The 144,179-nt window shown below is 38.4% G+C and overlaps 1 protein-coding gene and 1 pseudogene across 1 annotated transcript; one reads left to right on the top strand and one right to left on the bottom strand.

Annotated features, from left to right (window-relative positions):
- Positions 1-30,939: 30,939 nt before the first annotated feature.
- On the bottom strand, positions 30,940-97,532 carry LOC149146590 (uncharacterized). The gene is made up of 3 exons (XM_089452816.1): positions 97,346-97,532; positions 31,224-34,148; positions 30,940-31,076 (listed from the first exon to the last, which is right to left on the bottom strand). Exons 1-3 carry the CDS (start codon positions 97,530-97,532, stop codon positions 30,940-30,942), a joined length of 3,249 nt encoding a protein of 1,082 aa, XP_089308942.1.
- Positions 97,533-98,927: 1,395 nt separating this feature from the next.
- LOC149146589 (CBL-interacting protein kinase 23 pseudogene) lies at positions 98,928-129,362 on the top strand (annotated as a pseudogene).
- Positions 129,363-144,179: the final 14,817 nt, after the last annotated feature.

Here is a 144,179-nt window from a genome sequence, read left to right as displayed (position 1 = left end):
TGCATCATCAAAGAATCAACCATAAATCTGATCTGAACATCTTCTATGTAACTTCAAGAATCATATGAGAGTTTATCATAGACAACTCACAACCACATCATAGCAAGATATATCATTTAGCCATATAAGAATCATCACCAAGGATTATTAACCATAATGCCAACAATGAATTACTAAAGGCATATGCTTCCCCTCAACCAGTGCCATCTGTTAGATCTGATCATGCATATATCAGCAATAAGCATCAAAACATCATCATCCTCAAGTTAGGATCAAAACACTTCTAGACATCATACAAGTAACAAAACATTTCCACACGTCCTCAGCAGACTGTAACCAATAGAGCAAATAATAGACTGAATCATATCAGATCCTTTTTCTGATCCTGTCCCCACTGCTTTTCCTCAGACTGACATATACGTGACTTTGCAGTGTCTAACTCGCGTATGTACGCGACTTCCCTTTAAGGAACTTGCGTATGAGATTCAGAACACTGAAGTTTTACACTTTCAGCTCCCCCTGAGTCTGATATGTCTGTGTTGTGCTGTGTCTCAGTACATTGTGCTGACTGTACTTCCTTCTTCCTCCATATCTTCAAGTGTGATGAGGTTTTCTTCTTTTGGTGTGATGTCCATCCTTTGTTCCTGCATTCCTTTGCTATATGTCCAAGCTTGTTACATGCATAACATCTAACATGTTTCATGTTCCTCCTGTAGCAATCAACAGCTTTGTGACCAAACATATTGCAAGAGAAACAATATCCATTAAAGTACCTTGAATGTGATGATATTTCTACATGATGGTCTTGAACCCTTCTTCTTCCACATCTAGCTGCAACATGTCCAAGATTATGACATACATAACATTCAACATTATTCATAGGAGGAGTAAAAGATTTTCTTTGAGGATTCTCTTTCCTTGATTGTTGATGGGATTGACCTTTCATCTCCTTGTTGATCATTTTAGTTTTCTCTTTAGAGTTCCTTGCCTCACCTTGTGAGCTAGATTCACCTTCAATAGATTCATGAAAACCAAGACCAGTCTTGATAGCAGGAGACCTTTGACTACTAAGAATATCATCCAAGGCTTTAGTACTATCTTGAAATCTCAAAAGTTTATCCTTTTCTTCTAATTTACCTTTCAAGATATTTACCTCAACTTGAAGTTGTTCCTCCTTTTCTAGACATTGCTTCTTCATGTCTTCTCCATCTTTCCTTCCTTCTTCCAACTGATGCCTTAGTTTGAGAATCTCCTTTTCTTGTTCTTCATTTAGATCCTGCTGCATTTGACGGACTCAGAAGGCACATTCTAGTTGAGATTTTAAGCTGGTGACTTCATTTTCTTGTTTTGCAATAGCTTGGAGTAGATCTGTATTCTGCTTCTTTGATTCTTCAAGATCTCCTTTTAGTGAGAGGATTGTAGCTTCAAGATTTTCATAGTAGCTGGATCTATCTTTGAGTTTCTTGATGGTTGTGCTTCTTTCGTTGACTTCTTTTCTTAATGATGTCACTTCATGCTGCAACTTTTGACATTGATTTTCTTTGTCCTTGAGTAACTTTCTTACCTTGTTTCCTTCCTCTGATTGAGCTTTTAGTTTGGTAACTTCTTCTTTGAAAGCACATTCCCTTTTGTTCAATAGATCTTGTTGATCTTTAACTTTGTCTGTAAGCCTTCTAAATACTGCCTCTATTTGATACTTTTCTTGCTCACCCATAAAAGCATGTTCAGTAGTTTCACTATCACTTCCATCACTTTCACAAGGAAATATAGCAGGAACATCAGAGGATAACACATTCATACCTGATAATGATTCTGAATCTGATTCTGAATCTGAAGAACTTCTTATACCTAACCCCCAATCGACTCTCCCACTGTCATAGATCTTCTGAGATGTCTTCTTCTTCTTATGAGCTTTCTTCTTAAGCTTCTTTCCCATTGTTCCACAGATATCCTTCAAGCGATCAAGCTTCTACCAAAGGACCTGCTCTGATACCAATTGTTGGAAATAATACTGAGAGGGGGGGGGGGTGAATCAGTATTATCAGATCAATAAAAATTTTTCTTTTCATACTTAGAAACATATACGCTACTTCAGTTAAGTGAACCTGCGTGTACACGCTACTGTGTTTATTGCAACTAGCGTATATCAAGAGATCTTATGATTCAGTTAGCTTATCTTCAGTATATGCATCAGAACATTATTAACCATATTAACAGTAAACAGGTGTAGTATAACAGAACAGATCATCACACAAAAGCCACACACATGAACACCATGATATAAGGTGGAAACCCAATGTGGGCGAAAACCACCTGCTGCAATTCGTCTCTTTCTTCTTTAATCAGAAACTTCTTTTACAATGTACTGGTACAGTCCTTTACCAGCATGCAGGCTACAACCTGAAGAGGGCTACAATCCACTTAGCTCTTGTACTAGCTGATCCATTTACTAGTACGTAGGTGCCTACCTACAGAATGCTCCAACCTTTACTCCCCTTGCTCTTGTACTGGCTGATATGTTAACCAGTACGTAGGTGCCGACCTACGATCTACCCGGGACCACGTTTCATACATTTTCATACTGGATCCATAAGACAATCACCTTGTAGTACAACCTGCATCATTAATCACTGAAACACTGAAACTCTGTCAACAACACAGTCACTAGAACACAGAGCAGACACAGAACTCTGCAATAACCATCAGACCCATCTGCAACTTCAAATATCAAGCTTTACAATGTACACGCTACTTGGATGAACCCAACCTGCGTGTATACGCTCTTTTTCCAAGGTCAACCCGCGTACAGATCTAAAAATATTTCCTTATAACTTTGCAGTCATACCAGACATCAATCATACTATAACACTTATAGAACATTATTTGCGTCAGTATGCAGATCTAGAATAAGCATAATCAACCATATAAAGATAGTTCATTTCAAAACCATTTGATCCCAATCTCTCCTTAGATCTTGTTCTCCATCAACCGATGAGATCTCTCCTTAGCTCAGATCAAGCAAAACATCATCAACCAATAACCTGCATACTGGATCTAATACTTCATCAGATATTCAAGTCTTTTCAGATGCCTTTGCCTAATGATCTTCTTCTCCTTATATAGCCTTAGGCCTTGCTCAATACCTCAGGCCAAAACCATAGTAACACAATACCATCAACTTCAAAACTACGGATCAATACATCCGTCGAGACACCATGGTCCAAAACCATAGGCACAACTTCCAAGGAATAACCGTCATGGACCAAAGATAAGTTTTCCACATACACGCTCTTTTACTGAAGCCAACCTGCATGTACACGTGACTTGGTATATAACGAACCTGCGTATACGCGACTTGGTATATAGTGAACCTGCTTGTATACGCGACTTGGTATATAGTGAACCAGCGTGTATATATTTTTCTTCATACTTGTAGACTGATCATCAATTCTGCACTATGATTTGTCATCAGTGTGATTTGCCATCAAGGACAACACTTGTCTCATCATGCCAACAATCTCGGACCCCTTTGGACTTGATGGCAAAGCTAACTTGTTACACTTAGAACTATCATCTGATTCCTTTGAGCTGTCCTCCATTAGTCACATCTGACATCTCTTCTGAAGATTCATCCAGTTATACATAAGTGAGATATTCTTCTATGAGAGAGTTGCCACCAAGTACAACACATGCATCATAATGCCAGCAATCTCCCCCTTTGGACTTGATGGCAAAGCTAACTTGTCACACTTAGAACTTGGTCTTCTTGTTCCTTTGAGCTGTCTTACATCCCATGCATTTAGTCACATATGTAGATTGATCTAGTTGTATGTAAGTGAGATGTTCTTCTATGAGTGGGTTGCCATCAAGTACAACACATGCATCATAATGCCAACACAACCTGTTGTTAGCACTATTCTAATATTTCATACAATTTTCAAACTAAAACAAAGGCATATATAATTACAGATAAAATACCAATCTGGTTGGTTGCGGAAACAAATTATGCTCTTGATCCTCTACTATTCCACAAAATCCCTTGGTCTCATATAACAACACTCTATCCTTTGTTCAGAAAAACATATCCTTAGGCCTCTGCCTTCTCACACACAGGCTCTCTGCAACTTTTTTCAGCTCTGCTCATGCGCTCGTTTCACAACAAAATCTTTGCTCTCGCTGTTCAACGCTTCAACAATACACACTTCCCCCCTTTGCTCGATGGCGATCGATGGTTTTGATCATCCAATGTAATCTGCACAATGTTGTCTCTGCTGACTGTTTCACACTTCCCAAGTGTACTTCTGTATGTCTCCTATTGATGCCGTTGTGTCTAATGGATGAAATCTATTATTGAATTAAGCATAAGAATGGGCTTCCGATTTCTTCACTGATTCCCTGTGTAAAACTCCATACTAAGAATTTAATCTCCACTTAGCCTGAACACTCTACTGTGACTTCCCATGCTTATTCATTTCTCCACAAATCTTGAAAGTACTCAAGAATGACCACTCTATTCCTTATTTAAATCTACAAGATGTACATGGGAAATAGACGATGGATTTATTTGTCTCATCAGATCTTCTCTGTGGACCATTTTCCTCGTTTCCTTGTCTCAATACTTTCTGCAGATCCCACTAACTCCATCAACCAACTCCACTGATTTTTCAGTTAACCTCTAGCTTCCGACCCATCCATTCTTTTAACTATAGTACTGTTATATCAGAGCCACAACATATTGTAACTCATACCAGAAGAACATTATGATATGATGTAGTTTCGATATCTTTAGCCCCTTGGTGCTTAGCTCCCTGAACATTTTCTTTCTCATAAGAACGGGCCTTTGACTGCCTGCTTAGCTTATCACTATAATGTTATATCACAACCCCTTGATATTGTAACTTTTTCAAAGTCTCGATTTCTTTTTAGCTCCCTCTATTTAGCCCTTAGCTTCTTTAGTCTCCACACGACGATGTGCAGATAATATTGGAGCCCCCTTTTATCGTAACCTTTTTAGAGGCCATTTTCTTAGTAGTTATGAGGTCCTCAACCTCCGATATGCTGACCTTTGAGATTACGTCATGCTTTCACCATTTCTCCACATGTCACCTCCTGAGTGGTGACACGTGTCGCCCTGATTTTCCCCATTGGGCCACTAAAAATGCCAAAACAAGCTGCACATGTCCACCATACTTCCACATCATGCTGACATCAGTTTCCACTTCATTTATTAAGGAATAATCACCTGCTACCATGTGTACTACCAGAGGAGAGAGAAGGGGTCCTGTCAAGCCTTGGTTTTGCAAAGAAAACCTTTGTTAATCCTGTTATGCATCCCTCGATGCTTTTAACAACATCAACAACTCCATTTATCGTAACTTTTAAAAATTTGAATGTTAAGAAGTTATGAGGTTTTGATGGCTTCAACCTTCTGATGTTTTGATATATGCTTTCATCGATGTTCCAATGGCTTTAAAATTCTGATATCCCGATATGACCTGCTCTGAGGTTCCAATATTCCGATCATCAATATTCATCCTTTCGCTCTATTGACCTCTGACATTTCGGCCTAGTTAGGAATTCAAGACCCTGACTTCGTCAGACCATAACGTTTGATCCAGAAGGTCATTTTTAGACTTGCACACGTTGTTGGAAAGATATTTCAGAGAAATTTCCAACGGAGAGGATTTGATTTAGGTTTTGAGCCCATATGCTACTTATAAAATGGCTGCAAACTCTCTTCCATTATTTTCTCCTTGAATCTTCTTCTTGTGCCTGGAATCCTGAATTCCCAACCACCATAGTCATCATTTTATGGATTCTTCAGTAAGCCTTATACTATGATGATTCTCTACAGAGAATTGCAACAACCATGGGATTCATCCTGGTCCTAATCTCAATAGTTATCATTTTATGTCTTTTCCAATAAGCCTGTTACTATGATGATTCTCTACTAGAAGCCTGTAGCTACCATAGGATTCCTCTTAAGCCTGGACTACCAATCACTATAGTCATCATTTTATGGCTTTTCAATAATCCTACTACTATGATGATTCTCTACCAAAACCCTGCAGCTACCATCAGATTCCTCCTGGACTTCCAATCACCATGCTAATCCCTGTTGACACCAATGCCAACACATTCACAACCATTAGCCATCTTGACAATGCCAAATTGCCAACAATCTCCCCCTTTGGTATTGATGGCAACACTGTAAGCTCCCCTTGAAGCTGGGCATGGTCTTCTCTGATTCCCCAGTAATATTCTCCCCCTTTGGCATTAATGTCAAAGAATAATTCTTGAATACACCCCCTAAACCACTGCAACCTACTTATCCATGGATCCCACATGCTGAGTAGCTACCAATACCTACCAAAATGGAGTCATTTAGAAGGAGGAGGCACAAATCCTATATGCCAACTAAGATATTCAAAGGGTTCTATTTCCAGTGGCTCAATAAATATATATGCAAGTTGATCTTTAGTGGCCACGTATTCCCGTATGACAAAATTGGTTGCAACTTGTTCCCTTAATAAACAAAGCTTGATAGGAATATGCTTAGTCTTTGAATGCATGAATGGATTTTTAGAGATGCCGGTGACAGTTGTATTATCACACATAATTGGAATAAGATATGTCAACTCTACTTGAATTAATATTAAATTATGCTTCATCCATAGAAATTGTGTGCAACAGGTAGCAACAACAATATACTCTACTTCAACATCGATAAAGAAATGGAGGCTTGTTTCTTTCTGACCCATGACACCAAGAATTTTTCCAACAAGAAGGATGCACCAGAGGTGCTCTTCCTACCATCAAGACTACCAGCCCAATCAGCATCAATTTAAGCCTTAAACTTAAATTCTTTGCTCTTAGCATACCATAGGCCATATTCTGTTGTTCCTTGAAGATATTTGAAAATCCTTTTGACAACGACAACATGACTTTCACAAGGGACGACTTGAAATTGGGCCACCAGACCCACAACTTGCATTATATCTAGCCTTGAAGCTGTAAGATACAATAAGCTTCCTATCATGGATCTCTATTCAATCTGATTTACCAATGATGTCTCATCTTATTTGCACAATTTGTAGCATGTAACCATAGATGTGGTCACTAGCTTTCAATCTTGAATTCCAAACTTCTTCAGAGTTTCTCAAAGGTATTTAGATTGAGAGATAAACACTCCACTTAGAGACTGAGATATTTTCAATCCCAGGAAAAAATACAACTCTCTAATCATGGATATTTCAAACCATATCTACGTACATTTTGTCAATTGATGCCCTAATTATTCCATGTCATTGCCAAAGATTATATCATCCACATACACTACTGCAATTAGTAGATGGTTTCCTTTAGATTTTATGTATAAATTGTTGTCGACAATACCCATTTTAAAGAATTGTTGTTGAAGGTATTTGTTGGGAAAGGGTCCACTGGGGTCAATTTTGGGGTTAAAACCCCAAGTTTTGGGCAGAAAGCCCGAATTTTGTATAAAGAAACGTAAAGTCTCCACATTTTGTGGTCGCGGAGCACGAAGATATCAAGATTCAAAAAGGGTTTCCACCCTTAGTTTAGATAGCTTGTGTCGGCTTTAGATATCTTCCCTTGGTCCACAGACCATGGGATTGTATAAAAAGGAGGTCTTAGAGGAGTCTAAGGGAGTCAATTAATTAGAGTCACTAACGAGTCTGTATGGGAGCTAAGAGCGAGAGTCTTAGTGTAGGAAGAAGGCTCTGCAGCTGAGTGCACAGAGGCCTAGGGTAGAAGTCTGCAGCTGAGTGCGCGGACCCCTGCAGCTGTGTGTGCAGGGTAGTCAGAGTCTGTACTAGAAATTTGGATCATCAATAAAGAAGAGTATTCTGAAATTACTGTGTATTTTACTTTTGTCAATTGCATGCGGTTATGTTATGTTAAGCACTTGGTTTATGTTTTATTGATAAATTGATACGCAGACCTATATGTTTTCCTCTATTACATGAACTCAAGTAGATATATATGTTTACGCAAAGATAATCTAAATCGCATGATAGAACTAGTGAACGCTTAAGATAATTTAGAGAACTATACAGAAAAAATAGTCACAAAGGCGCGTAATTGCTAAGATTTATTCTTAGGGTTGCGCGATAGAAAATCGCAGACCTTTGCTGAGGTTCTAAAGGACTAATAGAGAAGTACATTGATAAGCCTTAAGGGCTTATTGATCTACACGAAGGTAGAGTTAAGGTATAAAACCAACATCACAACCATCTCAGGGTGCAGAAACTTGGTTCTTACATCCCCCCATACTACTTCAGGTGAGACTTTAGTCCACACTCCACGAATTGATGCTGAAAGGGCCAGTAGTGTAGGGATTTTCTTGACTGACTAACGCTGAACTTGGGTCAGGGTCCATTAAGCCAACAAATGGTTCCGTTGCTAGGATAGGGCCAATGACGGAGCATTTGGTTGAGGAGATGACGGAGGTAGCAACATCGTGCGCTGCCAAAGTTGTTGTAGTCCAGGTAGAGCTGGGAGGTCTTCGCGACAAGATCTCCATGCCGACCTAGTGACTTGAGGGCGAGTCACCATGTTTGTGTTGGGGGCATGTTGGGAATGGGTCCCTTGGGGTCAATTTTGGGGTTAAAAACCCAATTTTTGGGGAAGAAAGCCCGAATTTTGTATAAAGAAATGTAAATTCTCCGCATTTTATGGTCGTGGAGCACGAAGATATCAAGAGTCAAAAAGGGTTTCCGCCTTTAGTTTAAATAGCTTGTGTCGGATTTAGAGATTTTCCCTTGGTCCACAAAAGATGGGATTGTATAAAAAGGAGGTCTTAGAGGAGTCTAAGGGAGTCAGTGAAGTAGAGTCATTGATGAGTCTGTAAGGGAGCTAAGAGGGAGAGTCTTAGTGTAGGAAGAAGGCTCTGCAGCTGAGTGCACAGAGACCTAGGGTAGAAATCCGCAACTGAGTGTGCGGACCCCTGTAGTTGTGTGCACAGGGTAGTCAGAGTCTAAACTGGAAATTTGGATCATCAATAAAGAAGAGTATTATGAAATTACTGTGTATTTTACTTTTGTCAATTGCATGCGGTTATGTTATGTTAAGCACTTGGTTCATTTTTATTGATAAATTGATGAGAAAATCTGTTGGGTCCCTATAATACTAGTGATTACCCCATTACTATTATAGTTATACCCCTTATTTATATTGTTGTGCCCCTATTACCCCCATATTATTATTTCTGTGCCCCATAGAATCCCTCTATTGTTATTTTTGTGGCTTTATATTATTATTGTTAGGTCAGCTGGATTATATTGTGACTCCTTAGACTCCTATATATAGAAAGGAGGTGTTGTCATTTGTATCATCCAAGAATTGTTCATTTATGTAATGTAAAGGAGGTTGCCCCCTCGAAGAGGCTGAATTCTAAGGCGTTGATCTATCTTTTCTATCTTTTCTTGAGCTGGTTTCATAACATTTGGTATCAGAGCTTTTGATTCTAGGGTTTCGCTGCTCCAAACAGGTCATTGTGGAATTTTCGCTATAACTTTTTTCTGTGATGTTTCAGAAGTCGCAAAAAAACCCATTTGAGAAGAATTGACGCTAAACCTTGGGTCCGAATTTCAGAGCGTTTCGCACAATATTTTCGGAGATATGATCTGAGGAAGTTGGTCTTTTTGCAGACTCCTGAATTACATTCAAAACAGGTGACCTGGGGAAAATCGTCATAACTTTCTCTCTGAAGATCGGATTGAAATTTTGTAAAAAGGTATAGAAAGAGGACAGACTGTAGTTTATTTTGGGTGTTTTTTGGATCCAAAGGTAGAAACAGTGACTCGCGGCATGTCATACAAGTTAGCTCTACTGAACTAGTCTATAATCAAGTCACTGTGGGGGATTTCGCATAACTCTTCCTTGGAGAATCCAATTTGGGTCAGACTTGTGGAATTGGAAAGAGGACACAGAGAGATACTACAAGTCCCAAGTTTAGAACTAGATGACTGGAAAGTACAGAGATACATCAGAGGTAATATCAAGCTCCTACAAAGTGAAAAAAGGTGTGTAGATTTTTTTAAATTTTTGCTTAAGCTTGGTTTGAAAATATATTTTGAAGGAATTCAAAGGGCATAGTAGAACATTATTATCGGTAATTGATGCCCCGAGGAAAGAAAATGCAAACACCTAGTAAGGAACCTGAAAGCTCTAGCATGACTCATGAAGAAGAGGAAGAAATGCTACATGATATATCAAAATTACAAGAACAAGTGCAACAAATGTCACGCTCACAAAAGTTAACAGATGCAAAGATAAATGGCATGGAAGCTAAGATGAATGGCATGGAAGCTAAGATGGACAATTTGAAGATAGATTTGAACACAAATTTGAAGACAGGAATGGCAGATTTGAAGACAGATTTGACTAATTTTCTACAAGAAATACTTACTAATGGTGAAAAGGTAGTAAAGGAAACTCATGATGAGAACAAAAGAAATGTTAATCATGATTCCATAGATGCTAATGTTGGATCGAAGAATCACCATATTCCAAAAATCGATATGAGGAAGTTTGATGGCAAGGATCCCGCCACATGGATATTACAGATGGAGCAATTCTTCGATCTCAATAATGTGCAAAACACACAAAAGGTACGTATGGCAACTTTATATTTGGAACCAAATCAGTTTGTATGGTATCAATGGCTTTGTTCTCGTAAACAATTTATCACTTGGGCAATTTTTACGGAAGAATTGATAGCACATTATGAGGATACAAAAAGCAACACTTTTTTTAGCCAATTGATAAGTCTCAAACAAAAGGGTTCAATAATGGAGCACATTGAGGAGTTCCAAAAATTGAACATAAGGGTAAAAGATATTCCAGAGGAGCATAGGATTGATGTGTTCATAGGGTCTTTAAAGGATAATATCCAACATGATGTGCGCCTTTGGGAACCTGATTCATTAGAGAAGGCATTCAGGTTAGCAAGAAAAATGGAAAGCAAAATTATGGCAACTAGGAAGCATACCATTCACAACTATAAAGACGGAAGTGTTGTTGCCCATAGTCTTCCACAACCTACAAGGTTGACACCACAACAATTGGAAGAAAAAAGAGCAAAAGGGCTTTGTTACAATTGTGATAGCAAATACACAAAAGGTCATAAGTGTGCTGAGAAGAAATTATTCTACATAGATTGTGAAGAGGAAGAAGAAAAGGAGCAAGAAAGGTCAAAAGAAGAGAATATATTCCAGGAACAAAGCCTAGATGAAGAACAAATAAATCCGACCATATCTTGTAATGCATTGGCGGGAATTACCACTCCTCAAACCATCAAGATAGAAGGACAAATCAAGAAGAAAAAGGTAATAGTGTTGATTGATTCAGGAAGCACCCACAATTTTATTCATTGTAGGGTAGCAAAAGAATTGAATTGCTTCCTATATCCAGCACCAGAGTGTCAAGTGATGATTGCAAATGGAGGAACAATAAATTGTTCTGGAAAGTGCCATAATATCAAGCTATCCATGGGAGAATATGTATTGACTAGCCCAATGCTTTCCATTCCAATGGGAGGTGCTGATGTTGTACTAGGAGTCCAATGGCTACAATCCTTGGGTACAATAGCTTTTAATTTTCAAGAACTTTTCATGAAATTTTCTGTGGAAGGAAAGGAAGTTGAATTAAGGGGTATTGCAGGGAAACCAGGAAAGATAATCAGCTCTAATGGCATGACAAAGCTTCTAAAAAAGGAGCAAAGAGGTGTAATTGCACAATTATGTTCGCTAGATGTTTCCACATTGGAATCATCTATTTCTCCAGATCTCCAAAAAGTCCTGGACAATCATTCCAAGGTATTTGAGACTCCCAAAGGTCTCCCACCTATGCGTGATCATGATCATGCTATTCATCTGATTCCAGGAAGTGTTCCTCCAAACATCAGGCCGTACAGATATCCATATGTCCAAAAAAGTGAAATTGAACGTATGGTTGCAGAAATGCTAGAGGCTGGTATAATTCAACCGAGTCAAAGTTCTTTCTCAGCTCCAGTAGTATTGGTGCACAAGAAGGATGGATCATGGCGCATGTGTCCAGATTATAGGGAGCTCAACAAGCTCACTATTAAAGATAAGTTTCCCATTCCTGTCATTGATGAATTACTGGATGAATTGCATGGATCAATTTACTTCACCAAGTTGGATCTTCGTTCGGGATATCATCAAATCAGAATGAAGATTGAAGACATTCCGAAAACGGCATTTAGAACTCATGAGGGTCATTATGAATTTTTGGTCATGCCTTTTGGCCTTACCAATGCACCTTCAACATTTCAAGGTTTGATGAATTCAATTTTCAAACCATTCCTTAGAAAATTTGTGTTAGTATTTTTTGATGATATACTAATCTACAACAAGTCTTGGAAGGATCATGTTGAACATGTTGACAAGGTGCTACAACTATTGGAGGAGAAACAATTATATGCAAAAAGATCCAAATGTTTCTTTGGAGTCCAGGAGGTGGAATATTTGGGTCATATTGTATCTCATGAAGGAGTTAAGGTAGACCCTAGCAAAATTAAAGCCATTAAGGAATGGAAAATCCCCACATCCATAAAGCATCTGCGAGGATTTCTTGGGTTGACAGGGTATTATCGCAAGTTTGTTAAGAATTATGGGAGAATAGCAGCACCTCTAACAACATTATTGAAGAAAGATTCATTTTCATGGACTCCGGAAGCAACAAAGGCCTTTGAACATCTTAAAGAGGCAATGTGCCAAGCACCGGTCTTAGCTACACCGGACTTCACAAAAACCTTTATTGTGGAATGTGATGCTTCAGGAAATGGAATTGGTGCTGTTCTAATGCAAGATGAAAGACCCATTGCTTTTGAAAGTCGTCCAATCAAGGGAAAGTTTTTAAGCAAAGCTATTTATGAGAAGGAAATGTTGGCAATACTCCATGCACTTAAGAAATGGCGACCCTACCTAATGGGAAGACACTTCAAGGTAAAAACGGATCATGATAGCCTTAAATACTTTTTAGAACAAAGATTATCCTCTGAAGAGCAACAAAAGTGGGTCACAAAGATGTTGGGTTATGACTTTGAAATCATCTACAAAAAAGGGAAGCAAAATGTGGTGGCAGATGCACTCTCAAGAAAGGATGAGGATGTGGAAGCATTGTTGTGTGCCATTTCTATTATCCAACCAGATTGGATAAACGAAGCAAAGGAGGAATGGAAGAATGACGAAGAAGTGTGGGCACTTATTCGAAAGCTACAACAAGATTCCAGTACTTCTGATACATTTAGCTGGCAAAATGATTCGTTATGGTACAAAGATCGCTTATACCTCTGTAAGAATTCCCAGCTAAAACAAAAGATTCTTATGGAATTGCACACTTCTCCCTTAGGAGGGCACTCAGGATTTTTAAAAACTTACCACAGGGTTAAGAAGGAATTTTTTTGGGATGGCCTTAAATCAGATATTCAAAAGTTTGTGGCGGAATGTTTGGTTTGCCAACAAAATAAAGTTGAAACAATTAAGACACCGGGTCTATTACAACCTTTATCCATTCCAAGCCAACGTTGGGAGGAGGTTTCAATGGATTTTATCACAGGTTTACCCAAGTCTGAGGGAAAGAGTGTCATCATGGTGGTAGTTGACAGACTTACCAAGTATGCACACTTTTGTGCATTATCACATCCATTTAAAGCCAGTACAGTTTCTACTGCATTTATGGAAACAGTTCAAAAGCTACATGGAAACCCAAAGATTATTGTAAGTGACAGAGATCCCATTTTCACTGGAAATTTTTGGACAGAATTATTTTCTTGTCTTGGTACTCAGTTAGCTCATAGCTCATCTTATCATCCTCAATCTGATGGGCAAACTGAGATAGTAAACAAATGTTTGGAAGGATATCTTCGTTGCTTTGTATCTGATAAACAAACACAATGGGTCAAATGGTTGCCTCTGGCTGAATGGTGGTATAACACTTCCTTCCATACAGCAACAAAAATGACCCCATTTATGGCACTTTATGGGTATCAACCACCATCCATCACATCATATTTAAGAGAAAATTCTAAGGTTCAAGCAGTGGAACATCACATCGAACATCAACAACAAGTCCTCCAACTCTTAAAGGATAACCTCGTGTTGGCACAAAATAGAATGAAACAACAGGCAGATCAACATCGCAGTGAAAGAAGTTTTGATGTAGGTGATTGGGTATTCCTACGGCTACAACCATATAAGCAAATGTCCCTAAAGCAAGCTAAGAAGGATAATAAATTATCACCAAAGTATTATGGTCTGTACAAGGTGTTGGAAAAGATTGGTACTATGGCATACAAATTGGAGCTTCCCGCAACTTCTCGATTGCACCCAGTTTTCCATGTTTCATGTTTAAAGAAGGTTATAGGCGACAAGCTCCCAGTTCAAACAATATTGCCAGAACTTGATGAGGAAGGAAAAATTATATTGGAACCGGAAGCAGTCACAGAAAAAGAACTCGACAGCTACGAAATCGATCAATTTCAGAGTATCTTATCAAGTGGAAGAACTTATCCGCTGAAGATTCCACATGGGAGGATGAGAATTTTATGCAGAAGTATCCAGAACTACTCAAGCGTTGAGGACAACACTTTTTTGAAGGAGAGGGGCATGTTGGGTCCCTATAATACTAGTGATTACCCCATTACTATTGTAGTTATACCCCTTATTTATATTGTTGTGCCCCTATTACCCCCATATTATTATTTCTGTACCCCATAGAATCCCTCTATTGTTATTTTTGTGGCTTTATATTATTATTGTTAGGTCGGCTGGATTATATTGTGACTCCTTAGACTCCTATATATAGAAAGGAGGTTTTGTCATTTGTATCATCCAAGAATTGTTCATTTATGTAATGTAAAGGAGGTTTCCCCCTCGAAGAGGCTGAATTCTAAGGCGTTGATCTCTCTTTTCTATCTTTTCTTGAGCTGGTTTCATAACAGAATCTATATGTTTTCCTCTGTTACATGAACTCAAGTAGATATATATGTTTATGCAAAGATAATATAAATCGCATGATACAACTGGTGAATGCTTAAGATAATTTAGAGAACTATACAGAAAAAATAGTCACAAAGGTGCGTAATTGCTAAGATTGCTTCTTAGGGCTGCACGACGGATAATCGCAGACCTCCGTGGATCTTTTGAAGGACTAATAGAGAAGTACATTGATAAGCCTTAAGGGCTTATCGAGCTATGTGAAGGCAGAGTTAAGGTATAAAATCGACATCACAACCATCTCAAGTTGCAGAAACTTGGTTCCTGCATCCCCCATACTGCTTCGGGTGAGACTTCAGTCCATGCTCCACGGATTGATGCTAAAAGGGCTAGTAGTGCAGGGATTTTCTTGGCTGACTAACGATAAACCTAGGTCAAGGCCCATTAAGCCAACAAATGGTTCCGTTGAGGAGATGATGTAGGCGGCAACACCGTGCACTGCCAAAGTTGTAGTAGTCCAAATAGAGCTGGGAGGTCTTGGTGACAAGATCCCCGTGCTAGCTGAGTGACTCGAGGGTGAGTCACCATGTTTTTGTTGGGGGCCTGTTGGGAACAGGTCCATTGGGGTCAATTTTAGGGTTAAAAACCCATGTTTTGGGGCAGAAAGCCCAAATTTTGTATAAAGAAATGTAAATTCTCTGCATTTTGTGGTCACGGAGCGTGAATATATCAAGAGTCAAAAAGGTTTTTGCCCTTACTTTAGATAGCTTTTGTTGGCTTTAGAGATCTGCCCTTGGTTTGCGGGCCATGGGATTGTATAAAAATGAGGTCTTAGAGGAGTCTAAGGGATTCAATGAAGTAGAGTCATTGATGAGTCTGTAAGGGAGCTAAGAGCAAGAGTCTTAGTGTAGGAAGAAGGCTCTGCTATTGAGTACGCAAAGACCTAGGGTAGAAGTTCGCAGCTGAGTGCGCGGACCCCTGTAGCTGTGTGTGCAGGGTAGTTAGAGTATGTACTGGAAATTTGGATCATTAATAGAGAATAGTATTATGAAATTACTGTGTATTTTACTTCTATCAATTGCATGTGGTTATGTTATGTTAAGCACAGGGTTTATGTTTTATTGCTAAATTGATGCACAAATCTATATGTTTTCCTCTGTTACATGAACACAAGTAGAGATATATGTTTACACAAAGATAATCTAAATCACATGATAGAACTGGTGAATGCTTAAGATAATTCAAAGAACTATATAGAAAAAATAGTCACAGAGGCACGTAATTGCCAAGATTTCTTCTTAGGGCTATGAGACAGACAATCATAGACCTTCATAGAGGTTCTGAAGGAATAATAGAGAAGTACATCGATAAGCCTTAAGGGCTTATTGATCTACGTGAAGGCAAAGTTAAGGTATAAAACCGACATCATAGCCATCTCAGGGTGTGGAAACTTGGTTCCTACATCCCCCCATACTACTTTGAGTGAGAATTCAGTCTTCTCTCCATGGATTGATGCCGAAAGGGCCAATAATGTAGGGATTTTCTTGGTTGACTAACGTTGAACCTAGGTAAGGGCCCATCAAGCCAACAATTTGCATATAAGTAGGAAAGTTAAGACGAAAATCATTGTTTACAATCTTTGCTAATATGGTGAAGGGACCATATTGAATGGATCTCAATTTCTTCCCTTCTCCCTTCATTCTATCCTTTCTGATGTGGAGCCATACCTTGTCGCCTACTTGAAATTTATGGTAAACTCAGTGCTTATCATGTCAAAATTTATACCGAGCTTGACTCTTCTCCAACTGCTCCTGTACTGCCTGATGAATGACCTGTATTCACTAAATAAAATTTTGTGCTTTATCCCTATCATCTCTTTCATTGCCATCCTCCTCTTTCCCAAAGACCATGTCCAAGGGATCTCTTGGTAGATAGCCAAAAAATGTCTCAAACTGTGAGCTCTGTGTAGATGAATGTGATGCTTGATTGTATGCATGCTGCACATAAGGAAGTTGTTCATCCCACAACTTGGGATGTTTTTCACAATAACCTCGTAACAAGTGTACCACGGTGTGGTTGACAACCTTTGTCTGCCCATCAATCTGTGGATGAAATGTCATACTTCTTTTCATTTGTGTCCATCATTCTCCAGAAGTTGGTCCAAAACTCCCCAAGAAAGCGAGAGTCTCGATCTGCCACAATAGATGTGGGAAACCCAAAATTGAACCAAACATGCTGAAAGGAAAGATAAGTAGTCTTCTCAGTAGTGACCTGCTTTTTACAAGGCATTAAAATACACATTTTACTAAAATGACCTACAACAACATACAAATAGTCATGACCTTTCATATACATAGGAAAGCCTCCTTCAAATTCCATGGACACACTTTCCCATGGTCGGCTCAGAATAGGGAGTGGTGTGTAGAGCCTAAGTTTTCTATTAGAGGGCTTTGAAATAAAACACAATAAACGACGCTTTACAAAGTGAGTCACAATGTTTTTAATATGAGGCCAAAAACAAAACCTCTGTAAATGACATAATTTTTTTCAACTCCAAAATGACTAGACACCAGAGAGGTATGAGCCTCTTGGATTACATGAACCTTTTCATCAATGGGTATGCACAGTTTGCCAGGGTGGTACAATAGATTTCCATGCAAGTAATAATTGTCCACCTACGATCCATGAGTCAGCTTTGCATAAATCTCTTTAAAATAATCATCATTAGCATATTGTTCAGCATAAATTTCTAACAATAAAGAAACAATTTGCAAAACTACATATGAAAAAATAGGAGGACAAGAAGGCATATCTGTTACTTTGTTTTTGGCGCCCTTCTTGTATCTTATTAGCAAATGAAATTTTTGGAGGAATCCCATCCATCTGAAATGACGGGCTTGCTAAACCTTGGTCTGTGACTGAAGGTACTGCAAGGGCTGATGATCCATATGGATAATGGTATCCTTTTTGATCAGATAGTGTTTCCACTTCTTCACACTTTGAACCAAGGCGTACAACTCCCTCTAGTACATGGGATAATTCACAATAGCCTGCGAGAAAGTCTCTAAATGGTAACATACAAGATTTCTTTACTGCATTAATAAAATGCCCATGGAATATCCACTGGCATCTGTTTCAATCTCAAAAGGCTACTAAAAGTCTGGTAAGGCTAGCAATGGTGTTGTGCTGATCTTCTCTTTCAGCGTGTCCAAAGATTTTTGCTTCTTTCCTTCCCACTGAAAGTCTTGCTTCACACTGGTCAATGCGTGCTAGGGAGATGTGATAAAAAAGAAGTTCGCAATGAACCTTCTCCAATATTGTACTGTGCCCAAGAAACTTCAGACCTCTGTAATATTTGTGGGCTCAGGCTAGTTCAAAATCGCATCGACTTTAGAGGGATCTATCCTCAATTGCCCATTACTGATTATGTGGCTAACTCACACTTTGACATTTTTACATACAATTTTTGTTGTTTGAGAACATCAAGCACTTTCTTCACATGACACACATATTCATCCCATGTCCTACTATACATAAGAATATCGTCCAGATTTACAAGCACAAAATTATGAATAAAAGGCCTAAATAGATCATTCATTACCCTCATAAACATGGTCGGAGCATTGCATAGTCCAAATGGCATCACCATCCATCCGAATAGTCCTTGTTTAGTTTTGAATGCAGTCTTCCAAACTTCATGTTCTGCAATTCTAACATAGTGATATCCACTACGTAAATCTAGCCTTGTAAAATAAACAACATTTTTTTACTGATCTAATAATTCATCAATGCGAGGGAGAGGGTTTAGATTCTTCACCATAATATTTTTTAGCACCCTCTAGTCTACGCACATTTTCCATGTATCATCTTTCTTTGGAACCAACACAATCGGTGAGCCATAAGGATAAGAAATCGGTCTAATTACTCCCTAATTTAACAGTTCTTGCACCTATTTCTTGATATCCTCCATCTCGATAGAAGACATCCCGTACATGCCAACATTTGGTAAAGGAGCATCCTATTGTAAATGGATCTCATGTTGGATTTAATATTTTGGGGGAAATCATCTTGGTTCCTAAAACAATCCATCATAGTCAGAAATAATTTCAAACAATTCTTTCTTATGATCAAGATTACAACCTTTGAAAGCATTAGCCATCTCAACCTCTTTCACTCTCACTACCATGAGCATGCACCCTTGACTAGAATTAACCAGTTGTTTAATCTATCCTGCACTTACAAGGATAACATTGAATTTTGTATGATGAGATCGAAATATATGATCTACCCCATCGTTTGTGAGGTGGTATTTGTTTTCATGTCAAAAGAAAACTGCCTTTCTGTCATATAGGTTTGGGTTTCCCAAGATGATTCCACAGATGTACAAAGACACAACATCTAACTCTACCTCATCAACTAATTTAGAAGCAATAACAAATCTAGCCATACATTGCTTGGTTACTTGTAATTTGGCTTTATCACTTACCCAACCAAGCGGGTATGGACTCGGATGAGGCTTAGTTTCAAGGCCTAACTTCTTCACTAAGGACTCTAAGATTAAGTTTGCTTGGGAACCTGAATCGAACAAAGTTTCCACTTTCGTATGTTTTATAACAACTCTAATGTAGAATAAATTAATTCTCTTTCGTTCATTACTTATAGGCTCATTCAAATAACTAGTATTGGCAATCGAATCAGAACTATAATTAACAGAAACAATACCTTTTGTGCCCACGGCTGTGATCAATGTCGCATCACCGAAATCTAATCCAAGGTCCTACGCTGTAGTCACTATCTTCTGCTTCCATTTTCCACTGAATCTCTTCGGTCTCAGCTCTGGATGTAGCTTCCAGCAGTGGTTCTCGTCATGACCATCTTTCTGGCAATGAGTGCAAGACAATGTTTCTTTGTCCCCTTTCTTCGTTGCGACAATATTCTTATCCTTCCTTTTTCCATTCTTTTGGAATTTGCCATGCTGAGGTTTGAATGACGTCTTTTTGGCTTGATCATATTTGTCATTCTTGCCTTGGCTTTCAAGATGAATAGCCTTTATGCTGGCCACGTCAATTGTAGTAGGCTCGAACAATAATAGTGAGTGTCTTATGTAACTATGTAGTGCACCAACATACTTAGTTACAGTCTTAGGTGAATCTAATTAGATGCGCAGATTCAATGCTTGTTTATGAAATTATTCAGTGAAGATTTCCACATTCTTGTCCTTACCTTGTCTTAGATATTTCCATTCCACAAGTGCCTTTTGTTTATAACCCAAAGGGTAAAATTGGTCTTTCAATGCAGAAATAAAACTAGACTAAGAGGACAGAAGGTTACCTGACTTCGTGTTGCCCTTCTACAACTTTCTCTCCCACCAAACGAGAGTAGTGCTGCTGAGCCGAAGAGATGCTAATTGGACTTTCTCTCCCACCAAACGAGAGCAGTGCTGCTGAGCCGAAGAGATGCTAACTGGACTTTTGCCTTATCTTCTTCGATCTATTGGATTTGGTAGTAAACCTCTATCTGTCTTATCCAGTTATTTAGTTTTTTTGCACTATACTCTCCATTGTGCATGGGCAGGTAAAAATTTATGTCTAACTTGAAGAATGGTTTCTTATATGTCTACTTTGAATTTCGATGAGAGTGATGAGAACTATCACTTGAAGAAGGAGAGGGAGGAGGCTTTTCTCCACCACCTTCCCTATTTGTTGACCCATGGTTATCAGCATCCTTCTTCTCATGCCCAAGTGCCTTCTCATACTCTGCGAACAACTTGTCTACTTTCCTTGCCATATTGTAGAATACCTTGTGAAAATTATGTTCCTCTTTCCAACGTGCTTCTTCATTGGCCATGTTTCTTCTTTAATGTGCACGCCCTACTTCAAGATCAAAGAAATTAAGTGTTCCTTCTCCTTTTCGCAACTTTTTTTGGGTTAGCATAAACTCCTACAATTCACATCTACAAAGACCTACTCTGATACCAAACTTGATCCAAGATATTTTACTTACAGATGCATCAGAATTACATATAATAGAGCTAATTAACCATGGAACTTAAAAGCACATAAATAATGCAGAAATAACTGGGAAAACATGAAAACCATAACACAATGATTTAATTAGGATTTCATTCAATTTGGACTACGTTTCCGGGCCCTGCTCAATAGTGGGGAGGCCTTCATTCATTAAGTGGAATAAAAAGAGATAAAAGTACAAGCAACATTCTTTACAATCATTATACCTCCAAGCTAGAAGATGGAAAAAGAATGGATATCCCAGCTTCAGAAATAGATAGAACCACTGAACTCCTGGTGAAAAATCATGCAAAAATGCCTATCCAAACACCCAATTTGGATAATTGAGCCTTTTGCAACTTCTCGGAACCTCCTGGCTTCTCAAGGCGAGGTCCCGACATGTTTCCAGGTTCAGGGTTTGCCGTGTGCAATGCTTCTGAACTATTCCGGTTATTCCCTTTGCCTTCTTCTCACACAAAATGGCCTTTAAACAAGCATGGTGGAAATTCATAAACTCTTGAGAAGTTCTAACCATAGGCCAATTAAAGCAGGCGAGTTTGATCTGATATCAAGGATCTCGGGCCTAAAGGAGACATGGCAAGAATCTTACGAGCATGGCATAACTCCCTTTGGAATGCACGTTTGACTCAGTGGCTTTCACTATTGGCATTCTAATCATCGGTGGACTGTCCCAAGCAAGAACAATAGGCACTCTACGATGCGGTAGACCTGTCGAGAATATAAAACATATTATATAACTCATCGCATCTGGGAACCCCATTGAAATGGAAATCAACGCTCAACCATCAGCATATCAACCCCAAAACTGCGTTCTGCAATAACACAGACCCACTAGAATTATAAATTATAATGCATGATAGGTCGGGTCTGGAACCCTATCGCAAATTGAAATCGACGGAGGGCCAGGGTGATACTCCATACAATTGCTCCCACTGTGATCTGTGATTGGGATTTTATTGCATCGCAACCTGGCTCTGTCAAGACCGATTCTTACATGCTTGTTCCACCTCTGATCTGCGATATGCGATATCGTAATCACAATCGGGATCCTGTCGAGGTCGATTCTCCTTAATCCGCGACTTCTTTTTCTGTGATAAGCAAAATGTGGGGACCTGTTGATGCCCCAAAAATCATTGTATCAACATTGGGGGATAACCACCTGGTCCGGACCTTAATACAACACCTTTTCCGTTTGGAATGGTGGCTCCGACTGGGGATAATGGGACCAGTTTCCCAGCAATGAATAAACGGAATGAATGAATGATTGATTGACTAATCTAATGATAGGAAAATAACTTAATTTACTAGCAAAATAAAAAGAATTACTACTAATCCCGGGAACTATTGTACTTTGAGGTGTAGCGCTTGATGATCTATGTTTATTAACAGGCATGTAGATGACTCCATCTAATAAACATGGACATTTACTCATTCAAAGATTACTTTGCTTAAATAGTTAAACAAAGTGATTAACGCAATATTGCTACACTCATCATTTATATCATCAATACATATATGATCAAAAGAAAAGCATTACCATAAACATTCAATGGTGAAGGGAATAAAGAAATGTTGTTAAAACACACACACACACACACACACACACACACACAGATATATATATATATATTCGATAATAGCAAAGGCGATCAAATAACAATTCATATAAAAAGAATGGATTTAGACATAGATAATAGTACCATATGAGCTGCGAGTCACTCTCCAACATCAATCGCTATTTGAAATTCTTCCTCTAACGCAGAAATACTTTCAAACAAAGACAGTAGTGCACATTTGCATAAAAGCTTCTTTGCCAAAATCAGAATGATTGGTCCAGTTTTATAAAAGAATATGCCTGAAGCACAGTAGTGCAACTTTAGGTTTTAAGTCAAGTACAAAACTTTACGACCCTTTCTAAAAACATGAAAGGGTCTATAAATAATAAATTAAGCTAACTATCTATGAAACTGAAATCCTACTTAATTGGTATCAATTGATTACGAATATCTCCTTCACAGCGATCTGGCAGTCGGTGGCATGAATCATCATGTAGGTTGTTTGCCTTTAAACTTGAGCTGACTTATCGCAAGCATTGGCTCCACTTCGGGCGGTCTATTGAGGCGAGAGTTAAGCTAGGCGGCATAGGTGGCATCCTGAATATTGGGGATAATATACCCGATTGCATCTATAAGGCATTTGAGGGCGGCTCTTTGACTGTGTGGTTTTACCAAGAAGAACCAATAGGTGTCCCATGTTAAGCTGTTAATTCCCGCAATTAATCTCCCCTTTTCCTCTAGATCTGGATAGCATGACTGCTCCAATGTTTTCATCGCTGTCAATTTACCTGGAGTGCATTGGGAAATCATGTTTGACAAGTAGAGAGTATTATTAACCAATTCAACCAAATTACTTGTGGTTGATTTGCATCTTGAAATTGCCCTCTCTGCTTTCATTAACTGGGACTGCCATTCTGTAAACAATATATCTTTATGTGACTCTAAAATTCTTGGTAAATTTTCCGCTTGTCCCTGATCAGTATCTTGCTAGTCAAGAAATTTAGTTAATGTTTCTTCAGCTTGATCCAATTCTGTTCTAGCCTTTTCTATTTTTTCACTTATTGATGCCGTCAATTCGCATAGTGGTTCCGCTTGGGCGATTTGTTGACATAGAAGCTTGATTTGGGCTATTAATGCCTTATTTACCTGTAATGCTTCTAATTTGAATTCGGTTATTTGTGGGACGCCCTTTGTCTTCTCAAGCTGTGCTGATAGTTGAGCAATATGCTCATCTTTTGTCTTTAGCATTTGTTCATTTGCTGCCCTCAGTTGTGCCAAGGCTTCAGACAACTCTTTCTGCTTCTGGATTGCGCTGTGATCAATCCTTTGTTTCTCTTCCCACAATTGTTGAGTTAATTGATTATTTATTTGTTGTTGTGTTAACAATTGCTATTCTGCCTACTCTGCTTTCTGCTGTGCTTTTGTTAGCTGTGCTTGCAATGAGAAGATCTCCTGGTCTTTTGTTTTTAATAAAAAACTCACCTATGAAGCCTTGTATATTGTTGCTGCCGAATAGGCTCCAGCATACTGTGATAGTTTTGTTAGGTCATCAGAGGGGTCAAATTCCTCCTTCCAAACCACATTGCATACTGTGACCGTCTGTTCTGGGAAAAGGGAAGGTTGATCAGTCCTTCTTCTCTTCCTCTGTCGTTTTACCACAGCTTTGTGCCTTGGGCTATAGAAGACATCCAAGGGAGGAATTTCTTCTATCTGCAAAATGATTTGATCGGAGGGGTCCTTTGGGATTATTTCTACTTCCTTTGAACTAGGTAGGCTGCTGGTTCCACTTGGACCCTGTTGTGAAGTGGTTTCCTGTGTATCTGCTGCTTTCGAGGTTTCGGTGTCCTTTGAACATTCAAGGCTACTGATAATAGAATCAAATTGTTGCCATTCTTGGAGCAATTTTGGATCAATATGAGTATCCACATTTATCGCTATGTTGCTCTGTTTCTGCTCTTCAGTTTGGGTTTCCTCTCGCACCTTCTCCTGTTCTTTGTTCTGGGTTTCCTTTTGCACTTTCTCCTGTTCTTTTGTTGTAACCAGAGGTTCCTTTGAATGTTGCTGTTCAGGCTCGCTTGGTCTTGTTGCTGGGGTTGTTGGTAATAGATCAAGAGGCAGAGTTTGCAACCTCTGTTCTCTAAGTCTGTTGAATTCAGTTAACCCTTCATCTTTGTCTTTCATTATGGCCAGAGATCTAACCTGATACATTGATTCAGTTGAAGAGAACAGGTCATCAAACTGATCTTCTACATGATCAAACTTTGTTAATTTGGCCTGTTCAAGTGCATTATAGGTGACTTTGTTGGGATCAAATCGCCTACTTGGGAGAGTTGCTAGAGTTAATGATTTGATTTTTGTAGCTTCTTTTTCTGCATGTTTGAAATCATGCAAAGTGTAGACACCACATCTCAGAGGAAAGGAGGGTCAGACCTACTTCTTATTTTTCTTGAGAGTCTGTGTAACTCCCTCGGCAATGATCTGATATGCTATCTCCCTTGCCAGCAGTTTGTCAGATATGTACAAAGGAAGGACATGAGGTTCAGCTTGGCTGCTGAAAATTCTTACATAAGTAAATTTCTCCTCTTCGAACCATCTTCCTATTGATGTTAAATCAATCCCTGCTTGATAAGAAATTTTGGGAGCAGGTTTATTAAAAATAGAATAATGAATGGGTAACATGAAGTCGTTACAGACTTGGTACAAATGGTGCTTGTAGGAAGTCTTCCACAATTTCTGATGGTATATGTGAATAGGCGTGGGGTCTTGTGGAGTCCACCTCCAGCCGAGTACAGGAAACTCAGAATTAAAACACAGGGTATATAGAATATAAGCACTGTAGTAGAATGGGGGAATAATCCTTTCTGAGACGGAAGTTTTAGATCTAAAACTAAGAACTGCTTTCGCTAGCTTATCTGACAGTATGGTTGCTCAATCCATTATATCGCTATCACATGTCACTTCCATCAAGGGAACCATTTCTATAATGAAATTAGCGGAATCATGCAACCCCCACAATCTACACATCATTATCCCAGCATAACAATACAGAGAACATAGAGAATCCACAGAGTACTTACCGGAAGTTTCATGCTTGTGTTTCGCCCGATTTTGCCTCCATTCCCAAATGGGTTCGGATTCAGTTTCGTTCTCATTTCGGAATTTCTCTAGAAATGCCTTGTTGTATTTCTTCTCTGGCTCAGGTAAATGATACATTTGCCTTAAATCATCAGCCTTGAATGAACCGAAGATTCTCCCATCTTTGGTGCAGAAAGTTCTGTCTGTAATTGGGATTTCCTCAATTGCCCACTTTACTACATCCGTAAATGGGAGAATTTTCTCCCGAGCTGCTATCCGATGAAGGAAAGAGTCGGCCGAGTCTTTCAAAGTACCATCAGATTTTCTACTGGAACCCGTTGTAGCTTGTACTGCCGTCACCTTTGGTTCTTCGACTTCGATCAAATTATAGGTACTTTGCCAAGTGGTCTTGGCGAGTCCTAAGCATGTAGTATCAGATATTAATCCTTTATTTTTATTTGCTGGATCAGCGACGACTTGTCCTGTGGCTGACGCAGTGGAAGCGACTGTGGTTTTCTTAGACTTCTTCCCCATTCTGCTTGAATCTATTACTTCGGAAGAATTCTGCACAGTAGTGGAAATAAGCGTAACACAGAGAATTGGTAGCGAAAACCAAATATGAGTGAGATATATTGATCAATGTGTGATGAGGGATTAACTTTAAAGTGGCCGCGGTTACAATCTATGAGAAGATTTTTAGACTTACTATTTCATTAAATGGCTGTTAAAACCTGCCAATCCTTTAAATGCCCATCATATCATTAATCGGCCGAATGATTTGTTTAAGCGTGCCTTGAATGTTTTGGCGGTTGAGCGCAGGTAAATCACTGTTTGTAAGATAAGGCTTTTAATACGAATTAATCGTAATATCCCTCTGCTTTAACGGCTTTTTGAAGTTTGCGCTTTTGGTTTTATCGTAATCAGGTGTCGAGGAAAACTTAAATCTTCATATTGACACCTTTTGAATTCCCCGATCGCCGATGGCGATATCGCATCGCATCATATTGGGAGTATGGGCACTTTAAAAAGCATGCATGGTATATCGCCGATCGCCGATATGCGATATCGCATCGCATTGGATCGAAATACACTTTAAAAAGCATGCATAGTGTATCGCTGATCGCCGATAGTGATATTATTGCGTCGGAGCAAACCGATGGGTTTTTAAGTTATGCCTCCTTTGATAGTGCGATATGCGATCTTGCGATCGCTTTATCGCAGTGATAAAAGATTGATTATTTATATTATAAGACTAAAATTGGTTTGTCAAAAAGGTTTTTTATATTGTTTTCATTTTGTTTTCGAACCTTTTTGAATAATACAAAGTTGATACCAATCAAAACTAAAAGGGACCCATTTCATATGATAGTTTTGTGAATAAAAATGATATGAAATGGGGGGTTGTTGTAGAGCACAACAGGACCCAATGGTATCCTGCCACTTGGCACTTCCCCATTCATTGAATTTTCTCCATGTCGTCTCCTCCTGTCACTTGGATAAGTCAAACATAAAATTTGACTTGCTCTAACTTCTTCATATCAAATCGGATTCAAGTGTCATTCGCACCGTTGGAATTAGGATGATGAGAACTTCGATCCGATGCTACGTTTATCCATATTCTGCCACTTTTAGTTTTTAGCCTTTTTCCATGCCACTGGTACTTTCTGAAGATCCATCTAGATCATCAAGTCAGCAAGGGAGGAGAGAAAGAAAATTTCTTATTGTCTGAATCTCAATAGAAGGCATTCACAGAGTTGAAACATTTCCTTTGCTCTGCACGAGTGCTCACACTACCAGACTTGCAAAAACCATTTGAGATTGAGACAGATGCCTCTGACTATGCTATTGGGGTAGTCCTTACTCAACAGGGGAATCCGGTGGCATATCATAGTGAGACACTTTTAGACACAGTCCAAGTGTCCCACTTATGAAAAATAGATGTATTCCATTGTGCAGGCTTGTCGATAATGGAAGCATTACATTTTGGGGAATGAAACGGTCATCCAAATAGACCACCAACCCCTGCAGTTCATACATATGTAAGGGAAGTTGTAGGATGATCACCATTAGAAGTGGTCCACATACTTGCAACAATTACATTTGAATATCAGGTATAAGAAGGGTAGCACCAATAATGTTGTAGTCTTCCTCAGCCAACCACCTATCATGGCATTAACCATTGTGCTCAACAATTGTGGGCACGAGACTTATGATTGGCCACTTTTCTACAAAAGCAACCCAAAATTCAGCCAGACATACCATACGATCTTGGAGGGTCAACAAGTTCCATATTTTCACCTCCAGGATGCTCTGTTATGCCACCTGGGATACCTTTATGTTCCTTCAAGCGAGCATGCGAATATGATTTGGGAAGTGCACTATAGTCGGTCTGCTAGGAATTTCGGGGTTGAGAAAATGGTGGTTGTACTGCAGAAGTATTTCAATTGGCCGGATCTTTGACAGGACGTTGGGAAGTACATCATATCCTGCATTACCTACATCATTGCCAAGCCAACCATCAAGAAGCAAGGCCTCTATACTCCACTGCCTACCCCTATTCGACCTTGGGAATCCATCTCCATGGATTACATGTCAGGTATTCTTTCTACTAAGCATGGAAATGACTGCGTTTTTGTGGTCGTCGATAGATTCTTGAATATGGCCATTATGATGGCCTACAAGAAGAATATCACAGTAGAAGCCACCGCTAAACTCTTATTTGAGAGAGTGTGGGTACACTTTGGGATCCCATAGTTTATCATCTCAGATTGGCATAGTAGGTTCCTCAGTACATTTTGGTCCAGTCTCTAGTCGATGTTGGACACCAAGCTCACTAAGTCCACGACTTTTCAACCGTAAACTGATGGCCAGCCAGAGGTCGTCAACACGATGATCATACACATTTTTCACTTGTACAACTCAAAGCATCCACACACATGGGATGAGAGCCTCCCATATGTCAAACACAGCTATAACCAGGATCTCCATAGCTCGACTGGCCACAACCCTTTTCAAGTGGGCTTGGGATTCCAGCCACTATGTCCCATTGATGTGGCCATACCATTTGCAGCAACTCAGGAAGATTCAGCTCATGTCCAGTCCGAAGCCGACAAGGCAAATAGCTTCATTGAGCACATTCAAGACATCTGCCAATAGGTCCATGACATATTGGACAAATCCAATGTTAAGTACATGATCAACATCAGGTGCCACACAAGTTCTAGGTGGCCGACAAAGTTTGGCTACATTTGCAAAAGGAGTGCCTTGTTGGGCCCCACCCAAGATTCGCCCGCTTTGATATGGGACATACACTATCACCAAGTCTGTGGGAGATAATTTTTTTGAGCTCAACATTCCTGCATTACTTGGCCTGCATCAAGTGTTCAATGTGGATCGCCTTCGACCATACTTTCCACCATTATTGGACACATCTCACATTGCAGAACAACTCACACCAACAGAGTTAAATACAGAATGCATGGAACAAGATGAAAATGATCAGATCATGGACATGTAGACCAACAACACTTGCTAGCAGAAGATCCAACTGTATCGAGTTGTCAAAGCTGGGCAATTCTTACATCAAGACAAATGGCTCACTAGGGACCAAGTTCAATAGAAGTTTCCTCATCTCATGGAGGAACTCAATGCAATGGAGACCATTGCTTCCTAAGGGGGGAGGACTGATCCAATTGGATATTAGTGGCCATCTGTCTATTCCACTTAGACCCTCACCATTGTTGTTTTAGTTTTTTTTCTTCAGTTTCCTTAATTGTAGCACAATTTACTATTTTTGGCATTTTTTCAGGTCCTGAACTTCCGGAGCCATTTTGAGGCCCTAAACAACATTTTTTTGGAAAAATTCCTCCTTAGAAATTGTCAAAGGCATTTTTCCAAAAAAACGTTGTTTAGGGCCTCAAAACAGCTCCGGAAGTTCAGGACTCGAAAAACTGCCAAAAATAGTAACCTGTGCTACAACTAAGGAAACTGAAAAAAACTGAAAGAAAAATGGTGAGGGTCTAAGTGGAATAGGTGGGTGGCCACCAATATCCACCTGGATCATGAAATGACTATTCATGCCGGTAAAAATGCTATAATTATCTTGAAAGTCCATTTTGACAGAATGTAAGTGAAAGATATTGGTTGGTTTTTAGGTTGCATAGAGAAGAAAAGACTGAACCTATTTGAACCTGTGAAAGGATAGGAAGAACATAACTTCATTAGATTAATAACTATGTATATGAACTCTCTTTTTTTTGTATATAAAAGACAACATATTTTTTCTTCTGAAAAAAAATCACGATAGAAAACACCAAAGAAACTTGTAGTACATATTAGAATTTTAGTTTAAAAAAAAAGGTTTTAAAAAAAACAAAATTCTCCATCTGCTCACTTTGCTAGTAGCTCCAGGTTATCATGAGGAATTGGTCAGTCTAGTCTACAGACTTCCTCTGACTTTCTTGTGTGAAAGGAAATGTCCCATCTATGTTCTCTATTGTAGTTGCCCTAGGATAACATAGTATTATGACACAAGGGCATAATGCCCATTATATAAACTGAAACTTTGCTGAACTATATCTCAGTGACCTTGATTTGTAGAATGATCAACTCCATCACTGGATCATACCGTGCCATTGAAATTGGCCAACACATTCAACTAGGAGTGTTCATTAACACAAAGGAGCAGAAAATTGATTACCATATCCAAACCTTTGATCCCTCTACATGAACGAAATATCTGCAGCTCCAGAATTCTAAAGCCAACAACCATATATATTTAAGATCTTCCACGGATGGGTGCCATGAGGAATAAAACTCATGATCCATGGATGAACGTGCCCATGACATTCATATATGCCTATCATGTTTGAAATTATTTACATGCCCACCAACAACTGCCCAATGCCATAGTGCTCCGCTTATCCTTGAAATTTGATCTTGTTTCCACTTATTCCAAGGCCTAAGTGGGTAACTAATACAATGAGGGACTGACTTCATGGTATAGGTTCAAATTGAGTCACTCCAAAATCCAACTCCAATTCCCCTTTTTCTAGTGTAGCTCCTCTATTAGCCAAAAAGTTTTCCCTATCATTCAAATGTCATAGCATATCAATTTTCTCAAATTGGTTTAAATTCATTATGATTCTTTGAAGTGTTTTTTTCCAAGGAAAAAAATGAACTTTTTTATAAGAAATAAAAAAGTTACAAAGCATATGAGTTAACATTCTGCAAAAAAGCTGCCTGATAAGGAGCAAAGACTCCTCTGATAAAGATCATCAGCACCCCTACAGAGCACTAACAAAGTCTCCTGTACTCGGCCTGAACAGCCACAACCAAGAAAAAAGAGCTGAAGTCCACAGTGTCTCCTGGGTCTCCTTTCATGAGGAAAACAACCCAGGAAAAACCATACAGTAACCAGATCACAATCCGCTCTATCAAACCAGAGCATAACAGTATATAAGAGGAAATAAAAACATAGTTGACATATGCCACCGATATCATATGAAACACAGATAATCTAGTGCATATAGATGGAAACCAAAAAAAACATTATATGTTTGGAGGGAGATCCGACACACGGATCTGATCCTGAACCTGTTCTGTTACTCTCCAAGAGCCCACAGCTTGCTGCAGGCCTTCTTTAGATAGTCGATCCGCCTCCTCATTGTACTCCCTGTAGATGTGGTCAATAGAAAAGACATTAAACTGCTGTTTTAACATTTGAATTTCTTCTAGTAAAGGCATCAACATATAGTGCTGGCATCTATGTTTCCCATTAACCCAGTTAACAACATTCATCGAATCTCCAAAAATCTGAACTGTGAGGATATTTTTGTGAAAGAGCCAACAAAGGAGCAGCTTTAAAGCAGAGAGTTCAGCAAAGTTATTTGTTCCCCTCCCTATTCCCACTGAGGCCTTTAGTGAGTGAGAATCGCTAAGATGTATGCACACCCCAGCACCCGTGTAATCGTTTTGAGCTGCCCCGTCAAAGAAAGCCCATGGTATCCCATCTCTGATACGAGGTTCCTTCCGCGGGACAAGATTTGCAGGTTCCTCCTTTACAGGAATGCTTTCAAGGATGGCACTGCTTTGAATGGCAATAGCAGCCACCGGGGTCGACAAGTCTCTAAAAATGCTACGATTCCTTGCAATCCAAATACCCCAACAAATGATGGGGGGTAAATTCCTCAGATTCCTCTCTTGAAAGTGATTCCACCAATATTCCCAGGCTGAGGCCATACACTCTCCCTCCCATCTTAATTTTACATTTATGAGCCTTTCCGCTTCATTCCAAACCTGTTTTGTAAAAGGGCATGATAGGAAAAGATGGGAAATGGATTTGGAGTCAGCAAAACACAGGGGACATCTTCCAGGACCCTGCTTAAACCGGGCCTGAAGAATTTCCCAAGTAGGAATCTTATGGTTTAAGGCGCACCAAAACTGTAGCCAGCCTTTATTCTTCATCAAGAAACTGTAGCCAGCCTTTGGAGAATATAGCCCTGTCTCCGCATGAGCCCAAACCAGAGAGTCCGGCCTATCCTTTATTCTTACATTGGATCTTCTAAGCTCCTGAATGAATAGCTGCCATTCATTCCTCCAGGCGGGATCTATTCCTAGATCGACTTCAGACTTCCAAGCCTGCCCCCATATAGATGACTGCTCCATATTTGCAATCTGCCTTAAGTTTCTAATTCCAATATCGTCCAGGTGAGTGAGCATTCCAGGAGAAAGAGCAAAACCCTCACTACACCCAACCCACGGGTCCCTACCGATCCTCAAATTCTCTCCATTTCCGACCCGCCAAGCCAGCCCTTGTTCAATTACCTTAAAAGCCTCAGAAGTGGCTTTCCAGATGACAGAACAGTTTCTTCCTTTTTTGTTTGGCGTTCTAATCCAATCTTCGAGTGGAGTAGGGTCAATGTACTTTCTCTTAACTACCTTCGTCCAGAGATTCTCCATGGAGATGATTCTCCATCCTGATTTAGCTGCTAAGGCTAGGCTGAAGTCAGTGGGACTTTTCAATCCCCATCCACCCCAGTCTTTTGGTCTTGCGATCTTGTCCCATGCCACCCATGGAAGGACGGAATCCTCTTTTGACCCAGACCACAGAAACCTACTGCAAATCTGCTTTATTTTGTGAAGAATCCCTTTTGGGATCCAGGTCAATGCTGCCCAAAAAACCGGAATAGCCTGAAGGACTGAATTTACCAATGTAAGTCTTCCTGCCCTAGAAAGCCACTTGAAACTCCAATGGGATATTTTTTGTTCAATCTTCGCAATTAGCCAATTCCAGTCTTGCTTTCTGTAAGATGATGGTTTAAGCCAAAAACCAAGATATTTGAACGGCTGCTCCATATTACAGGTTCCAAAAGGCAAGTGAGCAGCAATCATAGCCTCCTCCTGTCTATTGAAGCCTTCGAAAATTAGTTGAGACTTTCTCTCATTTATTTGAAGCCCTGTAGCTTTCAGGAACTGATCAAGAATGCGCTTAATCTCTAAAATTTCATTTAAGTTCCCATTTGAAAACAAAAGAATATCATCGACAAAGAGCAGATGAGTAATGAACAGATTAACAGCAACTTCCAAACCTTTTACCAAACCTGAGCTTTTTGCCTTTGCAATAAGTCTGCTCAAGCCTTCTGCAGCAAGAAGGAATAGCAGGGGGGAAAGCGGACACCCTTGTCGCAGCCCTCTTTGACTTTTAAAGAATTGAGAAGCAGCTCCATTTATCAGGACAGCAAAATTTACATTTGTGATACATCCCATGATCCAATTTATGAAGCCCACCTGGAACCCCAGGTGTGTCAAGAGTAGCTTTAAATACATCCAACTGACCCTGTCATATGCTTTAGATAGGTCTATTTTGAGCACTGCCCCCTTTTTGTTTGCTTGCCTGATACTGTGAATAGTTTCTTGAGCTACCCCTATAGCTTCATGAATTTGGCGCCCATCCAAGAAACCAAATTGCTCCTTTGAAATACAGCAAGATAAAAAGGGTTTCAGGCGAACTGCAATGATCTTTGCTATAATCTTGTAGATGGTATTGCACAGAGAGATAGGCCTAAAGTCTTCAAAAGAACCAGGGTCTTCTTTTTTTGGAATAAGAGCTATGAAAGTTGCATTGAACGGACCATAGATTTCTCCTTTCACTCTAGATTCCTCCACCACTTCAGTAATTTCTGCCCCGATAGATTCAAAAAAGTGTGTAAATAGTTCTATGGTCCATCCATCGGGCCCTGGACTTTTATCTTTTGCCATAGACTTTATTACACTTTCTACTTCTTCCTTTGTCACTTCTCTAAAAAGATCTTCAGCTTCTTCCTCCTCCACAAAACGAGGAAAAGCCTGGGCAGTTCTGATTATTTCAGGCAGTGAGATCCCCCCAGGATCGGAGAAGAGAGATTGGAAGTGATTCTTTCCCATAGAGGACAGATCTTCAAATGATGTGGCCTCCCTGCCTTCAGAATCCCTCAGCTTCCAGATAGTATTTGCATTCCTCCGCCCTTTTGCATAATTATGAAAAAATTTTGTGTTTTCATCCCCTGCTTTCAGCCAAATAGCTCTGCTTTTCAATCTCCACTCCTCTTCTCTATCCAATAAGATCTTCGCTTTTCTCTTTTCCAGAGCCAGGATTCTTTCTTTCGATTCCTGGGATGCATAAGCATCAGTCTTTGGGTCTTCAAGAACTCCCAGGGCCTCATCAATACTGACTAGCTCTTCAATTTGTTTTTTCCTTCTAGCTGAAGCCCATTCTTTGAAGTGTTGGGTCAAGAATAGAATTGAATTTGGCAATTTATAGTTTCCTGATAAAAATTAAATTTGGTTTATTAAACAACAAGAAAGGTAAGGAATTAATTGAATTGCTTTATAATTTATTTTTTATCTTTGAAAAGTTTTATTAGATCACTAAATTTTCAATGAGATAAAATGTTAGAAAGGTGGGTATTGTAGTAGATATTTTGAAATTGTGATATAATATGGGTGAACTTATGAAAAAAAATTCCATCTTCAATTCCCTCAGTATCACTAAAATGACATTATTTTTATCTACAAAGTTTTGGAAAATGTCCAATGCTTTTATTCATTGTAGAGGATAAAATTCCACTAAGATAAATTGGATTCATCATTATACTTAATTATTTTGAAGTTAAAATTAATATACCAATATATATTGTCAATTGGATTTATTCAACGTGGTTGGGAGGATTGATTTTTATCCTTTTCACTCAATTTTAATTCCCACAAATGACATGATATATATATGTTTTGAATAAAAGAGAAGACAAGACATGAAATTAATATCTTAAAATAAATTTATAATAATTACATGTTTTCTCTTGCCTTCAAAGTATGTAAAATACTTTAACATCAATGGATACTTTTCTTATTGATTGACTTAGCATTATTCTATCTTTCCTCATTTTCCAAACCTACCCAATGAAGACCCACACTAACATATTGACGTAATATGTTTTCAATATATATCCAACTAATACATATATGTTGGTATGTATATTAGTGTCTATACGAACATATACCATCATACATAGATATATATCTAGTATATGTATCGATACAAACATATAATAGTATATATGTTGACTATTATGTATGTGTATATATGTTTTTATATCTACCAAGTATATATTTTCTCTATTATAAATACTAGTTAAATATGTTTGTATATTAATATATACACATATTACATAGGCATGTATACTATAGTATATAATGGCATATTATATTGGTATATATACTAATATACGTACATAACTCATATGTCCATAAACTAAGGGCTCCTTAAGTCCCTAGAAGTGTTGTTTCACACCCTAAAGGATCATGGTCATCTGATTACATCATTTCCCAGCAGTTCCACCTGAAAAAATACTCAGAATTGGCCAAAACTGGACCATACAGGCTACTCCTTGGGCAAGGTGCAATGCATACTAACTGCCTAACTGGCCAAGTGCAATGCATACTCAAATGGCCTTTTGTGGGGTGCAATGAGCGTGAATAGACAAATGGAAAAGATAGTTTTCAAGGTGGATGATCATGGAATCTTCCAGAAACTTCTCCTATGACACTTGCCTCTCTGAATTCGCCCAGGGATGAGTAAGAGATCATGAAATCTCCAAGTGGAACCAAGAACTATTAGTGGAATGACACTAGTCAAAAACCCAGAGCTGACTCACACCCTTGCAAGACCTCTATAAATGGATCCCTCATCTGAGATATCTGGAGGCTGGAATTTTGTATTTTGTAAGGAAGTGTTGTTGGTTTGTTGGTGAGAATAGACATTGCATTGTTGGGTGATATGCTTGTTCATAAGGTGAAGAGGGCTTGTAAAAATGGGAGGATGATGTTGGATCAGACAACTAGGTTGGAATCCTCTCTTACATTTCTATTAATAAAGTTCTTTGAGTTTTCCTCCATATAATCTTGTATTTGTGAATCTTATTGTTTATGAATGCAATTGTATGGTTAATGTGTTTTTGATTCCGCATTGTTTATGATGTTTTATATAGAGATGATTTGATAGTTTTCTGTTACTTTGACTCTACATGTACTCTTTGAAGTGGGAAAAGTAGGAGAGGAGTGGAAAATTCTATCAAGGAAAGCAGAAATCAAGCTAGGATCAAAGAGAAAGATCTAGGTTGGTCTTCTTTTCTTCTCTTCCATCTATCACACTTAAAGGAACTCTTGAAAATCTTTCATTGTTTGTTTCTAAGATAGCTACCCATCTTAGTGGGACTAGCAGTTCGAATAGACACTAGTTTTCCTTGAAACACCACCCAATTCACACTATAGGAATCCAAAGCCCATAGTGCCTACACCTGCAAACTAGCAAGAATCCAGAGCACCCCATGTCTCCACCTGATAACATTCATGGGAACCTAGAGTCCACCTTCAATGTCTCCACCTTAAGTGGTAAATAATTTCTAATGGCTAATAAGATTTATATCTTTACATCTATCTGTCTAATTTATTTTCGATGAATAATAATTCTTCGAGAATCATGAAGGTTAATTGAATACCAGAGGAATTTGAAGAGTAATATACAACATTACTTTTTCTTTAATAAAAGTAAATCATTTAAAAATTACAAATTTATCAACATATTGATCTACCCTACAACCATTTTAAGTGTAATACACATTGACACCAATCAATTAATTATAATATAATCCTAACATATTCATAACTGTATGTAAATAAAAAATATTCATAAGCCATAATCATCAACTATTACCATGCAAAAGAGACATCTATATTCCAAAAAGGTTAATTGCATTAATCAATAGGTATGGCCTTTGTTTGAAAAATATTACCAAAAGGGAGTCTAAACAAGGAACATCCATATTTTCAGTGTTTACCTACCCCCCAACCCTATGTACGAGGAACTTTCCTCTTTATACATCAAGTTATAGTTACAAAATTTACTCTGGTTGTAACTCCTTTGACATCAATGTGGCACTACGACTTATTTGATAATCATTGTTTTTTATATGTCTTCTAGGTTGTATGAATATTCATGATTTTGGATGCTTGGGTAATTTTCATCTTCTATAATGGTCATTTCCCTTTCAATGCTTAGTTAGGTAAAATTTTAATGTATTTCTTTTTGTTAGTGACACAACAATTTAGTTGGAACACCACTTTGGTGGGAACAATGATGAATCTGTCCATCGACTTATCATCTACCTTTAAAAATTGTTCAATTTTCATAACCATCTTAGTCTAAGTCTTGGTGATATCTTCAAGTTTTAGTTTGATTGGGGGAGTGGTGGGAAAATCCTCTATAGGCACAGGGTCCCATTCTTCTATTAGTTTTGTAGAGGTGACCCAATTTATCTTAGCTAAACCGATAGCCTCATCCATAACTATTTTAACCACCTCACATTCCAATTTCCAAACGTTGACTAGGAATTTGTCTTTATCCTTTTTCTTCTTATTGAGTCAGGGTAGTGACTCTAAAGAATCCTAGTGTTTTTTTTGCCATTCAATAATTTGTTCTAAAAAATTTCTAGTTGTAAATTGCCTCTTCAAAGGGGAAACCTCCAAGAGAAATGCTCTAAATACAATCACCATTCTTGAAAAAACTTTATATATATCTCTACTCAATATATTTCTATCCATGGAGAATATTAACTACCTATGTTCCCACTTATACTAATTTAAGTTTTATTAACAAAGATAATCCTTTCTACTATGCGTATATGCACATAGATATGGAAACACATATATAGAAGTCAAATTTTTATGTGCACTTCTATATTTTCATATATCATGTGTGACTTCCATATATGCAAACTACCAAATCTATGTGCATTTATAGAAGTTATGCATATACGGAAGATTTCTTTTGTATATATGCAATTATGTATATGCACATAGATATGGAAGTGTACATATGTGAAAGTCACACATATGTGGGATCCATCTTCCATATATGCATGTGTCCATATGTACGTGCATATATAGAAGTTGTCACACATCTTCTGTATATGTGCAACTTCCATATATGCACATAGATATAGAAGAATGCATATACGAAAGCCATAACATTCACCGGATTAAAATTAACCCCTTTTCCATTTTGTTTTATGTTTTATTTAAAACAAATTCATTCATATTCTTGCATTTACATCCCCACTCAAACACCACATGGTCACTTCGGCATCATAGGGTGGCATAGTCAAACACCATACACATATGATATGAAAGCACACATATATAAAACTCACACATATGTGGAAGCCCTATTCCATATATGCATGCTTCCATATCTATGTCCATTTATAGAAGTTGTACATATAGGAAATATGGCTTTTGTATATGCACATAGACATGGAAGCGTGCATATACTAAAGTCATAGTTATATAGAAATGCAATTGCATATAAAAAATTTGACTTCTATGTATGTGCTTGCATGTGTATGTGCATGTACATAACTTGCACACATTTAGAAACCATATTACGTATCTGTGCACTTCTATATATGGATATAAATATGAAAGCACATATATAGAAGTAAACTTTCATAAATGCACCTTCATTTCCACATGTTAGGTCCCAATAATACTATTGATTCCCCCATTACTATTGTCACTGTAGCCCTAATTTTTATTATTGTGCCCCTATTGTCCCCATATTGTTATTAGTGTTCCCCATAGAAGCCCACTATTGTTATTGTTGTTCCCTTATATTATTATTTTTATGTCGGTTTTGATTATATTATGACCCCTTAGACTCCTATATATAGAAAGGAGGTTTAGTCATTTGTATCATCGAAGAATTGTTCATTTGTGTAATTTAAAGGAGATTTCCCCCTCGAAGAGGCTGATTTTGAAGTCGTTGATCTATCTTTTCTATCTTTTTGTGAGTTGGTTCATAACATTTAGTATCAAAGCTTTGGATTCTAGGGTTTTGCTACTCCAAACAGGTTATCATGGAATTTTCGCTATAATTTTTTTTTCTGTGATTTTTCAGAAGCTAAAAAAAACCCATGTGATTTGAAATTGCGATGATACTTGGGTCCAAATTTTAGATATTGTCTCACTATATTGTCGGAGATATGATCTAAGGAAGTTAGGGTTTTTGCAGGCTCCCAAATCACATTCAAAACAGGTGACCTTGGGAAAATTGTCATAAATTTCTCTCCGAGTATCAGATTGAGATTCCGTAAGAAGTTACAGAAAGAGGATAGACTGTAATTTTATATGAATTGTGTTTAGGTCCAAATGTTGAAACAATGACACATGTCACTTCGTACAAGTTCGCTCTACTGAAAAAGTGTATAATCAGGACATCTTGGGAGATTGGGCATAACTCTTTCTTGGAGAATCCAATTTTGATCAGACTAGTGGCATTGGAAAGAGGACTAAGAGGAATACCACAGTCCATAGTTTCACACCTTGGAGATCCGAAATTTCATAGATATATCAGATTTAATATCGAGCTCCTACAATGTGAAAAAATGTGTGTAGCTTTTTTTTTATTTTTATTTTATTTTGCATAAGTTTTCTTTAAAAAATTAGTTTGAAAGAATTAAAAGGGCATAGTAAAGCATAATTATCATTAATTGATGCCCTAAAGAAAGAAAATGGAAACACCTAGTAAGAAACCTAAAATCTCTAGCATGACTCATGAAGAAGAGGAAGAAATGCAACATGATATATCAAAATTATGAGATCATGTGCAACAAATTCACTCTCACAAAAAGTAACATAAGCTAAGCTGGATGGTTTAAAGAAAGGCATGGAAGCTAAGATGGATGGCATGGAAGATAAGATGGATGGCTTAAATAAAGGGATGGAAGCTAAGATAAATGATGTGGAAACTAAGATGGATGGTTTGGAAGCTAAGATGAATGGCGTGAAAGCTAAGATGGAAGGAAAAATGGAAGATTTGAAGACAAATTTGACAAAGTTGCTACAAGAAATGTTTATTAATGGTGAAAGGGTAGTAAAGGAAACTCATGATGAGAACAAAATAAATGTTAATCAAGACTTCATAGACTCTAACGTTGGATTGAAGACCCACGATGTTCCAAAGATCGATATGAGGAAGTTTGATAGCAAGGATCCCATAACATGGATATTATAGCTGGAGCAATATTTTGATCTACATAATGTGGAAAACACACAAAAGGTATGCATTGCAACTTTATATTTTGAATCAAATAAGTTTGTATGGTATCGATGGCTTTGATCTCGTAAAAAAATTGTCACTTGGGAAATTTTTTCGGAAGAAATGATAGCACATTATGAGGATACAAAAATCAACACCTTTTTTAGCCAATTGATAAATATCAAACAAAAGGGTTCAAAGATGGAGCACATTGAGGACTTCCAAAAATTGAATATAAGGGTAGAAGATATTCTAGAGGAGCACAAGATTGATGTGTTCATAGGGACTTTAAAGGATAACATCCAACATGAGTTTCACCTTTGGGAACTTGATTCATTGAAGAAGGCATTTAGATTGGCAATAAAAATGGAAAGAAAAATTATGGCAACCATGAAGCCTACCACTCACAACTATAAAGATGGAAGTGTTGTTGCCCCTAGCCTTTCACAACCTACAAGGTTGACACCACAACAATTGGAAGAAAAAAGAGCAAAAGGGCTTTGTTACAGTTGTGATAGCAAATACACTAAAGGTCATAAGTGTGCTGAGAAGAAATTATTTTACATAGATTGTGAAGAGGAGGAAGAAAAGGAACAAGAAATGTCAAAAGAAGAGGATATACACCAGGAACAAACCCTATAGAAATAAGAAATGAATCCAACCATATCTTGTAATGCATTGGCTGGAATTACCACTCCCCAAACTATCAAGATAGAAGGACATACCAAGAAGAAAAAGGTAATAGTGTTGATTGATTTAGGAAGTACCCATAATTTTATTCATTGTAAGATAACCAAGGAATTGAATTTCTTCCTATATCTAGCACCAAAGTGCCAAGTGATGGTTGTAAATGGGGGAACCATAAATTTCTCTAGAAAGTTCCATAATATCAAGTTATCCATGGGAGAATATGTATTGAATAACCCAATGCTTTCCATTCTAGGGTGGTGTTGATGTTGTACTAGGAGTCCAATGACTACAATCCCTAGGTATAATAGATTTTAATTTTCAAGAACTTTTCATGAAATTTTGTTCAGAAGGAAAGGAAGTTGAATTAAGGGTTATGGCAGGGAAACCAGGAAAAATCTTCTAAATAAAGAACAACGAGGTGTAATTTCACAATTATGTTTGCTAGAGATTCCCACATCGAAATCATCGATTTCTCTAGATCTCCAAAAAGTATTTGACAATTATTCCAAGGTATTTGAGACTCCAAAAGGCCTCCCACTTATTCGTCATCATGATCATGTTATTCATTTGATTCTAGGAAGTGTTCCTCCAAACATTAGGCCTTACAGAAATCCCTATGCCCAAAAGAGTGAAATTGAACGTATGGTTGTAGAAATGCTAGAGGCTAGTATAATTCAACCTAGTCAAATTTCTTTCTCTTCTCCAGTAGTATTGGTGCACAAGAAGGATGGATCATGGTGCATGTGTATGGATTATAGGGAGCTCAACATTCTCACTATTAAAGATAAATTTCCCATTCCTGTCATTGATGAATTATTGGATGAATTGCATGGATCAATTTACTTCACCAAGTTGGATCTTTGTTCAGGATATCATCAAATCAGAATGAAGACTGAATACATTCCGAAAATAACATTTAGAACTCATGAGGGTCATTATGAATTTTTGGTCATGCCTTTTGGCCTTACCAATGCATCTTCTACATTTCAAGGTTTGATGAATTCCATTTTCAAACCCTTTCCTAGAAAATTTGTGTTAGTATTTTTTGATGATATACTAATATACAACAAGTCTTGGAAGGATCATGTTCAACATGTTGACAGGGTGCTCAAACTATTGGAGGATAAACAATTATATGCTTAAAGCTCCAAATGTTTATTTGGAGTACAAGAGGTGGAATATCTGGTCATATTGTATCTCATGAAGGTGTTAAGGTAGACCCTAGAAAAATTAAAGCCATTAAGGAATGTAAAATCCCCACATCCATAAAGAATCTGTGAGGATTTCTTAGGTTGACATGGTATTATCACAATTTTGTTAATTATTATGGGAGAATAGCAACACCTCTAACAACATTGTTGAAGAAAGATGCATTTTCATGGATTCCAGAAGCAACAAAGGCCTTTGAACATCTTAAAGAGGCAATGTGCCAAGAATCGGTCTTAGCTACGCCGAACTTCACAAAAACCTTTATTGTGGAATGTGATGCTTAAGGAAATGGAATTGGTGTTGTTTTAATGCAAGAAGAAAGACCCATTGCTTTTGAAAGTTGTCCAATCAAAGGAAAGTATTTACACAAAGCTATTTATGAGAAGGAAATGTTGGCAATATTACATGCACTTAAGAAATAGTGACCCTACCTAATGGGAAGACACTTCAAGGTAAGAATGGATCATTATATTATTAAATACTTTTTAGAACAAATATTATCTTTTGAAGAGCAACAAAAATGGGTCACAAAGATGTTGGGTTATGACTTTGAAATCATCTAAAAAAAATGGAAGCAAAATGTTGTGGCGGATGCACTCTCAAGAAAGGATGAGGATGTGGAAACATTGCTTTCTGCCATTTCTATTATCCAACCAGATTGGAAAAATGAAGCAAGGGATGAATGGAAGTATGAAGAAGAAGTGTGGGCACTCATTCAAAAGTTACAACAAGATCCCAGTACATCTGATCCATTTATCTAGAAAACTGATTCGTTATGGTACAAATATCGCTTATACCTATGTAACAATTCCCAACTCAAACAAAAGATTCTTATGGAATTGCACACTTCTCCCTTAGGAGGGTACTCATGATTTTTAAAACTTACCACAGGGTTAAGAAGGATTTTTTTTTGGGATAGCCTTAAATTAGAAATTCAAAAGTTTGTGGCATAATGTTTGGTTTTCCAACAAAATAAAGTTGAAACAATTAAGATCCCAAGTCTATTACAACATTTATCCATTCCAAACCAACATTGGGAGGAGGTTTCAATGGATTTTATCATAGGTTTACCCAAGTCCGAAGGAAAGCGTGTCATCATGGTGGTAGTTGACAAACTTACCAAGTATGCACACTTTTGTGCATTATCTCATCAATTTAAAGCCGATACAGTTTCTACCGCATTTATGGAGACAATTCAAAAGCTACATGGAAACCCAAAGATTATTGTAAGCGACAGAGATCCCATTTTCACTGGAAAATTTTGGATAGAATTATTTTCTTGTCTTGGTACTCAGTTAGCTCATAGCTCATCTTATCATCCTTAATATGATGGGCAAACTGAGATAGTAAACAAATTTTTGGAAGGATATCTTTGTTTCTTTGTCTTTGATAAACAGGCACAATGGGTCAAATGGTTGTCTCTGGCTGAATGGTGGTATAACACTTCCTTCCATATTGCAACAAAAATGACCCCATTTATGGAACTTTATGGATATCATCCACCATCCATCACATCGTATTTAAGAGAAAATTATAATATTCAAGCAGTGGAAGATCAAATCGAGCATCAACAATAATTTCTCCAACTCTTAAAGGATAACCTCACTGTTGGCTTATGGGGGTCTGACCCAGGTTCAACATTAGTTAGCCAAACAAATCCCTACACTACTGGCCCTTTCGGCATCAGCTTGCGGAGAGCGGACTGAAGTCTCACCCGAAGCAGTATGGGGGGATGTTGGAACCAAGTTTCCGCGCCCTTGAGATGAATGTGATGTCGGTTTAGTCCAACTATACCTGCCTTCATGCAGGTTGCTTTGCACTCTGTTCCACCCTTTAGTACCCTTGCGAAGTGTCACAATTGGCTTTTACGCAACCCTAACCAGGGGCTGAAGTCCTTTCGTGCTGCTAGGGCAACGAACTGTGATATTTCCCCAAACTATGCTAAGTATCTTACTTATCTTAGTGACAGATCTTAATTATCTTTACATAAGTAGATATTCTAAGTTGCGTTCACTTAACCAATACAGTTATACACATTCGCACATCATATAAGCATTAGAAGTGAAATTCATACCCAATATAACAGATGCATAAATAGGAAATAAAGACGCAAAAATGATAGAAACTTCTCTTTATTAATACTTCTAGATGATTACAGACTCGACTTTCCCTACGCACTCAGCTGCAGGGGTCTGCGCACTCAACTGCAGACTTCTAGGCCTCTGCGCACTCAGCTGCAGAGCCTCTACCTACGCTATGACCAAAAAATTAGAATTACACTTCAGAGCTATCTCGCGTACATCATTATTCCTTAGACATTGTGTGATGCCTTTACTACTTAGAGCTTTGCTCTATTTATACAATCCCATGGTCCGTAGACCATGGGTAGATCTTCTACAACCGACATTACATTATCAAAATAAGGGCAGACAACCCTATGACTCTTTAATAACTATGCGCTCCACACCCACAAGATGCGGAGCCTTTACATTAGAATTACAAACTTGGACCAAAATCTGGGCTCTAAGCCCTAAAACTTCCCTTAGGGAATCCTGCGCCCAACAGGCCCCAACACAAACATCGTGACTTGCCTTTGAATCACTCTGTAGGTGCAGAGATCTTAGTGCAAGGACCTCCCAACTCTATTTGGATCATTGCAAGTTTGGTAGTGAAATAAGCCGCTGCTTGCTGGACTTCCTCCATGCGCTGTTTGGTGACCACTGTCGCTGAACTGCTACCCTGAATCCACTCCTGAGTTTTTTGCAGTTGAGTGAACTTTACTTCAATGGAGGTTGCAATTGTATAAGCCTCGTCGATCCATGGCTATAGGCATACTTTCAAAACTGCCTCTTTATGCCGAGTGACATCCACCTATTTCTTGAGCGCCTTGGCATGATGAATCCTTGCAAGCCTCCATGTGAGGGAAACAGTTTGTGTGGTCCCTTTTACCTCATCGTATTTATGTTGTAGCTCACGCGCCTCTGTCTCTAGGCTCTCTATGTTCAGATCCTCCTGTAGGGTGGTGAGGACCTTGAATGACTGCTCGAACAACTTCATGCAGTCTGTCATTGCACTATCAACTACCGCCATTGCTGTTGTGATCGCAGTGGTATGTTGTTCTCTGACCTCCGGTGGAGTTGAATGTTGGCATTATGATACAAGTTTTGTCCTTGATGGCAACTCACTCAGAGACAGCTACAGGTGATGGCAACTTAATCAGAGGACAGATCTTAGTACAGCAGGACAAGAAAGAGATATACGTAGGTTCATTAAGGAAAATCAGCGTATACACGCAGGTTAGCTTCAGTAAAAGCGCGTACATGTGAAAACGTACCTTTGGTCCATGGCGGTTAGTCCTTGGAAGTTATGCCTATGGTTTTGGACCATGGTGTCTCGACAGACGTGTCGATCCCTAGTTTTGAAGTTGATGGTATTGTGTTACTATGGTTTTGGACCGTGGTATTGTGAAGGGCCTAAGCCTATATAAGGAGAAGATCATTAGGCCAGATGGTTGAGAGAGTGTGAGTGAGTGATGAAAATCTGAGGAAATGTGAGATCCAAATGCTGGTTATGGGTTGGTGATCTGAACCAAGGTTTCACTCAAGTGGAGGATGATGGAACGAGATCTCAAGGCTTGGAATGATTATCTTCATATGGTTTGACTGTGGATAGACTAGATCTACTGACGCATGTTTATTATTATGATCTGGGTATGTTTTGATGTCTGATATAGCTGCGAAGTTTTAAGCTTGAATTTGCAGATCTATACGCAGGTTGGTTTTGGTAAAAGGGCGTATACACGCAAGTTGGGTTCATCCAAGTAGCGTATACAATGTGAAGTATGATATTTGAAGATGGAATTGGATCTGGTTGTTGTTATGATGTTGTTGACAGGGTTTTAGTGATTCAGTATTGGGTGTTTCAGTGATTGATGATGCAGGTTGTACTACAATGGTGATTGTCTTATGGATCCAGTATCAAAATGTATGAAACGTGGTCCCGGGAATATCGTAGGCCGGCACCTATGTACTGGTAAACATATCAGCCAGTACAAGAGCCAGGGGGTTGTAGCTCCCTTCCAGGAGCAGCTGGAAAACGAGTGAAGGTTGTAGCCTTCTGTAGGGTTGGCACCTACGTACTAGTAAATGGATCGGCTAGTACAAGAGCTATGAGGGTTGTAGCCCTCTGCAGGTTGTAGCCTGCGTGCTGGTAAATGACTGCACCAGTACATTGTAAAAGAAGTTTCTTATTAAAGAAGAAAGAGACGAATTGCAGTAGGTGGTTTTCACCCACACTGGGTTTCCACCTTATATCATGGTGTTCATGTGTGTGGCTTTTGTGTGATGATCTGTTCTGTTATACTGCACCTGTTTCCTGTTAATATGGTTAATAATGTTCTGATGCATTTACTGAGGATAAGCTAACTGAATCATAATATTTCTGGATATATGCTAGTTGCTTTAGACACAGTAGCGTGTACACGCGGGTTCACTTAACTGAAGTAGCGTATGTGTTTCTGAGTATGAAATTTGTAAAGGTTTTACTGATCTGATAATACTGATTCACCCCCCCCCTCTCAGTATTATTTCCAACAATTGGTATCAGAGCAGGTCCTTCAGAGAAGCTTGATCGCTTGAAGGCGATTCATAGAACAATGGGGAAGAAAGCGCGTAAGAAGAAGAAGACAGCTCAAAGGAACAATGACAACCTGCCGTTGAGTGGAAGCAAGAATTCAGATCCTGAATCACTTCAGAATGAAGATGGACAAGAAAATGAAGCATCAGATCAAACCATAGATCAGCAAGATCTACCTAGCAAAAAGGAGAATGCCCTCAAAGAAGAAATCATCAGATTAGAAGATCAGTTGGAATGTGCCTCCAGAATTCGACAAATGCTGCTAGCGCTGAATAAAGAGCAAGAAAACGAGATCCTCAAACTAAGGCATCAGCTGGATGAAGGAAGGAAAGCTGAAGAGACCTTGAAGAAGCAATGTCTGGAAAAAGAAGAACAACATCAAGTTGAGGTAAATATCTTGAAAAGTAAATTAGAAGAAAAAGATAAACTATTACGATTTCAAGATAGTACTAAGATCTTGGATGATATTCTTAGTAGTCAAAGGTCCCCTGCTATCAAAACTGGTCTTGGTTTTCATGAGTCTATTGAAGGTGAATCTGGTTCACAAAGTAAGACAAGAATCTCTAATGAAAAATCTGAAAGGCTCAACAAGGAGATGAAAGGACAACTCCATCAACAATCAAGGAAAGAGACTCCTCAAAGAAAATCTTTTACTCCTCCCATGAATAACGTTGAATGCCATGTATGTCATAATCTTGGACATGTTGCAGCCATATGTAGAAGAAGAAGGTTTCAAGACCATCATGCAGAAAGATCATCACATTCAAGGTACTTTAATGGATATTGCTTTTCTTGCAATATGTTTGGCCACAAAGCTGTTGATTGCTATAGGAGGAATATGAAACATGTAAGATGCTATGCATGTAACAAGTATGGACATAGAGCAAAAGATTGCAGGAAAAAAGCTCATGATAAAAGGAAATCATCAACATGCTTGAAGATATGGAAGAAGAAGGAAGTTCAGTCAGAAAGATGTGGCACAGCACAGGGTACTCAGCACAACACAGACATAACAGACTCAGGGGGAGCTGAAAGTGTAAAACTTCAGTGTTCTAATTCTCATACACAAGTTTCATGAAGGAAAGTCGCGTATATACGCGAGTTTCACACTGCAAAGTCGCGTATATGTCAGTTTGTGAAAAAGCAGTGGGGACAGACTCAGAAAAGGGGTCTGATATGATCCAGTCCAGTATATGCTCTATTGGTTAACAGTTACAGTCTGCTGAGGATGTTTGGAAATCTCTTGATACTTATCTAACTGAAAACAGATGGCACAGGCTCAGGGGGAGCATATACTTCAAATAATGCATTGTTGGCATTATGATTCGAAGTTGTTGATAAAGTCTATGAAGCTAAATGATACATCTTGTTGTTTGATCAAAGGAATGGTATTACAGGCTGATGCTTATGGTACAGATCATGATGCTGCTGGTGGCTTTCATAAGTCTTGGTCTAGATGTTTCATCACTATGTCATGTATCTCTTTTGTGATATCTATTTTATGTAACGGCCTATGATTGGTTTCCCCACTATGCCTGGGATGAATGATGTAATGTTCATGTCTTATCATGAGTAAACTCTTAATGTATCTTCACATGGTTAGGTGGATGAGTCAATATTGGTATATCCCCACTAGGTTGGGTGATGAATGTATGTATTGAGTCTTTTGGTGATAGGAAGGTCTTCTATGATGTATAAGTCTTTGTTCTTCTTGAAGAACATCTTTTGCAGATCTTACCTACAGTCAAGGAGAGCATGAACAACACAATTCAGCAAGAGCAGGATGGATAGATTGGTACACTTTGGCATACACAAAGGGGGAGCACATTTGGATATTTCAGCAGGTACTCAGGGGGAGTATGGACAGCAAAAGGTATACCAAATAAGAGAATATCTTGGACCGCCCTTTGCCCTTGATGTCAAAGGGGAAGAGTGACTTGGTGTGGTGGTTGCCATCAAGTCCAAAGGGGGAGATTGTTGGCATTATGATACAAGTGTTGTCCTTGATGGCAACTCACTCAGAGACAGGTACAGGTGATGGCAACTTAATCAGAGGATAGATCTTAGTACAGCAGGACAAGAAAGAGATATACGCAGGTTCATTAAGGAAAATCAGCGTATACACGCAAGTTGGCTTCAGTAAAAGCGCGTACATGTGAAAACGTACCTTTGGTCCGTGGCGGTTAGTCCTTGGAAGTTGTGCCTATGGTTTTGGACCATGGTGTCTCGACAGACGTGTCGATCCCTAGTTTTGAAGTTGATGGTATTGTGTTACTATGGTTTTGGACCGTGGTATTGTGAAGGGCCTAAGCCTATATAAGGAGAAGATCATTAGGCCAGATGGTTGAGAGAGTGTGAGTGAGTGATGAAAATCTGAGGAAGTGTGAGATCCAAATGCTGGTTATGGGTTGGTGATCTGAACCAAGGTTTCACTCATGTGGAGGATGATGGAACGAGATCTCAAGGCTTGGAATGATTATCTTCATATGGTTTGACTGTAGATAGACTAGATCTACTGACGCATGTTTATTATTATGATATGGGTATGTTTTGATGTCTGATATAGCTGCGGAGTTTTAAGCTTGAATTTGCAGATCTGTACGCAGGTTGGTTTTGGTAAAAGGGCGTATACACGCAGGTTGGGTTCATCCAAGTAGCGTATACAATGTGAAGTATGATATTTGAAGATGGAGTTGGATCTGTTTGTTGTTATGATGTTGTTGACAGGGTTTTAGTGATTCAGTATTGGGTGTTTCAGTGATTGATGATGCAGGTTGTACTACAATGGTGATTGTCTTATGGATCCAGTATGAAAATGTATGAAACGTGGTCCCGGGAAGATCGTAGGCCGGCACCTACGTACTGGTAAACATATCAGCCAGTACAAGAGCCAGGGGGTTGTAGCTCCCTTCCAGGAGCAGCTGGAAAACGAGTGAAGGTTGTAGCCTTCTGTAGGGTTGGCACCTATGTACTAGTAAATGGATCGACTAGTACAAGAGCTATGAGGGTTGTAGCCCTCTGCAGGTTGTAGCCTGCGTGCTGGTAAATGACTGCACCAGTACATTGTAAAAGAAGTTTCTTATTAAAGAAGAAAGAGACGAATTGCAGCAGGTGGTTTTCACCCACATTGGGTTTCCACCTTATATCATGGTGTTCATGTGTGTGGCTTTTATGTGATGATCTGTTCTGTTATACTGCACCTGTTTCCTGTTAATATGGTTAATAATGTTCTGATGCATTTACTGAAGATAAGCTAACTGAATCATAAGATTTCTGGATATACGCTAGTTGCTTTAGACACAGTAGCGTGTACACGCGGGTTCACTTAACTGAAGTAGCGTATATGTTTCTGAGTATGAAATTTGTAAAGGTTTTACTGATCTGATAATACTGATTCACCCCCCCCTCTCAGTATTATTTCCAACAATTGGTATCAGAGCAGGTCCTTCAGAGAAGCTTGATCGCTTGAAGGAGATTCATAGAACAATGGGGAAGAAAGCGCGTAAGAAGAAGAAGACAGCTCAAAGGAACAATGACAACCTGCCGTTGAGTGGAAGCAAGAATTTAGATCCTGAATCACCTCAGAATGAAGATGGACAAGAAAATGAAGCATCAGATCAAACCATAGATCAGCAAGATCTACCTAGCAAAAAGGAGAATGCCCTCAAAGAAGAAATCATCAGATTAGAAGATCAGTTGGAATGTGCCTCCAGAATTCGACAAATGCTGCTAGCGCTGAATAAAGAGCAAGAAAACGAGATCCTCAAACTAAGGCATCAGCTGGATGAAGGAAGGAAAGCTGAAGAGACCTTGAAGAAGCAATGTCTGGAAAAAGAAGAACAACATCAAGTTGAGGTAAATATCTTGAAAAGTAAATTAGAAGAAAAAGATAAACTATTACGATTTCAAGATAGTACTAATATCTTGGATGATATTCTTAGTAGTCAAAGGTCCCCTGCTATCAAAACTGGTCTTGGTTTTCATGAGTCTATTGAAGGTGAATCTGGTTCACAAAGTAAGACAAGAATCTCTAATGAAAAATCTGAAAGGCTCAACAAGGAGATGAAAGGACAACTCCATCAACAATCAAGGAAAGAGACTCCTCAAAGAAAATCTTTTACTCCTCCCATGAATAATGTTGAATGCCATGTATGTCATAATCTTGGACATGTTGCAGCCATATGTAGAAGAAGAAGGTTTCAATACCATCATGCAGAAAGATCATCACATTCAAGGTACTTTAATGGATATTGCTTTTCTTGCAATATGTTTGGCCACAAAGCTGTTGATTGCTATAGGAGGAATATGAAACATGTAAGATGCTATGCATGTAACAAGTATGGACATAGAGCAAAATATTGCAGGAACAAAGCTCATGATAAAAGGAAATCATCAACATGCTTGAAGATATGGAAGAAGAAGGAAGTTCAGTCAGAAAGATGTGGCACAACACAGGGTACTCAGCACAGCACAGACATAACAGACTCAGGGGGAGCTGAAAGTGTAAAACTTCAGTGTTCTAATTCTCATACGCAAGTTTCATGAAGGAAAGCCACGTATATACGCGAGTTTCACACTGCAAAATCGCGTATATGTTAGTTTGTGAAAAAGCAGTGGGGACAGACTCAGAAAAGTGGTCTGATATGATCCAGTCCAGTATATGCTCTATTGGTTAACAGTTACAGTCTGCTGAGGATGTTTGGAAATGTCTTGATACTTATCTAACTAAAAACAGATGGCACAGGCTCAGGGGGAGCATATACTTCAAATAATGCATTGTTGGCATTATGATTAGAAGTTGTTGATAAAGTCTATGAAGCTAAATGATACATCTTGCTGTTTGATCAAAGGAATGGTATTACAGGCTGATGCTTATGGTACAGATCATGATGCTGTTGGTGGCTTTCATAAGTCTTGGTCTAGATGTTTCATCACTATATCATGCATGGAAAATTTTAGGGGCTAATGTTTGCCCAGTGGGCTAATTTTCGATGATTTTTCCACAAAAAAGATTCGCCAATTTCCAATTTTATAAAATACAATTCGCCCAAATTTTAGAATATAAAATTATTTTACCTTAAAAATCGCCAAGATTATAGAGAGACTATATATAAAAAAATTATAAATTTGATTAATTTTAGAAATATATCAATAAACATTTATAATTTGCATATTTGGGATTAGTGAGATTCGCCAATGTTTTAAACTTCAAGAAAATTTTCCATCCTTAAAATTTTCCTTGATATCATGTATCTCTTTTGTGATATCTATTTTATGTAACGGCCTATGATTGGTTTCCCCACTATGCCTGGGATGAATGATGTAATGTTCATGTCTTGTCATGAGTAAACTCTTAATGTATCTCCACATGGTTAGGTGGATGAGTCAATATTGGTATATCCCCACTAGGTTGGGTGATGAATGTATGTATTGAGTCTTTTGGTGATAGGAAGGTCTTCTATGATGTATAAGTCTTTGTTCTTCTTGAAGAACATCTTTTGCAGATCTTGCCTACAGTTAAGGGGAGCATGAACAACACAATTCAGCAAGAGCAGGATGGATAGATTGGTACACTTTGGCATACACAAAGGGGGAGCACATTTGGAGATTTCAGCAGGTACTCAGGGGGAGTATGGACATCAAAAGGTATACCAAAGAAGATAATATCTTGGTCCGCCCTTTGCCCTTGATGTCAAAGGGGGAGAGTGACTTGGTGTGGTGGTTGCCATCAAGTCCAAAGGGGGAGATTGTTGGCATTATGATACAAGTGTTGTCCTTGATGGCAACTCACTCAGAGACAGGTACAGGTGATGGCAACTTAATCAGAGGACATATCTTAGTACAGCAGGACAAGAAAGAGATATACACAGGTTCATTAAGGAAAATCAGCGTATACATGCAGGTTGGCTTCAGTAAAAGCGCGTACATGTGAAAACGTACCTTTGGTCCGTGGCGGTTAGTCCTTGGAAGTTGTGCCTATGGTTCTGGACCATGGTGTCTTGACAGACATGTCGATCCCTAGTTTTGAAGTTGATGGTATTGTGTTACTATGGTTTTGGACCGTGGTATTGTGAAGGGCCTAAGCCTATATAAGGAGAAGATCATTAGGCTAGATGGTTGAGAGAGTGTGAGTGAGTGATGAAAATCTGAGGAAGTGTGAGATCCAAATGCTGGTTATGGGTTGGTGATCTGAACCAAGGTTTCACTCATGTGGAGGATGATGGAACGAGATCTCAAGGCTTGGAATGATTATCTTGATATGGTTTGACTATGGATAGACTAGATCTACTGACGCATGTTTATTATTATGATCTAGGTATGTTTTGATGTCTGATATAGCTGCGGAGTTTTAAGCTTGAATTTGCAGATCTGTACGCAGGTTAGTTTTGGTAAAAGGGCATATACACGCAGGTTAGGTTCATCCAAGTAGCGTATACAATGTGAAGTATGATATTTGAAGATGGAGTTGGATCTGGTTGTTGTTATGATGTTGTTGACAGGGTTTCAGTGATTCAGTATTGGGTGTTTCAGTGATTGATGATGCAGGTTGTACTACAATGGTGATTGTCTTATGGATCCAGTATGAAAATGTATGAAACGTGGTCCCGGGAAGATCGTAGGCCGGCACCTACGTACTGGTAAACATATCAGCCAGTACAAGAGCCAGGGGGTTGTAGCTCCCTTCCAAGAGCAGCTGGAAAACGAGTGAAGGTTGTAGCCTTCTGTAGGGTTGGAACCTACGTACTAGTAAATGGATCGGCTAGTACAAGAGCTATGAGGGTTGTAGCCCTCTGCAGGTTGTAGCCTGCGTGCTGGTAAATGACTGCACCAGTACATTGTAAAAGAAGTTTCTTATTAAAGAAGAAAGAGACGAATTGCAGCAAGTGGTTTTCACCCACATTGGGTTTCCACCCTATATCATGGTGTTCATGTGTGTGGCTTTTGTGTGATGATTTGTTCTGTTATACTGCACCTGTTTCCTGTTAATATGGTTAATAATGTTCTGATGCATTTACTGAAGATAAGCTAACTGAATCATAAGATTTCTGGATATACGCTAGTTGCTTTAGACACAGTAGCGTGTACACGCGGGTTCACTTAACTGAAGTAGCGTATGTGTTTCTGAGTATGAAATTTGTAAAGGTTTTACTGATCTGATAATATTGATTCACCCCCCCCCCCCTCTCAGTATTATTTCCAACATTGAAGGTTGAGCCTTCAACTGTAATTCTGCTATCTGAAGGTTCAGCTCCAGCTAAACCCTGACCATTTCTACTCTTGTGTTGCGCACCCATGTGGCTAACTTACAGACGCACGACTCCACTGGTTCCTCTCCTTGAATGGCCAACTCTAAGACCATTTGGGAGGCTGCCTCCAAAACCTGCACTATTTGTTTGTTCTACTCCACGGCTTCGTCAAGCTGCAGGCTCAATTGCTCAATGTTGGTGCGTTGCTCGCTCATTACCTGTATAGTGCGACTCTCCTTGGCCCAAAGTTCTGCAGTGACTCCATCCTGCAAGAGATAGAGCCTCTCCCAAGGGAGCGAAACTATGTTTAATCTGACCCATTTCAAGCTGCTAACCATAGGCTTGTCGACCTCATTCTCTGTAATGAGTGCTCCATCTGATAGCACTATTGTGTTGGTCACCCTGGCACGCAACATTTCCTCGGCAGCTGAAGTGCCGACTGCGAGGCTGGTGGACACTGTGCTAGCCTGTGGAGTGCGCACCTGCAACTCCTGTATTTGTGTCTGGAGAACCCCCAATACCAACTGGTGTTGTTCCTCAAACTATTGGAGGACCTCCATGGTGACATCATGTAAGTCCTCTCCAGTAAGGGTGATAGGGTCAAAATATGTCTTCGAGGCCTTCATTTTCTTTCACGGCCCTACCTACTCTCGTGGTCGTGGACGTTTTAGATGGGTGGACGTCGTCTGCGGGTCTGTGCCACCTTGTTCTGTATCAGTCTCTGGTTCGGGCGAAGGTGACTTTTGTCCTTCGCACTCTTCATCTTCTATTTTTTGTTGTTTCTGGGTCAACTTCGTGGCATCGCGCGTTACCTAGGCCTTAACCACTTCTTCTTCTTTCCTGCACTTTTCTGCCAGCTGCGCCATTCGCAGTTTTGTCTCTTCCTTCTTCCACTGCACGACGTATTTCTCTGCTTCCACCACGGAGCTAGCTGGTGTGCGGCACTCCAGTGACCAAGACTCAAGGACCGTGGAAATTGCATCGTCAGTTGCTAAGTAAGGTAACTCATGCCACGTCTTCATAGGGTCCTTTCACGCCCTGATGAAGACATGGTGGTAGTCAGCTTTGAACTCTGCAAAGATCTGCAAACTGTTGTAGACAGCGGGTGATAACCGTGGCTTGGGATTGATCCCCATCATGATGTTCATCTCCATTAGTACCCAAAATATCTTTCTCTCCCTTATCCTTTGTGCATCGCTAGTTGCCCACAACGAAGCATACTTCGCTGGCTTCGGAAGGTCCTGCGAAATCGACGAGAACTGGATATATTTGGGCAAATCCCATGCCACCAGTACTATTGACAACAGGAGCCATGCGTAGTGAAATGTTTTTCCCTGCTCCTGTGCCTCATGGCAATTTGCAAGGAATTCACCGAATAGATAGTTTGTCCAGTTGAATTGGACCCCTTCTCCACATTGCACCGCTGGTGCAACCACTAGCGCAGACACCTCATCCGTGCGACACTTTTGCATCACCTCCCCTACCAATATCTGTGTCGCGACCTTGACTGCAGGGTTGTTGATTCTAGAGATGGCATACCCTCACTTCTTCTTCTCCAAATTAAACTTCTTTTTCATTGCCTCCACGAGGGCAAACTCGCCACCTTTTCCCTTTGAAATGTTTGATGGATCCACCCTTGAGCAAGGGAGCCATGTAATCCAATGAATTAGATGGTCTGTGATGGGGATGGGCTCCTCCAGCTAGAAGCACCCATCATGCACCAAGCAAAGCAACTGCCTAATAATAAAAATAGTCACTAGGGTGCAATGGTAATGCGACACCTAGAGCAGGTTTAGCAACCCTTCTTTCTTGACACCTCTGAGCCATTTGCGCAGCTCCAATTCAATCATTCCAACTGACACGTCCATCTTCTGGTGCATTTGATTTGCAGTTGCTAAATGCAGGAACTTCTCGTGGTTTGCGAGGTCCCAATCTTCAAATTTCAGCACGAGAACCCGTCCCAAGTGCGCGCCCTAAAAAATAATATCATCTGGGAGCAGCGGAGTTTGCAGAGAGCTCTTACTCTCATCTATATCCTTTGGAACCTTGGATTTACCCTTTTGTGGTGGAACATATTCCGACACCTTAGTGATAGGGTCTACACCCTGGGTTTCGACTTCTGTCTCACATCCTCCTCTTCCACCAGGATTTCCTCAAACTCTTCCTCCTCATCATCCTCCAAATTAATGGCCTTCCCCTTTTCCTCTAATGTGAGCTTGGTCCTTAATGGATTTCTGGGCGAGACGTACACCGGGATCATGGCCTGCTTATCCTTTTAGGTCTCGGCATGTGCGGTGATTTAGGGACCTCAACGATTATTCATGTCCTCTCTAGGGCTTCTACTTCTGTAATTTCTTGTGTGACTTCCTTGGCTGTCACTACTCCTGTGTCCATGGCTTCTTCGGGTGCTGACATAGTGCTATTCCACAGTTCTTTCATTGTCTCGGGTAGTTTCTCAAACAACGAATTTACTTTTAGAGTCTCGAATAAGTCTCGGCTCATGAATTCTTGAGCGTGCAACAACTTAGTTCTCTAATTGCCAAGTGTTGTTTGTTGGATACCCATTTGTAATTTATAGCACCTTTTGAATTTGAATTCAACCATTCCCCCCACATTCTGTTCATTAATGCTAGATTGGTGGTATATTTCAAGAATGTAGCCCATAAAGTTCGCCTTAAATGCTTTCCGCCTGCTCCATTTGGTCTCAAACCAAGCATCAAATCATGAATAGTGACTATAATGGTCACTTTCCAGAAAACCTGCGTACTTAGCGCAACTGCATTGCTCTGTCACGGTCCCTGTGACACTTCGCTACTGTGCACAGTCCTGACATTGGGTAGTTCCCAAGCAGAGTAGTTAATAGTCCCATGCCTCCTTTCAGCTGCTTGGAGCTCTAAGACTGTGCTTCTATAAACTAGTCAGATGGTTGGGCCACCTGTGTATGGATTCAGACAACTGCCATTCACTTTTCCTGGGAAGGGTTCTCCATTTAACTTTATCAACTGCATCGCGCCACCATTGGTAATCTCCTTTAGAACATATGGCCCCAACTAATGCATTTTGAGTTTCCTTGGAAATTTATCAGACTTACTATCAGATAACAACACCAAATCATTCACCTTAAACATGCACAGCTTAATATGTCGATCGTGCCATGCCTTTTCGCGCTCCTTTAGGATCTGTTGGTGAAATCTATCCAAAAATCTCTCTTCTTCGAGCTCATCCAACTGTTCGAGCCTCTCCTCCAGGGCTCTCCGAGCCATCATACCTATGAGCGTTGCTATGTGCAGACTAGGCATGATGTATTCCATAGGCATTACGACTTTCACTCCATAGAGAAGCCTACAAGGTGTCTGTCTCGCCAGTTTCTTGCATGTCTTCGATAAGCCCATAATACTGCAGGTATGCATAGATCCCAATCACTTCGCTGTGCATTGCATACCTTGGTCAGCACAGTTTCTAGTACTTTTTTGAATGCTTCTGCCCGGTTTCTCTTCCTGCATAATGTCTTCCCAACATTAAGAGCCATCTACAAGTTCGCCTCCCCAACACATGCTTATTGACCAAGTATTTTAGGGTGAAGTACATGTGCCTCTATGCAGGTTGGGGCTCTTCTCCATAGGCCTGCGTCCACTTGGCCAAACATGTGTGCAGATCATTTTTTCCATCATACTTGTCTATCAGTCGCATATTAGGCTTCCCAAATCGCACTCACATCATTTTCCTACATTCGCGCCAATCGCCAACGCTTCCTTTGTGCGTACCCCACCATCTCACGGGCGTAGCTCGCAGTACCCAGTCTGCCGTAATGCCTATGGAATACATCATGCCTAGTCTACGCATAACAACACTCACAGTTATGACAGATCACAGAGCCCTGGAGGAGAAGCTCGTGCAGTTGGATGAGCTTGAAGAAGAGAGATTTTTGGCTGGATTTCACCAGTAGGTCCAAAAGTAGTGCAAAAAGGCATGGCACAATCGACATATTAAGCTGCACACCTTTAAGGTGAATGATTTGGTGCATAAATTTCTAAGGAAACTTAGAATGAATTGGCTGGGGTTGTATGTTATTAAGGAGTCTTTACATTGGAAGTACAAACATGGACCAAAATCTGGGCTCTAAGCCCCAAAACTGCCCTTGGGCGATCCCGCGCCCAACACTCACGTTAGCACATAATAGAATGAAACAACAGGCAGTTCAACATCGCAGTGAAAGAAGTTTTAATGTAGGTGACTGGGTATTCCTACGGCTACAACCATATAAAAAAATGTCCCTCAATTAAGATAATAAAGATAATAAATTATCACCAAAGTATCATGGCCCATACAAGGTGTTGCAAGATTGGTATTATGGCATACAAATTGGAGCTTCCTGCAGCTTCTCGAGTGCACATAGTTTTCCATGTTTCATGTTTAAAGAAGGTTATAGGTGACAAGCTCCCAGTTCAAACAATATTGTTAGAACTTGACGAGGAAGGAAAATCATATTGGAACCTGAAGCAATAAAAAAGAAATAACTTGACAGCTACGAAATCGATCAAATTCAGAGTATCTCATCAAGTGGAAGAACTTACCTACTAAAGATTCCACATGGGAGGATGAGAATTTTATACAGAAGCATCCAGAACTACTCAATCATTGAGGACAACACTTTTTTGAAGGAGGGGCATGTTAGGTCCCTATAATAGTAGTGATTCCCCCATTACTATTGTCATTGTAGCCTTTATTGTTATTATTGTGCCCCTATTGTCCCCATATTGTTATTAGTGTGCCCCATAGAAGCCCACTATTATTATTGTTGTGCCCTTATATTACTATTTTTATGTCGGCTTTGATTATATTGTGATGTCGTTGATCTATCTTTTCTATCTTTTTGTGAGCTGGTTCATAACACCACATGTGTGTGACTTCCGTATATGCACACTTCTAGATATATGTACATATGCGGAAGTGAACATATATAATCCAAGTACGCATATATAGATAATTGCTTCTATGTATACTCACTTCTGTGTATGCACATAGATATGCGAAAGTCATCTTCTATATATGCATGCTTCCATATCTATGTACATTTACAAAAGATGAATTTTGTATATGTGCAACTTCTATATATTTATAGAGATATGGAAGCATGCATATATAGAAGATGGGTTCGCATATATGTGACTTTCATGTACAATTACATATCTATGTGCATATACAAAAGATGACTAATGTATATGTGCACTTTTATATATGCATATAATATGGAAACACACATACATTAGAGGAAATTTCAGCCTAAAAGTGTCCTCCTAAGAAAAAGTAATAAAATAATATTAAAATAATAAAATAAGAGTTATGAATTTTGGATAGAAAAGAAGAAAAATGTTTTTTATTGTATTTTTGGCTTATCTCATTAAATGTTTACTCAAATTTCAAGTGTAAACACTCATTGGATGCATAATTAAATTCTACATCCAACGAGTACTCATTTTGCATACTTATGAGAAGACTTAAATTGATAAAAATTGAAGATACATTAAAAAAACATGTTCACACACTTTTTAATTTATCTTTAATTTTTATCAATGTGGGCCTTCTCAAAGGTATGCATAATGGCTCCTTGTTGGGTATGGAATTTAATTCTGCATCCAACAAGTGTTTGTACTTGAAATTTGAGTAAAAGTATAAGGAGATAAGCCAAAAATACAAAAAAAATAGTTTTCTTATTTTCCCTCCAAAATATTCACATGTATCTCATTTAAATTTAAAGTATTTTGATTGGTTTACATATTATGACATGGAGATTACATGAAAATTTCATGGGCACTTTTAGGCTGAAGTTTTCTCTAATGTACAAAAGTCATACATATGAATAAATTAAGGTGAATTTATGAAAATCGACTTTTATATATGTGCTTTCATATTTATATGCATACATGGAAGTGAAAACATGTGGAATATGGATTCTATATGTGCACAATTTATTTACATGCACATAGATATGCAAGCACATATATAGAAGTCAACTTTTGTATATGCATTTGCATTTCCATAGGAGACTAGATATGTTGACTTTTCCATATGACTTCCATATATGCATGATTCTATATATGTGTGCATATAAAAAAGTGCGCATAAACATAAATCATATTTTGTATATACACAACTTCTATTTATGCACATAAATATGGAAGTGTGCATAGATAAAATTTCACATGTACAAAATCCATCTTTCGTATATGTGCAACTTCTATATATGCACATAGATATGGAAGTGTGCATATATAGAAGTCACACATATATGGAAAAATGGAAGTGAAAATAAAATGTCAACTATTATATATGTGCTTATACAGAAGTTGCACATATATAAAATATGGATTTTGTATATACACATAGATACAAAATTATGCATATATGAAAGTCACACATATGCAGAAATGCAAGTGCATTTATGAAATACGACTTCTATATAATATAGTTTCTGAATATACACATAGACGTGAAATAGCATATAAAGAAGTTGACTTTTCTATATGCACTTTCATTTCCACATGTGTGACTCATGTATATGCACACTTCCATACCTATATGCATATACAAAAGTTGCACATATAAAGAAGTCATATTTCATATATGTGCAACTTCTATATATTATGCACATAAATATAGAAACAATCATATACTGGAGTATATGGAAGCATGCATAAACTAGTGTATAGATTGAATACATATTATGTTAGTATACCAATGTGATTCTAATTGGAAAATGTTTATTGGAAAATAAGGAAATAAAAATTAATACTAAGTCAATTAACAGGAAAATGTACCCACCAATTTTCAAGCATTTCACATGTTTTCAAGATATGAGAAAATATGTTCTTAATATAAATTTATGTGAAGCTGTTAAGTACATGTTTTCTCCTATCTTCAAAACATGCGACATGCTTAAAAATTAATGGGTACATTTTCTTGCTAATTAACTTAGTAGTACTTTTACTTTTCTCATTTTCCAAACTTAATGAAGACTCGACCCATGCTAGTATACTCACATAATATACATTCAATATATATACTACCAATACATATATGTTAGTATGTATATTAGTATATATCAACCTCATATATATATATATATATATATATATATATATATATATATATATATATATATATATCTATATATTTTGTTATATATATCTAAAAAATATAAGAATAATAATATTAAGTTTATATTTGTGCTAGAATTATATATACATATTATGTAGGTATATATACCATTGTATCTATTAACAAATTATGTTGGTATATATATTAACATAAAATGTCAATATATACACAACTATATATACCTACTTGATATGCTGGTACACACATATATACCAGCATATATGTAGGTATATATAGTAGTGTATATACTGATATAGTAGTATATATATTGACACATATACTTCATATATGTATACCAAATAGATATATATATATATATATATATATATGAAAGGGAAAGAGTGGGGTGGTAGTTAGGGAGAGAGGGAGAGAAGGTCCATATGTGAGGAGAGAGGGAGTAAGAGGGGGAGAGAGAGAGAAGAAGAGGGAGAGAGATATAGAGAAGAGGTCTTAGAATCTGATGCCTCAGGAAGAGGTCTAGGAGTAATATTGATACAAGTAGGATGCCCATTTCCATTCACTAGTAAACAATTGTGTGATAGAAAATCCACATATGAGAAGAAAATAATGACCATCCTTCATGCAGTGCATATTGGCATCCATATATCATAGGAAGGAATTAACGAAATTTCGAGTTAAAAAATGGGCCTCAAAACAAAAAATGTGCTTTAAGAAAAATTAAATTTAAAATAAACAATAAGATTCGAGATGATGATGTCATCCCCACGGGAAATATTTCGGAGACAAAAGAAGAAAGCTACTTTTTCTAATTGTATTTTTGTCTTATCTTCTTATAGGTTTACTCAAACGTTCTATGTAGATACATACTAGATGTGAAATTAAATTTCACATCCAAAAAGTACCCACACTAAATGCTTCTAAGTAGACCAACATTGAAAAATGAAAATACATGAAAAAATGTGTTTAACAAGATTTTTTCATTTATTTTCATTTTGTTTGATGTTGGTATATTCAGAAGTATGCAAAATGGGTACTAATTGGATGTGGAATTTAATTTCACATCCAACAAGTGTTGACACTTGAAATTTGAGTAAACTATAAGGAGATAAGCCAAAAATAAAATAAAAAAATAGTTTCCATTTTTTCTTCAATAAGTGATAACTATTATTTTATCATTTTAACTATTATTTTATTATTTTTCTTAGAAGGTCCATTTTAGACCTAAAAATCCCATAATGCGTTTTCAGATCAAAATTGACCATCATAGTCAAAAATAATTCCTCAAATAAAGATTGTCTTTACCAGAGAAACATAAATGGGTCACCAAAATGTTGGGATATGATTATGAGATCATATATAAGAAGGGTAACAAGAATGTTATGGTTGATGCCTTATCTAGACAATTTGAAGAGAATTTTGCACTCCTTTCCTTACCATTATGAAACCTAAGGTGGCTTGAAGAAGTCAACAAGGAATGGATAAAAAAAAATAATTTAAGAAAATTCATCCAACAACTTTAAACATATCCCAAACCTCCTAAAAGTTATACATGGAAATAATATACATCGTAGTATAAAGGGTGCATTGATTTGAAAAACGTTTCAATTGTAAAACAATTATTTTCAGAGGAGATACACTCATAACCAACAACAGGTCACTCTACCTTTTATAAAAATTATGAAAAAACTAAGCATTCATTCTTTTGAGGAGGCATGAAAACATATATCTAGGATTTTATAGCATCCTATAATGCTTGAAAAAGAAATAATGGAGAGACAATCAAGTTATAAGGGGCATTGCATCCTATACCAATCACAACACAAATTTGGACAAATATTTAAATGGACTTTCTTGTGGGACTTCTAAAAGTGTGCAACAAAACTTATTATGGTGGTGGTATATTGTGTTTCAAACATTTCTCATTGGCATGATATATTTAAACTTCAACCTACACAACTAAATATTAGCACCACATATCATCCTCAAACAGATGATCAAACAAAAGTGGTCAACATGTGCTTAGAAACATATTTGAGATTGTTTGCTTCTAAAAAGTTGCATATTTGGACATAATGGCTTCCCCTTGTTGAATGGTGGTACAAAACTACTTATCATGGACCTATCAAAATGAAACCATACGAAAGAATTTTATGGAAAAAAACCATAGTATATGGAATCCTATGTACTAGGCATGCTCAAGCCATAGATAAAACACTTCACAGTAGAGAAACTATTGTCCATATCCTCATTAGAAAATTGGATATGGAACAAAATTGAATGAAACAAGCAGTTACTAAACATAGATCCTAACATTCTTTTGCTAAAGGGGATCGAGTGCTTCTTCTTGTTATTATGAAAAAATTGTACACACATTTGTACATGATATAAGGCACTCAAAATTAGGAAGAAGTATGTACAAATGACACATTTTCAGCTGGAAACATTATGAAATGAAAAATCAAAAGGTTTTCCTAAAGTTAAAGTATCAACCTTAACAAGTTCTACAAATATGTTTTTTCATGACCTCACGGATTTTTCTCCAATAGCCATGAGGGTCTCTAGAAGCCCAATCAACTCCTCAGGAGGATAACTTGTTTGAAAAACACTCAAGCTCTTGATATGATGGGCTAACCATTTGAGCCTTGAGCCATAAGAAACCTTAATGGTAGGAGGATGGTAGCTCTCATCTCATTTATGAGGCAAACAAGTTCATTGATGAGCCAAAGGAGAGAAAGAGTATCCAAAAGTTATATAAATGCAAGAGCATGGAGAGCCAAAAAAGTGTGCATTGTTATGTTTCCAAAATTTCTCCAAAGAAATCAAACATACCAAGGCTAGGTGAATTCCACCATTTGAGAGAATTTTATTTGCTTCTTTGAGATAGAAATAGCTTGCAAAAATATTGAAAAGGGGAAATCCTTGATAGAGAGATATTGGGTACCATTGCTCAATTAACTCTCTTCAAGTTTATTTGATATTCATTTGTAACTCTTCCACTACCAGCAATCAATAAAGAGGACCGTTTTGCTACTCTATTTATTTCTTTTTCTTCACAAGCTTGTTTCGTGTTGTTTTAGTTTAGTTTTTTTTTAATATATTGCTTCCACTTAATTAAATTCTTTTTTAGTCCATGTTTAATCACTAACATCACTCATTGTTTGTATATTTCCTTGTAGGAAGCAACCAACTACAAGGAAGGTGGATTTGGGACTCATATGCTACCAAACACACCATACACGTGTCCTACATCCTTATAAGAAAACATCACTCAAAGATAAATTTCCCCAAAAATTAGCTCATGAGTTCTATAGATCCTATCATACAGTGCATTGGTCAAGTTTCTTACAAAATGGCTCTTCTATTCCTTTCCAAGATTCATCCAGTATTTTGTGTATCTTGTTTGAAGAATGTTTTGGAATCAAATTTCAAATTTCATATTAAAGTACCATAACTTCATGAAGAAGGATCCTTTTGGATCTTGTTAGAAGTAGTATTGGATACCAAGGAATGCCAATTGCACCAATGCATTATCAAGGAAGTATTGATTTAGTGGAAATATATGCAACTAGAAGATTCCACATGTGAAGCAATAATGGTTCTTCTACAATTTCCTCATCTTAAGCCTGTAAGATAATGTTGCTTTCAAAGGAGGGGGTGTGTTACAGTTCCACCTTAATCCCCCTACTTAGATACATTGTTAATGGATGTGGTCTATCCAATTGTTTTTTAATAATCACTCATTATAGAACATGTCATCTCTGTTAATGAAACCCAAATTAGATAGTAGAATCCCATTATAAGTGGGCCTATACATAGTTAATATTCTACACGGATAGAAAAATATTGAGTATAAAGTTATATAATATTTTTTCAAGAATGGTGATTATATTTAAAGAATTCCTATTGGAGGTTTCCCCCTTGAAGAGGAAATTTAATACAACTAGCAATGTTCTAGACCAAATTATTGAATGGCACAAGAAACACTGGGATGCTCCAGAGTTACTACCTTGACTCGATAATAAATAAAAGGATAAAGAATGATCCCTGGTCAATGTTTGGAAATTGGAATGAGAGGTAGTTAAAATAGTTATGGATGCGGCTATCATCTCAACCACGCTAATGTGGCCTGCCTCTGCAAAACTAATAGTTGAATGGGACCCTGCTCCCATAGAGGATTTTCCCATTGCTTCCCCATCAAAATAAAATATGAAGAGATCACTTGGGCCCATAATGGAGTGGTTGCAGAGATTAAACAAATTTCAAAGGTAGATGATGAGTCGATGGACAAATTCATCATTATTCCCACCAAAGTGGTGGTCCAACTAGACTGTTACACTAATGACATAAATATATACATTAAAAGGTTATATGTCTAAGCATTGAAAGGAAAACAAAATTTACAAAAGATGGAAAGTACCCAAGCATCTGATATCCTAAATATTCATACAACCTGGAAGACATATCAACAATAATTACTATCAAAGAAGTTGTAATGCCACATCAGTGTCAAAGGAGTTACCACTGGAGTAACTTTTGTAACTATAGCATAATGTATAAAGAGGAAAGCTCCTCATAAATGGGGTGGGTGGGTGGTTGAAATCTGAAGGGATGGATGTTCCTTGTTTAGACTCCCTTTTGGAAATATTTGTAAAGAAAGGCCCTTCCTATCAATTAAAGAAATCAACTTTTTTGGAAGATAGATATGTCTCTTATGTATGGTAATTGTTCCAGATTTATGAAGGAACAAAATGTAATACATATTTAAACAAAAACACATAAATACAAAAAAACAGAACTTAAATTAATAAATAACAACTACTAAAAACTATTTACATGCCAAAAGGAAACAAACTAGCTTGGGCGATGGTTGCTTATCTCTAAGAAGAAATGTGATGGACATATGAATTTTGAAATGAGTTACAATGAGGCCCTCAAGCCTTTCTATAATCAAGAAACACTAGAAAACAATAAACATCCAAAAACCTAACCCTCGGAGATGAAGCTCCAAAATCTTCTATGATCCATATTTAAACAGGAATGCAACAAATTATAGAGATAACCATAAATATAGAGATGCAATAGAAATAATACTTCATTTCATTAATGTAAAATACTGAAATATGCTTACAAACAGAAATGGAAATAAACTAGCTCAGGCGATGGTAGCTTATCTCTAAGGAGAGATGTGGCGGCTACATGCCTCTAAAATATCTTACAATGAGGCTCGAAGGCCTATTTATTGTTGAAAAATAATGGAAAACCCTAAACATCCAAAAACCTAACCCTAGGAGATGAAGCGCCAAACTATGGACCCTGTTTTGGGTAAATTGGTACATCAACTTCTCAGGGTCGTAACTTTGGCATACGATCTTCGTTTGACGCACATAATACCTTGTTAGAAAGATCTATCCGAGGGCTACAACTTTGGGAAGAGCAACATGGGTCCATGGACCAGACGCATGTTGATCCCAATCAGGGAAAATTTCAAGGATGGAAATTTATCTTAAAGTTTAGAAACCTTGGCGAATCCCACTAGTCCATCATATGGAATCTATAAAATGTTTGGAGATATTTTTGTAAAAATATTCAAATTTATAATATTTTTATATAGTCTATATATAATTTTTTGGCTATTTTTAGGGTAAAATAATTTCACTCTATAAAATTTGGGTGAATCATTTTTACAGAAAAATGGAAATTAGTGAATCTTTTTTTGGAAAAAGTATAGAAAATTAGCCCATGGGCGAATATTAGCCCCTAAAATTTTCCCTGCTCCCAATTTTCCCAAAAAACGTTGTTTAGGGCCTCAAAACGGCTCCATAAGTTCAAGACCCAAAAAACTGCTAAAAATATTAAACTGTGCTACAATTAAGGAAACTGAAAAACTAAAAGAAACAATGGTGTGGGTCCAAGTGGAATTCGCTTTTGGCCACCAATATCCACCTAGATCATTTTGGGACCCGTTGGGGTTAGTTGGAATGACAACTTCCCGGGGTTGTAAATTTGACATACGATCTCTATTTGGCGCTCACGATAGCCCATTAGAAATATATATCTAAGGAATAAAAATTTTGACTACAAATCTCAGGCCATAGGCCTTGCATTTTATATTTCCCGCAAAAATTCCATTTATGGCCTCAAAACGACTCTAAAATTTTAGGAACCGAAAAAATACAAAAAGTAGAAAACTATCGAAATAGGAAATTGTGTTGGAAATAGGAAATTGAAAGGAAAAAATGTTGGGGGTCCAAGTGGAATAGGTGTGTGGCCACCAATATCCACCTGGATCAGTCCTCCCACTTCAAGAAGAAATTTAGGAAGCAATGGTCCCCATTTCGTTGAGTGCCTCCATGAGATGGGGAAAATTTTGGTGAATTTGGTCCCTGATAAGCCATTTTCCCTAGTACAGAAGTTGGCCAGCTTTGACAACCCGATACAACCAGATGCCCTATTGGAAAGTTTTTTTAATTTGTGTGTCCATGATCTAATTAGTAGTGGCCTAATCAATGCAATTTGGATTGAGCTCTATAGGTGTTAGCTGCTCAACAATGTTTGATGTGTCCAACAATGGTGGAAAGTATGGTCGAAGGCTGTCCACATTGTCTACAAGGTGTAGGTCAAGGAATGGACGGATACTTAGCTCAAGAGCATTGTCACCCACGAACTTGGTGATGGTGTAAGGCATGTATCAAAGTGGTTGAAGCTTTCAATGGGCTCTGATAAGGCATTCCTTCTATAGATGCAACCACACCTTGTCACCCACTTGAAACTTATGTGGAACTAGATGTTGATCATGTTGTTGTTTATACTTGGCATTGGTGTTATCTAGGATATCATGAACCTTCTAGAGGATGTGTTAAATGCATTCAATAAACCTGGTGGATTTATCAGTTTCAGACTGTTCATGTGCAAATTCTTCCTGTGTAGTCGCATGAAGCATAACAACATCAATTGAGCGCAATGGTTGAAATCCCAGGCCCACTTGAAAGGGGTTGTGGCTAGTCAATCTCGAGAGATCTATTATAACTTTGTTACACATAGGAAAGACTCTCATCCCATGTCTATGGATGCTTCAAGTTGTACATGTGAAGTATGTGCACTATCATCCTATTGACGACCTTTGTCTGGTCATCAGTATGTGGATGGAATGCAGTCGAATTGGTGAGCTTGGTGTCCAACAACAACTAGAGACTTGACCAAAATTCACTTAGGAACCTGTTGTCCCAATCTGATATAATGGTCTATGGGATGCCAAAATGTACCCGCACTCGTTCGAAGAAGAGTTTGGTAGTGTCTTCCATTGTGACACTCTTCTTGCAGGCAACAAATATAGTCATCTTAAAAAATATATCAATTACCACAAATACACAGTCATTACCATGTTTGGTAGAAGAAAGGATAGACATATAATCCATGGAGATGGATTCCCAAAGTTGGATACGAGTAGGTAGAGTAGTGTATAGGCCTTGCTTCTTAATGGTTGGCTTGGTGATTGCATAGACAATGCAAAATATGATATATTTTACAACATTCTATCTGCGTTTTGGCCAATAAAAATACTTTTGTAGAACTTCCACTGTGTTTTTCGTACCAAAATTTCTTGCAACTCGACTATAGAGTGTCTCCCAAATTAGAATGTCACACTTAATTGAAGGAACACAAAGGTTCCCCAGATAGCATAACGATGCATCCTAGAGGTAGAAGTTTGGTACTTTCTTTCCATCCATCAACATCCAATATGTGGTTGCAAATTCTGGATCACTTTTGTATAGATGTGGCCATCCATAAGTCTCATTCCCATAAGAGTTGAGAACAATGGTTAGTCCCACAACTGGGGGTTGACTAAGGAAATCTCAAACATTATTGGTGCTACCCTTGTTGTATTTAATGTTCAAACAAAATTTTTGTAGATAAGTGGACCATTTTTTATGGTGATCATTCTATAACTTCCCTTGTGTTTGTATAAACTGAAGAGGTTGGTGAACTGTGTGGATGATCATCTCCTTCCAAAGAATGTAATGTTTCCATTGATGACAAGCTTGCATGATGGAATACATCTCCTTATTGTAGGTGGGGTATTTCTGAATCATATTAGAGAGTGTCTCAATGTGATAAGATACCAGATGTCGTTGTTGGGTGAGAATTGCACCAATAGCATGATTGGAGGCATCCATCTCAATTTCAAATGGTTGTTGCAGGTTTGGCAATGTGAGTACTGATATAGAGAAAAGGCGGTGGTTTAGCTCAATGAATTCATTCTGTTGGGAATAAAACCAAAAAAACTTTTCTTTTGCTCCACCCTTGGTATCTTTACTCAAAGGTAAAGTGATATGAGAGAACCCCAGCACGAACCTTTGAGAAATTGGTAAGGCCTAAAAAGCTGCGAAGCTCTATTAGAGTTGTTGGGGCTGGCCAATTTTGAATGAATTGGATCTAATCTAGATCCACATGCACACCTTGCTTATCAATGATGTAGCCCAAATATTAGACATGGTTCAAGCCAAAGGAAAATTTCTCCAAGTTGGCAAATATTTTGTGTTGCCAACGCGTTTGAAGGACCTGCTAAATATGTTGCAAGTGATCTTCCAACCACTTTCTAAAGATGAGGATGTTGTTAACATATATAACTACGAATGAGTTGGTTAAAGGATGTAAGATATCATCCATCAATCTCATAAAAGTTGTAGGGAAATTTTCAACCCGAAGGGCATGACCAACCACTCAAAAAGGCCCTCCTTGGTTTTCAAGGTGGTCCTCCATACATCTATGGGTTCTATTGGAACTTAGTGATATCTAAATCTTGTTGAATTACTTATCCCCCTTGAGATAGTTAAGAAGTTCATCAAGTGGGATTAGATAATTGTTCCTCACAGTGATTTTATTCAGTTCTCAATAATCAATGCATAGTCTCTAGGTCCCATCCTTCTTCTATACAAGTACAATTGGGCTCCCACAAGGTGAGGAACTTGGTCAGATGTTCCCTTTTTGTAGAAATTCCTAGATCTGCTTCTTGATTTCCTCATTTTGCAGAAGAGATAAGTTGTATATTGGCCCATTAAGAGGTGCTCCGAGAGTCAGATTGATCAAATGCTTGACCTGATAGTGCAAAGGTACCCCTATGGGTGAGGAGAAGATGTTATTGAACTCTTCCACGACCCTAACAACTTGATTCTGCTACGTATAGGAACTCTTTCTGAGGGCCATGGATGTGGCCACAATATTCCCCTTAATTTGAGAGTGAATCAGAAAGAAAACAAATTTCCAGGTCTAGGAGATAATCTTACTACATTGTTTAGCAGAGATCATAGAAATAGCAGTAGGCGGGGCTACCTATCATATCCTATATAGTTTTCTATCCAAAGTAATAATAATAATGTGAGGTCTAGACTCATACACAACATGATTTTTCCATAAGTGTGGTTGGCCTAATAAAACATCGTAAACTTCAAGAGGAGTGACATCAAATAGTACCTCGTTTGTGGAGGGCTTGATGTTGTAGGGAGGGCGAGACTGTTGGTTGATGTAGAGATCACGTCCTTGGTGGAGGCACCTAATGGTGTATGGTTGAGGAAATTGTGTGGTTGTAATTCCCAACTGCTTAATGACCTCAATTGAGATGAGTTTCTTTTGGATGCCACTATTGACAATGAACTGTAATGGATAACCCTTCACCCACATTTGTGGGTGGAAGAGATGCTCCCCCTCCTATGTATCTTCAAGCTTATTTTTCTTGACCTTGGTAGTGGCAACAATGTCACTGGATATTGTACCCCTTGTTTTTCCCCTTGTCAAGTTCCCTCTCAGAGTCAAAACATGCATATGACACTGAATATTTTAGCTTGGCCAACGGTGACTACTTGGCACGACACTCATTTGTGTTGTGGGTGGGGCACTTGTGTAACTCACACCACTTTCTTGTGTCATTCTTCGTCTTCATGGTGCTATTATTTGCTTGTGGCTTCTATGGGTTTTCTTGGGTCACTCCACCTTGGATTTGTACTTTTTTCTGCAATTTTGAGGTTCCTTTTCCCTACTTCGGATTCGCAAATCTAAAGCCTCACTTCTTTTGTTTAAATTTCTGCTTGATCTTAACAACATATCAGTATGTTGCGCAAAGTGAGGAGATGTCCAGGAACTCCATTTCTACTTGGATTTACTTTTGCAGACAACCATGGTACTTGGGTACCGGATGCCACTTAGAATCCCTAATACCCAACTTTGTTCATAGGGTATGAAAAATATTTGTCAACTCTGGCACGTATTGGTCCCTTTCTTGTCATAGTGTGGTCCATTTTATGTAATTATATTCATAGCTCCCAACAAAGTAATATTGTTCCTTGATGACATCTTGGAAATAATTCCAAGAGGGAATGGCTGAAAGTAGTGAGGGTTCCTCCTCGTCCCTTTGCTCACAGTAAGTTTCCCACCAGTCCTTGATATGGGGGCTAGCTTTGAGGAGTTCAAAAGTAATATTTTCCCTATCAGAAAAATTATGGAACCAAAAAATATCCTTCCAACAGATTTAACCATCTATCTAAAGAATTTGCGTCTATTTGACGTTCAAATATAGGAATGTCAAAGTTAAATTGTACCTTAAAGGGGACAATGCCTCCGAAGTGACTGCTAGATCAAGATGCTTCACTCATTGTTACCTGCTGAAGCATATGGGAAATATTATCCATCATCTCATTCCTTTGTCACTTGAAGGCTTCTTCAAACAAAAATTTGGAAGGATCTCCTTCTCCATTATATTTATTTTCTTCCAATATGGGAGGTCGTTAGGGTTAGCAAGGCCAGTCTCACAAGGGTTCAACCAGTTCAAGTCCCAAATCCTTATACCCTGGCCTCATTGGGGACATGCACATAAAAAAACAACGAGAATAATTCTCTAACACCACTGGTTCATATTTATGAAGTAACCAAATGAAATACAAATTTAAACAAAAACATAAAGATACAACAAAACAAAACTTCAATTAATAAATAACAATTGTTGAAAATTATTTACATGTAGAAAGGAAAGAAACTACCTCGGGTGATGGTAGCTTATCTTTGAAAAGAGACGTGATGACTCAATGCCTTTTGAACTGTGTTACAATGACGCCCTCAGGCCCTTTTATCATCAAGAAATAATGGAAAATCCTAAACATTCAAAAACCTAACCCTAGGAGATGAAACGCTAAAAGCTTGTGGGCCTTGCTAGGGTTAGTTGGAACGTCAAATTCTCAGGGTCGTAACATTGGCATACGATCTTTGTTTGGTACACATGATATCCCATTAGAAATATTTTTCCGAGGAAAACAAAATTTGACTAAAAACTCAATCCATAGTCCTTGATGGCAGGCTGACCCGCCAATACTCTGTTCCCAAAAACTTCTGTCTCAATGGCGCGACCTTGTTACAGGTCTATTTGGGCACATCACTCCCAAAATTTAGATCAGTACTTTTAGGGCTTATCAAACCCTAATTCAGTTGCTACATTCCCTAGATAAGTCATCACATTGAATGCCATCATTCCTGAGAGTTTCCTGGCTTGAAGACATCTTGAAATGACTCCTTGAGGGACCAACACAACCTTGGTCAGGGGTAAATGCACTGTAGAGCACTTAGGCCCATTCAAGCCTGCTCTACAGAGCACCTAGGCCCACTTTGACCTGCGCTGGGCGAGATTGAGCAAAATCTTCATAGGGTTCTGGGAATATTCCTACATTCTAGACCATTCTAGAAGATTCCCACCTCTTATCCTCTCCTATGAGCTCGAAATTGGATAGGTAATGAATCAAATAACCTCCTATCCTCTCATCCCTTCCTCCATGGAAAATAACTCCCAAATTGGAAAGCCATTCAATGCCCAATTTATGAAAAAACCACCTCCATTTCCCTATAAATTGAGCACTCATCATAGTGATCAGGGGTTGGACTTTGAAGAATTGTAAGGAGATACTGTTGGTTTGAGGTTTGAGATCATAAGCAAGTATTGTTATGCTACCGGAGTGTTGTGCTTTTGGTGTGATGAAGGATGGAACTCAAGATGGATGAGTGACATGGGATCAAAATTCTTTGGTTGTAACTCTTCCTTCTACTTAATAAAGTTGTTTACACCTTTTCCCATATTCTTGTTTTTATGTATGATTATTATATGTGTAAATTCTTTCGATTCCATTTTCTTATAGTAGATAGATCTATTGCTTTGATTGGTTTTTGTCCTCTGTTTATGATTGCAGGTACTAATCGAGCGGATTCAACTCGAGAAGGAGCGAATGGAGCTATTCAAAGGAGACAACGGGAAGAGAAATATAACAAGTAGGTCCCTTGTCTTATTTATCTTCTATAGGAAAAGGTTAAAATATTTAATTCTATTGTTCTAAGTGTAGCTACCCACTTAGGGAAGTTGTGTTTATTCGTAGATGCAAAATTCCACATAACAAATTGGCGACTCCACTGGGGATCGACCATCATTCCGGGTAGTTTATCCTCATCATAGTACACCCTAGTAGACATTACTTGACTTTATTGATCTCTTTTCAGTCATTTTGAGGCTTTTTTGGTCAAAATTTGCACTAGAATGCCTACTCTAGGAGTGTGCTGGTACCAAAGCACCCTTGTTTAGGGGACAATGCTCTACAGAGCACCCTTGGCTTAGAGAAAGTGCTCTGCAGTGCACTGTCTCCCACTCAGGCCTACACTGATTCCTCTTAGGCTAAAAATACCACCTTTGGTTTAATTTCTCCAAAGTTGCTTCTCTTGTTGTTTGCTGAAAGATCAATGATGTTTTTGTCTCTAAAATCAATTTGTGTTTCCTTTCCTAGCCCTACTTTGGACTTGATTGTTTAGTGTTTCTTAAGTGATTTCTTTATCATTATCAATTCATTTTCAAAGTTAGTTTATATCGATTAGTCTTTTCTGAAAAGGAAGTGTCGTAAAGTCTTCATTTCTTTGCAAAAGAAACTGTTATAAAGTCTTTGTTTCTTGGAGAAAAGTATTGATTGATTTTTTTGTGCATTTAGTTTCCTTTTTTTCATCTAAATATTAAGGGAATTGAAAATAAAAGCATGCATCATGCATTAAAAAGTTTGTGTGTGCTTGTAGGAATAGTTTAGGGAAATCACATTAGATGTGCTCTATGTTCTTTGATTAAAAGAATCTAATTTCTCTGTCCCTATTAGCTAAGGTTTTCATTGTTCAGATTGAATGAAAAGAATGCTTATCATATTATTTTCATTCTAGGAATTTTAGAAAACATCACGTGGTGAACTTGAAAGGAAAATTATTAATCAAGATCAACTTAAAATTAATCTCAATTAGCCTAATGGAGCATTGTCACCTAACGAAAAACATTTAGAGGTTCTAGGCTAGAGACGTGTTCTAACATTGTTAAACATAGCAGCTGTTGCTAAATTGTCTGTGATACATTCTGAGTGTGATACCTCATTCCACGTACGTGAGTATATCATAGCTCGTCCACGAAACTTCAAGTATATAGGGCAGTGCTATAGTACATAAAGTATAAAGGAATGCTTTCACTGCATAGTTTCACATTAGAAAACGCTAACACGGATTGGGCCTCCATGTACTTTAGGGTATATATGGGAGGACTACATTAGGTTTCTATACATCCTTAGGTAATCGAGTCGGCTGCCTTGTACACTGTGATACACCTAACACGACATTTGGGGATATTTCCTGCACGTATGTTAAGTCCTTGGTTTACTAAGGCAGTATATTGCAGTTCATAGTTACTTGGTCATCCTTTTTCCTAGATTATCCCTCTTTTGTTTTGTTATGTTATTTTGATTAAAATAAATTAATTGACCACGGATAACATCCTCCATGACACTCCTTAGTTGCTCTGAGGTTGAAACATATGGCAACAACTCTAGAGTCCATCGATCAAGGAATTACTTTTGATGGGAATCCTCATCTTTTCCTTCTTTCGGAAATATTGGTGCTCCTTTTATGGCTACATTGTCCCTTCCAGGACTTACCATCAGCTTGCTAGTATGGTTTTTCTCAACCTCCTTGGCCCCGCAACTGAATATTCCTACAACTAGACAAAATCAACCTCCAGTGGATCCTAAAGTTGACCCTTTGCCTTCTTCCTCGGTTGTTTCTTCCTCCCCTTCTTCCTCTTCACCTAGTGAAAGTATTGACACTAGTAACCAGGTGGATAAGAAGAAGAAGAAAGGGGAGAAGAAGAAGAAGAAGAAGAAGAAGAAGAAGAAAATTTAGCAGGGGGGAAACCAAGCAACCATTGCTTCAAATGCAACTTCTGATGAGAAACCATCCGATAAGCCTCACAAACTTCTATATCCATGCAAACTTTGTATCGGAGACCATATTCTTTGAAATTGTTCTAGTATTCCTCATATCTTAGAATAATGGTCTTCTTGTTCACATCGTTTTGTGTCATCAACTTTTGGAGATCATGATGGTGACACACCATCAACTTGTGGTAGTAAAGTTCATGGAAAGAAGGGTAAAGTTATGTTTCCCCGTAGGTTATGTGAAGGGAATCACCCCATTCACCTTTGTCCCTATCTAGATGAAGCGAAAAAAGTGTTGGATAACCGTCCTTCTTCTATGCAGCAACTTCCATCTAGTTACAGGAGACTCTCCCTTAATCCTTCACTAGTTGATAAAGTGATTGACCCAAATCAACCATCGGTCAAACCCACTCTCTCTGAATGTGAATCTGATGAGTCTATACTTGAACAATCACAGGTCAAGGAAACAGTTGACCCGATTTCACCTTTAGTTAATGGTACCTTTCCCAAAGAGAGTGAATATGATACCACTCAAGTTTTGTTCGTTTCTTCAGATTCCAATGATCTTGGGGGCAATCCTCCTATTCCATCAAGGCATGAGGAAAATCCTCCTGCTCTCATAACTCAAGGGGTTAATTCTCCCGTTTCTGTGGTACCCCCTCCAAGTAGTCTGGTCACTTCCTTTGATTGGAATTGACTAGCAAGATGTCATCTTCCTTCTTATGTGCCTTTTCAGATCATAGTATAGGTTTGTAATATGATTTTACCTGACACTATTATAGATGAAGGTGCATCTGTGAGTATCCTTTCCTCCACTGCTTGGAAAGTGCTCTGTTCGGTGCCACTTGTGCCTGTTACCCAAAATTTGTTGGATTTTAATAGAGGAACCAGTCAACCATTATGTATCCTTCCTCAGTTGTCTATTACTTTGTAGGGGGGGGGGGGGGGGGGGGCAATTGTTTATCTCAATGTGATGGTAGTCCCAGGCCCTTTAGATTACAATTTACTTCTTGGGTGTGACTATGTTTATGACATGGGAGCTATTATTTCAACACTCTTTCGAGTGATGCGTTTCCCGCATGAAGGCTGAATTGTCACTGTTGACCGACTTTCGTTTCTCGGTCCAAATATGGATTCCAGTCAACCATCTTCCCTAAATGGTCCTTTTTTCCCAATGGTATCTTCCCCACCATGGGTCAATTATGTTGCGACCAGTTCCATGCCTACATCAACTGATGATCAATTTCGTGATGTTGTGCATTATGTACTAGAGCCATTGGAACTAGATCTCTCTAATTAATTCCTTGCTATGTATCCCTTCTAGAGCATTATTCTCCCATCTGATGAGAACCACTTGGAATTCATGACCTCTTATGGGTCATGAACAAGGAGTACGAGGATAGTTCCTAGTCTTGTGTCAACCTCGTTAAAAAATGAAACAAGGAATATGAGGATAGTTCCTAGTCTTGTGTCAACCTCGTTAAAAATGAAACAAGGAATGCGAGGATAGTTCCTGGTCTTATGTAAACCTCGTTAAAAAATTAAACAAAGGGTATGAGCGTAGTTCCTTGTCTTGTGTCAAGCTAGTTAAAAAATGAAACAAGGAATATAAGCATAGTTCCTTGTCTTGTGTCAAGCTCGTTAAAAAATGAAACAAGGAAAATGAGCATAGTTCTTTGTCTTGTGTCAAGCTCGTTAAAAAAGGAAACAAGGAATCTGAGCAGAGTTCTTTGTCTTGTGTCAAGCTCATTAAAAAATGAAACAAGGTTCCCTGGAGAAAAGTTCCAAGTTGAGTCTTTGATTAGATCTTGTAAAATCCCAGTCGAGTCTTTCACTTGATCTCATAAATGAACCTTCATTCCATCCACCTGATAGCCACAATTAGTCTACTTAGGTGAATGCAATGAAGCTTGGGGGGCATGCACCTAGAATCGAGTCATCATGCTGGGAGCATGCACCTAGAATCGAGTCATCATGCTAGGGGCATGTAAACCAATCTCAAGCATAATTTTGTTTAGCTTGTGTAAAAATGAAACTGAATCCAAGCATAGTTTTTCATTTCAAGCTTGTGTAAACATGAAACTGAATCCAAGCATAGTTCCCCTATGGTTCAAGCTTGTGTAAAAATGAACCTATCTCCATTTTAACCCTCATGATTTCCATTCTATTAGCCTCTTCCATTAGATGAACCTTGGTTTTTTCTCCTTCCATCGTCACTATCTGCTTGGCCGATCATATGCTTTTACTCGGTTGTTTTACCCGTTTTTAAGGAAAAATTGCAATGAGTGGTCTTATTAGCCAGCCTATTCACATAAATCAACATGTTTTGAGAAGTTCCAACATCACCGAACCCAGTTGCTATCCTAGATACCACTCGTTCCTCAAAGCAGAGTCCTCTTTAAGCTCTTTACAGACTCTCGAAATATGAAAATATTGTCGAGCGCTTGCCCTTTTCAGCTCGTAAAGAGATTGGAAATGACATCTACTCATTATAAGTTTAACCCTTTTCTGGACTGAGATAGATTACTTACGAAAAAGGAATATGTTGATCGAACATGGTCAATAGGTTCTCTCTCATATTATTTTACGGTTTTTCGGACTTGAGAGGCAAATCTACGAAAAATAACTTGTGGATTTTTCTTTTTGTCCCTTTTCAAACTCTCTAAACATGAAAAGGGCCGAGTTATAATTGTTGTTAAACTCCTTAAAACATCAAATAGCGACAAACTTGTCCATCATGACAATACCGAGTTTCACCTTTGCTAGACTTGTTAAAACATCACATAGTGATGGATTCACCTAAAGGGTGGAATTATGCAACAAGCATATGTTATCCTCCTTAAGCTTGATAAAAATAAAGAGGTACTGGTCAGCAATGACTGGGGAAAATGGGAAATGAGGTAAACCACTTTATGGTAGCAAGTCACTCTTGAACATGAAACTTTCACTTCATCTTTGTGACTACTTGGGTTGGGTTATCTGCTTGATGGTTATCATACCTATGGTATATCATACCATCCATTACTTTGGTTTTGGGTCAATGATGCTGATTCATTCACTGTTGCCGACATGTTCAAGAGAAGTCACTTAGTTAAATTCATCCTTTGCAATGCTCATAAACTTTCTTCATGACTGCCATTCCTGAACCTTGTGTCATCAGTCACATTTTGTCTCCAAAAATCATTACACTCATTTCATGTCATTGATGTGGGATACATCAAGGCCCTCCTGTGACGAGTCGCTTCATGTTGACATCAGCACATTATCCAAGAAGTTGACTTAGAAACACCCTTCCAGTACCTTGAGGCTTGCATACGTCAATGGAAAGTTTCTCACTTCTGGTGATAGGTTGACATCACTGGCCTTCGAACAAAAGACTTTATATGGTGTTCGACATCAAAACATATATTCACACCATGCAAATTGTATTGCAATACGTTGAGAATAATTACAATTATCAGTCATCTCTCTCGCATCTATTAACGACTTACATCATTGGCTAGTAATCAGATGGTGTATTCCCATGTTCGACTCCAAATTACATATTCACATGGTTAGAATTGTACTCAAGAGAACAATTGAATGAGATAGAAGACCCTAGATCTAGTTTCATCCATCCGGGCTGTGATTTCAGGAGAGTACTAAATCATATGTACGACGGATTTACACTGATGGTCATCCCATCATGGGTCTATATCTATAGACGACTATCGATGTACGTGTAATGAAAGTTTATATGCTGATCATGGGTATGCCTTCCATCAACGATTCATGAAATATCAAAAATATCATGATATTATTTATTGTAATTGATTCATGTCACCATCTGCTTTAGAACCTCCTCATCACATTGTAAAACATATAACTCGACATTATCATTTTGAACTTCATGCTTTAGGGGGAAGCTGTTACAGGTCTATTTGGGCACATTACTCCCAACATTTAGATCATTACTTTTAGGGCTCATCAAACCCTAATTCAGTTGGTACATGCCCTACGCAAGTCATCACATTCAATGCCATCATTCCTGAGAGTTTCCTGGCCTGAAGACATCCTGAAAATACTCCTTGAGGGACCAGTGCAACCTTGGTCAGGGGTAAATTTTATGCAGAGCACTTAGGCCCATTCAAGCTTGCTCTACAGAGAACCTAGGCCCACTTTGACCTACGCTAAGCGAGATAGAGCGAAATATTCATAGGGTTTTGGGAATATTCCTACATTCTAGACCATTCTAGAAGATTTCCACCTCTTATCCTCTCCTATGATCTCAAAATTGGATAGGGAATGAATCAAATAACCGCCTATGCTCTCATCCGTTCCTCCATGGAAGCTAACTCCCAAATTGGAAATCCATTCAATGCCCAATTTATGACAAAACCACCTCCATTTCCCTATAAATTGAGCACTCATCATAGTGCTTAGGGGTTGGACTTTGAAGAATTGTAAGGAGATACTATTAGTTGGTTTGAGATCATAAGCAAGTATTGTTATGCTGCCAGAGTGTTGTGATTTTGGTGTGATGAATGATGGAACTCAAGCTAGATGAGTGACATGGGATCGGACTTCTTTGGTTGTAACTCTTCCTTCTACTTAATGAAGTTGTTTATATCTTTTCCCATATTATTGTTTTTATGTATGATGATTATATGTGTAAATGCTTTCGATTCCATTTGCTTATAGTAGATAGATCTCTTGCTTTGATTGGTTTTTGTCTTCTATTTATGATTGTAGGTACTGATTGATCGGATTCAGTTCGAGAAGGAGCGACAGGAGCTATTCAAACGAGACAAAGGGAAGCAAAAGATAAAAAGTAGGTCCCTTGTGTTATTTATCTTCTATAGGAAAAGGTTAAACTCTTTAATTCTGTTCTTCTAAGTGTAGCTACCCACTTAGGGAAGTTGTGTTTATCCGTAGATGCAAAATTCTAGATAACAGACCCTTCTGTGATTGAGGGTTTTTGTTTTCTCGGAGCAATTTCAGGCAAGCAAAAACATAGAAAATCGAGAATTATTTATATCTATCATTGAGAAAACATGCAATTAACATAAAATACTCATAGAACTAAGTAGATCTATAGATCAATCTCGTTTGGATGCAAAATTCCCACAGATACACAATTTATTGGATATCAATCTACAAGATTCCACCATTAAACTACAACAAAATGATTTTTCATCAATTGAAGCAAACAATTTCTTGACATAAGATGATATCAGATACACCATGAAACTCCACTGAATCAATTATGAAAAGAAAAATCACTACATAGAAAATTTTTATGGCCCTTACTGACCTGATCTACATTCAACTTCTCTTAAAAAAATGAGTTTTTCTCTTTTTCAATGCCCCTCTCTAAATTCGAATTTCTCAAACAACCTAATCCCTATTTAATTGGCCTAACACACACCTACACTAAAAAACTCTATCACTGCACTCTTAATTTGGGGAATCCAATAAATTTTACAAACAAATAATAAATAAGAACATTTAAGAGGTCCAACCCTATTTAGTAAATAATTTTGATCGATTAGGTCAAAGGTAATTTATCTCATTTGATGCTCCTGCATTAGACTCCTGGGGAAGAAAAGAAGTTTCCATCAAGTCTTCAAGGTTTACTTGATATTTTTTAACTCTGTTGTTTTCATCCAACTAGCATCTTCAATTGGTCATCCCTTCCATTTGATTAGATACTGATAATATGTTTGTCCTCTAGTTTTCTTTGTTACTTGCTTCTCCAAGACTGCTTCCACTTCTTTCTTTGTTGTCCTTGGCATCTGTTCCTCCCAATTTAGAGTTTGAACTTCCTCATCTGCAGGTTCATCTTGTGATTCTTCCTTTGTTTCCTTGTATGGATACAAATCTGCAACATTAAAGATAAGAGATATTCCAATTCCTTTCGATAGTTCAATCTCATAAGCATTTGAGGAAAACTTCCTTAAAATTCTGCATGGTCCTATCTTTTTCATTTTTAATTTGTTATAAGTCCTTACAGAAAATATTTCTTTCCTTAGGTAAACCATAACTAAATCACCCACTTGGAATTCCTTTTCTCTTCTCTTCACATCAGCCCTTTGTTTATACTTCCTGCTACTTTCTTGTAACCTTTGCTTGACATCTTCCTGCAATTTCTGCATTTGTTCTACAAATTCTTCAACATTTTCACTCCTTATCTCTTGTTTCCCAAATCTCTAAGCTCATATACTCCTCTAGGGTGCATTCCAAAAACAATCTGAAATGGGCTCATTCCTATACTCCTGTTAGGAGTATCATTGTAAGCAAATTTAGCTTGAGCAAGTGCTAAATCCCATTGTTTTGGATGTTTGTAAACCAAGCTTCTTAATATGTTTCCCAAGCTCCTATTCACCACTTTAGTTTGCTGATCCATTTGAGGGTGATAGGTTGAACTAAAATTGAGGTTTGTGCCTAACTTCTACCATCCAAAAGTGTCCCATGAACGTAGTATTTCTGTTTGAAACAATACATATAGAAAGCCCATGTAACCTTACAATTTCTGAGAAAAACAAATTAGCAATATGAGTTGCATCACTAGTTTTCTTACAAGCAATGAAATGAGCCATTTTCGAAAATCTATCCACAACAACATAGATAGAGTCATATCCTCTTTGAGTCTTTGGCAAACCCAAAACAAAATCCATGCTGACCACATCCCAAGGCTTGTTTGGTATTGGAAATGGCTGATATAACCCAATATTTTGGCTCCTTCCTTTGGCATGTTGACAAATCCTGCATTTCTCAACAAACTTTTTGACATCAGTTTGCATTTTTGGCCAATAATAAAAAGCATTCACTTGAGTGAATGTCTTATCCTGCCCAAAGTGTCCAAACAATCCTCCACTATGCTTTTCTTTAATCAAATTTTCCCTCATGGAACATTTAGGAATACATATTTTATTGTTTTTGAATAGAAAACCTCCTTGAATTAGGTAGTCTAACCATTGGCTTCTATTATGAATCATGGGATTCTGAACAACTGCATATATTTCTTTAAAATATGTATCTTCCTTGTACATGTTAATCATTTCTTCAAATCCCAAAACACCAACCTTCAGCTCCTGCATAACCAAATTCACTCGGCTCAAAGCATCAACAACTTTATTTGACTTACCGCTTGTGTGCTTAATTACAAAGGTGAAACTCTGTAAGTACTCCACCCACTTAGCATGATTTTGGCTCAACTTTGGTTGATTATTTATGAACTATAGTGCATGATTATCAGAATACAAAATAAATTCTTTGGGCAACAAGTAATGCCTCCATTTCTTTAAAGCTTGAATAAAAACATAGAATTCTTTATCATAGGATGAATACTTCCGCTTGGCATCATTCAATTTTTCATTGAAATATGCTATAGGTCTCTACTCTTGACTCAGTACAACTCCAATTTCTACCCCACTAGCATCAGTCTCAACTTGGAAAGTTTGATCAAAGTTTGGTAGGGCTAAAACAAGTTTTTTAGTAATCTTCTTTTTAAATAGTTTGAAGTTCCGATCTAATGCCTCTATCCACTTAAATGGTTGTTTGTTTTCCTTTATTGTTTCAACTATTGGTGCACATATCTGACTAAAGCTTCTTATAAAATTTCTATAAAAACTTGTAAGACCATGAAAACTTCTTACCTCAAATACGCTCCTTGGAGTTGGCCAATTCAAAATTGCTTGTATCTTTTCTAGGTCCATCTTCAAACCTTCTTCTGAGACTAAAAATCCCAGGTAAATGAGATCTTTCTTCATGAAACTCCACTTCAAATTTATCAGCAACTTCTCTTTTTGTAAAGTATTTAAAACCAACTTAAGATGCTCCAAATTCTCTTCTTTATTCTAACTGAAAATTAGAATATCATCAAGATAAACTATCACAAATTTTCCAGCATATTCTTTTAAGACCTCATTCATCAGTCTCATAAATGTACTTGGTGCATTAGTGAGTCCAAAAGGCATCACTAACCATTCATACAACCCACTATTAGTCTTGAATGCAGTCTTCCATTCATCCCCCTCTCTAATCCTTATTTGATGGTATCCACTCTTCAAATCTATCTTAGAAAAATACTTTGACCCACTCAAGCAATCCATCAAATAATCCATACGTGGTAAGGGAAATCTATACTTGATAGTAATCTTATTTATTGCTTTGGAATCGATGCACATGCGCCATTCACCATCCTTCTTGGGGCTAAGCATTGCTAGTACTACACACGGACTTAGGCTCTCCTTTATCAGTCTGTTATCTGACAACTCCTGCACCTATCTCCCAACTTCTTCATTTTCCGTGGAGTTAGCTTACATGTTTCTTTGTTTGGTAAAATTACACCAGGTATTAAATCTATGTGATGGTTGATACTTCTAATTGGTGGCAATGCACTTGGCAATTCATCAACAATAATGTTGACATAATCATTTAGCAGATTTTTAATTTCCACAGGAAAATTATCTAAATTGGTAGAAGTAAAAATTACCTTGGGTTTACCCACAACAACAAAATGCATTTCTTTCTCCTTCTTGACTTCTTACGTAAATTCTTTTCCACTAATCATCAAAACATTTTCCCCAGTCGTTCCTTTGTTTGCTCCATTGTTTAAAGGTAACAATGTATGCTTCTTCCCATCCTTCTATAAGGTACATGTGTTCCTTCTACCATCATGAACAACTCTCCTATCAAACTGTCAAGGTCTCCCCAGTAATATATGGCACACATCCATGTAGAAATTCTCCTGTAGATTAAACTGATAATGCAATGTAACTAAAGCAATATACTTAATCTACTTCTACAATCAAACTTGCGGAGGATTAATCGATTTTGAGCAAGGTAAAATAGAACACATATAACAGATGAAGAAGAAATCAATCACACATGAACACAGAAGAATACTCTGGGGAAAGCCTCAGCTAAAAACCCGATCTTTGTATTATCATACAAGCGAAAATATCTCAGGATTACACAAAGCTTTAGCTCACAAGCTATCTAGTTCTTAGTACAATCCCTCACTGCTGCTCATAGACAGAATAGAGAACACATATGCCTTTCCTATGCCCTCTAAGCCTCCTATTTCCTTGCGTAGTTTCTCCTGGGTCCTCAAGCTGCCACCTGTGTGTAATAATGCCTCACATACTACTCAAACCTCTGAAATAACTACACAATCCTCAAGGAATGAATTCCTTCTGCATGAAAGAGATATCCTCAAGGGAATATTCCTGCAACCGATAGTACACTGTCCTATCCTTTGATCTCAACTGGGTCTCTATCTGAACTGGCATGCATGAGTTATTTATGAGAGAATATTTAGTTATCTGAAGTACAATAGTTGCATGCATGCATGCATTGACTAACTGAACTCACAATCAGTTCCACAAATTGTTGGAACTAATCTAACTAGACTTAACTCAGTTAACTGAGATGACTAATTACAACTCAAAGTACAACTCATCCTGATCTCCTTAATTAAGGGATAACTTCCTCAATCAAAGGGATAACTGTTGCATGTCTTCACATATACTTCATCTTTGATTTTCTCCAAATAATTAACTCAAGGTGAATTAATTACTTATTTTACAAACAACTGCTGAGATCAAATTCAATTTTAATTCTCAATTTTAATTTAGGGACTAATTAAAATTGGAATGTATCCCGAAGTGTTATCTATAGCAATGCTATTTTTAGCATTTCTTGTTGCTATTTTCAACAATCCATTGGCATTACATCACACAATACCACATATTTATATGTACCAATCTGTATATCTACCCGACACTGTTTTTTCAGCAAGAGATGATGTCCTTTCTGCAACCAAGATACTTTGTAGGGAGTAGGGTGTACCATCTTAACCAAACCCAATTTCTCCACCGTCTCTGTAGAAAAAATATTGTCAGCGCTCCCACTATTAATCACAACCTTGTAGCATTTCTCTTTAGACTTGCACACAGTCTTGAATATACTTTTCCTTTCAGATGGTTCATTGGCTTCTTTTTCTATCTTTAGCAATACTATTTTTAACAATAAATACTCTCCCACCTCAAGTGGTCTTCTTTCCCCATGACCTGAGGGCTTTCTTCTTTTTTCTCAGCTATATTTACATTCCTTGGATTTGTTGTTTTGTTTTAAGGGCAGTCGCATGACCCATGTCCTAATTCTCCACATGTATAACACTGAATTTCCCTTCCTCAGCTTCTACCTCTAGATCCAAATCTTCCTCTACCAAAGTCTCCTCTCTATGGTGGTCAATTATGTCCCTCCTGTTTCATTTAGAGAGTTTTGGAATCTTTGTCATAGACATATTTGGGCACTGCAACCCCAATCATATATGTCCATAAACCAAGGGCTTCTGAGTCCCTAAAAGTGTTGTTTCATGCCATAAAGGAACAAGGTTAGCTGATTACATCATCTCCCAGAAGTTCTCCATGGAAAACTGCTCAGAACTGGTCAAAACTGGACCATACAGGCTGCTTAGTGCTAAGGGTACGATGCATCTCACCTGATCAGTGCAAAAAGTGCATTGCATGCTCGAAAGTCCTTCTGTAGGGTGCGATGGGTGAGAGTAGACAAATGGCAGAGACAATTTGCAAGGTTGATGATCATGGAATCTTCCAGAAACTTCTCCTGTGACACTTGCCTCTCTGAATTCACCCAAGGATGAGTAAGAGATCATGAATCTCCAAGTGGAACCAAGAACTATCAGAGGGAGGACACTAATCAAAATCCGAGAAGCTGACTCACCCCTCTACAAACATCTATATATGGATCCCTCATTCCAGAGATCCAGAGGCTGGAATCTTGTATTTTGTAAGGAAGTGCTATTGGTTTCTTGTTGGAATATCATAGTGTTGGGTGATCTAAGCTTTTCATGAGGTGAAGAAGGGTTTTCATGCTGGGAGGATGACGCTAGGTCAGATCAATGGGTTGTAATCGTCTCTTCTACTCTTTCTATTAATAAAACTATTCAAGTTTTCCTCCACATTCTCGTATGTTTGATGATATATGAATTTGTGTGGTCAATATATATCTGGTCCTATATTGTTTATGATTGTAGATCTTTGTTCTTCGATAGTGTTATGCTGCTTTGACTTTACAGGTGCTCTCTGAAGTGGGGTAAGCAAGGAAGGAGCGGCAACGATTTGTCATAAGGGAGAGGAATCAAGAAAAGGACCAAGTGCAAGACTGAGGTTGGTATTCTTTGCTCCCCTCTCATCTACTTCTCATAAAGGAAAATGAAAGTAATTTTAGTTTGTTTGTTTCTAAGATAGCTACCCGTCTTAGTGGGAATAGCAGCTCCAAGTGGACACTAGATTTCCCGATAACAAAATGGCGACTCCGCTAGGGAGCGAATAGCTTGTTTGCTTGTCTATATTTGTTTTCTTTATAAACTAAAAACAGAGCCTGAAGTTAAGCCAGCTAGCCTTCGAACTGCATTTGCTATGCAAGTGAAAAGTATATCAATTTTGCTTCAGTCTATCTTCGGGTTTTGTTTATAAATTGAACAATCGATTTGCAAACATCCTAATTTCCCTTGTGGTGGCTCAAGTAACCTCATTAGATCAGCCCCTGTGATTTATGTTTATTGAATATCATTAGCTCGACCTAAATCCCTGAACAGAGCTGCAAACTGTGACCAAGAACCAAGCTAAAGTCTCGTCACTGTACCATCGCACCCTTTCTTCTAGGAAATCTAGATGCATCGCACCTCCCGTGTGCAGTAGGTGAGATGCATCCCTGTTTTTCTGTGTAATAGGTGCGATGATCAGAAAAGGCTAATTTTTCCTCCAGACTTTGGTTTTTATTCACTCTCTTCAGCTTTATTCAGGAGTTTTGTTGTTTGTGATCAGTATACCACTTTTGAAACTCCCTTCCTTTGCATGATTCGGCCTCCATTGTACAAAGAATTGTGAATGTTTTTATGTATTGTTCACCATCTACAGTTTTCTTTTACAAAGAAGTAGCTTATTCGAACTGTCGTCTTTTGATTTGGAAGTGTCACAAGTGTCGTTTTTAGTCAAAGAAAAGAATTCTATTGTTCTTGATGGTCGATTACACTGTTACTCTTGTATTTGATTTGGATTAGTAGTTTTTCAAGTGTCAAAAGCAGTTTTCAATTCAAAATTGCAAAGTGTTGTCATTGCTTTCCTTTCATTTTTTGAAGAGAAAATTGTTAATGTTGTTGCTTTGAAAAGATAATTCAGATTTGTACTTAGCATTCTTTTTGTCATTCACACATTAAGAAGGCTGAAAACAAATACATGCATGTGCATTTTCATTTAGACTGCTTGTTGATTTTGATTTAGGACAGTGCATCTAGTGTGTGCTCTCTGCTCTACGTTGAAAGAATTTCATTTCTCTTTCCTTAGTAGCTAGGATTTTCATTGCAAAAAGAAGATTAAATGATTGTTTATCATCTTAGATTGGATTTTAGGAATCGTATATCTACATCACGCGGTGAACCTGAAAGGAAAACTTTTTAAGAAAGATCAACTATAAAATAAATTCAATGAACATAAAAATGCTTTGGAACCTAACGCAAAACATTTAGAAGTCTAGGCTAGAGACGTATTCCGGCGTCGTAAAGCCTGGTAGCTATCGCTTTCATTGTAGGTTGGGTGATTCCTTCTCTTTGAGAGGACAAGTGCTAGTATGGATTTGTGCTCCCACGTACCGTCGAGTATATATTGGGAGACCACAATAGGCTATATCCTTTATCTTTAGGAAGCCGTGTCTGCCACCCTATCGATTGCAATGCACTGAACACAACATTCGGGAAGATTGAATGCCGTACCGTAAAAAGTAATCTGCAGTTTTGCGATTGGTTTGGTAATCCCACTGTCTAGATTTCCAGAGTAGTCTCATTCGTTCCTTTTCAGACTCCTTAAAGGAAAAAGGTCCATATGAGCACTTGTCACTTCAGGCTCATTAAAAATCGAAGGCAACTAGAGTCATCTTTAGTTTTTTCTTGACTCTTAAAAATTGAAAAAGCAAGTTGTGTCAAAGCATCTAAAATTTATTTTAATCGGAATAACATCACTATTCCCTCGTTGGCCTTAGGTTGAGAAAAATGGAGTCCACCACCTAAGGATTTCCCCTTGGGAGAAATCCTATTCCTTTCTCCTCTTAGGGAGATGTTGGTGCACCTCATATGGCCACATTGTCCCTCCCAGGATTGACAATCGGCTTGCCAATATGGCTCTTCTCGGCGTCTGTCATTCAAACCACTGCCATTCCTGAGCAATAAAGTTAGCAACTAGATGATACTAGAGTTACCCCCCAACCTTCACCTTCACTTGTTTCTCCCTCCCCTCCTTCCTCTTCGTTTGATGAAGCTGGTAAAGCTAAAAACCAAGTAACTGAGAAGAAGAATAAAGGGAAGGAGAAGGAGAATAAGAAGAAGGAGCCAAAAGCAAAAAGGCGCAACCCCGCATCCTCTAGCAAAAATCCACACACTGCACCGTCAAAACCTAAATCTCCATGTGTTATTTGCAAAGGAGACCACTATCATCAATATTTTCCTTGCATCCCTCGGATCTTAAGGGACTGGTCTCCTCGTTTGCACAATTCGGTGTCGTCAACCTCTAATGATCATGTTGAGAGTACACCATCAGCTCATGAAAACGAAGCCTCTAGACAGAAAGGAAAATGTAGATTTCCTTGCAAACTATGTGAAGGAAATCATGCCGTCCACCATTGTCCCTTCCTGGATGAAGTTAAAAGAGTTTTGGATAACCGTCTTGCTTCACCGCTACGGCTTCCTCCTGGGTACAAGAAACTCTTGCCGAGTCCATCGCTAGTTGAAAATTCGACTGACACGCCTTTGTGGTCAGTCGAAGCATCTATCATTGAAGATAAAACCTCTGAGTCCACACCAGACGAAAGTCAAAAGGTCGAGGTGGCAGTCAACCCGGTCATGTCTCTGGAAGGTCTATCCTCAGATCATACCGTCAGCGAGGAGAATAAGAACGACATTATTCAAATTCTTTTTGTAAACACAGACTCCGATGAACATGGGGGCAATCTACCCATTCCTTTACAGCAGGAAGGAAGTTCGTCAGAGTCATATCCAGCCATCTATTCGGTCTCACATGCAGGAAACCTAGTCGTTTCCTTCGATTGGAATCTACTAGGCAGACCCCGTCTACCATCTAATGTACCATTCCGAATCATTGTACAAGCTTACATAATGGTCATGGTTGGTACTATCATAGATGAAGGGGCTTCTGTGAGTATCCTTTCCTCAACTGCTTGGAAAGCGCTTGGTTCACCATCGCTTCTTCCTGAGATGCGAAATCTGATAGGTTTCGACAAAGGAACCAGTCGACCATTAGGGATCCTTCCAAGTTTGCCTATAAATTTGAGAGGGAAAACCATTTATCTAAACGTAATGGTAGTCCAAGGACCTTTAGATTATAATCTACTCCTTGGGCATGACTATATTTATAGCATGGGAGCCATTGTCTCCTCACTCTTTCGAGTAATGTGTTTTCCGCATGAAGGCAGAGTGGTCTAGCTCATAGACCAGCTTTCATTCCCTGGCTCACACATAGCTAATAGTCAAATGCGATCCCTAAATGGACTTTTCATGCAAGGAATGTCTCGTCAATCTCTAGTCTACCAACCTGAAGAGCGCGAGTAATTTGGTGATCATGACTGAAACCCAGGGGGCATGCACCCTGGTCTGCTTCGGCAGGAAAACCTTGGGTATAGGGTAGGTTTCCGCGAAGGATATATGACTAGTCTCACACCCGTCCGTATAGGAAAATGGGATTAGACTGGAATAAGATACCTCCGTTAGAAGGCAGGACTTTCCCGATAGAACAAATGTTTTTTTTGCAAATTGAAAGGTAACCTGGAGAATCTACTTCTCTATACCTGGGGGCATGCAAACCTTTTGTACGCAAGTGAAAAATGACCAGCGTAACGCTAACCCCATAGTTTCGCTGACTTCAACTAATTAAGTTAGGTGAGTGGTCAGATCGACCGTTCACCTTTGTAGGGGCCAAATGTCACCGACAAAGTAAAGGAAGAATTTTCCTACCTAACCTTAGTAGTTAATTAACCCCTAGGACAGTAGTTTGTTGCTCCTAGCTTGCATGCGAGAGGCAGTGGAGCAAAGTTTCGAATGGTGCAAGCTCCTTAAAAATTGAACCTATCGATGAGACATCCTTATTATACGACTGGCATGAGTATTTTTTATGTGAAGTTCAAGCTCGTTAAAAATTAAACCTAAGCAATGAGCAAATGTTTACCCCAGAGTTTAAGCTCATTAAAAAATGAACCTATCTTCGGTAAATAACCATTGCGAATGCATTATTATCAGCTTTTGAGCCTTGGTCGTGTTCTCATCATCACCTCCACTCTGTTTTAGCCGATCATACACCTCCATTTGATTATTTACCCTTTTGAGGAACAGCTGCGACAAGTGATTCTGTTAGCCATCCTTGTGACACTGCCGTGATTGGAAAATTCCAAACCTTACCTGGAATCAGCTGCTACCCGAAAATATCCCTCGTTCCTCAAAAAATGAGTCTCCTTTAAGCTCTTTTCATCTGACTCATAAAATGTGAAAACATTGTCGAGCAATTGGCCTCTCCAGATCGTTAAAACTATCGAAAGTGCTATCCCTCCTCTAGATTTTAATCTTTTTGGACCTGAGGGATTATTACACAAAAAGATCGAGCGCTTGTCTTGTTCGGCTCGTTAAAATTATCGAAAATTCATCCCTTTCGTATTATTTTATACTTTTTCGGACTTAAGGGATTATATGACGAAAAAGGATTATTGGAGTTTCCTTTATGTCCCTTTTCAGACTCTCTAAAATTGAAAAGGACCGATTTATCTTTGTCGTTAAACTCATAAAAACTAATAGCGACAAACTTGTCCATATAGACAAGAACAAGTTTCACTGTCGCTAGACTCGTTAAAACATAGTGACGGGCTTGCCCGAAGGGCAAATTATAGAACAAGCATATGTAATCCTCCTCAAGCTTGATAAAAAATAAAGAGGTACTGGTCAGCAATGACTATGGAAAATTGGGAAGAAAACTTGAAGAAACTTTATTGGTAGCAAGTCGCTCTTGAACATGACACTTTCACTCCATGTCTGAGTCGGGTTGGGTTATTCCGTTCACCGGTCATATTACCATTGGTCCATCGTACCATCCATCTTTAGGGTTAACACTACCAATCCATTTCAGTGTCGCCGATATCTTCAAGAGAAGTCACTCAGAGAATTCACCAACCCATCTTGTGTCTCATCTGCTGCAATACATTCACGCTCCATTCTTTAATGACCACCACCCTAAACCTTGTATCAAAAGATTGTTTTCACCTCCACAAAATCATTTTCTCCGTTCCGTTCGTAGATGGGGGATTCATTAAGGCCCTCCTACGACAGGTCACTTCTTGTCGACATCAGCTCATTATCCAAGAAGCTGACCTAGGGACAACCCTTTCAGTATTTTGAAGCTTGCATGCCTCAATGGCAAGTTTCTCACTTCCGGCGACAGGTTTTCATTAATGGCCTTCGACCGAAAGATTTTGAGTGGTGTTCGACGCCAAGTCCCTCTTTCACACCACGTGAATTATACTATCATACCTTGAGGGTCGTCATCATTATCAGTGATTCATCTCGCGCCTGTTAACAGCTTACATCGTTGTTTGGTAATCAGGAAATGTCTTTCCATGTTCGACTCTAGAACATCTTTTCACATGGATCGACTTGTACTTCGGCTGAAGATTGGACGAGTTTGAAGACCTCGGATCTAGTTTCATCCATCCAGGCTGCAATATATTCAGGAAAATAAAGGCATCAAATGTACATCATTGCTGCACAGATGATCATTCGAATCAAAGGATGATGGCTTTATCAGAATCATCAATCTGCCACACAGACGATTTTTTGTCCTATGTACATGAAAATGAATTTATAAAGCTGAGCATAGGAATGCCCGCCTCAGCTAGATCATGAAAATATTATGAAGATAATGTATTGTATTGTATCTTATTATAGGTCACCTTCCAGTTCGAAAAACCTCATATCCTCATGATAAAGCATTTTACCCGACATCAAAAGATTTTCGACCTCATGCTTTAGGGGGCAATTGTTATAGACATATTTGGGAACTGCAAACCCAATCATATATGTCCATAAACCAAGGGCTTCTGAGTCCCTAAAAGTGTTGTTTCATGCCTTAAAGGAACAAGGTCAGCTGATTAATCATCTCCCAGAAGTTCTCCATGGAAAACTGCTCAGAACTGGTCAAAATTGGACCATACAGGTTGTTTAGTGCTAAGGGTGTGATGCATCTCACTTGCTCAGTGCAAAAAGTGCGATGCATACTGGAAAGCCCTTCTGTAGGGTGCAATGGGCGAGAGTAGACAAATGGCAGAGACAGTTTGTAAGGTGGATGATCATGGAATCTTCTAGAAACTTCTCCTGTGACACTTGCCTCTCTGAATTCACCTAGGGATGAGCAAGAGATCATGAATCTCCAAGTGGAACCAAGAACTATCAGAGGGAGGACACTAATCAAAATCCCAGAAGCTGACTCACCCCCCTGCAAACATCTATATATGGATCCCTCATTCCAGAGAACCAGAGGCTGGAATCTTGTATTTTGTAAGGAAGTGTTGTTGGTTTCTTGTTGGAATATCATAGTGTTGGGTGATATAAGCTTTTCATGAGGTGAAGAAGGGCTTTCATGCTGGGAGGATGACACTGGGTCAGATCAATGGGTTGTAATCCTCTCTTCTACTCTTTCTATTAATAAAACTATTCAAGTTTTCCTCCACATTATCGTATGTTTGATGATATATGCATTTGTGTGGTCAATATATATCTAGTCCTATATTGTTTATGATTGTAGATCTCTGTTCTTCAATAGTGTTATGCTGCTTTGACTTTACAGGTGCTCTTTGAAGCAGGGTAAGTAAGGAAGGAGTAGAAAAGATCTGTCAGAAGGGAGAGGAAACAAGCAAAGGACCAAGCGCAAAACTGAGGTTGATATTCTTCGCTCCCCTCTCATCTACTTCTCATAAAGGAAAACAAAAGTAGTTTTAGATTGTTTGTTTCTAAGATAGCTACCCGTCTTAGTGGGACTAGCAGCTCCAAGTGGACACTAGATTTCCCGATAACAATCTTGGTCTGGAAACTCCTCTTCCTCTTGTTGGACTTTTACCTCTGTGCTTCTAAATTTTCTTCCTCAACAATTTCTCCTTTTCCTTCAAATTTAATTGACAGTTATCTTCAACTGTCTTAAAACTTAGCAGACTGATTTCATCTTGTATATCGTATCTCAATCTGTGGATATATCTGGCTACTTTTTCCATGTCATCTCCAACATGTCTTGATCTAATGCCAAACTTATAAAACTCTTATGTGTACTGTCCAACAATCATCTCTTTCTATCTTAATTTTTGTAACTATCTGAAAAGGTTTAATTGGTAATCCTTGGGCATAAATTTATCTTTCAATTTTCTCACCATTTTATCCTACTTCTTAATCTTGAGTTTTCCCTTCCTTTCTCTAGATATTTGTAGCTCATCCCACCAAATGGCTGCATGGCCCGTCAATCTAATAGCTGAAAATTTCACATTCCTTTTATCTTCGACCTCTTCATAGTCAAAATACTTATCTAATGCACTAATCCAATCCATCAACTCTTCCACATTAAGGTTTCCTTCATACAAAGGTATTTCTACCTTTGGTATTCCACTTTCTTTTGCCAACATCTTGAGAACTTTGGCTATTTCACTTTCTTCTCCTTCTTCTTCCACATAGGATTCTTCTTAAGCACTGGCATCTCCCTCATCAGGGAATCTTCTCTGGGAAGTTTCCATCATCTCCATTCGTGTGCGAATATGTCTAATTTATTCAAGAAGTACTGCATTGGCTACAGGTCTTCCCTGACCTATGCCAACTCCTCCTCTCCTAGGTGGCATATTTGTTGAAGTTCTAAGAACAATACTCTAAACCTTGCTCTGATACCAAATGATGGCAGGATGACCCGCCAATACTCTATTCCCAAAAAATTCTCTCTCATTATTTTTTTCCAGAAACAATGCTTCTAAGTGAGGTTGGATAATTCAATTTTTGGAGGCCTTTCCCTACGCATTTTGTCGAGTTTGATGACTCAACATAAAGTAGACACACGGGGATACTTGAACCAATAATCAAAGTTCGAAATGGGCTCCTAAAAGTTGATTAAAAACACAATTCTGAATTGGCGCGACCTTTCTGTAGGCTGGCGTGACCTTTCTGTCTTAGGCGCGACCCTTTTTCTACAGGCATGATCCACGACGCAACCTTTTTGTCTGATGCGCAACCCTTTTTCTCCAGGCATGACCTTTCTGTTTCAAGCACAACCCATGGTGCGACCCTTCTATGATTGAGGTTTTTGTTTTCTTAGAGCGATTTCAAACAAGAAAACACATAGAAAATCAAGAATTCTTTAGATATATCATTGAGAAAACATGCAATTAGGATAAAATACTCATAACGCTGAGCAGATCTATAGATCAATTTCGTTTGGATGCAAAATTCCCAAAGATACACAATTTATTGGATATCAATCTACATGATTCCACCATTAAACTACAACATAATGATTTTTCATCAATTGAAGCAAACAACTTCTTGACATAAGATGATATCTAATACACCATGAAACTCTACTGAATCAATTATGGAAAGAAAAATCACTACACAGAAAATTGTTCTGGCCCTTACTCACTTGATCTACATTTAGCTTCTCTCAAAAAAATGAGTTTTTCTCTTTTTCAATGCTCCTCTCTAAATTCTAATTTCTCAAAAAATATAATCCCAATTTAATTGGCATAACACATAGCTAAGCTAACAAACTCTATCACTTCACTCCTAATTTTGGCACTCTAATAAATTTTACAAACAAATAATAAATAAGAACATTTAAGAGGTCCAATCCTCTTTAGTAAATAATTTTGACTAGTCAGGTCAAAGGTAATTTATCTCATTTGATGCTCCTGCATCAGTCCTCATCTTTTCCCATTTCCCAAAAAAACATTGTTTAGGGCCTCAAAGCAGATTTGAAAGTTCAGGACCCGAAAAACTACCAAAAGTAGAAAACTTCCAAAATAGAAAACTATGCTAGAAATTAGGAAAATAAAAGGAAAAAATGTTTGGGGTCCAAGTGGAATAGATGGGTGGCCAACAATATCCACCTAGATTAGTATATTTTGATGTTTATGGTTTATGAATCTTGTATACTAGCATAAATTTATGAATATGTTAGGATTCTATTATAAGTAATTGATCGGTCTCAATGTGGATTACACTTATAATGGTTGTAGGGAAGATCAATATGCTAATAAATCTACAATTTATAAATTTTGTCTTTTTATTAAATAAAAATAATGTTGTATAATGCTCTTCAACTGTCTCCAATATATCAATTAACCTCCCCGATTCTCAAAGAATTAATACTCATTGTAAATCAATTAGATAGGTAGATATAGAGGTAAGGATAGAAATATTATTAGAAATGATTTATAGATCAAGGTGGATACCTTGAAGGTGGACTTTGGATTCTCATGAAAGCTATTAGGTGGAGGTATGGTGTGCTCTAGCTTCTTGCTAGATTGCAGGTGGAGGCACTATGTGCTTTGGATTCCTGTAGTGTGAATCGTGTGGAGGCACTCAGGGCTTTGGATTCTTGTAGTGATTGTTGGGTGTAGCATGGTGTACTTTGGATTCCCTAAAGTGTGACTATTGGGTGAATGCACATTGTCTCCACCCAACCACACTGCAAGGAATCAAAAACTCGTCGCAATATTTTTTTAAACACACATACACTCACCCAAACCATATACATATAAGAGTATAAATACATACGAACATATTACCACTATAGCAACATATGAAAAACATATTACTGACATATTATGTAAGTATATATACCAATATATACACTAAGTGTATGTATCAACATGTTATGTTGGTATGTATACTAGCATATATACTTGGTATGCATATTGGTATATATACCAATATACTAGGGATATGTGTCTATATATTAGTATACATACCAATACAATATGTCTCTATATACACTAGTATATATGCCTATAAAATATTTGTATATATTAATATACATACACATATACCTAGTATATATTAGTATATATACAAACACATATATACATACATAATAGTCAATATATATACCATTATATGTTTGTATCTATATATATACTAGATATACATTTATGCACATTGGTATAATATGTTGGTATATATACCGATATAAATATCAACATACACTAGTACAAAATGGCTAATTAGTTACTAAAAAAATGACTAAAATTTGCATATAAACGACCATTTTTCAGTTGGTGACCAATAGTAGCTAATTTACAGTGTCTTATAATGCGACCAACTTTTAGTCATATTTAGATTAGTCATTATTTGTTTGTTTCAATTTTATCGTCTAGTAGTATATTTAGTCATAAATTTGGCTATTAATTTAGTCATTGATTTTGTTATCACTGAAATTGCTGTAGTTAAAAATTTTTAGCCTGGCTTAAAGAGTGGGTGTTTTCGCAGCGCCTGAATTCTTTTCAGCAGTTTCGCAGCGCTACCTGTTTGAGTGGTTTCGTAGCGTGCTACGAAACTGGGGATTTGTTCGAGTTTTCATTGAAGGCCCAGACTTCAGGGGTTAAACCTTGTATTCAAATGCATGAGAAGGATGGAAGCGAATGATTAAAGTGAATTATTAACTGGAACTACATCAGCAATATAAATCAAGGTGGTAATGGAGAAGTGGCTCAAGGCTTTGCTGCCTTTTCTAATACACCGGTTGCTTATTCTGTTTCCTCTTAGTCTATCATTTCAATGTTCACATAATGGTTGAAGAATGATTTGTCACCTTAAATACTGGTATTTGTGAGATCCCCAGAAGATTCCTCTGTGAGAGCGAAAATTGCAGCAGTTGCCACATTAGATGTCCTGGCAAAGAAATTTGTAGGGAACTTTCCCAGTACCTTTAGTGACTGTCTTAGTCCTGTTGTTGCAAATCTCACAGCAAATGATGTAGCCCTTTCCTCAGGTTGCTTGCATTGCATAGCTTCTTTTGTTACTGAACTGGGGCCACAAGCATTGGCTCATCTTCCTCACATTATTAAATATATCCTTAAGAAGACATGGCGGGTTTGCTTGTCTTCATATAAAGAAGCAACAGTGTCTAAGATGGCAGACTTTGAAGGGAACACAGCTTCTGGGGGAGCCTTTTTGATTTCTGTTCTTAGTGTTTTAGAAGCAATTGTGCAGAAGCTGGGCGGGTTTTTGAATCCATACTTGGAAGAAATTGTTGGTCTTTTAGTGTTGCATTCACAATTTACTACTGACTCAGGTTCAACAGTATGCACAAAGGCTGCTTCAATCCGCATTCTCATGTCTGAAAAGATCTCAGTGCGGCTTTTGCTTGATCCGATTGTTAGAGTTTATGGAAAGGCTGTAGAGAATGGAGAAGCTTCTGTTTCAGCCATTTTTGAAATGCTAGCAGTTGTCGCTTCTAAAATGGACAGACCATCTGTTGTAACTTATCATGCAAAAATATTTGAGTTATGTCTGATAGCTTTGGACCTTCGTCATATGTTTTCGAGCCTCTTACACTATTTTGGAGGATTGAACCCGCGTTATCAAAGGCAAACAGAGCGAAAAGTTGTGGAAGGACAATGGGATTTCCAAGAGCTAAGGCCGCTGCATTACTTGTATCATTTTGTCCGACAATATCCATATGGAAGAGGCGAAGGCAGATATGAAGAATGCAGTTCTGAAAGTGTTCATGTCGAAGATCGAAGAAGCTAAAAGCCAGAACCTTATCAATATGAAGGTTGAATCAATTTTGGAAGATTTGTCTTCGGGATTATTAGAGTCTATGAAGAGACACGTCTTTTGGTCCCGTGGCAAATTCATGGAATAGCTTAATGTATGGGCGCAAGTGTTTGATGAAAGAGACGTAGCTCATTATCATCGTGGCCTAGCTTCATAAGACCTCTTTTTCTACGCAAACAGGTGGCAGGGGTGATCAATAGTCACTGTTGTTATAATGAGACATCTGGCAATTCTGTTTCCAGGAATTCGTTCACTTGAAATAAAGACTTTCATTGGAAATATATGCGCTATATATCTATTTGAAGCTACGCAACAAGCTGTGATATGAACCGGTGAATGAAGCTGTGATATCTATTATAATAGCTTGATGTATGGGCGCAACTGTTTGAAGTCACTTCAAGTAGAGTTTTTTGCTGCTTGGAAGAGATCACAAGGTTGAATACGAGTTGCAAATGAATCGCCTAACAAGACAGTTCCAAAGGCGCAGAGGATTTTTCGAGCATGAGCATGTATCAGAGCAGAAAAAGATGCTCGTTGATCGAGATTTGCAAGGGGTGATCAGTAGATAAATCAGTTTAGATCTTTTCGACTCCTTCTTCATTTAACATAAGCTCGAGCTCATCATGTCAGCTCGTAGAAGAACTCTGTTAAAAGCTGTCATTCTTGGTAATAGTGCGGTGGGTAAAAATTTGCTTCTGGATACATATGGAAATCTTAAAGTATCAGATTTTGGCCTAAGTGCACTGTCTCAACAAGTCAGGGATGACGGTTTGCTTCACACTACTTGTAGAACACCCAATTATGTTGCTCCTGAGGTCATCAATGATAAAGGTTACGATGGGGCAACTGCAGACTTGTGGTCATGTGGTGTCATCCTATTTGTTTTAATGGCAGGTTACTTGCCTTTTGATGATCCAAACCTTATGACATTGTATAAAAAGATATATAAAGCAGATTTTACGTGCCCTTCATGGTTTTCTTCTGGTGCAAAGAAATTAATTACAAGGATTTTGGACCCAAACCCTAAGACACGAATTACAGTACCTGAGATTTTAGACAATGAATGGTTCAAGAAAGGTTATAAGCCACCCAAGTTTAATGAAGAAGAAGATGTAAATCTGGATGATGTTGATGCTGTTTTCAATGATTCAGAAGAACATCTTGTTACAGAAAAAAAAGGGAAACAAAACCAGAGGTGATGAATACATTTGAACTTATCTCCATGTCCCAGGGTCTCAATCTTGGCAATCTCTTTGAAATGGACATGGGTATGGTTAAGCGAGAAACGAGGTTTGCATCTAAACGCCCTGCAAACGAGATAGTATCAAAAATTGAGGAAGCTGGAAAGCCTCTTGGATTCAATGTGCAAAAGAGAAATTACAAGATGAAGATGCAAGGTTCAAAGACTGGAAGAAAGGGTCATTTGAATGTAGCTACAGAGGTATTTGAAGTAGCTCCTTCTCTTTTTATGGTTGAAGTCCGCAAGGCTGGAGGTGATACCTTGGAATTTCACAAGTTTTACAAGAACCTTTCGGCAGGCCTAAAAGTATCTCCAGAAAGCAGAGGAATCCGGGCATGCTGTTTGAGTTTGTTTTTAGGAAAAGCTATTGACATTGAAGCCTGGCAGCTAAACAGGATTATTTGCAAATTGTTGTTCATTTGTTGGAATGAGGAAGATCATTAATAAATGTAGCACAGTGTTAGCAGAAAACCAGTGAGGGGGACTGTGTTTTTAAATCACACAGCAGTTTCGTAGCGCGCTACGAAACTGCTGTAGGTGATGATTTAAAGCGCAGGGCAGTTAGTGTGATACTGTGAGCAGCTAGTTTGACACGGTGAGCGGGAGTTGAGGAAGAAGAACAGCTGTCTATCAAATACCACCTACAGCACATCAGAAGCCTGGCATCATTCCATATTTGGGGTTATTAAAACATTTGGGGAGCAGGCTGCTATACTTTAGGAGAATGTTGGGAGACAGAAGCCGACAAATAGGAGCACACCTTCTGGTCATTAAATGAGGCATCAGTGCTTTCAAGCATCCCAAGTCAGCATTCATCGCATCTGTAAGCTCAACCATCTCAACTTAACTAAAGGAGGACAGCTGTCACAGCATTCAAGAAAGCATCAAGCCTGCGAGGAGAAAAGAATTAGTGTTTTAGTTTGATTTGAACTTTATGTAATTACAGCCCAGCATGTTTGTAATTAATGCATTAGTTAGTAGCATGTAGGAGTAGTTAATAGGGCTTTCGAGCTCCCTCTAGAAAGGGAGGAATGTATTCATATAAATAGAGGAAATTAGGATGTAAAGGGGGTTGGATACTTAATAGAAAAACAGTGTTGCTTTGGGCCATTGTAAGACCTTTTTGACAGTAATAGTAAAACAGAGTTATTCTCTTCTCAAGATTCTCGAAGGATTGTCATGATCAAATGTAGTGATGATGTGTTAGACTTTGTGTTATTTTATGGTTTTGTTGTATGCAATCACTCAGAATTCATAATTATATGCTCTGACTTCCTGTGTATACAGCAAGCTATGTGTTGGTGGAATATGTTTGACATGTAATGCTAAGAGCCTTGATTTCCATGAGGTCACTGTGTTTTCCTTGTTTACTTGATATTATAGACTCCATAGCCCAATGAGAGCCAGTTTGATGTGTTTCCAACCAGTTATACTTTCATAAGTGAATAAAGAGTTAGCCATCTAGTGTTTGAAGGATTTTATCAAGAGTTGTGAGAGAGCCCTCTCTGATTAGGAAGGCTAATTCCTAATCTAAAGTATGGTCTGAAACAGTTACATGAAACTTGGCTTGGTTGCAGCCCCTAGTACTGGTTTTGTGATAACAGATTTTGTCATTAATTGTCACAATTAATGACCAAATACATAGCAAAATATACTGCTAGATGATCACTTTAGAAAACTAGTTAATGACCAAAAAAATATGACCAAAATATTCATCGTGTTATAAGATACTATAAATTAGCTACTAATAGTCATTATATGCAAATTTTAGTCATCATTTGAAATCAATTAATGACCAAAGAAATATTACTAAATTTTAGTCATGTTATAAGGTACTGTAAATTAGCCTACTAATAATAGTATGTATGCAAAATTTAGTCATTATCTATAATTGCAAATTTATCATTTACGGTAGTTATTTATCTTTTTTTGGTAGTTTCATATTCATTATATAAATGACTAATTTAGTAGTTTATATTCATTTCATTTACTTTGATTAATAATCAATTAAAAATGACTAATTTAGTCATTGTATAGTCATTTTATTTGTGTTCATCATTAATCAATATAAACTACAAATTTAGTACTTTTAAATTGATTTTATGTGTTCATTATTAATGAACATAATAATTAATTAATATGATTTTACGACTAAATTTAAAAAATGGCACACAATATGCATATTCATCTAATATGAAAACACAAAATTACATATGTCAACTACAACACTAAATAATATCAAGTACAATTATAAATAATTTAAACCACATAAATTATTATATAAAATGTTAAGTATTACATTATGAGTTTCCCACTTAATATTGGTTGGACTACAATTTACACATGAAATATTATTTCATCACTTCCAAACAGTATCATTGCATTGCCAAGACATTGCAGGTGAATTCACCAACTATAAAGACTTCACCATCAGTCTGTATATTTGTGTCTCATGAAGGATATTAGCTTTAAGGGTATCAATAGACTGATTCTCTTCTCTCTCTCTCTTCTTTACATTTGTCGCTAAAGTGTTATTGTCCTCTTTCTTCAATTCTTGCTTCTTACCATCAATACTAAAAAAAGATACAATGCAGAGTATAAGATATGAAAGACAATGAAAATTGGAATATAAACTAAAGTAGACTATAAAATATTTATATGACATATACCTCAACATCAGCAATGTCAATGTCATTTTTCCCCAGAAAAGAAAGAAACTCGAATAAAGTTTCTTCACTGGACGATAGTGGCCACTACGTGGTCAGATGACATGTATAAAAAAAAAAAACATCACCATAGAAAATAACACCTTAAGAACTTAGTATTCAACCTTCTAGAAAAGCTTAGGCATAATCATGCCAACTAAGTTACAAGCTAAAAATCTCAAGCTACAGATAACTTGTGAAAACAAATGGAAAGAAAAAGATAACATATTATAAATAATGTATGACAACTGGCTCACAAATTGCATCATAGAAGAAAAATTTCTCCTATCAAGAGCTTTCAATAACTCATTTACAAGTTTCCATGGCATCTAAATTCATAATTATAACCAAACATAATATATCTTAATTTATCTTTCATTCAACTCATACAAAATGGCACGTTCATTCAACTTATACACAACGGTAAAAGGCACAACTAATTGAACTATTTTCATTCCTGATCATGATTTATATAGAGAACTCATGCACAATACATATATTTCTCTTTAACACTTCATCATTCAAACACAACATACAATAAATATTAAAACAAAATATTCATAATTGTCATTGAAAATACTTATCTGTATGAAAATATGCTCATGTGGACTAGCTATGTAGTAGCAGTTTTCCTCCCATCCATATGAATCCACTATGAACAGCACCCTAGGTGTTGCTATGAAAAACAAGGGTGATGATTGTCTACTGGAATTCTCTCTCATGTCTCAAAGACCACCCCAAAATATTGTTGCATGATTTGAGCGAGAGCAATAACAACAACCACGAATTTCATCGCCAAATTGAACTGGCACATATTCAAGTGTTAAATTAGCTTATGTAAATGATCAAAACTCAACAAAGGATACAAATTTAACAACAACAATATCCCTCTTGGTCTCTATGCACTAACAACTCATCTATGGAATGTCACTCCCAGGCTCAACAATGACATGGCAACATATTTTTGAGAAACAAAACAAGGAATATCATACACCAACAACATGGATCCTCATGATCCCTATGGCACAACTAAAATTGTATCCCTGTCATGATCCTAGGGTGACTACAACCAGCAAAATTTCTACTAGAAGAACACTCTAAGACTCAAACAACCTAGTAGCTCCTAAAGTCTAAAAACATGACCAGAACTATTACATAACAAGTTACAACCAAGAGAGAAAATGTGGAGCAACATAGAAGAAGGAAGAAAAATGTATTCCCCCCTTAGAAGCAGCTTCTCCAAGACCAAAAATATATATAAACCAAGGGGTGCATGGGGGTATGCATGTTGGGAGATACCTCAAATGTATATTTTTTTTGGACACAATGGAGAGTTCTCAAATTCGATATAATCAAACAGTTGTGCTCTATACTCTGATAGAGATATAACTTGGGTACAAAAAGATTTAATGTTTAGCATGTCATGATCATTGAATTCAGTCCCCATGGATATCATTGCTGCCTCTTTTAACTCTGATTCAACTTTCTTGAAGTATCTGAAAAAAATATTAGAAAAATGAAAATATTCTCAGTAAAAGAAATTGATGTAATAGTAATATTATACGCTTTACATGTTTCTATAAATAAACTCAAATACCATTAATTATAAAAAAGGCTACCTCTGAGAAATATAGATCAACAACATTTGTGCAACTACCCATAAGATTTACTACTTTAGCATACTGTATATTATCCTGGACAATTTTTGACAGTTCTGGAAAATGCCATCCATACCACTCTCGTACCCTCATCGCATATGTATTAAGCTCTTTGTCGAGATCATTAAGTAGACCAATTGCTTGAATGAGAATTATATCCACTTGGAAGGTAGGATATAATAATTTGAAATGGCAGTTAGTATGTGCAGATCAACAAACACCTCATGTTACAACATCATTCGAGTGCAAGAACTTCATCAAAAAAGGATGTATGGAAAAATACTAAGAGTTTAAGAACAAAAAGATCAAGTACAAAACTACTGAAGTAAATAATTCAATTTGTTGTAAATTCCAATGAGAGTATCTATATATGAAATCAAACTTATTAAATATTAAAACATAACCGATAGAGCTGGCCATAACTTGTACATATCAAAGGAAGATAAAACTGAGTATATGTATTTCAGTAGGCATATAGAAAGCACAAGAATGTTTAAACATATCTGGGTCAATTCTAAGTAGAACATAACACTTACCTTATCCGGACTAAATTTTAGCTTAAATATTGAAAGGTTGTGGGAGAGACCCAAGCTCATAGGAGCTAAATCTTGAACTCCAAGACTAGTTATCAGTTCACTCAACTGAGTTTGTAGACCCCACATTAAATCCAGAACAACATTGTTGTGTACACATTCAAATTTATGCAACAACATAGAAAAAAATTAAGCATCATCCAGGGATATGAAAACCAACATTATATAATAATTATTGCATAATTGTGATAAAAATTTGATTTAGAACAAAATGATTATACCTATTTCTCCTTTACCGCATTCTCGAGCTTTGAATCAACTTACTGCTAATGTTTCCCCCTCAAATTGTTCACGAAGAAACTTGTGTAACCCCTTGTTGGGTTTGGCTTTGCTATCAACAATCAATGTAGCAGCACTCAAAGCTTCTGCTGTATTTTCAAATTTGCTAAAAGCTTTCAGCTTGACAACCTGCACAAAATGGAAATTTCAAGGTTCTAGACATTATAAATTTGCATGATGGACAAAAACTACTTAATTGAATTTCAGTTTATCACAAAACGTTACTCAAGACATATAATTATTTTAACTTCCATGGGAACATTCAGAAGAAAAAGTGTGTGTGTTGCTTTGCTGAATCTAGGCATAAATAGTTTATATATGTTGCTTTGTTGATCCTGGACATAAAGAGTTTATGTATATTATTTCACTGCCATTCAACATAAATAATTTATGTGTATTGAATTGTTGAATTGATTTGTGTATTGATTTCAACTTGTAATATTTTCAGTATGGCTCCTTGATCCATTAACTATTCTTTACCTTTGTAATCATTCCCATCATTCAATAAGAAATTTTGCTCTTTAAAGTTCCTAAGACAGTGTCCCAAATTCAACATAATTTACTCTTCCGTACTTGGTTTTTGTTCTTAACACACACACACACACACACACACACACACACACACACACACACACACACACACACACACACACATATATATATATATAGTGTATACATAACTTAATCACATATATTTCCTAGTTTTACTCTTTCATGCTTCATATTGGCTTATTAACCTCATAGCCATAAAGGTTTAAAATTTTGTGACTACCATACACTTATTTAAACACCTATATACGTATAGGTTAACTAAATAATTTATGTCTATCGATTTTTTGAATCTTTCCATAGAAAAGTTCATTCTATACAAATTTTTCTTAGCTCACAGCTATTCATGTTAGCAGTGTGACATTTGACCAGTGTTGTTGATTTAATATCGTGGTCACTTGTCACCTGCCTGTAGCTCTTTTAAGTCACTTTGGTTTAGGGGTTTGTGTGATAAAGGCTAACAACTAAAAAGAAGGTAAATAATAGCAATAGTAGAAGCAAAAGTAAATGAAAATATCCATCAATACAATGTAAAAGTAGAAAAAATAGAGGGAGACTATCAAGTCTGCAAATGCACACTGTAGACAAGCAAGCCAAGAGTCATGTATGTAAGTCTAATACACCAAATAGAACAAGAACAAAGAGTGAAACAGAATACAAAACAAATTCAAATAACAAAAAAATGCATTATTCAACATAAAAACCAATATATTTAAAAAATGTGGAATAACATGATTACCATGTGAAATGAGTAAGAGCTTGGGGAAGAAAACTAGCTTCAAGTGATGAGTTGCACACTCCTAACAAAATACAAGAAACATAGGGGCACTGTGCCATCCAATAGAAAGGAGAAATACCTTCTGCAACAAGATATTAGAGATGACTCTCCAATGATGATCAATTTTGGGAGAAAATCCTTCATTTATAGTACAAGACCCAGATCCTAGACCATGACCAGTCCACCTATACACAACATTATAATAGTCATATGATAGAATTGTAAGAGTTCAACAACTAGTCAACCACATGAATGACGCTAATAACTCACTAACATTTAGTTGTATCGCTAAAATAACCCCTAAGATATTATACATGCTTTATGTTCTACTAGAAGCACAACAAATACTCATTCCTTGTCTTTTCAGCCTTGAAGCATTACAAGGGACCAAATAATAATTTCTATATTTCTCCTAAATAACTACCATGCTTGATTATCTACCCAAATTATATGTAATCAATATTGGTGTTGATTTTCACAAGAGATGAGTTGGCCAGTGAAAGAGGGAAGATGCTATTGCCCCCACTAGGGTTTGAATCCTAAAAAAATTGACATCTCTGCCACTCGCATGCCAGCGAACTCCCATAAGAAGGTATTAATTAGTGAAAACCATCATGACCATTAACTCAATCTAGATGGTTACATTCTCCTATAAAACTGTATGGAAATTCCCACCTCTTATAAGGTGATTGATGCTCAACTATGGCACATACTTGTTAGTGTGACTACATGTACGTCCATGGTTCAGTCACTCAAATACTCCTGATAAAGAAAATGTAAAAATGACTTTCAAAATAATCCCACCTTCCATCTTTTAACTCATCGTCAAACTTGACTTTCATCTTCCTTTGAATGGATTACTCATTATGTTTCCTTACATGCTAGTGTTTCCTAGTTTCCCTTTTCCACAAGATTGTCTTCCACAATATTTTTTCCCAGTATTCTATTTGGATTTAATCCCTTCTTCAATATTTGTTTTTCCTTGTCGGAGTTAACTTCATGTGAATGTAAGCTTCCCCAACCTTCCTACAAATCATTTCTCCAATTCTCTTGGTTGTTTCTTTTTTGGTGACCTCCAAAGCTACTTCATGATGATACCCTTTCCATTCTTTTCATACACTCCCAGCTTCTTACAAATATTTAATTAAGGCTGATCAAATAGATAATATCATCTATTTCAACCAAGCACTCCCAACCTATGCAAAATCAATGAGACAACTTAGACTAGTGGTATTTCTTGTTTTCTTCTCTAGCAGTAGATTTTGGTTGCCACAAAAGTCCTCCTTTTTCAGTTTTATAATATCATTACTAGCTACAAGGAATGGTTGCACTTCTCCCTCTTTATTGCAAGCTCACAAATTCCTTCTTGTTTTATATTATAATAGTGTGTCAACTATCTAGCAATTGACAGACAATCTCAATTTTTCTATGTATATGACCTTTGAAAGATGCTACCACAAAAGTCAAAATTCTCTCACTAACACCCTATCTTTCCAGTTTCTAAAAATATGTTCTCATATTTTTGTTTTTAAGTACAAAAATATGCATTAATGTCATCCTTTTAGATGCAGGTCAAAATTATTGCATAAATAAAATAGAGTAGCATAAATTGAGACAAAAGGGGAAGCGTAGTGAAACATTTCACCAAGAAACCCCCATCTCGATGGCATGGGGAGTGTGTGCCCTTGTAACACTAAAAATTCTTTTATCTCTATATTTTTTTGTCATTCTTGTTTACCTAGTTTATTTTTCATAATGTAACTATTCCTAATACACAACAGATTCTTTGATTTGTAAATTAAATAGTTTTGGGAATCATATGTAGTAATATAGGGCTAAAAGCTGAAAGGAAAATCATGGAGGACAAGCTAGTGGATTATATGGAGGATGAAGAAGAGTTTTTTCAACTTTAGACAACAACAATCCTTATAGTTTTTTTCAACTTTAGACAACAACAGTCCAAGGAATTTGATAGCTCATCTTGGAAACTCAATTGTGAAAAAGGTATGGAATTGCAAATTTGAATTTTCATAGTTGAAGACTTCCATGGATGAAAGATGGCTCCTTGGGATTTACACAAATTGTTTCCTGTATTAGATATTGAGAATATCCCAGGATACCCAATAAGCCTTCTTTGAAATTATATGAGAAGCTTGCAACATTTGATGGTGCCTCTTTGGCTATCATCCCACATGTATTGGCCTTTATGAGGCATATTTCAAAATTTGAGAAAAGACACAAAGATGCCATGATGACATTATTTACCCTTTCCTTGGGACAAGGGGATTGCAACTGGCTCAAGCACTCTTGCAGCCCAAAGAGCATACCTTGTCTCAAAGCTCAGGTTCAAATCTTTCTCAAGCATGGATGCCCAAGATTGCAAAAATTTGAAGATATATATCAGCACTTGTTGGCAACCCTACAACAAGAAGGTCTCATTTCCCTTTTGAAGGAGACGAAGGAATTCATGAAGATCATGATGAAGCTTTCTTAGTGGAAGAATACCCTATGGTGTTATGTGATGGACATGAAGTTGATGGAGGAATCATTAAGAAGGGTATTCCAGTCATGGTAGAAAGGGTTCCTTTTGAATCCTTTATGATAATGGTGTAAAACTCAAGCCTCATGAAGAAGGCCAAGGAGATGTGCCAAAAATGGAAGAAAATTATCATGATATTTCAATTGATTTACAAAACCCTGATGATAAAATTATTTCCCAAAAAGATAGAGAAGATACAAAGAACATGCTACTAAAAAAGCTTTGTGCCTAGAATTTGAAGAAGACAACAATGACAACCACATATATGAAGCCATCAGTGAAGAAACTGACCTATACTTGGGTAAAAAAGAATTTAAATATTTTCTACAGTGAAGTACGAGGTCATATATCATGAATTTTGAAGGAAATCCCCTTTATGATAGCTATGATCATGAGGAAATACAAGGAGAGTGTTCCCCTGATTTTGTTGATGACAATGATCATTTTCCATATCCTCAAGAAAATGTTCTAGATGTTGATCCACATAGCAAGTGATGCAATTTTGGCAAAGGAAAGCACTAAAGAAGCAGAAATTCATATTGCGACATGTGAAAAAGATGAAGTATGTGGCATCATTCTTGTTGTCCTTGAAGAACAAATGTATGGAGGATATTCTAGGGAGAATTTTGAAGGAAGCCAAGGAGTTTTTTCAACTTTAGACAACAACAGTCCTTAGAGTTTTTTCAACTTTAGAAAACAACAGTCCAAGGAATTTGATAGCTCATCTTGGAAACTCAATTGTGAAAAAGGTATGGAATTGAAAATTTGAATTTTCATAGTTGAATACTTCCATGGATGAAAGATGGCTCCTTGGGATTTACACATATTTTTTCCCGTATTGGATATTGAGAATATCCCAGGATACCCAATAAGCCTTCTTCGGAATTATATGAGAAGCTTGCAACATTTGATGGTGCCTCTTTGGCTATCATCCCACATGTATTGGCCTTTATGAGGCATATTTCAAAATTTGAGAAAAGACATAAAGATGTCATGATGACATTATTTACCATTTTCTTTGTGACATGGGGACTGCAATTGGCTCAAGCACTCTTGCATCCCAAAGAGCATACCTTGTCTCAAAGCTCGGGTTCAAAGCTTTCTCAAGCATGGATGCCCAACATTGCAGAAATTTGAAGATATATATCAACACTTGTTGGAAACCCTACAGAAAGAAGGTCTCATTGCCCTTTTGAAGGAGATAAAGGCATTCATGAAGATCATGATGAAGCTTTCTTAGAGGAAGAAGACCCTATGGTGCTATGTGACGAACACGAAGTTGATGGAGGAATCATTAAGAAGGGTATTCCAATCATGGAAGAAAGGGTTCCTTTTGAATCCTTTATGATAATGGTGTAAAACTCAAGCCTCATGAAGAAGGCCAAGGAGATGTGCCAAAAATGGAAGAAAATTATCATGATATTTCAATTGATCTGCAAAACCCTAATGATAAAATTGTTGCCCAAAAAGATAGAGAAGATACAAAGAACATGCTACTAAAAAAACAATGTGCCTAGAATTTGAAGAAGACAGCAATGACAACCACATATATGAAGACATCAGTGAAGAAAATGACCTATACTTGGGTAAAAAGGAATTTAAATATTTTCTACAATGAATTATGAGGTCATATATCATGAATTTTGAAGGAAATCCCCTTTATGACAGTTATCATCATGAGGAAATACAAGGAGAGTGTTCCCATGATTTTGTTGATATCATTAATCCTTTTCCATATCCTCAAGAAAATGTTCAAAATTCTAATCCACATAGCAGGTGATGCAATTTTGGCAAAGGAAAGCACTAAAGAAGAAGAAATTCATATTGGGGCATGTGAAAAAGATGAAGTATGTGGCATCATTCTTGTTTTCCTTGAAGAAAAAATGTATGGAGGATATTCTAGGGAGAATTTTCAAGGAAACCAAGGAGTATTTTCAGCTTTAGACAACAATAGCCCTTTAGACAACAATAGTCCAAGGAATTTTACAACTCATCTTGGAAGCTTGATTGTGAAAAAGGTATGGAATTGTAAATTTGAATTTTCATAGTTGAAGAATTCCATGGATGAAAGATGGCTCCTTGGGATTTACAGATATTGTTTCTCAGGAATTGCAGCTGGCTCAATCACTCTTGCAGCCCAAAGAGCATACCTTGTCTAAATTCTCAGGTTAAAATCTTTCTCAAGCATGGATGCCCAAGATTACAAAAATTTGAAGATATATATCAACACTTGTTGGAAACCCTACAACAAGAAGGTTGCATTTCCCTTTTGAAGGAGATAAAGGCATTCATGAAGATCATTATGAAGATTTCTTAGAGGAAGAAGACCCTATGGTGCTATGTGATGAACATGAAGTTGATGGAGGAATCATTAAGAAGGGTATTCCAGTCATGGTAGAAAGGGTTCCTTTTGAATCCTTTATGATAATGGTGCAAAACTCAAGCCTCATGAAGAAGGCAAAGGAGATGTACCAAAAATGGAAGAAAACTATCATGATATTTTAATTGTTTTGCAAAATGCCGATGATAAAATTATTGCCCAAAAAGATAGAGAAGATACAAAGAACATGCTAGTAAAAAAAGCTTTATGTCCAAAATTTGAAGAAGACAGCAATGACAACCACATATATGAAGCCATTAGTGAAGAAAGTGACCTATACTTGGGTAAAAAATAATTTAAATATTTTCTATAGCGAAGTATGAGGTCATATATCTTGAATTTTGAAGGAAATCCCCTTTATGACAGTTATGATCATGAGGAAATACAAGGAGAGTGTTCCCCTGATTTTGTTGATGGCAATGATCCTTTTCCATATCCTCAAGAAAATGTTCCAGATGTTGATCCACGCAGTAGGTGATGCAATTTTGGCAAAGGAAAGCACTAAAGAAGAAGAAATTCATATTGCGGCATGTGAAAAAGATGAAGTATGTGGCATCATTCTTACTGTCCTTGAAGAACAAATGTATGGAGGATATTCTAGGGAGAATTTTAAAGGAAGCCAAGGAGTTTTTTCAACTTTAGACAACAACAACCCTTATAGTTTTTTCAACTTTAGACAACAACAGTCCAAGGAATTTGACAACTCATCTTGGAAACTCGATTGTGAAAAAGGTATGGAATTGCAAATTTGAATTTTCATAGTTGAAGACTTCCATGGATGAAAGATGTCTCCTTGGGATTTACACATATTGTTTCCCATATTGGATATTGAGAATATCCCATGATACCCAATAAGCCTTCTTCATAATTATATGAGAATCTTGCAACATTTGATGGTGCCTCTTTGGCTATCATCCCACATGTATTGGCCTTTATGAGGCATATTTCAAAATTTGAGAAAATACACAAAGATGTCATGATGACATTATTTACCCTTTCCTTGGGACAAGGGGATTGTAGCTAGATCAAGCACTCTTGCAGCCCAAGATCACACCTTGTCTCAAAGCTCAAGTTCAAAGATTTCTCAAGCATGGACGCCCAAGATTGCAGAATTTGAATATATATATAGATCTCTCTCTCTCTCTCTCTCTCCCCCCCCCCCCCCCCCCCCCCCCCAATCTCTCTCTCTCTCTCTCTCTCTCTATATATATATATATATATATATATATATATATATCAGCACTTGTTGGAAACCCTACATCAAGAAGGTCTCATTTCCCTTTTGAAGGAGATAAAGGCATTCATGAAGATCATGATGAAGCTTTCTTAGAGGAAGAAGACCCTATGGTGCTATGTGACAAACATGAAGTTGATGGAGGAATCATTAAGAAGCATATTCTAGTTAGGGTAGAAAGGATTCCTTTTGAATCCTTTATAATAATGGTGCAAGACTCAAGCCTCATAATGATGGCCAAGGAGATGTGCCTAAAATAGAAGAAAATTATCATGATATTTCAATTGATCTGCAAAACCCTGATGATAAAATTGTTGCCCAAAAAGATAGAGAAGATATAGAGAACATGCTACTAAAAACGCTTTGTGCCCAGAATTTGAAGAAGACAAAAATGATAGCCACATATATGAAGACATCAGTGAAGAAAATGACCTATACTTGGGTAAAAAAGAATTTAAATATTTTCTACAATGAATTATGAGGTCATATATCATGAATTTTGAAGGAAATCCCCTTTATGATAGTTATGATCATGAGGAAATACAAGGAGAGTGTTCCCCTGATTTTGTTGATGTCAATGATCCTTTTCCATATCCTCAAGAAAATGTTCCAGATGTTGATCCACGTAGCAGGTGATGCAATTTTGGCCAAGGAAAGCACTAAAGAAGAAGAAATTCATATTGTGGCATTTGAAAAAAGATGAAGTATGTGGCATCATTCTTACTGTCCTTGAAGAACAAATGTATGGAGGATATTCTAGGGATAATTTTGAAGGAATCCAAGGAGATGTTCCAGATTTCCAAGAACAGGTATTTGTTTCAAATTGTAGGGATTCCCTATATGTGGAGGAAAGTGATCTGCACAACTATATATTTAGTAGAGAAAGGATAAATGATGAGGTTTCCAACAAAAAAAGGGACCCAGATCTGGATGTGCATAATGAATATTGCAACAACATAGAGCCTAGTTTTCCATAGAGGCTATCAATAGATTATTGCACTAAACATCCAAACTATTGCTACCAACTATTGCATTCTTGCTTATGTGGTCAATTGTGGGGCTAAGTGTTCCATACATCTAAACCCAAGGGTTAACTCAACTAATAGTCACCATTGTTGGTAGGCATTTAGTGAGTTCCATGCCACTAGATGTCCAGTTCTAATCCCCCCTTAAATTAGAGGCACTAGTCTACACCTTCATGTTTAATAAGGATGTCATCCACAAAGGTGTGCAAGCGTTGTTGTTTCCCCATGAGGTTTTCTTCATGGGAGAAAAAAAGTGTATCAAGGCATTAAAAAATGTCAAAGGAACTCACTAAACACTAAACACTAAACACTTAACACTAAATCTCAAAGGGACTCACCTATAATTGTTTTAGAGCTACGAGGATAATAATCAAAACATTGTAGCTTGCTAACATTATAAAACTTCCACCCTGTCCATGTACTTTTTTCCAACCATGAAAAGAATACAATGCAAATAGAGGAATGAATAATCTGATTTACATAGAAGGGAACCCATATTACTTAAATGTTTTAAGAAGCCTCAATGGTATCTTAGAGGTGCATCGTTGAAGAATATAACAACCTCTTACAAAACGAAATCATACTGAAAATAAAACATTAATGACAGAAAAGGAGGATGATCTCAACTACCTTAAGGATGTCCCAAGGGGATTTTTTTTTTAAAGGAATCAACAAGTGCTTTGTAAGCTGAGTTTGCAATTGCTGTAGCAGCCAGAGTCCCTACGTGTTCTCTTGGAGATGAATGATCCAAGCTACTCCTAGACTCCCTCTTGTTTGAGGAATTACATGCTACTGAAGAGTTTTTGTTCCCATATTCAAACTGAAAGAGAAATTTTCCATAAGAATCTATGATTGTCCCACCATAGCAGATCATCAGATCAAGTAGAAAGACCATTCATTCCCATCTTAAAAGGTGTTCCTAGTTCTTTTATTCCCATCTTCTGATAGAAAAGACCTTCTCTAGAATAGATAGAATGAATAAATTCCTCGCAGGGATTTAATCCAAAAACATAGGATGATTTAACGAGTCCACAAACTTCAGGTGAACCATATTTCTTGTGTGGATCTAAAGGAGGAGAACCATTGAATGGAAGATGTGAAGAAAGATTTTTAATCCGATCTGTAGGAAAAGTTTTATTCTCTTGAAGCATTTGAAGCCCTAAGAAGCCAAGCTATTGAACTACTTTCTTTGAAGATCTTGATTTATGCCGAAAAATCTCTCATAAATTTGATATGGATCACAGAAGCCTCAATTCAACAAGATATTACATTTCCACTGCCAACCATCAGAAAAAAAGGAACTTGAAGAAGAAATAGCCTTGGTAACATTTTCTTGCACTCTAAGTAGATGCTTCTCCACTTGGGAAATAATTCCATTATCATATCTTCCTCCCCTCACATGCTTCAAGTCGCCCTCAAATTTGAGTAAGTTTATTTCCTAGCTCTTCCATAAATATCTTTCTCTGAGAAACACAGTGAACAAGAACCAAATCATCCAAACCTGCACTAAAACCATTTAAGGATACAAATTCAATAAAAAACCTTCAACTGAATTCAAGCACTTCATTTTTGCTCCTGGACCTTTGCACTTAACAATTGCATTAAAAAATTGAGTCAAAGAACTCAACAATTATGTTTTATTACCATTGAATAATAGTATTTCACTATTTCTTGTGAGAAGCCCATTCTCCTCACAGTTCAATTCCAGAGGTAAATCCATCTGAAGAAGTTGGCTAGTTGTCCAAGATGTCCCTCCATCATGCACTTTAGTGACTGTTGGTTCAGGCAAGGTTCCAGAAGTCCACATTGATAGTTGATTCAATGTGGTTTTATCCAGCATATATTTGATGGATAGAAGCTTGGCAGCCAACAATGTATCAACACTCAGTGCTATGTTTGCCTCTCCACATTATGAACTAAACATTTTTTGGGCCACACTTAGAATCTAAGAAAGCTCAGCTTGAGATTCTAAAGATTGGGGATAAAAAACATGAATGCAATCCCCATCAAAATCTGCACCAAGTGGCCAACATATGAAAGGGTTAATAATCACTGTAGAGCTCGGATGTACGTATGATTTTAATGGCTGCAATGAATGTTTGTGGACACTTGGAGGATGATTAATGAAAACAAAATCCCCATCATGAAGTCCACGGTTAACCACTTCACCAATTTCAACTTTCTTCATTGTCAATAATTACCTCCTTTGCAACATAGGTTCTACATTGTCCTTTGTCTACAATTTTCTGCAATTTTTCCCTATTGTAAACATTTACACACTCCACAAATGTTACTGTCCTGGCTATCTCTATAGTTATACCAATTTCATTTATCCTTCTATATGCATCTCCAGTGACAACACATCGAGATGATAGATTACAACTCTTACTAACAAAAAAACTACACATTTTGTCCAACCACATATTTGAATCTAATTTTTTACTTTTTGCATTTCCAGGAAAGTTGGTTGTTGGAAATTTGCTTCCAGGTATCTGATAAAGATGTAGTAGAATTTAAAAATACAAAATATTGTAAAAAATATCAAGATGTATATCTATCCAAATGATCCGGATTTAAACAGGACGCAATAAAATACATATATAACCATAAAGACAGATATGCAGCGGAAATAATACCTCAATTCATTACTGTAAAATACTGAAATATGCTTACAAACAGAAATGGAAATAAACCAGCTAGGGCGATCGTAGCTCATCTCTGAGAAGAGATGTGGTGGCTACATGCCTCTGAACTGTCTTACAATGAGGCTCGAAGGCCTATTTATTGTTGAGAAACAATGGAAAACCCTTCACATTCCAAAACCTAACCCTAGAAGATGAAATGCCAAATTGAGGGCCCCGTTTTTGGGTAAGTTGGTACATCAACTTCCCGGGGTCGTGAATTGGTCGTACTATCTCCGTTTGACGTGCATGATAGCCCGTTGGAAAGATCTCTCCGAGGACTACGACAGAAAAGACGATTTTTATTAGAAAAATCACTGGCGGTAGATTTCCCAAAAAACGTCGTTTAGGGCCTCAAAACGGCTCCGGAAGTTTAGGACCCGAAAAACTGCTAAAAATAGTAAATTGTGCTATAATTAAGGAAACTGGAAAAAAACTGTAAGAAGCACTAGAGGGGATCCAAGTGGAATTAGCAGGTGGCCACCAATATCCACCTGGATCACCAAAAGGCTTTTTCAAGTTTCTACTACAAGGTTGTCTACCTCATATACCTTTCTCCCTGCCCTTAAACACATATACCCTGTGAACAAGGATTGTAGATCCCTTGCTTCAACCTCATTTGACATGAATTTATCCATGTTAGATCTTGAATCTTTGATCTCTTCAACAACACTAACAATTTTCCTCAGTGTGTGTGTGGCATGATCCTAGGACAATGAGACTAATATTGTCAATCTAAATTTAGTATTACCATTTAAATCCAAATTCAAATAAAATAGTTGTTTATATTGCAGTTACAAAAATGAACTAATAATAAAAATCAAGTTACTTACAGATGTCATTAAGGGTATTCCCCACATATCAAGAATTTGTACACAATTAGGAGGTACTGGAAAAGAGTCTAAAATAAGTGCACCTAGTTGTATTACTAAACTCTCCACACCTAGTTTCTTTAGTATTTTTCGAAGTATTTGCTCCAAAATCTTCAAAGCTCGTGAACATGAATTTTAGAAGAAATTATTACTATTTCTATGTAATATTCAATTCAACATCACCTTCAGCCCAATTTTTCATTCTTCTTCTAAGGTAAATTTTGAATGAGTAATAAAAATCACAAAATTCCTATTTAGACCAATATCTTTTCCCATTGTGAGTCCTGGCTGTTGCAACTTCAAAAATAGAAAAAAAAACAATTGATTAGTTTCACACCTTCTCATATGAAAATGATTTCTGGTGACCCCAAGACTTATTTAGAAGCTTGTTATATCTCTTGATTTCTCTATGTATCTTACAAACATCCCTCACATTGTCATAATGACTTTTGCTTCCACACCAATGCAAAAACAACCTTCTTGCATATTTTCTCACAAATTTTGTATGGGGATTACTGATATAACTACATAACACTTCTTGACACCCATCCAATTTAATATGATTATTGAAAAGGAAATTTTATGAAGAATCTACTCTTTTAGATGGTCTATCTAATTTTTCCAGTAGTATCAGATTGTAAACCAGCCAAAATATATTTTTTGAAAGAAGTCTATGGAAATCTAAAAACAGATGAGAAAGGTGAGCTTTAGAATAATAACTTGAGAAGTAAGGAACAAAATTTCCAACTGGAAACTCTTGTTTCAGTATTATTAAGGCACCACATACTGTCCTAGAAGCTGTTATTCGCCCAGATTCTAGATTTCAAGATGGACTCTTGAAAACTTGTCCCAACTATTGTAGAATATCCATAAGATAATTGACAAAATATTGTTGTCTTATGGTAGAAAATGCTTTATCTAGATAGGATGCAAGTTCACATTTCTCTTGACCATGATTTGAATGTGGAGAACGACCCCTTGAATAACATTGAGTTCCTTGAGCGACAGTGGAATCTTGAGTTCCTGTGGCTACCCTTGATTTTGATAGTGACTAATCATTACCTGGTTGATGCCAATTATATAGCATAAAAGTAAAGAACATGAAAACAATGATGATAACCTCTCCAAAATATGATTGAGTTTTAGCCATAAAGTAGGCATTCAAATTTATTTCATCCATGCCTAGCACGTGCAACAAATTACTATACGCACCCAAACCTAGATCTTTCATCACATGTACGCCAAACATGCACCATTAGAGATTTAGCTACATTTCTTGGTGTATTATCTATATATATATATATATATATATATATATATATATATATATATATATATATATATATATATATATATATATATATATATATATATATATATATATATATATATATATATATATATATATATATATATATAGATCTAGATATAGATATAGATATAACAAATCTATGCATGCATTCGTTATTAGCAATCCATGTCACTGATTTTGGCATCATCTTAGAGACATTTCCCTCTATGGAGCATTGGTTTAACACTATTTTTTAAACAATACTTACTCTTCATTTTCCAAAGCAATGGACATCATTGTTTTAGCTTCCATGACCCATGATAAAGGGTTCCACATGAAGCCAAAAAATTTCAAGATTTTACTTTAATTTTTCTCTTTCAAGCTTGTTGGGTCCAAAAAGCTCCAACCACTATTGAAATTCATCGCATGTCAAACCTTCCCATTTGCATCGAAGGTTTACAAAACTCCTCAATGGGGATATTTTTTCCAAATCTAGTGCTTCTCTGTTGATCATTTCAAGATCAATAGCCCCCCTACCATCTTCATAGTTCCTAATTTAGAAATATCCCAAAGTCATGGTGTTCCATGTAACACACTTCTTGCACGGACATTCCCTACACTTCCACATTTGGCATGTATATCTACAAAGGAAATATCCAAAAACACATTCAACTCAAATCTAGTTCCAATTATGTATCCATGAATCTCTTTCCCTTGGTTGAGTGCAACTAAGTTTGCACACATGGAAATTACACTCCCCAAGGTGAAGGAATCAAGATTGAAGCCCACAAGCTTTATTTTGTGGAACAATTTCATTGCATATCTATGGTGATTACTCTATGCATACCCTGAAAGCATTACATTCCATGTTTCCTTAGTTCTCTAAGGCATTTGGGAAAACATTTGGTGTTGAAACTCCATACTCTCATATTTTGTATACACGGCTACATGGGCAATCTCCACAAAGAATTTGGACTCAAATCCATTTCTAATCACAAATCCATGGGGCTCCTTTCCCTATTGCAGAGTTGTTAAACTAGTGCATGCCCTGAGAAGGCTAGGATAGACACAACCATCTGACTTCACCCCAATCATTTGGATTTCATGAAACAACTTGATCACTTTAATATAATTACCATACCTTTCGTAGGCCACAATCATGGTAATTCATGATACCAAATTGTGATCATCAATTTTATCGAAAATTGGGTGCACATCTTTTAGACTGCCACACTTGGTGTACATTATGAAAATGTTGGTATCAAGGTTAATGTTCCCCTCAATGCCATTTTGAACGATGTGGGTATGAAATTTCTTACCTTGGAGTAGAGCTTTCAAGTTGGAACATGTCTGCAATAAAGCAACATAGTTGTTCAAGTCAACAAATCTTCCATGTTTGTTCTCCTTATTAAAATTTTGTGTTAAATCCTTGCCCATTTTGTGCCCTCCGTAGTGATTATCCATACAAGGATTTTGGGATTCTCCATATGGGTTTCAGTAGTTGTGAGAGCATTGGAGTTCAAGGTAGAAGTTAAAACATAAAATTTCTCTTGCTTGAGGGTTAATTTCAACTAACCTCTGAAAAATTCGTCATCGGTGGAAAAATCCTCAATCATCATCGAAATCGATCTGGGGTTTTCCGAGTACGATCCCTTGACCTAAAGTTTGACAATGGGATTTAGCAGCAAGGATCATATTATCATTCGTAGGGGGTGTCACCTTAGTATCTTGAATCTTGGAATCAGATCTTCATTGCAGCACTGTAGATCTTCATGTATTGATCTAGGAAAAGTTGAGTTCTTGGGTTGGATCCCTCTCATTGGAATCCTTAGGGTTCCAGGATCGATTATGATATGTCAATGATATTTGGCTGGAATTTGATTTCATGATATTGGTTAGAAATGGTTGGGTTTTCATATTCTCCTTCATCATGGTCAAAGCCAAGAGTAAATGACCAACGTTTCGATTCAAAATCTAGTCCAGGGAAGAACGTAGGAGCTTCATAGTCGTCCATTAGAGTGATTAATTGGAAAAAAATGCAATGCACAGATTCAACATTTTATTGAAATGTACTTTGAATTTAAGCATATTAGCGCCAAAAACTAGAGCTCGTGCTCCCTAGAAATGAACTTGCAGGATGATGTAGCAAGGCTCCCTATTGCCATTTATAAGTGGATGCTTGTTTTATGAATTTTTTTTGTTGATGTTGTCATCATCACAATTATGGTTTAAAATTGGATTGGATTGGTCTTTGTGTTGGGAACGAGATCCCCCAAGGATAGTTTTGGGGCTAAAAGCCCATGTTTTGGGTCAAATTTTGTAACAAAGTTGTAAAGTCTCCGAATTTTGTGGTTGCGGAGCACAAAGGTGTCATGAGCCATAAAGGGTTGTCCACCCTTATTTTCTAAAGTTTAAAGTCACCTGTAAAGATCTACCCATGGTCCACGGACCATGGGATTGTATAAAAAGAGCTACGTAAGTAAGCTCTAAGGAGTGCGAAGTCTTAAGCGATAAGAAAGAGTCTAGATAGAGAAGTATAAGTTTTGGGTCTTAGCATAGGTAGAGGCTCTGCAACTAAGTGCACAGAGGCCTAGGGTGGAAGTACGCAGCTGAGTGCACAGACCCTGTAGTTGTGTGCATAGGGAAGAGAGAGTCTATAATCATATGAAGATATCAATAAATAGAAGTATTCTACAAATTCTGTGTCTTTATTTCCTGTTAATGCATCTAGTTATATTGCATTTTGGATTTACTTTACATCATTTATGTAATGCGCGAATGTGTGATTATATGGGGTAAATGAACACAAATAATAATATCTATTTATGCGACGCTAACTATGATCGTTTAATAAGATAAGTAAGACACTTAAGATAGCTTAGGAATCTGTACAATACGCTGTCCTAGTAGTGCGAAAGTACCTGATCCGTAGGTTAGGGCTGCGCGAAGGTCAATTGTACTCCTTCGTGGAGGTACCAAAGGGAAAAATAAAGGGATAGACTGACAGAGCCCTAAAACTTGGTGACCTGTGTGAAAGCAGGAACAAAAGGTATAAATCGACATCACGACCATCTCAGGGTGTGGAAACTTGGCTCCTGCATCCCCCCATACTGCTTCGGGTGAGACTTTAGTCCGTGCTCCACAGGCTGATGCTGAAAGGGCCAGTAGTGTAGGGATTTGTTTGGCTAACTAACGTTGAACATGGGTCAGGCCCCACGTAGCTAGAAAATGGTTCCGTTGTCGGGACCAGAATCTGCATAAGAGATGTGTGATGTCTTATCACTGGATTCTAACTAAGAAAGAGATCAGAGACTAGTTATATAGGAAGATCCATGAGTTTGTAGCGCAGGAGAACAGAAATCCGTGACTGACAAAGGAACAATGGCTGGACAGGTACTTGTATAGAGAAATTCATGATATCTTTTTATGTTCCTTTCTGGTTGAGCTATATGTGTGGATCGTGAAGCTAGCGGATAGCCAAGGAAGGTGGATACTTGACGATCCTATTATCTCAACCCCACAGCTGGTACAGATACTAGAAGCCTCTGAGGATAAGATCACTCATGCTGTCAAGCATTGGCTTGATCACATCATAGGAGGATTGGTATTGAATTTGCGGTCGATACCTCAGTTAGCTCCAATGAGGCGGAGTGGTGATTTTTCAAAGGTCTGCAAGGTAAGTACTTAAAGTCTTTAAATACCTAGTGTTATCACTCAGGTTGTCCCTCAGGTTGTAGTAAAGGGATACGGCCGAGGTAACCACAGACCAACTTTGGATTGCAGGTTCTAGCCCACCTGCAATCAGAGAGGGCTCTCTCTTTATGATTTAGCTTTGTTGAAAATGATTTTAGGCTAGGTATTGGGCTTAAGGGGTTTTTGTTTTGATTTTGGTGGGAAGATTGATGTCTTCAAGTGGAGAGGCAAAGCATAGTCTGATAGGTTTCAAACCATTGGGCATGGAGTCGAGGAGGATGACTGCTGATGCGTTTTCTTGGTCGCAAGAGAGGTATGGAGCAAGGTAACTGCGCATGAAACAATTTTTCAGGTTTAAAGGATGGAGTGAATGCTAAGGAATGAGAGGCAGTTAAGAATCTCTCACTCAACTTAACAGAGGGAGGCAACAGAGCTCTATCTAGGGGCAGTAAAGAATCCCTAGATAATTAGCGAACACAGGTGAATTAGGGTAAATATGAGCCAGAAGGAATTCATATTCATTACCAATTCATTCAGATGAAAACATAAAGAAACAGCAGAAATTGAGCATAGAGTGTATTTAAACAAGTTCTAAGCTAATCTTTCTTTCTGCTACTTAGATAATGGTAAACAATAAACAGAGATAAGATGCACTTATTGTTTCAGGCTGCAGCACAGGAATTCCATCTTTCAGTCTCTAGAAATCATTAATAACACATCAGACAGTGTCTTCTCCAAGCTTTCAGCAATCTTTGATTAAAGAAAACAACTCAGATATACAGTGCGAGTCTCTAGTCAAAAATACCAATCGACCAACCCTTGAAACAATACAGTGGGTGGTATATATAGGGAAAACTCTTCAAAATTGCTTATTTACAGTTTGACCTAAACAGGTCTGAAAGAAAGATGATTACTTTAACCTAATCCTATCCAGAAATAAATGCATAAAATATCTTGAGCTGCGCTGAGGGCCGCCTTATGGGGACTGAGTAAATGTGTTGTCCTCGGTGGCTTGGTGTAGTTGTCTCTGCAATAACTGTGCATGGGTCTCTGCTCCATTGTAGTTCGGTGTCCTTAAATGCTTCAATTGTGATTTGAGAGCTGGGATGGGCTTTCACCGCCTGCTTTGACTTTGTTGGGGGTCATTCAATGTTAACCTGCTTTGGGAACTGAAGGTTTCTTTTAAAAAATTTAACTGGTACACTTTGCTACTTCTCTTTCCTCTGATACTCTCTGACACATGAATTGGGTCGCTTCTCTCCTTTGCTGTGGGTCTAATCACAAGTTAATGGCCGTTGTTCGGCCTCTGTTTCCTCTGGAACTGTCTTCTGCTCCTTTCTACATGCTTCGCGAAGAAAAACGGGTCATTCGGCGCCTTTCGGGCTTACTGGGGGCTGCGCGATGAGAAGATTCCCCATTTTGGCCTAATTTCTGAGGCAGTTTTTGATGCGCGATTTTCGCCCTTCGCGCCAAAATTGTTGATGACGTCAGCATGACAGACCTCGTACGACGGATGACGTTAGCATGATGATGTCAGCATGTACGGAGGTGACGTGGTAGTACGGCGGGTCTGATGATGTGGCAGGACACGTGGCATGGTGACTCGGCGGTACAGTGGCAGGAGGCCACGCAGGCGATGACTTCAACGATGACATGGTATTGACATAGGATGGAGGAGGGTGGTAAATGGTTTCGGGCGCACTGCCTTTTGACAGAGGTGGTTTCAGGGGAGGGGGCTCCGCCACGCCCGGGAAGGTGACGCGTGGCGGGTGTATTGCGGCAATACTGCCCATCTCCCAGACGCTAACCTTCGGGCGGCTCGGAGATGGGAAGGCCCGCCCACCGTAGATCTGTGGGGCGGGCGATCGGACGGTCGGCGGGGAGTTAACGTACAGGGCACGTAGAATATCCGGATTTTAATACGGCACGACGGGGGGTAAAAACTATGGTTTACGTGGGTCATGGGGGTTATAAACGGGCGGGTTAATATATTTATACTCGGTACTTTGGTATAAGGTGTAAAACGTGGGTTTCTGAGGGTTTATGAGCGGGGGTTTAATGATTTATGCACAAAACTTTAGGTTAGGGGCAGGACAAAGGGTTTTTGAGGGTTACGACTAGGAAACAACGGTTATTAGCCTGACTAGGTGCCAGACTAATTCCTTTGAGACTCGGATGGGCTAAAAACAACCCAGATGGACAGCCTTTCCCCGGACTTTAGGGAAAATATGGCTATAGTGCGAGGGAGGGGATATTTAATATTTTGGGATTTATATACATAGTTTTAGTAAGTGAAGGGGAAAACTGATAGGGAGTTGTATACTAGAGTTAGTAGTTAATATGGAGATGATAAGCAGGTGCTAAGGTAAGGGACCTTAGGCTGTTTTTTGGGGAAAAGTGACTCATAAATGAGAAATAAAGAATGCTTAAGTGAAGCAAACCTTCACCAAGACAAATGACATGGAGAATGATGGAACTAAGAGGAATCAAGCAGATCTTGACCTCTTTGGGGAGGTTAGTAAGTGACTTGGGAAACGAGAGGAAGGGGGAGTTAGTGATGTCCAGCTTGAGCTCCTCCAGATGAAAATTGCCTGATAACTGTGATCTGGAAAGATATACACTTAGAAACACAAAAATTGATCATGAATCATTCTGCCACCTCAAAAAAGTACCTACCCAGCCTACTTTCCTAACATTTTTTCTTCTTTTTGGTTTGGGTGCACTTAGACTTGCAGACCCAGATTTACAATTTTTCTTTTGAATGTCTTCCTATCTAAATCTACACTTATTTCTGCCAAGGGCCCAGATTAAGCAGTTGGGTCCCTTTGATTCTCTACCTATCTACAGATCTGCCAAGATTAAACTGTTTGGACAGATATCATTCTCTATATTCTAAAACAGGAAATTGAAACCTAGGGAGACCAAGATTAGACTGTTTGGACCTCCCTTTAAAAACTCTTCAAAACTGGAACAACTCATCAAAATTGGAATACAGCAGTGCCCTTTGGACTAGCACAGTTCATGGCATCTTGTGGAAATATGGAACACTGCAGCCTGCAAAGTATGACATATTTGGCATGTAAAAATGTCAATCATGAAAAATGAACACCTGTTGCAATAGGAGGCTAACACCTAGATTAAGATGTTATTTTGCGAAAAATGGGTTATGAAACTACCTTGATGTTCGAAGCTACGTGAAGCAAAAAGACTTACAGGAACAAAGGGAGAAAGGGTCCTGAATATAGTCCATTAATTTAACCCCTGCTAGGTGACGAAGAGGGAGTAGCGCATGCTTCTCCGCGAAGTGAAATTTAGTTAATAAGACAAGGATTCCCGCGACTGCCTCCTCCACCTACACCACCTCCAACTTCACCACCTTCACCTCCGACTTCACCCATACCACCACCACCTCCACTGTATTTCAACATGGAAAATTTAGTAATGTTGCCTTTGTTTAAAGGCTTGGGGAATGAGGACCCATACCAATTTTGGTTCATCGTGAAAGCTGTATGGGAAGCTTATGGCGTTACAGATGATCACATGAAGAAGGCAACACTAGTTAGTGCTCTGCAGGATTGCGTGCTAACCTGGTATATGAAATAATCTAATGATAACCCAAATGCTAGGGTGGCAGACATCCAGACTGCGCTGAATAAAGAATTTAGTAGGCCTAAATCCAAGGCATAGTTGATTGTGGGGTTCAAAGAAATCATGTTGAAACCAGGCAAGACACCTTGGGAATTGGATCAGGGGTTGAAATATAAAATCTGTGAAGCTAATATGAACTTAACATATGGACAACACTGCGAGTGGTTTGTGGCTTTGCTCCTACCACACCTAAGGGTTGCTCTGTCACAATAGAAGATTATGACTTAGGCAGAGGCCGTGGAGATTGTAATGAGACTACATGAAACACCGATGCAAGATCTAAATCTGGGAGTTCAGCAGATCCATGCGTTGTTGCAAAATATTTGCCTCGAAATGAAAAGTTTGAAGCAAGATAGAACAGTTCGACCGAAGGTGTGTGAAGAGATATGGTACCTGAAATGTAAAGGTTAGGGTCACGACAAAGACCATTGCCCTGTCTTTTCACACTATATTGTAAGAGGAGGTGTTACACAACATTTTTTCACTGTCCCTGTACTCCCCGTTCCTTGATCCTGGAGGACCTCTACAGTGAACCTGCATGTTTTGCCTTCATGAGGAAACTCCCATTGTGTCCTTCTTCATGAGCAGATAAATTCCCTTTTGCACCATTTCCCCTGAAACTTCTGTTTTTCCTAGTTTACAAGGTTGGCGCTAATGTCCTTTGTCTCCCCCACGCCGATGTACAGAGATTATCACTACTCCTTGCACTGACCGGAGTGACTGAGCTGTGTTCCAGTCGCGTCGGTCCTATTATGGAAAGTTTTTTAAATTAGAGCCGAAGCTTCTAGCTCTAGAAGCTCCATAACAAAAGTCTGGTAAATGGTTTGGCCGAATGGGGTCGAGGATGATAGTTTGGGCTCCTTTCCCCTATAATGATGGAACTACCTCAAGGGATAAGTCCTTCTCCCATAAGAAGAGGATCCATCTTCCATCCATATTTCTTGTATAAACCTCCCTTCTTACCAAGCACAAGCTATTTTTTGGCTGAGTGTGAGTTTTTGTTTGAGTGTTGATGCTATTTTGGTTTGGAGTAGACAAGCAAGCTATTACTAGTTGTATCTATCTAGTTGTGTGAGGGAGAAGTGTGTTTTGGTTTGGAGTGAAGCCTAAAGGGAAGATCTTTAAAACTATTGTTGTTTGAAGCTGTCATGGAATGCTAGCAGAAGTGTGTGGGAACCTGGTCTTGTCAGAGGAAGACTACAACATCAAGACGAATGGTTGTAATCTCTCTTTGATATTAATATATGCAACTATCGATTGATTTCCTACATGTTTTGTAATATTACATATTCATGTCTTAATGTTTCTTGACTTGTTAAGTAGGTTGAATTGCAATTTGTCTATTATTATGTTTGTATGTTGTTGTTGTTTACTTGTTTCAAGAGCTTGAAGAAGGAAGCGAGAGATTTTTGGAGTGATCATGCAAGGACCTCATCAAGCAGGATAAGTGACCAAGAGGCAGGCCCTCTTGATTGATTCTAACCTAAGGAAATCTTCCATGGAATGTATCTGTTGTGGCTAGACCCATTATTGGGCTAGAGGAATTCGTTCGTGTCTTAAATTATAATTTACTTCAGCACAAATTGGCAACTCCACTGGGGAATCCCATCCTTTTGTTTGTCTTGGATTTCATGATTTCATGACAACTTTTCTAGTTTCACATTTTCCCTTTGGTTCTATTTCTTTTCTCCTGCTTACTGGCCTAAGTTTAAAATTCACAGTAGAAGATATGGTCCCTGTTTTGAATTATTTTTTTTCCCTTAGCTACCTAGGCCAGTGCGCTTAATCCGCAAATAGTCACGCCAACCGGCGTGAATTGTTGAAGAAGAGTTGCACCAATGAGCCTCTGGCGCTTGTTGTCAGTTAGGAAGTCACGCCGATGCCTGTAAGTGCAAATTAGGGCTTGACCCCAATCTTGGCGAGTGTGTTCTACTCTTGTGTTTTCGACCCTGTAAGCTTTTTGGATTGTTTTCTCCTTGATTAGAAAGCTACTTTTTATTTGGTTTTGCTTGCTTGTTGGCTTGTCATCTTTCTATTTGATTGATTGAGTCATTGAGTGGCTAGTGACACTAGGGCATCTAGTTGGTCACCCATTCAGCAGTTTTTGAACTCACTAAGTCAGGTTGTAGGTGTGTTTACTCTTTGCATTTGTTTTTGGTCCTTTTTTACGACTTTGACCTCTTTTTGCACAAGTTTGAAAAAGTTTCATTTACTAGCTTGAACGTTTCTTTTCCGACATAGATTACATTGTTGGCCTTGTGTTTGGTAAAGTCGGTGTTTCATTGATCTGAATGAACTTCTCTTTTCATGTTTTCATCTATTTGAAGAGCTTATTGTCTTGAGAACTTTTTCATTGAAAGATTGTATGTGAAAAGTTTGTTTTGTTGTTTCATGAAAAAGTATGAAATTCTAGCTTGTTGCATCATTATGTTACGATAATTTGCATCTTTTAAGAGACTAGAATTGCATCATCATTTGAAAAAGGAAGAAAAAAATTGTTTTTGAAAGGACTAATAGATAAGTGCTTGTCAGGAAATTCAGAATTGGAATGCATTTTTAATTAGTTTATTTTTTGAAAAAGTAAGGTAGTGAAAGATCATTTCCTTTTCAGTCGCTTGATTGTTTGCATTTGATTGAGTAGTTTCTACCCTCTCTAGTGTAGGCATTTCATCGAATTGAAAGGGTCTTGTCTCATTTAGTTGCATTTGAGGTTTTTCGAGTAGCATCGCTAAGACCTAAAAACTAAAACTTAACTCAAGATCAACTTTAAAATGAATTCAATTAACCTAAGGTGCATTTGACTTGAAGGTCTAGGCTAGAGATGTGTTCTAACATCTTTAAACCTAGCAGTTGTCATTAGCTTCGGCATTAGACAATGCTAGTAAGGATTTTTGCTACTTGTACCGTCGAGTATATAACGAGAGACCCGCTAGGCTGCAATCCTTTTATCCTTTGGAAGTCGAGTTGGCCGCCTTGCGAATGTGATACACCAAACACAACATTTGGGGAGATTTCCTGCTCATACTTCTTGGTTCGCCAGGAGGTATTCTGCAGTTCATGGTTGCCTATTAATCCTATTTACCTAGACCACCGAGAGCATTCATTTGATCTTTTTGACTCATTAAACTTAAAAGATCATTTGAGCACTTGCCCTTTCAAGCTCGTTTCAAATCGAAAGTGATAGAGTCATCTTTGTTTCTTTCTCAACTCTTAAAAATGAAAGAACATCAATCTTTTATGCGTCTTAATAATTGATTGCCCATGATCCAAAACATCCTGTTATTCTTTTTGACCAAATCGTGAGTTCCCTTAAAAGGAAATTTTAAAGCCTTGAAGTTATTTGTTCCGTTGACTAAGACAAGGTCATCATGGCTGAACCCTCTGGTTCACCCAATTCCTCTTCCTTTCCTCTGTCTGAAATAATGTTTGAGGAGTCGTTTCTTGAGTTATCAAAGTCACTTGAGGACCAAAATGTTTAACTCACAATTTTTTTGAGCGTTCAACCATTGTCATCGTGTCCTCCACTTACTTTCGATATAGGGTAATCTGCTAATCTTCACCCAGAATCTCCGGAAAATCCCGTTCGAACTCTAGAGAACTCGCCGACCACTGACGATCAGCCCGTGCTGGTTATCTATCCTTTGAATCCTCTATTTGATGTTCTTGAGATATCACCGCAGCATCCTTACAATTCGTACAACCAGCTGGGTGTTCCTTTGGAACTATCCCCCAGTACACGTTTGGCCATTCGTCGTAGTTTGTTTTCAATCATGGAACCCAAAGGTGATGCTCCAGTCACATCTCCAGATGAGTCAAAAGTTTATACTCCACACACTATTGAGGGGGGAGAATTGCAATTGCAGTTTCCTCCTGAGGATTTCCCTTTTTCATAAGGTATTCCTGCCAGTTTTCCACCCAACTATGTGTCTTTGGGCACTTAGTTTTAGGCACACCTAGTGCCTCATCACTATACCATAATCTTGTATGGGCGTCAGGTGTCAGACCTACATCAGGTCTGTTCATCATGAAGATGACTTCCCAACAAGTTTTTGCTTCAGTCCCGGTGCAACCCACCATTACGAATATTCTTGTATCATCGATCCCAATTACACATCAGTCACAACCGACAGTTTCAAAGATTATCTCTGTCAGTTCCTCTATCCCATTAGTCAGTGGCCAGATTATGCCACTGCCTAGGGGGTAGAACTTGAATGTTTCTATGGTGTCAGGTGTCACTAATGTGAGTGGCTCACAATCTCACATGCTTGGTATAAACCAGCCCTCTTCTGGTATTATTTATAACTCTGTTGGCCCTACTGGATCAAGCAATGTCCAGTACCAACAGGTTCAGAATCCCGTTGGTCCATTTGGATCGAGCAATATTTAGTATCAGTAGCCCTATGGGGTTTAGGTCCAATACCAAAATCCTTATGTTCCATATGGTTCTCAAGGATTGGTTAATCAACCTTACACCCTCCAATCTGGGCAGTACATCCAGCCTGGCTACGGCCAGATTCAGTTCGGTAATTTCTCGGGCACTGTTCAAGTACCCTTGCAACAACAAGACAACCTTTACAACAACCAGGGCAGCATTTGTTATCACAAGGGCAACCTTTGTTGCAACAAGGGCTCTTTGTGCAATAGCAAGGGAAAATTATCTTGCAGCAAGGTCACCTGCAACAACCACAAGGTCAATCCTTACAACATTTGCAGCAAGCCACACAACAACAAATGCAATATGCTCCACACACCTTTCAACCCATACCCTCGCAGGGCCAACCTCTGCAAACCCAGGGACAAATTTGCAACCGCAAGGTCAACCCTTGCCACTGCAAAAACCAACTAGGGTAGAAACAACCCTTGTATACATACCAACAAGGTTAAGTCCTGCAGTAGCAGGCCCAAAATCCTCTTGTCCTAGGTCAACAGGTTCAGAATCCTGCCGGCTAAGGGCACCAGGTACAAAACCCCTACGTCCAAGGGCAACAAGAATCCTCTTGTTCAGGGACAACAAGTTCATCAGCCCTATGTTCCAGGACAACAGGTCCCATATCCATATGTCCAAAGTCAACAGGCTCATCAACCTTTTATCCCATATGTTGTCTATTAGCAACCTATGCCTGGACAATTTCAAGCTATTCAAGGTCAAAATCCTCCCTATGGTCAAGGTAATCCGTAATGGGGGTCGCCTCAGATGCCATATGGCCAAAACCCTCCACAGTGGGGCCAAAATCCTTACCAGCAAGGATGGGGTCCTCCATATGGGCCTTCTTATTGACCTCCCATGCCTTTTAACACTCAATTACCTTTCTTGGATACACTTTAGTTGCCAGATGTATCGTGCCTTAATGATCAGATCCTTCATTCGCCATACTGGCCTCCGGTGCAGTCTAAGATACCAAAAAGATCCTCAGGCCCATGTGATGACATATCACCTCTGGTACTCGTTGAACTTGTACGTGGATGATTCCATTCGTCTTCGTCTTTTCCAGTGAACCCTCACGAGTGCTGTACCAAATGGTACATCAAGCTACCTCGAAGTACTTACCATGACTTTAACTCTTTAGCCATGGCTTTCCTCATGCATTTTTAGTTGTCGGTTCGCTATGAAATTAGCACCTATTTGCTCACATTGTTTAAGCAAGATACTGTGACACACATCTCTGATCACATCCATGAATGGAGATGTAGACATCACCTAATCAAATTCTAGATAGCTGATCAGTTGCTCACTGAATGGTTTACCAAATCATTCGTAACCCCAATTTCTCACTATATAGCTATGAGTGGATGCGTCACTAAAGATCAAGCCATCGCTCGTGCCCAGTACTTGGAAATGGTTTACTCTCAGTTTGGCATTTTATACGAGTTATTACCCAATACTCCGCGACCATCATCCGATCCCACAACATCAAAGTCACCAACTGTTCCTCCCGTTAATGGAGTTATTGGTTAAGTATCCTAGACCCCTGCTAAAACTTCTGTCAAACAGAATTTGGCCTCGAATGTTGCTCCTAATAGTTCATCTCAGAATCCACCTGGCCCTGGTAAAACCTCAGAGTTCCATGCTGTCCAGTCTACCGCAACAGATAAATCCTCGAAAGGAAAAAAGAAAGGCAAAGGCAAAGCTAAAGAAGATGTCCCGAAACAGGGTCCTGCCAAATCGTCTGTTGGCAAATCTTCGCAATGGAAACCTAAGTATCCCTGACTCATTTGTGAGGAGGATCACTACACTAAGGTTTGTTCTTGACGATCCGATTTTAGTTGCCTACTCAAAGGGACCCCTGCTATCCTCAAAAATCCATTTATGTCTCATTAGACCCAAATGGTAGACGAACCCCTATCTGCTTCCTCCGGATCTCAAGTGTTCATGATGAGCACGCCCATTAATGTGGCTACCCGATCAAAATATTATCAAACTCCAGCTCCGGAAGTTGGGAAAGATAAAGAAGTTTCACCTTCTTCCTCTACCCCAAGTTCTGGCCCTCTGCAAATTTAGCACCCTAACCCTAATTCCTTTACGTGGCCTCCCTCTTGAGGGGTGTTGCAGAAATCCTTATATAATCCCAACGCCTGAGTTGCTCAGCACTACAATATTGTTGAGGATTTTACTTAGGCACCGTCATCCATGTCAGCTCTCGAGGTACTCCAAAGTTGCCCATCGCAACATAAATCCTTGATGTCAGCTATGGAGGGCATCGATCCCATCGATCCTAATTTGATATCTTTCAATCTGGAGAACCATGTTCCAAGACTACCTCATCAGATTTCCTTTCTTATTCAGGTAATCATCAATGAGAAGACCATCCACCACACTGTCATTGATGAAGGTGCTTCCACTTGCATCATGTCAACTTCATGTTGGAAGGCTATTGGTTCCCCTACACTGAACCAATCTCCTAACACTTTGGAAGCTTTCTATGGGTGCGATTCACGACCCTTCGGTGTCTTACCTAACCTTGCCATCACCCTGGAAGGCAAGACAGTGCAATTCGAAGTAGAAATTGTTGATGCCAATCTCAATTATAATATTCTACTTGACTGAATTTTTACTCATGTCATGCATGTAGTGGCCTCTTCCTTGTTTCACGTGATTCATTTTTCCCATCAAGGGAAAATTGTCACTATCGATTAGTTGTCTTTCTTTGCCTCTTCCTCATCGGATGGCAATGTTCCGTATGTCAAGCACTTTGGTGCTCCCTATGAGAGTTTGGGGGTAGGTATTTTCAAAGATTTTGCCTTGATGGGAATTTTTTCCACTCCCACCTCCTCATGTTGCCTCCATCAACATAATCTCGGTCAAATCTGATCCCTGGGTCATACATGCACCAAATCTTGTTAATACTTGGGCTGAGGTTATGTTGCTTAGTCCCACTGAAGTCAATTATGTGGAAACTGTTTCAACTTCGAACTTTGTAGCCTATGATTCTCATGTGATAAAGACCTCTCTCAATATGTACTCTCAATCCCCCTGGCTTGGCACCTTGGAATCGTCTGATCCCTTATCCGATACCTTCCTCGATGTTGAAGGTATCATGGAAATCATGTCTCTCGAGGAACCACCATGGATCGATACTCATCATCGCTCCTCATTCCTTTCTCGCCCGACGGTCATGTCTATTGTTTTTGAAGAGTCCTCTTCTCCTTTTCCGCCACCGACTATTACTCATGAAGTATGGTCAGAAGGAAAACTAGGTAATATTACCCAAGCGATGCCGATTGACATTTCTATCAAACCCGGTATCGTTGAACATATTCACATTGGGGTAACTTGCACTCCGAATGAGATCAAGGTATATACTCATCTATTTCAAGAATTCCGTGATGTGTTTGCATGGTCTTACGAAGAAATGCCTGGCATTGATCCTAGCATTGTGGTGCACAAAATACCAACGTATTCGCACACAAAGCCCGTTCGCCAACGACTTCGCTCGGTGCACCCTAGGAAGGTCACTGCCATTAAGGGTGAAGCTGAAAAGCTTCTAAAGGCTGGGTTCATCTATCCCATCCCCCTTATAGACTGGGTGTCCAATATTTTCCTAGTGGCTAAAAACCAAAGCATTATTCGCGTTTGCGTGGATTATCGAGATCTTAATTGTGGTTGTCGTAAAGACAACTATCCTACTCCCTTCATTGATCAAATCATTGATGAATGTGCCAGGAGCAAGATATTTTCCTTTAAGGATGGTTTTTCTGTTTATAAAAAGATTAATATCACACTGGCCGACCAATAAAGGACAACTTTTATCTGCCCATGGGGTACGTTTTCATACAAGAAGCTCCCTTTTGGCCTCAAAAATGTTGGAGCCACGTTTCAACAGGAAATGTCCTATGCGTTTCATGATATTTGCAACATTTTCCAGCCTTACTTGGATGACCTTCCTACCCATTCTCGTAAGTGCCAAGATCACCTAGACCATCTTCGGAAATTATTTCTACGCTGCAGACACTATAACATTCGATTAAATCCATAGAAATGTGGTTTCTGCGTGGAATCAGGACGAATCCTCGACTTCATGTTTCTAAGGACGGTATTCGCTTGGATCCACTAAAAGTCGAGGCCATTGTAAAGTTACCCCCTCCATCTTCACTGCACCAACTCTAGAGCGTGCAAGGAAATGCCAACTTTCTTCGTTGTTTTATACCCAACTATGCTGGACTAGCCACATGATTTGTCCGATTGCTCAAACAAGGAACACCCTTTGCGTGGGATGAGGTGGCCCAAAATATTTTGACGGTCTCAATGCCATCCTCATAAATGCTCCTCTCTTTCATCCACCAGAATATTATCGAGATTACTTCCTTTACCTAGCCATGACCCTTAGCACCATTTCTATTGGTTTGGTCCAAGATGATGACGAAGGAAATGAACATGTAATCTACTACCTTAGTCGGAATCTCCTCGACATTGAAACGCATTATGCACATGTCGAGAAGTTGGATTTGGCTATCGTTCAGGCTGTTCAATGCTTTCAGCACTATATCCTTTTACTTATGACTACAGTGATTTCTGAGTGCTACCGTATGACCTATATCCTGACTCGTCAGTTGCTGGGGGGCAAGTATTCTAAATGGATTGTTATCCTGCAAGAATTAAATTTGGTCTTCACTACGGCCAAATCTAAGAAGTCACTTGTTTTCATTGAATTGACTTTTTCCCTTCCCTCCAAAGCTCTCCCTTCTAGTGGAGATGAACAACTTCCAGATGAGACCCTTTTCCTGATTAGCTTGATCCATGGTACGGTGATATCATCGTGTATCTCCAAACCTCCACGTTTAAGTTTGCATTGACTAAGGATGATTGCTAAAGGATTCGACATCATTCCCAACCCTACTGTATTATTGGAAATACTTTATACCGTGTTGGTGTCGATTTAGTTCTTCACCGATGCCTTACGATTGAGGAAGCTGAAAGAGATCTCAATGATTGCCACTCTGGGGCATGTGGTGGTCATATGTTTGGTTATGCTATAGCTCAAAAATTCCTTCGCGCTGGTTATTTCTGGCCGTCTATCTACTAGACTGCATTCTTGCTATCCATAAGTACCACAAATGCCAAATTTACCAATGCAAGATGCACGCCTCACCTGCTCACCTACACCCCATCATTATTGTTGGTCCCTTTGCCAAATGGGGCATCGATTATATGACATGTAACCCTCATTCTGCTGAGGGACATGGCTATATTATCATCGTCATGGATTATTTCACCAAATGGGCCAAAGCGATGCCTACATATTCTACAGATGGTAAGACAATGGTTCAATTCCTTTTTAACCATGTTATTTCCATGTTCGGCGTACCCCAAGCCATTGTCATAGACCATGGCTCCCATTTCAAAGATTACATAATGGAAGAGCTGACATTTGCATTGGGCTTGCACCACGATGGCTCGACCCCATATTACCCTTAGGCCAATGACCAAGTTGAAGCTGTGAACAAGGTTTTGGTCACAATGCTTCAACGTACTATTGGGATGCCCAAGTCAAATTGGCATCTCATGCTCTTTTTAGCTCTATGGGCCTACTGAACTTCAACCAAATATGCAACTGGTTTCACACCATTCCAACTTGTCTATGGTTTGGACACAACATTGCCGATCGAATGCAAGATTCCTTCACTCAATTTAGCTACTGAACTCCTCCCTGAAACATCACCTGAAGAGGAACGCCTCTTATATTTTTGAATGACTGGACGAGACTCGCCGTCTCACTGCCTTGGTCATCGAAGCACAAAGTAAACAGGTCAAATCCCATTTCGATTAGTCGGTCTCCCCTCCTGCATTCTTTGAGGTTGATTTGGTCCTATTATATGACCAAGCTAATGATAAGCTGGGGGCAAGTAAGTTCGAACCTATGTGGCATGGGCCCTATATTGTAAAACATGTTTTTCATAAAGGAGCCTATGAGCTTATTGATTATGAAGGAAATCCTCTCAATAAGCGCTAAAACAGGCTTTACCTCAAAAAGTACTATGCCTAGGTCATCTTGCATGGTTACTTATGTACATTAGTGTGTGAGTCATTTTTGTAGAACGTGGTTTTGTGTGATAGTTTTCAAACAACTTTCTTGTTTATTATGCTCTTCTTGCTTTGCATATGTCTGTGATTCCTCACATTGGTTTCGCTGATGGTGCTTACTGTAGTACCTGGAACCTATCATCTGCGACATGGGCTATCTATGACCCTTACGGTGAGTTGATTGACCTTCAAGATATCTGCCTAAGTTGTACAACCAACAACATTGCTGAATACAGTGCGGTCATCGAATTGTTGTCAGAAGCCATTTCTCTCGGCATCAGAGAATTGGTTGTCAACCTGGATTCAAAGCTTTTTATCCTTCAACTCAATGGGAAATATTCTGTCAGGAACTCTCAAATATTACGAATGTATCTCCGTATCTATGTATTTCAAAGGAATTTTGATTATATTACATATCATCATATTCTTAGACGCACGAATACTTTGACAGATGCATTAGCTAATTATGTGTTGGATAGACATTTACGAAACATCTAAAAGATAAGACAAACCATTTGTACCATAATAGACGGGAAAATACAACATATATATATATATATATATATATATATATATATATATATATGGTGAGAATGTTTAATACATCAGAACTCGAAAAATAATATGTGTGTCTAAAATAACATCAGTGGCTCACAGGCCTCATACATCTAGGGCACGCAAGCCTCAAAAAATATGTAAGTGATGGACCTGGGAACTAATCATCATGGTGCTCATAGTAGCACGAGACAGCTCGTGCAAGGCGACTCAGAAATCGGTGGATCCAATCTGAGACTCCCACCATGTGCCTCTGGTACTGATAGGGCATGTATCCTATTCAAGCATACTCCAAAATACCATGAGTTAACCCCTTGTTGGCTTAGTGGGCCCAGACCCAGGGTCAAAAGAGTTATTAGACAAACAAATCCTGCAGCTACCAGCGCTTTCGGCAATAGCTCGCGGAGCGCGGACTGAGGTCTCACCCAAGGTAGTAGGGGAGGGTGCTGGAACCAAGTTTTCACACCCTTGGGATATCTTGATGTGGTCTGGAGGTGTCGCAAACCGTTTTGTGGCCTCACGCTACTCAAGATAATTATCAGGCTTCCACGACGATCCACACGGGTGTTTTTTTTTTGCACCTTCCCACGCTTTCAGCTAGCCTCGTGATCCACTCGTACAACTCTGTCAAGAATGAGATGAAGAATATCTCGTGGATCTCTGTGTATATGTAATGATCCAACCACCTTTCTTCTGATATCTGTAGATTTCTGTTTTCTTGAACCACAAACTCGTGAAGCTTCTGATCCAACCAATCTTCAAGTTATTTCTTCATAGGGTTCTAGCGTCCCGACATCAAACATCCCTTAGGTAGATCCCAGTCTCAGAAACAGAACCATTTGTTGGCTTAGTGGGCCCTAACCCAGGTTCAGAAGAGTTATTAGCCAAACAAATCCTGTAGCTACTGGCCCTTTCAGCAACAGCCCGTGGAGCGTGGACTGAGATCTCACCCGAGGCAGCATGGGAGGGTGCTGGAACTAGGTTTCCGCACCCTTTGGATGTCTTGATGTGGTCTAGAGGGGTCACGAACCTTTCTATGGCCTCGTGGCACTCTGGATAATTATCGGGCTTTCGCGTGGATCCGCACAGGTGTACTTGCTTATTAATGAAATTATTACAGATCTGAGCTTTTTATTACAGTATTTAAGAAAAAATTTAATAATAAAACCCGATGCGTGCAATCATAAACAGATAATACATAAACTCAGAGCATAAGTAGTAAACAGATCTGCAGAAAACACATAATGATTAAGAAGTTCTTATCTTTATTAATATTCTCTTTAGTACAACCAGATCCGCCCTATGCACTCAGCTGTAGGGGTCCGCGCAGATAGTTGCAGACTCTACCAGGCCTTTGCACACACAGCTGCAGAGCCTCTCTCTATCTACCAACACCCTTGACTCAGGCTTACAGATGCTCCAAGAATTCTTGCCTCATAAACCTATTACATTCCAGATCCAAAATTACATATCAAGAAAAACTGACTTCTAACCATAGAGCCTTGACCATGGGTAGGCCGACTCATTTTACATTATTTTTGGGTGGGAAACCCTTTGACTTGAATCATTCTACTTCACGCTCCGTGCATCTCGTGGAGTCTTTACCATACCATTACCCACAATTGGGGTCTTTGAGCCCCAAAACCGTTACTCGGGGCCTTCACTACCCAACACCCCTCAAGGTTCCTTGCGGTCTCCTCCTTGTTGTCGATCCGTTCCTAATAAGGGGCGACAACATCAATAGAGAAGGGGACGCACTTGGCTATTAGGGACATCCTAGCTGGCCACTTTGGTCCAACATCTGCATAAACAAGAGAAATGTTATAAGCACATGTATACCAAAAACAATTAAAAATATCAAAATTAAAATTTTGATTTTTTACCTTCATCATCGAAGTCCTCTCCATCTGGTAAGGGCATATGTAGATCTCCATGGAAATCAGTGCCACTATATGGCCAGTCCTCCATGATGATCTTCTGTCATCGTAGCCATGAAAAGAATGCATGTCAGTATGACATATGCTTACCCCCAGTGATCCTAGGCATCAAACGACTCCAATAGGCCATCTACAGATCACGTGGCATAGGAGGATCTACCTCAGTCAACTGATACTAGAACAATGGCACTCATTCTAGGAAGAAGGTCACAAGTACAGATCTGAAGCCAAATTGCTTCAGATTCCCCGCCTTAGCCTTGGACAACTAGCGCTTGATGTTCATATTCATGGTCTCTGCCCAGTTTAATATCGTAGGAGCTGTGCAGTCAATAGCATAAAGGAACTTCAACTTATTAGTCTCATGTTCGCCTGGGACCCCACCATTCTGTTGATAGTCAACAGAAGCACCCTTAGTGTCAAATCCCGCACACTATAAATCTCTATCTTTCCACTCTTGGATTTCAGGGACTTAGGTTAGTGTTCAGCAAATAGGGAAGATATGCTTGCCCTGATTGGACATGACCCATACAAGTTCATTGGCTCACCTCTGCGAGACAGCCCAGTGATGAAGTAAATATATGAAGTTGTCAACTCCAGCTCTTAGTCGCCAATGACAAAAATCTCTCGATTAATGTCCCAAAGGCTTATCAGGTATCAAAGCAACTTGGGTTGGGCCTGCACCCCTGGTGTAAGGAAGAATTTGAGGAGCTCGCAAGCCCTCAAAGCTTCCAAGAAATTTGGATCATTCATTGCCTAGGTGTCAACATATTCATGTTCCCATTCCTTTCAATCCACCATTTTCGGCCATTCTCTCTCGTAAAAGCCATTAATTTGAGTCAATAATAATCCTTGGCACATAAAATTCAAGTTTAAACGGTCAAATTTTAAGAACATAGGGTTTTTCCCTATCCATGACGCCGACATGCCTATTTTAAAAATAGTTGCGCCGATCGGCATGGATGGATTTGCTAATCACCCTTGGCTGACGCGATTCCGTGCTCGGAAATCGCGCCGACCAAGGGCAAAAATTATTTTCAAAACCCTCCCTAAAAATACAAAAAAATGGCTAAATGCAAAAATAAATAGCATGAAAATGGAGCTTAGGTCTTCAGCTGTTACCTGGCGGCTCATCGATTGACCTCCCGGATCTCCCGCAATTTTCTCCATAACAATTAGGGAAAAAGCAGGTAAAAAGTATTCACAGCAAAGGTAAAATTGTAAATGGTAAAAATATATTTACTTTTCCCCTTTTTATTCATTTTTTCAATGAAAATATTAGGTTTTGCAATTTTTTTGACCTATTTTTCCTCAAGGACTTGATAATAAACCTTACCTTACTTGTGTAGCGACAAGTGATGGATGTTCGACGATGACGATGAGTCATGTTTTAGCTCTTTTCTCTAATCGTTAAACTTATATGAAAAGATTGCCGAGTATTTTTTCCCTTTTTTTACTCGTTAAAGAGAATAAAAATGGGGGGTTCGCTTTCAGCTCTTTTCCGACCCTTTAAAAGCGAAAAGATGCCCGAGCCCTTGTCATTTCGAACTCGTTAATGGATGTGAAACATCATGCGACTAATATAAGTTTACCCCTTTTTTGGGCTAGGAGGCACTATTTATGAAAAAGGTACTCCTTGACTGAAATGGTCAAGCGGTTCTCTCAAGTATTGTTTTTTACCTTTTTGGGCTCGAGAGACACAAATGTACGAAAAGGGACCATGTGGAGTTTTATTTTACGTGTCTTTTTCAAACTATCTAAACATGAAAAAGATACCGAGTTACACCTTTTTCGGACTCGTTAAACTATTAAACGACATCGGATTCATCACCATGACGAACATGAGATTCTCCTTCCTAGGGCTCGTTAAACTTACTAGGTCGGATTCGTCTGAAGGATGAAGTTACAGTAAAAGCATATGCTATCCCCTTCAAGCTTGCGATTAAAAACTAATTGGGGTACTTGCCAAAAATGGTGGGGGAAAATTTGGAAATCTATCAGTCGTGTCGACAGCTCACTCTTGAACATGACACTCTTTGCTTTGTGTCAGGTTGGGACATCCTCCTTTGCATCATTGACCTTCCTGGGTTTGGGCCGTTTACTTTTTCCTTCCATCTGATCTCTGCTACGTCATCATGACCACCAATCCTACAGAGCCAAAAGTTGCCAAACTTCCAGTTGTGTCACCGATATGTTCAAGAGTTATCCTTCTGCAGTTACACTTACCTCTGATTCTCTGTATCATCAAAAGCATTTTGCATCCTCTCATCTAGCGTCGATGATGTGGGATTCATTATGGCCCTCCTTCGACATAGTCACTTTCCATCGACTTCAACTCATTATTCGGGAAGTTTTCTGAGAGACTCCATTCCAGTAACTTAGAGCTTGCATGCCTTAATGGCAAGTTCTTCACACTTGATGACAAGTTCACATCATTGGCTTTCGACCGAGTGATTTCATGGGTGTTCGACTTCAGTTCCTGTATTCACATACCATGAATTTTTTTGATAGTACCTTGAGGACCATTGTCATTATTAGTGGTTTCTCTAGCACTTGTTAACAATTTACATCATTGACTGGTAATCAAGCGACTTTATAGCATGTTTGATGTCAACACATCTATTCCCATGCTAGGATCTATACTTTGATCGGGTCGTGTTGGAACACAAGACCCTGGACTCAGATCAAAAAAATTCCAGGTTGCGAAGTGGTGTGACATGGTTATGATGATATGCATGTCTCTTTCAGATGACTGGCTGTGACCAGACCATGAGTTATCATATGTGATCCTTCTCATTATCGTATGGTTGTGACCATACCTTGGTTTCATTATGATCCTCTTTAACGGGTGGTTGCGCCCATACTTGGATCCATTTACATGATCATTCTCTGGATGGTTGCGTCCATGCTACAATTCATGTATCATTTGGCAGAGATCTTAGTTTATGTATATGTATCTATACTTGATTGCAGGTTTTCCGACGGCAAACTACGGTTCCACAAACTGATTTATAAAGCATTTCATCCCTCACTCCAGCTCGGCCTTCATGCTTTAGGGGACATCTATTACACAAAATTTTGTCACTGTCACTGTAATCCCCATTCCATGATCCTAGAGGACCTCTACAATGAACCTCGCATGGTTTACCTTCAGAAGAAACTCCCATTGTGTTCCTCTTCATGAGTAGATAAATTCCCTTTTGCACCACTTCCCCTTAAACTTCTGTTTTTCCCAGTTTACAAGACTGGCACTAATGGCCTTTGTCTCTCCCATGCCAATGTGATGAGATTAGCACTAATCCTCATGCCGACCGGAGAAACTGAGCTATGTTCAGGTCACGTCGGTCCTATTATGGAAAGTTTTTTAAATTAGAGCCGACGCTTCTAGCTCTAGAAGCTCCATAACAAAAGTTTAGTAAATGGTTTGGCCGGATGGGGTCGAGGATGACAGTTTGGGCTCCTTTCCCCTATAATAATGGAAGTGCCTCAAGGGATAAGTCCTTCTCCCATAAGAAGAGGATCCATCTTCCATCCATATTTCCTATATAAACCTCCCTTCTTCCCAAGCACAAGCTAGTTTTTGGCTAAGTGTGAGTTTGTGGTGGAGTGTTGATGCTATTTTGGTTTGGAGTAGACAAGCAAGCTATTACTAATTGTAGCTATCTAGTTGTGTGAGGGAGAAGCGTGTTTTGGTTTGGAGTGAATCCTAAAGGAAGAGCTTTAAAACTATTATTGTTTGAAGCCATCATAGAATGCTAACGGAAGTGTGTAGGAACTTGGTCTTGTCAGAGGAATCAAGACGAATGGTTGTAATCTCTCTTTGATATTAATATATGCAACTATCAGTTGATTTCCTACATGTTTTGTAATATTACATATTCATGTCTTAATGTTTCTTGAATTTTTAAGTAGGTTGAATTGCAATTTGTCTATTATTATGTTTGTATGTTGTTGTTGTTTACTTGTTTCAGGAGCTTGAAGAAGGAAGTGAGAGATTGCTGGAGCGAGCAAGTGAGGACATCATCAAGCAAGATAAGCGACCAAGAGGTAGGCCCTCTTGATTGCTTCTAACCTAAGGAAATCTTCCATAGAATGTATTTGTTGTGGCTAGACCCATTATTGGGCTAGAGGAATTTGTTTGTGTTATAATTTTACTTCACCACAGGAGGGTCGATACCTTTGAGGCCAGAAGCTCAAGCAAGACCAAGTGCAGGGCCTGAATTGTGGTGCACTATATGTCATGTAGCAGGAAAACATATGACAGATAACTGTAATTTACTGCAGAAGTTTGTACAAACACCACAACAAATGTTCTGCAACTTCTGTAGGTCAGTTGGGCATCATGAGCTCAACTGCCGAAGTTATGAATTGATGATGGATAGAAAACCTGCCTATATGGTTCACGCAGAAATGTGACCCCCTGACCAGAGCGCAGGGATGGCGTGAACAGGCTTTCAGGGGCGCGAACGAGTCTGAGGTGGAGGAGGACCCGGGAGAGGTCAGGGACAACTAATTTGTTACAATTGTGGAGGACCAGGACACTATGCCCGCAAATGCACTAACCCTATGTGACCGTCGTGTGAATATTGCACTCATTTTGATCATGATATAGAATATTTCCCTACACTGATAGCAAGGATATGCGACAAAGGGGTGCTACCACCTCATCTGACTCAGAACCTGCAGATGATGCGGTATGAGCCTCACGAAGAGGATCCGAATGTGAATATAGTGCTCTGAAGTGGAATTACAACAAGGGATGATAAGAGGAAACAACCCAAAGACAATGCATGGGTTCGCAAAGCTCCAGCGAAGGAGGCTGAATTTTATTTGGAGCATGCATGCGAAACATTCATGGAAGCAAAGAAGAGCTTCGCTAAGGACTCCACCTCAGGGAGCCAGGATAAGGCTGATCAGGATATGGAACTTTCTATGCTTATGACCTTTCTAGAAACCTGCATGAAGTTGCTGCACGATAGAAAGGCTGTGAAGGGATTACAGGAGCTTATAAACAGATGCACCGAGAACACTCCGGGTGAACTACAGTTAGTACAAAAGATTGGTAAGCATAATGCAAGGACAGGATGAGAGATGAGACTGACCGCACAAATAGGAGAATATGAAATGGATTAGGTTATTTTGGATCTAGGGTTAGATGCGAACGTCCTACCAAAGTAGACTTAGGAGCAGATGGGAAGACCCACGCTGTAGTGGTCTCTGATTCAGTTGAGAATGGAAAATCAGCAAAAGATCATCCCCATGGGGTGGCTACAAGGGGTGACTGTAGATATTGAAGGTGTGAGCGCATTGGCTGAATTTGAAGTAATAGAAATTGTGGATGACAATAACCCCTACCCTGTGGTCCTTGGCATTGATTGGGATATTGATATGAATGGGGTAATCAGCCTAAAGAAGTGAAAGATGATATTTGAGAAGAAATCGCTCCGCGTAATAGTACCCCTAGATCCTGCTGAAAGATCGCGCTATACTGAACCAGTCAGTGATTACGAGAGCGATAACGATTTGGACTGTATCTATAAGATAATAGTGTGAGACCAAGATTGGGTAAATCTAACAGCGGATGGATGAATTACATGGGATCGCAAGAGTTCGTGCACCTCAGACTCTGATGAAGAATTAGAGCGCTTGCAAAATCGACTACATGAAGTAACCACACTAAGTTGTAACATGATGACCCGATC

Source organism: Pinus tabuliformis, chromosome X (genome assembly GCF_031772625.1).
Source record: "Pinus tabuliformis cultivar Carrire ecotype Pingquan chromosome X, CPIR1, whole genome shotgun sequence".
Lineage (NCBI taxonomy): Eukaryota > Viridiplantae > Streptophyta > Pinopsida > Pinales > Pinaceae > Pinus > Pinus tabuliformis.
The sequence above is the reverse complement of the archived record's forward strand: the minus strand, read 5'-3'. Positions and strand labels throughout refer to the sequence as shown.

Coding starts and splice junctions, on each gene's coding strand:
- LOC149146590 (XM_089452816.1), bottom strand. CDS start 97,532: ATGCAATGCAAGCAACCTGAGGAAAGGGCTACATCATTTGCTGTGAGA. Junction 34,149..97,345: donor TGGGGATCTCACAAATACCA/GTATTTAAGGTG, acceptor ATTATGCAAAAG/GGCGGAGGAATGCAAATACT. Junction 31,077..31,223: donor ACAGGTTCAGGATCAGATCC/GTGTGTCGGATC, acceptor CTGGTTTGATAG/AGCGGATTGTGATCTGGTTA.